The sequence below is a fragment of the Paramisgurnus dabryanus genome, chromosome 16 (assembly GCF_030506205.2).
Source record: "Paramisgurnus dabryanus chromosome 16, PD_genome_1.1, whole genome shotgun sequence".
Lineage (NCBI taxonomy): Eukaryota > Metazoa > Chordata > Actinopteri > Cypriniformes > Cobitidae > Paramisgurnus > Paramisgurnus dabryanus.
Genome location: NC_133352.1, coordinates 24556107 through 24700285, shown reverse-complemented (window position 1 = coordinate 24700285; position 144179 = coordinate 24556107). Strand labels below are relative to the sequence as shown.

Here is a 144179-nt window from a genome sequence, read left to right as displayed (position 1 = left end):
GGCGGAGTCGCAGAAGCTCCTCCCATGATGCGAATTTCCGCGTGAATGTCTCGAATGACTAGAATTTCATGCGCCAATGAAGCGAGTGAACTCAAATATTCAAGCGTCCAACTACGTGCAAAAAGCGTGTCGTTCGATACATTTGCGCAGAAATTCGCATTATGAGAGGGGTTTCTGCGACTCCGCTGCAATCACTTCACTACTACAGCAAGGTCCTGATTGGTTAACGCAGCGTGGAAATCCACCGAAATTCAGCATGTTTAACTTGTGCATTTCCCGCGGCAACGCTCAATTCGTGTGGAACGTGTCATCCGCGCCGCAACTACCGTGCCGCAGGATCCCTAATTGCGTCTTTGCATTGACGTAACATGTAAATCACTTGCGCTTGCCGCCTCTGACGCATCTGGTTAGAACTCTGCATTAGGCCACCACCACCAGACTTGTTGTTTTAGAAGTTTTAATGTCCATCCATATTTATTTTTCAATCTATTTTATTAAGATACAAACAGAAAATACAGAAAATATGCACTAAAAAACATTTAATTTTCAGGATTAAATGTCTTCTTAAGGCATCGTCAGTGTTTAGTGTGACCTCTCTTGGCACTAAACACAAATTGAGTGTTTTTGAGCAGAATTAAGTAAAAATACTAATTTCTTTAAAATTATAAATAAGGATTTAATTTTAATTAGGTTTAAGAGATCCTGCAGCTTCCTGCTATTGCTCAAGTGGAAGGGGAGTTTACCCTACAAACTGGACAAATCAGTTTACATTTTATACAGTTATTAATACACATTTCCTGTATTTTCTTAATGCATTATATTAAAGAGACTGAGAAACAATTATGATCACTATAACATTGCAAAAACAAGAAATCTAACTCTGGCATGGTGGCCTAACCGTGTGTTCACACCAGCCGCATTTGAGGCGTCAAATTCGCGTCTACCGCGTCTAGTTTGCCGCTTGAACATTTTGAGTTTACTCACTTGAAATTCGTGAAAATTCTAGTCATAGAGACATTCACACGGAAATTCGCGTCATGGGAGGGGCTTCTGCGACTCCGCTCGCTTTCTGTAATCACGTCACTACTAGAGCAAGCTACTGATTGGTTAACACCGCATGTTTATCCACCAAAGTAAAAAATTTTAAACTCGCGCGTTTCCCGCGGTAACGCTCAAATCGCGTCATTTGCACGAACTAGAGTCGTGAATGAGGCGGACACGCGTCTATCGCGCGTCAACGCATCTTCACATTGATTAACATTGAAGTCACTCGCGCTTGACGTCTCTACCGTGGCTGGTCGAAACGAAGCATAAGACTATTGCACAGTACTGAATATATATATATATATATATATATATATATATATATATATATATATATATAGTAATCAAGACATTCACGTTTACATTTACATTTACATTTAGTCATTTAGCAGACGCTTTTGTCCAAAGCGACTTACAAGTGAGGTAAACAATAGAAGCAATTATGGCAACATAAGACAGCAATACATAAGTGCACTGGAAATAGTCTCATCAAGTCCAACACAGTATACATAGCCAAGGGTATGTTAGTAGTTTTTTTTTTTTTTTTTTTTTTTTTTTTTAGATAAAGAGGAAGGTAGATAGAGAAAGAGATAAAGAGAAGGGTAACTAAATAAAGATAGTAAATCTGTAATTAGGAAGTTAGGTAATGGTGGAAGAGATGGGTTTTTAGCCGAGTCTTAAAGACAGCTACAGTGTCAGCTGATCGTGTCACGACCGGCAGATCATTCCACAGTTGTGGGACAGTTCCTGAGAAGGTACGCGTTAGTGTTTTCTTCCCTTTTTGAGATGGTACCACAAGTCGTCGCTCGGTGGCAGAGCGCAGTGATCGAGAGGGTACATAAGGCTCTATAAGCAAGCGAAGGTAAGGGGGTGCTGACCCAGTGGTGGTTTTAAAGGCCAGGAGCAGAGCCTTAAATTTGATGCGGGCTGCTATAGGAAGCCAGTGTAACTTGACAAAGAGAGGAGTGACGTGCGCCCTCTTTGGCTCATTGAAGACCACTCTTGCCGCTGCGTTCTGAATCATCTGTAAGGGTTTGGTCGTGCAGGCTGGAAGTCCTGCCAGTAGCGCATTGCAGTAGTCCAGCCTGGACAGGACAAGAGCTTGGACCAGGACCTGCGTAGCATGCTCATCTAGGAAAGGTCTAATTTTCCTAATATTGTAGAGGATGAATCTACAAGAGCGAGCGGTGCTGGCAACATGCTCCGTGAAGCTAAGCCGATCATCAATGACCACTCCCAGGTTTTTGGCCGTCTTGGAAGGCGTGATGGTCGAGGAACCTAGCTGAATGGAAAAGTTGTGCTGAATCTTTGGTTCGGATGATATGACAAGCAGTTCTGTCTTTGCAAGGTTAAGCTGGAGATGGTGATCCTTCATCCAGAGTGAGATGTCCCTCAGGCATGCCGAGATGCGGGCAGAAACCGTAGGATCATCAGGGTGGAACGACAAGTGGAGTTGAGTGTCGTCTGCATAGCAGTGGTAGGAAAGGCCATGTTTCCGAATGACAGAGCCCAGGGATGTCATGTATATCGAAAAGAGCAGCGGTCCAAGCACAGAGCCTTGAGGGACCCCGGTATCTAGACGTTGGGGTTCGGAGACGTCACCTCTCCAGGATACCCGAAATGATGACTAGAGATAAAAATATAAACTTATAATATAAACATAAAAATATAAACTTATAATATAAACAAAAATGTGGAGGACCAGGTGATAAAATTCGCTAATTACAAACAAGAATAGCTGTACTTTCCAAAAAAGCCATTTTAAAGGTCTGCGCCCTCCTTTTATATGGTAATCAGATGTGCAAGTGTGACAGAAATGTTCAAGCCCCATGCAAAATCAGGACAGGCTTAAATTATTCCACTTGAACATATTTAAGAATAAAAGCTGTATTAGCTTAGATCTGAGCTGGAAAGACATGTTTGGAAACCAGCACACCATCGGATACCTACATCAGGGCTCCAAGCCAACACAGCTCATCCCCTCAGCATGTGGAAAATAAAGACATCATTAGAAAGTGAGAGAAAAAGAAGAGAGAGCTTCCATCCATTCCCATTCAAATCAAAGCCAATTTCTATTCTTCCTTCACAGTGGCTTGACGCAGAGTGGGCCATTACTTTAGGAAAAGATGTGCAACACCTTCATAAACACTGTCACTTTCCACCCCTCTCCTCCGGCTTGCCCCTCCTTTTCAGTACAGAAACCGTCCTAGTCGAGTCAAGGCCTGACAACTGCCTTTCAACTAACTTACAGTGTTTATACACACTTTCAGTTGCAGCTGTCACTTTAAGTGTAATATACAATCCGCTTCAAACTCGATATGTGTGTACTTGACAACTGTCTGCTTTCATTTGAACTTAAAGCTCTATTTCAGTATTGATTTATCGCTCCTGTAATGGCCCCGGTGGGCCCCTTTGAGCTGATTAATGCTGAAAACACACCAGGTGAAAATTTGAACTTTGTGGAGACGTCTGTGTAAAATACGATATTTGATGTATGCTTTGGGACACATCTGTAGAGACCATAAATTAACTCTGTCGATAAAGGAAAATGTTATCCCTCCTGAAATATTTTAAGGTTAAAATATGCCTGCCTCGATTTATTACAAGCTTTACTCGCTCGCTGGAAAGCACCCCACTAGATTGACTGCGAACGATGAACAAACCGTTGTACTTTGAAATTGACTGATGACTGAGTATGATTTAGTAGTGGGAAAGTCTCCAAGTGACAGTAAAACTTCTCAGTAACTGGGTAGGAAGTTACAGGACTTACCTTCAGATAATATATTATCAGAGAGATCACAGAAATGACTGGCGGAAGAGTCTCTCTTAATCTCTATGGCTGAAAATTCGGGAGGGTACGGATGCAGCGTACAGCATCACTAAGTGACTTTATTAGAGGCAGGCAATGATTGGATCTTCCGTGTAGTGACTCCATGGTTGAGCATATCAGCAGGTATTGCCCCAGGTAGTGCGCAGCCTGCCAACATATAAAACAGACTGTGATGATGCTTAATTATGATTTTAAATATCACCTTAGTTTCTTGTAGGAGGCAGCTAGCTCTGGGCCCATACCCCCCCCCAAAAAAAAACATGTTTTGGATTTTGATATGTGTGAGTGTGCTTTAGTAACACAGTCGGTGAGCGGGAAGAATACTCCATTACAAATGCGTTGATTAAGTGCCCTCCGCGAAGCGACGTAAGTGGCCTTGTGCTAATTCAGATCCTAGAGCTCCATTTCTCCCTCAGCCAGCCATTCTGTGAAAGCTCCCAAAGACATTTGTCTCTACTCTCATTTTCAGAGGAGAAATGATTTCTTTCTCTCCTTTCCCTGTCCCTTATGCGTATCGCAGCCCGTTAAGTACTCAAGCCGCTGGAATTTAGCGAAGCCATTTTGCATTCATTCTGGCTGGCTTACGTTCGGATGAATGCGGATCTCTGCCTTCACTTCTCAAAGCTGGATGCATTCATACTCTTAATAGAAATGATTATGGATTCAGCTCAAATTGAGACTGTTTGAATAGGCCAAGCAATAGGCTGATTTTGCTGTCGAAGAGAACTGAGAAGATCAGGCTTCATTGTCGAGAATGACAAGAATAAGCCTCCAGACTCAAAAAGCTGATGGTACCCAGAGGGGCTATGCAGGCTGCAGACCACATGGCGAACCAAAACTGTAAACATGAGTCTGACACTGGGATCTGACATTTCTAAAGGTGGGAGTATTACATATGCATTGGCATAATTATAAAAACAATAAAAGTGACAACAAGTGTTACCAGTTTGTGCGATAATAAGAATATGTATAATGATTATGTTTGACAAGTGTTGCTTTTTCAAATTAATGTTATAAAAGACTCAAACTAACAGTGATTTCAGATCAATAAGGACTTACTGATCAAAAGCCGTAGTACATGAAATAGCTGTGCATAATACCGGCTGTGAGAATAGTTTTTTTTTTTTTGTGTATATCGGCATTTATCGTCGCATCACTAGCCGTTATACACTAATATGCACAGCTATTTCATGTACTACACCTTTTGATCAGTACTGTAAATATCATCGATCTGAAAGCACTGTTGTTTGAGTCGTTTATAACAGGGGTTTTCAAACTTTTTGTGTGTGTGGACCACTATTTGTAATCAAGAATTTTTGCGGACCACCTCATAATACTCTTAATAAAATATGTCTACACAAAGTCCTGAATTTATCTGCACCTCTAAATAGGCTTACTAGCACTAAAACTATAACTGGTCATCACATCAGTACAACAGATTCTTAAAACATATTCTTAAAAAATATATTTTTCTTAAAAATATATATTATTTTATATTTTATTTTGGCTTTACACGGACCACCTGCAGTACCCTCACGGACCACTAGTGGTCCGCGGACCACAGTTTGGGAATGGCCGGTTTATAACATGCATCTGGAATAGCAACACTTGTCAAACATAATCATTATACATATTCTTTATTATCATGAAAATACCAGAAAAGGTTTCAAGAACAGCAGTAGAAATATATGCTTAAGCCATTTCCTGGAGATGCGTGTGTAATGGTTCTTTTTCTGTGGCGCATATTAAGTTTCTGCACGAGAGAGCCCTCTGGCTTTTGGATGTAGTGGCATTTCACCAATATTCATTGAGAAGCATAGCATCATCGGCCGATTTATCTGTGCACCCCTAGTTGTTGTCAGTTATACGTGTATAGGTATATATAAGTATGAATTAAATGAGAAAAGATGACCAATGTCAGCCAGTCCTTACGAGAAGAATGGTACCTTCCAGGGGTGGGGCCTAGCCAACAAAATGGTGCCTGAGTTAGTTTGAGAAATGGAAGTATGTGGCTAGGAGTAGTTGGTTTAAGACCACTTTAAAAAGTTGGTACCAACAGGTGTTGTGTCAAAGTAAAACAAAGAGACTTGTAAATATTTTTTCTTCTCTTTCACAGTGGGATTATTCCCTGGCTAAAAAATTAATTTACCTCAACCAGAATTTCCTATCGTCTTTATACAGTATGCCTCCAACCGCAAGTGCAATCTTTATAGTGCCCATTTACCAAAATACCCCACTGACTTTTTCTTAGAAGTCCTCTAAGTGATTTTAGCTGTTTTGTCAGCCAATGCAATCTTAACAACAACAATAATAACAATAATAACCCCAAATGTGCAAACTGATGAGTGACTTCTGATTTCTGATTGGCTAGAAAATGTGAGCCGGCCCTGTGACTCTTTATAGGCTATCACAAAATAGTGGTTGTGTCCGAAATAGCCCCCTACACCCTTAAATCAGGGGTGTCCAAAGTCGGTCCTGGAGGGCTGGTGTCCTGCAGAGTTTAGCTAAAACTTCCCTCAGCACACCTGCCTCAAAGTATCTAGTCTGCCTAGTAAGACCTTGATTAGCTGGATCAGGTGTGTTTGATTAGGGTTGGAATAAAACTCTGTATAGACACCGGCCCTCCAGGAGCAGGATTGGACACCCCTGCCTTAAATAGTGCATAATTTTGGTGACAAAACAGCTAAAATCACTTAGAGCACTTCTAAGAAAAAGTCAATGGGGTAATTTTGGTGTCCAAAATTATAGTGGACATTATCAGGCACTTATTCAATCCTACAATGCACCGCAATAATGAGTGTACAACCGATGTACACTTAATGGCTAGTAGCTACCCATTCACTGCGAGGCACGTGCCAAATGAACTCACACATCTTGACACAAGATGGTTCCCGCAGTGTTTCTGGCACTTAGTGTCCAATTTCTTCTTTTTTATTTATTCTTTATGCCATTCCAGCACCTATATTCATGGTGAGAACTGGTTAATTCATACACAAGTTTATCCATACACAGGTTGGGGAGGGGGAATTTGACATCTCCAAATTACCTAACTTGCCTGTTTTTTGCCTGTGGGAGGAAACCGGAGTACCCGGAGTAAACCCACGCTGACACAGGAAGAACATGCAACCTCCACACAGATAGGCCACCTGACCTAGCCGGGGCTCGAACCAGGGACCTTCTAGCTGTGATGAAACAGTGCTCAACAATGAGCCAGATATATTGAACCTATGTAGGAAATCATAAATAATGGTATAGGGGGCTATTACGAACACATCAGGGTGATTTGTGTGTCAAGCAGTAGCAACAGGACCGTTATATAAACAATTGATTCAAAATGTCATCGAGTCTTATTCGTTTAACATGAAAATAACTAATTTGTGTTTAAAAGTTTTGTAAAAGCAAATTTGTTAAACTGAATGAAACAATTTATGCAAGAATAATTTTACAGCTGATATACACAAAAATCTGACTATTAAACAGAAATCAGCCTGTCTATCGTTTTTACGGGTGACCACTTTGTAGTAGAAAGCAGTACATTTATATCCAAAATGTCAATCCAATTAAACATTTACAAAAGGAAAGCAGCCTATTATGATTATATGCCTTAAAGTTCAAAACCTTCCCCTTATAAAATTCTTCGCTGACTTATTTTTTGAGTTATTATTATGTAGCACTCTTTTAAAGAGCCTGCACCCTAATTTCAGCATAGTACTGCGAGCTTTCCCAAAAAAAAAAAATTCTCATTCCGGTCCAAGAGCTTAGTTGCTCTGTTAATAGCTGTCACTTTTAAATTAATGTGGATATTAGTGTAACAGCTGCGGCTGCAGCAAAATACAAGTCGAAATTACTACAGAGCCAGACAATGACCTAATAAAAACACAGCTTTTCTAAAAAAAAAAGTCCCCTGAAAAATCCCCTCCATTCTCAAAATGTTTGCATCCAGTATAGCTTCATCAGCCTCCCTCCTACTTGTGTTTGTGGTTACTTTCAATGAAGTGAAGCCGTAGATTAACACATTAGTAGAGTATCTCATATATAACATTTCAACTGTGCGGCCGTGAATCTTGTTCAACATTTTCATCTTCAATGCAAATACATCCCTGTGATCGTTCATCAGACAGGCATCTCCAAATGCTTACTGCTCTCATCCGCAGCATTAATATTTCATCTCGTGAACAAGTCTCGCTTATGAGGCAACACATTTTTAATCTCCTGGTTATCTCATACTGAGCTAAAATCAGGACAAATGCTCCCTAAATCAAATACACAGCTCTTTAAACCAGACCTGAATTGCACTGTTCGTTTGGCCAGTCAATGCTGTTTTGCGATGCAATAAGCCACGCTTTATCTTTTAACGCCTGCTTTCTATAATGGAGGGTTAGGCAGCAGTATGTGGTTGAATGTCTTCAATCTGCATGCCTGGATATTTCTGCAGGCATTTGCATGTAAAACGGCTTAAAATTTTACATTTTTTATTACTTGACTTTACAGATACTTGATGTAAAGCACAAATAAATTTAATAATCTAGTGCGCTAACTTTTGCTTACTATTGTGTAACACAGGCAGCTTCCTCTATAAACAGCATACCTTACATAAGCAGTACCTTGGTGCCAAAAAGCACTCTGCTCTCAACTCATTATTATTTTTTATATTATTATTATTATTTTTTATTAATATTTTTCCAATTTTGCAATTACATTACTAATATATTTAAATATATTAGTATATTTTTATTTTTACATTCTACCTGATCTTGCCATAATACATTATTTAAATAGCTTCTATGCAAAACACATGCAATGTTGCTTTTGAATTTCATTAAAATTTGATATCTTACAGGGCAATTTTTTGCCAACCGTTTTAAACAGGCTTTGAATCAGAGTGTGTGCCTGTGATGTCTTAACTGTTGTCGGCAGGAAGGTACAGTAGGCAGCTCACTATGTCTGGATACAGAGCTATTAAAGGAATAGTTCACCCATAAACAAAAAATTCTGTCATCGTTTACTCACCCGCAGTTGTTCCAAATCTGTATAAATTTCTTTGTTCTGCTTAATACAGAGGAATATATTTGTAACCAAACAGTTTTTGAGGACCATTGACTTCCAGTATGTTCTTCCTATTATAGATGTCAATGGTGCTTCTGCTTGATTACAAATTTATTCCTTTGAGTTCAGCAGAACAAATAAATGTATACAGGTTTGGAACAACATGATGGCAAGTAAATAAATAAATATTATTTTTCGGTGAACTCAGAGGTGGTCTTAACACAGAGGCATAGGTAGGCGGCTGCTTGGGACCCCCTACCAGCGGTCATTTTAGATGGGCCCCCAATCAACCCAATAAATGAAGAAATTAATAAAATCCTTACCAAACGCAATAATAGGGCTTTGATGAGTCACCCGCCTAGTTCTGCTAGTAATAGCCTTAGCCCTACACTGATAAAAATTATTTTGTGGTAAAGTAAAAAACGTTACTACAGAAAAAAAATAATTTAACCCTTATGTTATGTTAGGGATGTTTTTGTCCACTATGGGGTGCTGTTGAGTCTTAATTTGGCCATACATTTCTCTGTGTTTCAGCAAATCTTATTTTGACACATATTTTGGGAAAATGCTTTGAAAAAAAAAATCAACAATAAACTATGGGCAAATTCACAACCCTTTTGTTATACTCGTAAAGAAAACATTCACTAAATTAAACTGCTGTAAAAATCAGATAAATATTTGGTTTCAATTTTTTTGCATAAATCTTTTAATCAACCTCCTGATTAAAACTGCTAAATGTTTAATAAAAAATCCAAGATTTTTACTCTTTAATTGCCGATGATTTTTTCCAAAAACTCAAAACTGATTTGGGGAAACACACATACAATTATTTATTTTCAATATAAAAAGTGATTGTGGACTGGATTTTTTTTTACCTTTTATCACAGTCTGCATTGCTAGTTTTTGTGCAGCATCAGATTAAAAACGTTTTCTCCCTCATTTACAGTTTTTGGCTGTTTTTGTCCCATTGACTTATTCTCTATTGGTTTGTTTAGTTCTACACTTTGTGTCTTCTCTGCTTTCCATCTTCATTTTGGAGTAAAAATAAATAAATTTCTCTTTTATAGATCGGATAAGGGGGCCCCATAAATACCTTCGCCTTGGGCCCCCAATTTGCTAAATCCGCCACTGGGTGAACTGTCCCTTTAAAATCCAACAACTATTGCAGAACAAACATGTTATCACCTGTACATTTATTTAGTGTTGGCTCAGACAAACACCTAAACGTAATGAATGAAATGTAATTAAATTCCTGCTCTTAATCTTGGAGTGCCAAACGCTCTCTTGAGGTTTTAGCTTTGCTTGAAAAGAAGCATGAAGTAATTGAATGCACCTGCCTTTATTGACAAGCCACACTGTTAAGATCGGATCATACTAAAGCTGCATAGCTTCAGCTACAATAACACTCGCAGCCTCTTACAGCATTTACATGAGTCCTGACCCGAGAGACATCTTCTGTCTCCGAAGCAGGTGTTTGGTTGTGAAGTCATTTAGCGTGTTACACCAAGACACGGCTTCAGCGGGCTGTCATCGCACTGATCAGTGCAGCATTACCGGCCCCATGGTAACACACGGGGCAGAAACTGCCAATGGTGCACTTTGCGGAGGCCCCCGTAGGGCCCATAACTCACTTCACAAGTTGGCTGACAACCTGCTAAGAAGCCCAGTACGGTCGGGCGGGGCAAGAACGCTATGTGAATAGAAATGAATTTAAACATTAAAAACCCACCTGATCGATGGTAATGACAAAGGCATTTGTATGGAATTTGTGTAGAGTGAATGTTTACAGAATACGGTTCAACCCTTTAATGTCTAGGAGAATGATAATTCAAATGCTGTGAAATCTTAAAAATGAAGGTGCTACAAAAAGTTCTTCACAGATATGTCATATACTGTAAGAACCATTTTTTGTAAAAAGTTGAATAACAGTTTCTTCTTGTGAAACTTAGTGTTAAAGCAACACTATGTAGTTTCCATGTAAAAATGACTTACAGCTCCCCCATGTGGTTGAAAAGAGCAACAGTACCTGGTATCAGACACTCTTCTGCAGGCAGGGGGAGGGGCGGGGCTGTGTTTCCTACCCTCCACTGCCACTTTCAGAGTGTGCTTGTAGCAGCTAGGAGGCTGCTCAGGTTGCAGCAACAGTACAATTTGTCCAGTCAAAAGTAATTCTATCACTGAAATAATTTTAGAGACATTATTTAAAGGTAAAAAAACTACATAGTGTTGCTTTAAATAAAACAGCACCTTTATTTTTGTGTTAGTATGTGTAAGTAACAACTCTGGTCTGTGGTTCTAGTCATGGGCGTAGATTTAGGGTGGGACGCTAGGGACATGTCCTTACCAATATTCAGAGAAGACTGAATTGTCCCTAGCAATAATTTCGACCAAACAATTAATCTGTATTCATATATAACCACTAATGTCCGTCTTGTTCTTGTGTTTTCTATTTTTTACTTATTATATTTTTGTCAAAAATCATTTAAATTAGATTAGAAATCTTTTGCAATCCCGTTCTGTAAAAATAACGCTCTATGTGGTACACAAACGGTTAACAGTTTTCGTTCTCTGCAATGCCCGCCTCCGTAAGTCACATCGCTAATATGATTGGCTTTGCATTTCTTGAGTCCCGCCTCTCTAACGCACATTGCTAATATGATTGGATTAGCATTCTTGAGTCCCGCCTCTCTAACGCACATCACTTTTTGATGGGCTTGTCTTTACTCGCTAGTCGCTACGTGTGATAGGATGGTTTCACTTTGTACAACGCACGTGCCAAACGTCACTCAACAAGACGCGCGTGATTATTCGGGCTACAGGTAAGTGAGGAAGAAAGTATTATTATACCCACTGTAACTGTTTCATGCACAAAAAAAGTTGTGCCACATAATGATTCAAGGACAGTGTTTTCACCAATACACGACAATCCCATGTTAACCCTGAGGAGTTGCAAACTTGTGTCAACCTTTTATAAATGGGGTGGCAAGGTTATTTAGAGGGTCCCTAATCCATGAAAGAAAATAACCCCAACATGGTAAAACATGAATTCATGTCATGATTCCTGAATACTTTCATTACTGCACTGTGGTCATTACTTGCACAGATGTAGACATAATGTTGCATTTTAAACAAACTGTTTTTTTCACACTGATTAACTGTCTGTTAATGAAAAGAAGATTTAATGTGAACTACAGAAACGTTAATAAACTGTGTTCAGGAAACAGCATGATATATATACCTATATATACTTCAACGCTGGGATTTTTTGGCAAAATTAAATTAAGAATTAAATATTAATTGCATATGCTTCAATGTTATAAAGTTAATATGGATTCATATATGTTACAATGTGATTTTCTTTTTTTTTGACAAAGACTTAAACAGCTACTGTTTATTAGGCTCTAGGACATAACAAATTGTTTATTATAGTACATTAAATTTGGGATGGCACCGGGGGTGGCGAGTCAGATGTCACTGAGTAAAGTGCATACTGAGTTGTCTGTTGTTTATGTCAAGTAAACGGTGATAAACAGTTTTTGCCATGCGACCATTTTATTTATGTCCCCACCAATGCCAGAATCAAACCTACGCCCTTGGTTCTAGTAATATAAATACATTTTGGGTCATTTAGAGAACATAAATGCTAAACAAGGTACTTAGTGAGTTTGACAAGTTTTAGATTTTTTTTCTTTTAGATAAACTTTTGGTGGTGGTAGCTAATGTTAGCTAATCAGTCCTTCCAGAAAAACACAGATTTTTGTGATTGTTGCGGGCAAAAGTCCTTGATCTCGCAGCACGTTTTCTTAAAAAATGCAATTGAATATGCAGGGTATTTATGCAATTCTATGCTTACTTTTTCTTCCTTACTTATTCATTCAGCTGATGCTTTTATTCAAAGCAACTTACAATTTCTATATATGTCAGAAGTCGCACGTCTCTGGAGCAACTAGGGGTTAAGTGTCTTGCTCAGGGACACAATGGTGTGTCACAGTGGATTTGAACCCGAGTCTCTCACATCAAAAGCGTGTGACTTATCCACTGCGCCATCACCACCACTTAGGGCGCACTCACATTATCCAAACCAAACCGCGCTCGGGCGCGTTTGACCCCCAAAGCCTGGTTTGTTTGACTAGTGTGATCGCTTCGTTCCGCGCCCGGGCGCGGATTGTTTAATCGCGCCGCGGCCGGGTTGCAGAGGTGGGCCGGAGCGCGGTTCACTTGGGCTCAGGCGCGGAAGGCTGTGGTGTGAGCGCAATCGCGCCTGAGCGCGATTCAAAAGGTGAATACGTCAGTTGCGCGACCACTCACCTTCATCTGCCTCCGTAAAAACCTTTTGATGCGCGCAGCGGGGTTACGTGAATGTCCGAGCTGCGCACGTGACAGATCAACTAAGCAATATGATGACATGTGAGAGGGCTGTCTGTAATCGCGCACCAAACGACTCCGAATAAAAAAACACAGACTTATCATTACGGTGGGTTCCAGTGTTAAGAAAGAGCTTTACTTCCTGCTTTTTCAAAACAATCGCATCTTAATGACGAAAGCGCGCCCGGACTCGGATCGATAAGAAGTACAGTGTGAGTGCGTGCATCTGGGGGAGTAGGGAGGGGTGGCAATCGCGCCCAGGCATGGTTTGGTTTGGTTGGGATAATGTGAGTGCGCCCTTATGCGATGAAATTGCAGGAACTTGCCCAAATTGCGTGAACTTGCAAAAACTGCGTGAACTTGCAAAAACTGCGTGAACTTGCAAAAACTGTTTGCAGCTTTTGCAACCTTTCATTGATGTTAACGTCACGTAATTACGTCACTTCCTAACATTCCCATGACAACAGAGGGGGACATGGCTGCACATATGTAAAGTAAATGCAACATTTTTTCAACTTTCTGCTAAGATATATATGACTTTTTGCTACGAAAATCCAGGTATTATGAAATCATGCAAGGCCCGCATATTTTGCAAGAAGAAATCTGCAATTTATGCAGTGAAAGTGCAGCATATTTAAAAAATGCGGCCCCTGCTTAAATATGCGGACTTTGGCTGATTATGCATTGAATCATGCGATCGCATGATCCCGTTTTTCTGGAGGGACTGGCTAATGGATAATTTGATTTGAAAATGAATCCCCTTTAAAATGCTACCGACATAAACATAATTTCTTATTAAAAAACTTAAAAATAAATTCAGGTCAAATGACTTTGATTAGATAATCAAAAGTGTACTCATGACTTGGTGTAGTGTGTGTGTGTGTGTGTGTGTGTTTTGTTGGTTATGATTATGCTGTTTGGAAAATGTATGATGTGGTTATTTTTACTAGAATTGATCTTTTTAATTGTAATTGTGTTATTTAACATCTGCCTGCCTGGGACTACAAATGAAAACTAGCCTGTATGGCTAAATATTTTCATGCTCCATGTGTTGCGTGGTTATGAATGTGAAATGTCCCATTTCTTAAATAAATAAACTCAAACTTGGAATAAAAACTTTAGCATTAACTCACCATCTGAATCTACAGTAAAAGTAACGTGATTTCTTGTTTACTGCATCATGTGTATAAACACACTAGCGTTTCTCATGTTTGTAGTTTGTATCTTTGTATGTGCTTGTTTCCTTCTCCACAAAGTACTCATGTTCTTGCATTCTTAATGTTGAGGATTTTTGTTCATGTCTCGGATTATGTTTCACCTTGGGATTTATCAATTGATTTCGTTTCCCTGATTCATTTGAACAAGCGCATTACTGCCATGAGATAATCTTATATATATTATAAATTATATATTACTGTAAATGCTGTTTACATGTAAAAAGATGTTAAGTAAGGGATAATGTAGAGGCAGCCGGTAGTTATTGGGAAATAAGCCCCGACAGTGTGATCAGGACCCGACGCGAAGCGGAGGGTCTTGTATCACACTGAAGGGGCTTATTTCCCAATAACTACCGGCTGCCTCTACATTATCCCGCTTATTACACGACTACTTGCCACATAAGAAAAAAAAACTGGACATAAATATGAATTTGAAACATTTTATTGGCATATTTGTTTTAAATTAACATTTTTATCCTTCCGCGAAACTTTGCACAGATGCATAAAATGATCGTAATACCTTATTAAGATCCTCTGCTTCATACTTGTCTCCATTTTTTCTCTTTTAGCCAGTCTTTGAGAAGTTTTAATGCCCATTCTGTATTTTTTTGTGTGTTGGCTTCGTAGCTGTCATGCTCTATTTTGTCAAGTTCAGTCTCAGTAAGCTGTCTGTGTCTTGTCGTGGTTGTCGAGTGTTTGTCACAAGATGGCGCCAAACAGACAGTAATCTTTATTGATCTTTATTGGCGCGGAGCGATCTTACTCGTGAAAGTAGTCCGGCTATGCGTTATTATTTTGGAGCGGTTATTATTTGAAAAGAACGAACCTGCAAATGTCTCAACTGACCAATCAGAATCAAGCATTCCAGAGAGCCGTGTAATAAATTAAAATAATATTTTAAAGAACATGAAAAGCTATTATATGAAGACTGAAAAGTGATAAATTCATCTTTTGACTGACTGTTTCCTCTGATGTTCCTGCATATTTACGCTAATATTTGCTGCTCGTTTTAATGTTCATAATAAGAACCGCCAGGCAAAATCCACCAGCAGAGACAAAAGGCGCTCCCTCACAGCACAACTTCTGTATGTGAAGTAAAGAGATTCAGAAAATGAATGGTACTGCCTCTCTTTCTAGGGAACCCAGAGTCAATGAGCTCCCTTCAGAATGCAGACACCTGGCCCAGTAATGAACCGCAGCCCAGAAGGGATGAGCTTAACTGGAGCAGGGACTTACAGTTGAGAGTAGCTAGAAACTGTGTCATCCATTGTGTTTCTATAGTGAGGAAACGCTGTTAAATCTGTACCTTTGTCTGTATCTCAAGTCGAAGCCAAATCTCTTCTATCATTTTCCTCACTTGATTATTCTGCTTTTGTTCTGCGAGCGAATAATCTCTAATCAGCCAGTAAAACACTGCCGGAGTAATATTGCATTTTAGCTATTCACAAAGTATAGTGCAGGTATTGGGGTCAACTAAATATTCAAATGACATCTCTTTTAATTCACCACGGATAATCTGATAAAAGAACTCCAATTGTGATTTCACAGCGCTGCCACATTATAACGCTTTTCCAGGGCTATTAATGAAGCCGACTATGTCGAGTTGTTCCGCACGTATCCCACATATGAATCCACACCGAGCTCTGTGTTAAATTCAGCGGCACTTGGTTATTAGTTCACGTGCATTTGTTACAAATGAGGCGGGGGGCAGCACCGTCCAATAGCGGCCTGTTTAATGCACTGGAACCTGATATTACACTTTGGCTAATTATGGAACAGTCAGCAGGAGCGGTCCAAGGTGACATGAGGGATTTCGGAGAAGGGGGGGTGTCAAATCCTCATTTGAGCTGCAATTAATTAGGATGTCACATAGTACAAGTGTCCTCAGCCTCATTCCTTTTAATTGATGATTGATAAAGAATTTTGAAAGGAAGCATATCCTCCTTAATGAAGACTGGCACCTGTTATTTCAGATGCCTGTGGCCTTCTTGAAGGTCACGCAGCTCTACTATGTGATAATTAAGGGCGTGACATAAGGTCAGCACCTCAAGGCTGAATCTTTAACTTCAGAAGAAAGCCCCGCAGGGGTAAAATGACTAGCACCTCACCTCTGTGTAATTTCTCAAGTGCTAGACTTTATAGCCACTGCTATAATGATGGCTGTGTCAAGCAACAGGCTTTGAACCATGGATTAAGCTAATCAGTCCTGCAGTGGATCGTTTGAGAGCTCCAGCCATTGAATAGAACGGCTAAGGTGAGGCGAAAGATTAAGCGCCCTCTGCGGAATTATAATAAAGTGCATGAGTCTGTGTTCGGGACAATTGCTACCCGGCTCACACATGCGCGAATCCGCGTAAATACAAAAACACACACGCACGCTCCACTGCAAATACACCAGCAGACAGACATAAAATCCTTCTTAACTCCTAATGACAGTCTCCAAGCAGATTAAAACTCGCACACCCAAACGGAGCGCAGCGGTGTCAACAGACCGGGGTTGTAATCAAGGCCCGACTGGGGCTCGCTCTCATTGGTGTTTGTTCTATGCGTTTGGTTTAAACCTGGAACGTAAAGTCAGCATCAAGGATGAGACGAGAATAAAAATTTGCTGGCGTGCGATTGGCTAGCTTCAAGGGGTTAAACATGAGTGGATTAGAAAGCCGCCACACATCCGTTACCATACTGTAATCCTCTTAGTGCCCACTCCTAATGTGTTTTTATATCTTTGTTATCTCTCTCACCGAGGTGAAATATCAGATTAGTTACCCAGCTTTGAGTATATCACATTACGTTCTTATCTAACAGCGACATGCGTGGTGAAAGAAAACAACGGACCACACCGCTATTGAAAATACCTGAAAACAAGCCCCTCCCACACACTTCTCCATTTATCCGTTTCTCTTTCATTTTTAGATTGTTATGAGAGTTAATCTCTAAAATAGATGATTTAGTTATGATCCTCAGATTTACTGCCGTATTAGACTCCTTGTTTCCAAGCGCTGGGAAAAATCACCCCTGCCTTCGGAGAAGTGTGTGTCCGTCCGTATGTGTGTGTATACAGAGACATTTCTCTGATGTTCTTCATAGGAAAAGCTTTGTGGTGGAAATTCGTCCTTCCTCTCTGGTCTTGGTTGGCCACCCTGAGGGCAGAGAAAATCAGCCAAGCTGGAATATGCACATGCAGCACAAGGAGATTAGTTAAAGCATTTACTGCCGCTCAAAGCCAGATTTAAAATGCTACGGTATCTCTTTTTCAGTCACAGCTATCACAAGCACCGCCATTTCGGTAAACAATAGGGAATGATGTTGGCCTTTTGCACTTACGATTTATCTCTGTTTTGGAAAACAGCAACTGTTGTAGCATTTTTTTATCAAATACCCAAATCTCTATGGTTTCAGCAAAGAGGTATGGCTGAAAATAAATGAGGTCAAGGTCCACGGCACATACGGCACAAGCAAAAACTATCACTAAATATATTTTTAGGCATTGAAATTTCAGCTTTAGAAAGGCATATTGTATGCGCGAATGCATCCACCATGCTATTACCCTCAAATTGAAGGTTTGGAGAAAGCGAGAGCACGTTTGTGCATGCGCCCACACAGAAATTCACACTAGACGAGAGGTCACCTGTTCAACCACAGATCCCCTACCTACTCAAAATATAAGCTTTGACAGCTGATCCTGTTGACTCATAAACTTTCAAATGTCTAAATATACAATGAAAAGATAAAAAACACCAAGGGATGTGACACAGCACGAATGCACGCTATACTGTTATTGCTTAAAAGGGAATGTAAAGATCGACATCCTTTAACAATAAACCTTCTCATTACATCTGATAGTGATGGTGTTTGAAAAAAAGCATCCGGATGGCATTTTTAACTGCTAGTGATTGATCACAGTAAGTTCAGATGGAGCGGATGGTACCTCTTAGCTTTTAAGAGATTGACATTTTTATAATAACTCACTGAGATCAATCTCTGTTGTTAATGGCACTTTTGTTCGTTGTTAATAGCCCATACCACTGTTTATATTAAAAGCCTTAAGAGGATTTGTCTTTGTATCTTTCAAGCGTACCTAGAAAGTATTAAATAGCAGAGCATCATACAGACCCAGACATCAAACTTTCAACGCCTTTTCACTGTGATCAAATGTTTCTTGGGGTGTGCTGTGTTGAAAGGTACAAACAAATGCTTGCACAATGTTTTGCATCCTACAGTGATGCCACTATATATTTGTAGCATCTTCTTGGATTAAAGTTGACAAAGGAATACAAATAAATATTTAAAAAATTTAGAGACTGCTTTCTCTTAGGGAACAGCATCTTTTCGCAGTTGGCTGTAAATAGCATTTTTCATTGAGTTCTGAACAATCCTGTTACTGTCAAATAAGCACTCTGCTCTGAAAGAAAGCCAGAATCTCTCTTTGTTTTATTGTGTGTGTATGTGTGTGTGACTCGAGCTTTGAGAAAATTACATATGAACAAAACAAATGTTGACACTGAGGGAATTCTCATTCCACTGCACAAGCCACACATTGGGTCCTAAGGGGTTTGAAACCTTGTGATTCTCCCTTGTCCCTGAGGGATGAGTAAACATTGGCTGCCACTGATAGTGAAGGAATTCCCATAACCCTGAGGCCACAGCACCGCCTCTCCTGCCCAACCTCCCATACTCACTAATACCTGTTACCTGCAAAGACAGATAATGAAGCCTGCAGCCATTTCCAGCACAATTACCGCAGACCAAAATCTTGGGAAAGGCGATGTTTTCCAATGTAACTCGCCCTGAGGGATAAGCACGGGTGGGGTGGCCCACATCAGATAAAAAGGCAGAGAATAAAAATAGACGGATCAATGCGGTAAAGCCAACCCACGGTCACACTTTGACCCATCCACAGTTCACGCACGCACAATGGGAATTCCCACCCTCTTCGGGAGCATCTATATTCATCTATGCTATATCTGCTTGCATTATCCAGTCAAGCAGTAAGATATGCCTGATCAGAGATTAAACATCTCATGTGGATTGGTGAGGCAGAGATCACGGTGATGTAAAGAAAGAAAAAGAGAAAATGGAAAATATGTACAAAACCACAATCTGCTCCGAACAGACTTTTCAATACTGGATGTGCAATTAGCGCACACTAAACAGCATGCCATGCCTCTCAAAAGCTATTTCCTTAATCCTTACAGCAGGGAGGAGAATGATCCTCCCAAGGAATGGAATCTCGATATATCCCTGCGTTTGCGGCTGAGCAGCTATCTGCATTGGAAACCGCCACCTTCTCATTGCCCCTTAAAGCACCTTAATCGCTTCAGGCATTATACAGGCTAATTTCCATATTAATTTCTTTCTCTCCTTCTTTCCCTTTAATTCGAGCATCATCCAATGGCAGGAGGGCAAAATGAATTGCCGGGTACACGTGTGGAATGTAGAAAGTCGGCCGACACACCTCAGAAAACAGCTTGCACGTAAACAACGCAGAAGCTATTTCCTTAGGGAGAAGGGAATTGGATTGACAGTGGTCCCAGCGGACCGTTACCATTATTGATATCATCGTCCAAATAGAAAAACTGCAATTTCCCGTCACACTGCCGAGAACAAGTTGGCAGAGCCTCTACAGTTACACGACACTCTGGCAATGTTTGTCTGATCTCTCTCATGGGTTTGATGTAGACATTTATGGAGACTGAGCATTATGAGATCTGGAGCAAAAAGATGAAGGAAGGTAAACTGATATGCGTGTGTTTGGGGAGTGGAAGAGATCACACCACCTACTGAATATTCTGTCAGATATCAACATTAGCTGTTGACAGGGGTCTACTTTGATGCCAGCGTTTAATACATATTTAATGTACTGTAGGTTTAGGTTTATATTAATCTGAGCACCAGACAACACCCCAAGGACCGTTCACAATCCGTTTACTGACCATGTCGTGAATATACACAAAAGATCACCAGCTTCAGTCTGATCGGCTGGATGCCATGCAACTTCAGACTGTCTGGAAACAACACACAGGGTTGAGAGTTGATACAATAAGTGCTTACGAGAAACAATCACTGGATGGAAAGACACCGCTGTGTGGTGATTTGAATGAGTTGTTAAACTGCAGTCTATTTTGGTATCAGCTATTTCAAATTGCTCAGCATATGAAACAAAATAACCTGATATTACTTTATAGTCAAGACTGACTATACTGTACATACTCTAAAAATGGCTGGGTTATTTTTAACCCATAATGGGTAAATATTGGACAGAACACATGCTGAGTTAAAAATGACCCAATGTTGGGTTGTTGTTATGCAACACTGGGTTATAATAAGCCAGCAGTTAGTGCTGGGAAAAGATTAATCACGATTAATCGCGTACAAACAGTGATTTTTTTTGCATAATATATGTGCTGTGTGTAATTATTATGTATATATTAACACACACACACACACACACACACACACATTCATGTATATATTTAAGAAACATTTACATGTGTGTATATATATATATTTATTTATATTTTATATATTGTATATAAATAAATAAAAATTATATTTTAATAAAAAAATCAGAAATGACTGTGTGTGTGTGGTTGACAAAAAAATCACTTTTATTTTGAACGCGATTAATCAGAATTAATCTTTTCCCAGCACTAGTTAAAACAACCCAGCATTGGGTAAATTTTAACCCAGTGGTGTGTTGTGTACAATATTTACCCAACATGGCTTAATAAATAACACTCTAAAAACAAACAGTGCTTAATAGCACTTAAAGTGGTTCACTGGCTTGTTATCATATGGGGAACCATTTAACGTGCCATATAGTACCTGGGTGATTCTCACAAAATCCAGATTTAGAAGGTGTCTAGCATCAGAATTTTTTAAAAAGCCCTTGAAGCCAATTTTTTTGCACATATAAGATTAAGGTCTGAACTTACTATAACCATTATTTTTAGAGGATTAAAAAATATTTCCTATAGAATTATTTACATTTTTTAGATCATCATTATCAAAAATTATCATTACCGCAACATGATATTACATTAAATATATGCATTTACAAACTCATGTTTCGGTAATGAGAACTAAAAGGTTGTCTAGGTACTATGACAAACAAAATTTCAACTTTTATCTGGAGAGAAAAAATAAGAACCGCTTACCTGGTAGCCATCTTGAGTGTCACAGTCAATTATGTCCCTTCCAACAATTTTTTTTTTTTTTTTTTGAAAATGTTAGTTCCTTGAGGGCTTAAACAATGATTGAAAATTGTTGCGGAGGATGAGAAAATTGGTCTTGAACACATTTATATTCCTTATTATTGTCTCTACATTTACCAATGATCACCAAATACCGCATGTTTCTTTACTGTAAATGTTTATAGTATCACATGCACTGAAGATTAAAATTTTTTTTTATCTTTTTAATGATAAATATTTCCATGTCAAAGAACCCAAATCCAGTCATGGATATGTTGCGGTAATATAAATGTTCCCCCTAAATGTGGAAAAAACAACTAAATTGGTTTGTATGATGTCATTTGAAATCATGTGCAAAAAAGCATGAAGAGATGTTTGTAACTGTATGCTTCTTATTTTGATAGCATTTACTTTTTTATATAAGTCAAATTTTGCGAGAATCACTCACCTATGTAGTACCTGTGTAGCACCTGTGTAGAACCCTGTTGTGCTATATAGAACCATATCTGGTGCTATATATCACCCCCATATGGTTCTTCATATGTGCTTTATACACTCTAAAAAACAAACGGTGCTATATAGCACCAAAACAGTTGCTTTGGATCGTAACGATAGAAGAACCATTTTTAGTGCCATATAGCACCGGTGAAGAACCAGTGAAGCACCAGTGAAGCACCAGTGAAGCACCTGTGTAGAACCATATAGTGCTATGTAGAACCATATGTGGTGCTATATGGCCCCTATATGGTTCTACACTGGTGCTTCACTGGTGCTTCACTGGTGCTTCACTGGTTCTTCACCGGTGCTATATGGCACTAAAATGGTTCTTCTATCGTTACGATCCAAAGCAATTGTTTTGGTGCTATATAGCACCGTTTGTTTTTTTAGAGTGTAGGTGCTATATACAAAAAATGGTTCCCCTATGATTACGAGCTTTTAGTGCTGTTTAGCACCTTTTTTTTAGAGTGAACCCAGCCATTTTTATAGGGCAGATTTGGGTAATAAAGGAGAGACATTATTGTCAAGCATACACAGCCACTGACATGCATTCAAAAACTTTGTGTGAATAATATATATTTTTCTAAAAGTGCTTATATTTATCTATCTTATAAAAAGGCCTTAAAAAAGACCAAACATCCTTGGTCTGATTCAGACTAGCGATTTACTTTCTTGTCAATACATCTTTTTTTCTGGATTAAGTTAACAATCGACTAGGGAGGCTTTAAGAGATTTGCAATAATATGGGACAAAGCTGTCCCAACCACTCAAAAATATATATATTTATATATTAGATTAGACAGACGATTTAAGACAGATAAGTAAACAACAGCAATATGTCTTTCGCTGCTAAGCCCTGCCAAATAAATACACTTGAAGTCACATATGTTCTCAACACACGCTGCGCGCAACACTGGCTGAAGTCTATGCCCTGTTGTCTATTACAGCCGCACCCCCACCAGCATTCATTTACCTGCAACTATCTGAACACAGCAGAGATAAAGACGTATACACACGCAGGCACACAAATCTCCCCAGCTTTCCAAACACACAAAAAGTGTCTGAGGTGGCCTAATGCCCTACACTATCCTAATTTGTCTTGACTAGAGAACAGCTGTAAACACACACCCAAGAGAAAAAGGCTGATAAGCTCTCCATCCTGCTGATACTATCATACAAAGGGCTGCCCCACCCGGTTCTGCCCGTTTCCAGGTGTTTCAACCTACATGTTCAGACATCAATCAAACCCTCATCTGCAACATGCTAATTGACCGTAGGCCAGGCGATGCATGAGGACAGACGACACCGTGATACTTTTGAGTGGTTATGAATGTGTGAGGTGGTCTTTGCGCTTATGCTGAGCACTAAACAAAGGCCACTGATTTCTTCACATAGGGGTAATCAGGTTGCCATTCTGGTCTCTAGTGGTTCATTCAACACATGATTGTGCTCATTGTCAGAGTGGTTTGAGGTGAGGAAAGAATGCTACACATTGCAACCGAAATGAAACAGTTTGATGCTTAAAACCTGTGAATTTTAATAAAAAGGGGGTGTGTCGATTCCAGGGAAATAGCTGTGTGTACCTCAGTGTCCAAATTACAGTCCCCTTGAAGGTGTTTGCATGCATGCTTTAAATATAATCTTAATTGTTATGAAATTATTTCAATTTTCAAAACTAACCATTAAGAGAAATGTATTAAAAGCCCTTATAGCAATTAGAGACACAAGACATATAGCGATTAAATTTGCCATGAAGATAGCGGACTACAAGTATTAATAGCCATCTAAATGCCGAAATATCCAAATTAATCTTGCGTAAATAGAACACAGTGCTCTTAAACACGTCATTCTGAAGGCAAATGGGATGTTGGGTTACTAATTATTAGTCTCAATTGCAGCCATCATAAGTTCCACAATGAAGTGTAAATACAGCTCAATCTTGTTTGGGCCATGAGTAGAGTGAAGTCTAATTGGTTGCAGCTGTGCCGAGTGCCAGTCACACTGATGAATCCTACGACGTGACTACCGCTACAGTGTACACTTCGTCCCTTGAGTATGCCCACTCCAAATCTGCGAGCAAGTCTCTGACATTATGAGGCCGAGCTGGCCATATTATTTTAATTGTTGAAAAATGCCTAAAACATAATATCGGTTTTATGGCACTGCAGATGTTGGAGGTTAAAATCTATGCTAAGATATTTTATTTATTTGTTTATCCCTATAATCATTTACTGTTGCACTTAATTGCATTTCATTTACAAATAAACAACACCTTTAAAATGTATGCATGAATATGTATCTGTATAAACATGACACAACACCCTCCATTGTATCGATAAATGAGGACTGAAGCTAATGATTTAATTTGCTGGCTTCGAGCCAATATTAAGTCTCTCTATTTAAACAGTTAACAGCAGTTTATTTCACACTGTAAACGGTATATTTTCCCCGATAATCTTAAATAAAGCCATCGCTAAAACCTTTCAACGCCTACTAATAGAGTAAAAGGTTCTAGTAACAGTTTTTGCAATCTGGAATCACACGAAAATGTCATCTGTTTTCCTGTAGCTTAGTTGGTACAGTTGTAGCAACGTAAAGGTTTTACTGTAGGTTCGATTTCTGGGAAACACACATACTGATCATCATCCAAATGTGTCCCTGTCTGTGTAATGCAGGCTAAAGTCTCATAAATCTTAATTCTCATTATTAGGTGCATCAAAGAATCCATAGTCATGGCATTATCCCAGAGAGCAGACGACTCCGGGCCAAATCCGCACCGGAGAAGCTGACTTTGGCCCAGATGCGGGCGGAGTCATATGCTGTCTGGGATCTATTATAATACCTCATACCCGCTTAGCACTGGTTATAAATTCTACAAACCAAATCTAGGACATTCTTGCATACTGTACTTTTTACTATATTAAAAACATTTATAAAGAAACATTACATCATGATCCGTTTTTCAGGTTAGTTTGAGTAAACAGTCATGAATCTGCGAAAGGTAGACCTACTAAAACTGTTGTATTGCGTGTGCATAAAGAAAACATTAACAAGCCTGGGCACATACGCATTCTTCTACAGAGCAATAAATACGAACAATCAATATGGCAAAAGCACTGAGCAGATTTGTTTAAAAGAAGATGAGGTACTACAAGTGAACCTGGACAATAAAGCGGTGAAGATGTTGTAAACTTTGTTGGAGAGGTGTTAATAAACTCAATATTTTGAGCAGTAAAAACACTGCTCTGTAGGCCGCCATTGTTGTTTTGGTTACACGTGCGCGTGATGTCACCATTATCACAGACTCACGTTTTCGTAATTTACACAGAGATGACAACGTGTCAGAGATGACAACCTTGGACTTGAAACCAGGCTTTTTTTAGACTGAAAAATGTTTGTAAACAAACAGCTAAAACAATTTTTTTTTAAAGGCGGGGTGCATGATTTTTGTAAAACACTTTGGAAAAGGGAGTCAAGCCAATTACCAAAACACACTTGTAGCTAATCAGTAGTAAGGGGCATATCTTCTAACCGACATGGTTGCCTGGGTTGCGTATGTGTGGGGCGGATCTATCAAAAGATGGTCCAGATTCTATTGGGGTAGGGGCGTGTATGTTTAGGTGATTTCAAATATCAACATTGGCTTTCAGAGATCATGCACCCTGCCTTTAAACTCAACTTTGCCATGTAAACGGCCCCTTAGTGCCACTAGGTGCAGCAGTGTGTTACTAGAAAAAACAAGCTCACTCCCTTGGCAATGTTATTGAATTAAATATATTAAAAAATTAAACATATTAGTATATTTAGATAGCATTCAAAACAGTTTGTAAATTCAAACGTCTTTTTTCATAGTATACATTTTTTGTCTCTCAATTCTACTGAGACAAACAACAAACATTTCAATACTGGTGCAACAGTGCCCTCTCAGAGCAGCAAGGGGGTGGGGGATTCAAATAGGAAGATGGTGTTTTTACACAATGTATGAAGGTACAGACAGCAGTGCAAGACATCACTGAAGCTAGGCCTGTCAGTCATCCTGCATATTGCCCCCAGACACAATCATTATAGAAAATCAAATTCCATGAAATATATAAAGATGAGGAACATAATAGGGTTGTCTGTAGCTACATCCAGCCAAAGCGAGAGCAGCCATTTTTACAAAATTCAAATAAATCCAGCTCTGTCCATCCTCATCATCTTTATCCCGCCTTCTTTCACTTCCTCGGCCCTCTCTTTCACCCTCTTTTCCTATTCTATCTGACACCTGTAGGGCTGAGTCTCAGTGAGCGTCAATGCTATTCAGTAGCAGCAAGGCTGTAGGGGTAATAATGTATCAGCCAGGCTTAGATATTTCTTTCAAAGTAAGCAGAAGGGACCGGCTACAGAAGTGTGCCATGCTTTAGCAGCAAAATATAGCATCAAATCAGTTATTCTCTGTGTACTGTGAAAAGTGTTGCTGTGGAAAGTCAAGGCTTCGAGGAAAAAAGCGTCTTAAAGAAGTTCAAACCACCGCATGATTGAGTGGCTCCTGCTGCACAAAGTAGCTTGGGCTGCAGCCTGTGTGCACCTTTGAGCTGCTTTACTTAGCAATTCACACAAAGAGCACTGGCAGTTAAAGGGGTACAGGGCTAAAAGGACTCCAGCAACAATACGAAGAAAATGTTATATGAAAGTTTGTCGTATTGAAAGAAACAAATTCGCAAAAACATACATACACACAAACATACACACACACACACACACACACACACACACACACACACACACACACACACACACACACACACACACACACACACACACACACACACACACACACTGGTTTCCATGTTTTGTGGGGACATTCCATAGACGTAATGCATTTTATACTGTACAAACTGTACAGTATATTCTATTCCCCTAACCTACCCCAGTCCCTTACCCAAATGTCACAAAAACCTGTTGCCAGTCTTTAATCTATGAAAAACTACTTTTTTAGTTTTTTAAGCGTTTCAGTTTATGGGGACACTTCCTATGTCCACGTAAACCATGGTTATAGCATAGTTAACATCATCATTATACAGTACACATCCCTGTAAACCACATTTGCCAACCCACACACCTATCTATCTCTAACCCTATCTTCCAGATTGATAGAAAGACAGAGGGACAGACAGACAGTCAACAGAAGTGTGCTTTCCCCCTTCTAATCTTGGTCTCTTTTTACCTTACTAATGTTTTACTTCATTTCAAAGAACTTCAAAGCTTCTGTTTTCTATCCCATGTGTGTTATTATTTATTTGAGAGCCATCGCTGCCTTTTTGTGTGCTGATGTAGCGCCCATTTTACACTGTCTCCCTCCACTAGGCTACATTCATTTTGGCTTTGATGGTCATTTCTCTTCCATTACAATGAATGAAACTCAACAAGATTAAAACCCCCATCCATATGCATCCTACTATTGCAGTATCAAAACCCCTTCATGGGAGAAAAATGGTGCCTTAGAACTGAGGAAGCAAGGGAGAAATCAGAAAGTCTGTTGAGTATCAAAGAAATACTACACAATGAAAATGAACAGATGTATTCTTTTGAACATTGCAATGTCTAATAAATAAAATTTCTTAAATCAGAATTGCAAATTTGCAGTAATGGGTTAATAATAATACACATGTAAAAAGCAATGCACATAAGAAACAAAAAATTTAGTTAGCTAAATCTACTAAAATTTATGTCCAAATGTGTAAGGATGATTTGAGTAAAAACAAAATTATGTGTCATGCAGCCATCTGATGCACTTATTTATAACATATTATTATATTAGCTTAGCTTCTTGTATGTATGTTAACATTTTTAACAGGCCTACTAAATCAAAAAAGCAGCCCTCCAGATTGTTTTATCTATTGTGGTAGCCCTTGCTCATAAAAAGGTTGGAGACCCCTGGCATCAACCCTTCTAAAGAAGCCAAGTGACACTTCACCTGATGCAATGATTTTAAATTATAAAACTGATCATTTTAACAACAAACAGCTAAAAAATTGTATAAAATATCAATGAAATTAAAGTTCAGGTATATTATTATAAAACATATTTTTGCAATATTATGTTCAAGACAGTAATAAAACACTACAGATTACAGGCAGCTTAATCACGTGAGTATAAAATTTTCTTCAAGTGTAAGGAGAAAATGTGTACGCCGCTAGGTGTCAGCCTTGTGACTTTAAACACGATTTACCCTCAATATGATCTCTGCTATTTTCATACCTGCACGTCCCTGAGTCTCTGTGAGTGTTACTGAGGCAGATACTGAGGAATTCAAGGCGCGGTGGGAGGTAACCCAGGAAGCATGTTACATTAAAATGCATCTTATATCGGCAAATAACAAAAAAAATTACAAAACTATAAGCACACAGACTACACACATGATTTATCCTAGTACATGAGGGCGTATACAACAAAATCTGTAGAGCCTAGGCCTTCTTCCACGTTTCGAAGCAAAAATAAACATGAATGACATTTACCAAATACTCCAAAAGCGTTCAATGGATGATAAATAATGTGTTAAATTAATACTGGATGTGGGGCGTAGGCTATATCAGGAGTATATGATCATAATAAATAATAACATTTTTACTAGGCATTATTAATATTACTAGTGAATTAATATTAGCCTACGGTAAGATATCCTTATAACCATTTCATACAATTGATATGCCCGTGTGCGTGGGGGGTGGGGTAAGGTTCATTAATATGCTGTGGACGTCATCAATGATAGACAGGAAAGCCATCAGTTAGCTCTGATAAAAACGCGTTTATTTCAAGCACGAATAAGTGTTGTGTGTTCATATTCAAATGCGGGGAGGCTATATCATTAATATTGCTCAACACGACTACTGACAGTACCAAGTGAAAATATTTCATCTCTGGGGGCTCGCAGCAACATGTAGACCACCTTTACATCTTGTTTAATCTCAGACAGGCAAGTAAACACACACCATACATGAACAGAATTAAGAGGGTTTTTTTGACACGAGCAGCCTTAACATTCCGGCAAATATCTAAGAATTAAGAAGATGAGGTGTTTTATATGCAAATAATGAAGGTTAAACCCAGGTTTAAGTTTAGAGATGAATCGATAAATTTTTGTTACATTAATTACTCGCCTTTAAAACCATGCCAGCTCCTTAATGGCTCGTGTGTTGTGTCACCTTTATATAATATTTAATCACTCTGTAAGGACATACCCTTAAATCGTGCTGTTATTATTCGTTTCTAAATTAGGGTAACCTTGAATTACTTATAGCAACAGATATGCATCGCCCGTGCATGAACTAGAGCTAGTTGGTCGAGTTTCATAGCTGTAGCTTAGCCCCGCCCACCAGCAAATCTAACTCTCCAGTGTAACCTCTGATTGGCTGTGGGGATTGCGGGTCCTGAGACTGAGCGCGAGACACTGAGTTGTGCAGTCGACAGTATGCGCTGAAGATGCGCGCCGTCCGTTTACTTCACTGAACCACAAAAACTATATCAAGACCTCTTATATAGCTGGATATAGACTGGACGCTTATATTACGAAGAAACGGGTCTTGTTGCACTTACAAGTACTCCATCGATCTTTTTCTGTGTTTTATATGGATTTTGTTTTATTCTTTCTGGACTAAGAGCAGCTGAAATACCTTCATATAATAGATGTACGCTTTTGAGCGTAATCTCCAGGATCTTCAGTGGACACCCACCGATTGCACGACTAGGAATATCACAGAATTGTGGACTAAATTAGAATTAATATTGGTTCACCACTGTCGTTCCAGTTTCAGAAACTGATCGATTTCCTCGCCCTATTACATTGTTTCACTGCTATTGGAATCTCTGTGATTTGGATATGTGTATGGACATTAATGCGGATCAAGGAGGGAACATCCTAACTTCACATCATTATATGGATTGATTGGACACAAGTGTTTTTTAAACTCTAATTTATTCCGAGTGAACGAATGCATGTCACGAATCATGATATCAAGAGGAATCGATTTTAAATCGGAGTCTTATCATTTCTGTCTTTCATTCACAAACTGAGGACCTTCCAGCGGACATTTATATTTGAATTCTATCTTTTTTTCCTCATCGCCTCAAAATGGTCGGTTCACATGTCGATTACCCTGAACTACGCAAATGTTCATGTTGAAGCCATGTTTTTCGTTCACTATGTTTTCACATTCGTCAATTGAAGAATTATAGATTTTTTTATTTTTTAAATAACGCAAGACATGGCTCGCCTGATAAGATTTTAGTGAAGTAAATCGGAAGTTATCAACTGCGAAATCAGTAAGTCAGATGAATTTCGTCGCAGATATAAACATTTTCGTTCATTTTAAAGGATGTCTACCAGACTGTGATTTTATTCACTTGACTTGTTCGGGCTTTTTTACGTCGTGCCAAATGTGCATAGGTTTAAATGTTAATAAATGGTCACGCAAATAAGCGCGTGAAGACATACATCAACAGGTATAATGCATTCAAAGGACATGGATTTCGTACAACTGTTTTTGTGCTTTCTTTTGTGCTGGACGGGAGTCGATGCAGTTTTTAATTTGAAATATACCGTGGAAGAAGAGCTGCGCGCAGGGACAAAGATCGCGAACGTGACAGCAGACGCAAAAGTTGCGGGTTTTGCACTGGGAACCCGACAGCCGTATTTGCGGGTCATATCCAATTCCGAGCCGCGATGGGTTAATCTGAGCCCCGCCGGACTGCTCATCACAAAACAAAAAATTGATCGGGACGCTGTTTGCCGACAGACACCGAAGTGTTTTATCTCTTTAGAGGTGATGTCGAACTCGATGGAGATCTGCGTGATTAAAATTGAGATTATCGACGTGAATGATAACGCTCCCCGCTTTCCAACCAACCACATTGATATAGAAATCTCAGAAAATGCTGCTCCCGGTACCAGATTTCCCCTAGAGGGGGCAAGCGATCCGGACTCAGGGAGCAACGGCATTCAAACCTACACCATCACCCCCAATGATATTTTCGGGCTTGAGATAAAGACGAGAGGAGACGGGTCCAAGATCGCAGAGCTAGTGGTGGAAAAGACTTTAGACAGAGAAACGCAGTCCCGTTACACGTTTGAACTCACGGCTGAGGACGGCGGTGACCCCCCAAAGTCTGGCACTGTGCAACTTAACATCAAAGTCATTGACTCGAACGATAACAACCCCGTTTTCGATGAGTCAGTATACACCGTAAACGTACTGGAGAATTCTCCCATTAACACTTTTGTCATAGACTTGAATGCTACGGATCCAGATGAAGGAACCAATGGCGAGGTGGTTTACTCATTCATTAACTTTGTCTCCAATCTGACCAAACAGATGTTTAAAATCGATCCCAAAACAGGTGTGATAACTGTAAATGGCATTCTGGACCACGAAGAACTGCACGTCCACGAAATAGACGTGCAAGCCAAAGATCTGGGTCCTAACTCAATCCCTGCCCACTGCAAAGTGATAGTCAATGTAATAGACGTGAACGACAACGCACCAGAAATCAAACTTCTGTCGGAAAACAGTGAGATGGTGGAGGTGAGCGAAAACGCGCCTCTTGGATATGTAATAGCCCTGGTGCGCGTCTCAGACAACGACTCGGGTGCGAATGGAAAAGTGCAGTGCAGACTGCAGGGTAATGTGCCTTTTAGACTTAACGAGTTTGAGAGCTTCTCCACCCTACTTGTTGATGGCCGTCTGGACAGGGAGCAGAGAGATATGTACAATTTGACCATATTAGCCGAGGACAGCGGATACCCCCCACTCAGAAGCTCAAAATCGTTTGCGGTTAAAGTAACCGACGAAAACGACAATCCCCCGTACTTTACCAAACCACATTATCAAGCAATGGTCCTCGAAAATAACGTACCAGGTGCGTTTCTGCTGGCGGTGTCCGCAAGGGACCCTGACCTGGGCATGAACGGCACCGTGTCGTACGAAATCATTAAATCCGAGGTGCGGGGGATGTCTGTGGAGTCCTACGTTACAGTCAACTCTAACGGTGAAATATACGGGGTCAGGGCTTTTAACCACGAAGATACGCGGACCTTTGAGTTCAAAGTCTCCGCAAAGGATGGGGGAGATCCGCCATTGACCAGTAACGCCACCGTGCGCATCGTCGTGCTGGATGTAAATGACAACACACCTGTAATGACGACCCCGCCGCTGGTTAACGGCACCGCGGAGGTATCCATTCCCAAAAACGCTGGAGTTGGTTATTTGGTTACTCAAATAAAAGCTGACGACTACGACGAGGGGGAGAACGGAAGATTAACATATTCAATTTCAGAGGGAGACATGGCATACTTTGAAATTGACCAGATAAACGGCGAGGTGCGAACCACAAAGACGTTTGGGGAAAACGCGAAACCATCCTACCAGATTACAGTTGTGGCGCATGACCATGGCCAAACTTCATTATCCGCCTCGGCCTATATTGTCATTTATCTCTCCCCTGATATGAATACGCAGGAACAAATCGGACCCGTCAACCTGTCGCTCATCTTCATCATTGCCCTGGGTTCAATTGCGGTCATCCTGTTTGTCACAATGATCTTTGTGGCAGTCAAGTGCAAAAGGGACAACAAGGAAATCCGAACATACAACTGCAGGTACCAACACAATTTTCATACTCTCTTTTGAGTTTAATATCGTATATAATATAATAATTATAACTGTTTATATTTAATACTCTGAATGAATGAAATATTCAAAATTTTGGCATGTTGTGAATCTTACATGGATGTTGGCTGTGCACGCGCTGTGTCGTTGTCACCTGTGCATGCGCTTATAGGCCTTGTTCTGTGTCAGCCATTGCTAAATAATGACAGAGACACTACAGAGCCTTTTAAATCCTTATATTGGCAGTATAATTACAATCATGTGAAATATTATATTTTTAAGTCACATCTTTTTTTAATTTGGAAAGGTCCACATGTGCTTAAAATACCAATTATGAATTTGATAGATTAATAAGAAGCTACCAGATAACACAGATATTGACATGACATATCTTAATAAACAAGGAAATAATAATGCTTAAAAATGTGCTCCTTTAAAATAAGCAGTATTCTTGATAAAACTTATAATCGTAGGCCTGTCATTATATACACACTATCTGCATAAGCTTAGCATGGCATTTGCAGAACTTATTGGTAAAATGTAATGTCCTCAAATGTGTTGTAGTACCACAACATGTTACACATTTAGAGATTTGTTTATAAATTTGGCAATATATTACGACTGCGAACAGGTCAGTATAGGCTATAATACAGTAGCAAGGCCATAGCTACTAAATGTTACTATGGCAACGATCACACTGTCATTACAGTAATTATATATATAAAAGGTAAATCATGCAAATGTATCACTCTGTAATAGTTTTTGAGACATAGTGTGTGGAGGAGAATATTATTTTGTTAATCTACTATAATATGAAAATTGATCAATCTGTAACATTGGCCAGCGTTGATTTCCCACTGCTACATTAACACTCAACATTTCCATATAAATTGCTTTTGCAAATTTTACCTGACACCACTGCAGTATTTTTATCTCAAATCGTTGACATTATTTGTCAGGCAATGCAACAGCATATTTATCCACCTAAATAAAAAGCATACTGATCTTTCAACAATGTTGCTGAATGCAAGTTATCATTTTTTATACAGAACCTACCTCATTGTGATCGCAGGATAGTATGAGAAGGCCGTATTTAGATTGCTGTCGTTAACATTTATTTTCCTCTCCAGATAGAAACCTGATGGAGGCTTTCAGCTCTCCCAACAGGGGGTTAGTGAGAGTGCTTGATACGCTTTTCTTCTACTGTGCTCAGTGACTCTCCTTTCTGGCTCATCTGAGATTCTCTGAATGTCTTCACTATGGGGAGAGGCAAAGATAGTTATGTGTTTATTATAGTAAAAAAATAATATGCTGTTGCTGTTGCACTTTTCATGTTTTGAACATGTATAAGTGATTTTATTAAAAATAAAAAATAATACTAATAAAATAGGAATATGATTGAAACACTTTTATAATTTCCCCTTGGTTTAATTAAAGCAATTAAAATATTTAAAACATTATTAAAAATAATCGTAATATAATAACAACCATATTCAGAAGTGTGAACCAATTTAAATGTAATCTTTTCTTACTCTGCCCCGAGCAAGAAGAAGTAACCCTTCCAAATCTCTAGGTGCTCATTTGCAGTCTACTGTGGCACTCGATTTCTTTGAGGAGACATACAAGCTCATTGCTCCAACAACGGCAAAATTGTGCACTTTTCAGCCAGCTATTAAGAAAGCCTTAGACTGTCTAACTGTCTCTGCTTTAACTCAAAGACGGAAAAAAGCTTTTAGATGCTCCCCAAAAAGATAAGGTCCCGCACAGTTATCATTTTTTCTAAGCCAGATAAAGTAAGGCGCAGAGAGACATCAGCTGAATCCAAATGAAAACCACAGAAGAGGAGGCTTTGTTAGGTTATGTTGTGCAGGCAGAGAGAGAGAGCGAGAAAGAGAGAGAGAGCGAGCGAGCGTACCATTAAACGAAAAGCACGCATTTTAAACGAATGTGTGCCCTTCGGAGGACATAAAACAAAATAAGTGCAAGATTGTTTCAGGCAATAAGATATAATGATCCTCAAGGGAAAAAGAGAGAGGGGTCAGCGGGGAAAATCTCAGACAAAGACTGTTTACTACACCAACTCTTCTTATGAGCTCTCAAGTTTGTTTAGAGTGGATGTATTGCAATCTAAGCATCCTTCAGGGCAGAATCTCCAAGTTTCTCATTTACCATGATTAGAATCAAAACCCTCAAATTAAGTTAGTAGTAGCCACAGAGCGTAGCTCAGAGATTTGAAATTCACAACCCAACTGCCAGTGGGCTTGTTTGAAGTGGAAGTGAAAAAGCAGACACATGTGGGTTTAACTTTGAATAATATTGCTTACTCTTGTGATAGTATTTAGTGTCATTTGTTGCTGTATGCGCTTTTGTGGTTTGGCATGTTTGCATTGTGTATGTGTTTTTGTGACAAGTTGACCCGCCGGGCATGGAAATGCAAACAAATGAGGGATGTCAGCTCCATTGGTGGCCGGAGGTCACTTAAATGTGGCTACTCTCCTGTGCTGCCAATGATTATGGGTCTGGCACCCAAGCCTAAGCCAGGCATGACCTGGCCATGGCTGTGTGCGCAGTGAGAAAGGCAGAGCACTGCTTTATTGAGTCTGTTCAGTTTCTTGTACCTGCGCAGGGTGGCGGAGTACTCCTACGGCAACCAGAAGAAGTCCAGCAAGAAGAAGAAGCTGAGCAAGAACGACATCCGGCTGGTGCCACGAGACGTGGAGGAGACGGACAAGATGAATGTGGTGAGTTGCTCGTCTCTCACCTCTTCGCTCAACTACTTCGACTACCACCAGCAGACTCTTCCACTGGGCTGCAGGCGCTCCGATAGCACCTTCCTCAACGTGGAGAACCAGAACTCCAGGAATGCTGCACCAAACCATGGCTACCACCATACCTTCACAGGGCAGGGCCCTCAGCAGCCTGACCTCATCATCAACGGCATGCCACTGCCCGAGGTGAGATTTGCTCCAGTCTGCTCCATCCTTCAGCCTGCCATGGCTAACAGCGGCAAGGGAGGGCGGGGTCGAGGGAGAGTTAAGTTAACCTAGTGAAAATGGCTAAATCTGGTTACTGATGACTAGCTTTGTTCATAGACAGAGTGGGCAGGAGTTTTGGTGCTTGCTTTATTATATGTTTCTGTAGCTTTACTGGTAGAAAGGTCATTGGTTTGATACCCAGGAAACACACATACTGATAAAATTTATACCTTGAATGCACTCTGGATAAAAGTGCCAAATTCATAATGTTAATGTTTTCCATAAGACATTTTGGCAGTACTTTTTCTTGAAAATATGGATTCTTCCAGCTCTGCGTATAGTGGTGCTTTGTATTCTCTATTACTTATTAATATTGGGAAGTATGGGCGATGCCTTAAAATAAAAAAGTGAGCAAAGCAGTCACTGGATGGTTGCCAAAGTGGATTATTTGTCTACGCTCTCGCTTTTTTGTGCTAAGCAACAGAGGTGTAGCCTGAACATCTGCCAAATGCATTGACCTGACTAATCGGCAGCTCTGCATGTCATTTCGGGCGCAAACATTTTAAACGATTGTTGCTGAAAACGATTTGCACCTAAGCTCTTGTTCTCCGCGGGTGGTATGATTGTTTGAGTTGCAAGCTGGTACAACAAACATACACTGAGCTTGTTGCCATCAAATTAACTGTGTTGGAAAGGTTTCAGCTCAGGAACTGGACCTGAGCACCTCCGATCAGTTCTTCAGAATATGTAAACTGCTCTGATTGTTGGATGGTACCAAATACATACAGAAAAATGTCAGATTGTTGTGTGAAATAATTAATAACAATAGTTACAATAGCCTTTCTTTTTATGTCTGAGAGCAGAGCAAATAAAGTGCTGGCACAATGAAAGATGCCTTAATTAAGTTAGCAGAGAAGCAACAACTGGCAGCATTCTTTGTTTTTCATATTTTTCTAAAGATCTGCAAAATAAATACGACATTTAATATAGCGCTAATATATGAAAGCTGTTGCTACATCATTCTTAGGATATTTCGGATGTTTTCACACCTGCCTTATTTAGTTCGGTTGGATCGTACCAGAGTTCGATTGCTCATTTGGTGCGATTCATTTGGGCAGGTGAGAATGCAGCAATGGAACTCTGATGCGCACCCAAAGTGGAACAAACAAGCGGACGCAGACCTCCTTGAAGAGGTGGTCTCAGTGCGCTTTCAAACGAACTCTAGAGCGGTTCGTTTCTGGTGAGAACACGATCCGAGATTGAACCGACCTAACTGCAAAAGCACTGCGCATTTTGAACTAAACCAGCTGCCGTAGTCACCTGCGCAGTGCATTATCGAATGAGGAGTGTTTGTTGACAGTTTCTTTTGCCAATATTAGCACACTGAGAGTTCGCGTACATACCTGGGGTTGCGAGGAGGTCCGGACGGAGCCTCAGAAATTTGGTGTCTTTGCCGTTTGTAGTGCATTAAAACGTTTTCAAACCGCATCCTCGATTCATTCTGGAAATGAACAGTTTGTCTAGAGCGCTGTATATAACTATGTATAACAACCACAGAGACAAAATTACAGCGCGCAGTCGTATGTCCACGGTGTCTGCTGTATTTTCCCCCTTTTTGTTTACTTCCGGGGTTCCGTTGGAATTTTGCGTGCATTGATTTTGACCAATCGAGAAGCAGTTTAGGAAATATGTTCAAATGCATGTGGCCAATGAGTGATATGGATCTTATCACATGACTGAATTATGGTTTGTTTCAACTGGTGCGGACAAGAGCAATCAGTGTGGTGTGAAAAGGAACCAAAAATGCTAAAAAATTTACAATGTATAATTTTTTGGTTTTGGTCTGCACCAAATGAACCGATATACAGATGTGAAAACACCCTTAGGGGCTAATCACATCAAACGCGCTTAAAATGCTTGGAAACGCAAGGCACGATGCACTGCCTTTTTTAAGGCAGCACTGCCGCTTACACTGCCCGTGTAAACGCTTTTGGTGTGATTGGCCCCTTAGACGGCTAAATATTAGATTCCTTGTTGCACTCAAATCTTTAAGTTTAATCAACTTGAATTTACAATTAATTTAAACTTTATTGACTAGTGAGGAGTTAATTCAACTTTATTTTTTATAATTTATAGCTCCGCACTAGTCAAGAAAGTTTAAATTAATTGTAAATTCAAGTGAAAAAAAAAAAAAAAACGTTTACTTGCCATCATTCAGGACGTCAGACTACACATAGAGGTGAGCATAGGATTTAAAGCCGTACACTGGCTGGACAAAGGAATTATGGAGTTTAACAATGATTGTAGTATCCGGGCACAGTAGCATAATCCTTTAATAAAACTACCTAAGCAGCAGGATTAAAGATCATGTATTTGTCTTGACTGATGAAAAGACAAAGATTTACAGAGGGTGGGGGGGTTGTTATAGTAAGATGAACTCTAAAGGCAACTCTCTGTTGTCTGACTGCAGCAATAGAGCAGAGAACGAAAGCAAGATATAGTGTACATGTATATAATGTCTTGAGGGCCTGGCATGCTTTCTGATATTTTTGGTATTATCTGGTTTGATAAAGGTACATTTGTATGCTGGTTTCATCACATGTGCTGCTCCACATCTATTTGACCACGGCTCTCCAGATACCTTTTTCATTGAAAACATACAGTAAACCCATATCCCTTCCCCTTTACAGAATACAGCATCATGTTGTGTACAAAAAATATGCTTCAGCCTAATCATGTGTCCGTTTATATGGGGCACATTTAAATATTGCGGCTGGAAATTGACTGATAATAGTTCTGTCACGCTTTTCGAGCCTGGGCTTGGAAACATTTGACTCTACAAGTCAGGGTTTCCCAGAGGTCTGGCGAGGACATAGTGTCTGGTACAGTGGTGATTAACAAAGCATCTCCACCCCAAGAAATATTAAAGTCTTAGGGCTGCTTTGCAGCCTTTCATGATTCAAACGACATTTTGAGATGTGGTTTGTTTGTTTATTACAGTCCCAGTAGGAAAGTAAAACTGGAAGTTAGAAAGAGTGCTACTCCAGTATTTTTGTGAGGGAAGTTACATAATTTTAATTAAAAAGCTTATTGATGATGAAAATGATTTCTTCGTTTAAGCACAGCCCTATGTTATACAGATAGCTGTATGCTTTTTGAGAGCACATAGCTTTTTTTGTGTAAACATACAGATACCAACAAAACAACAGTGGTTGCACACATAAAAGACTTTTGTAGGTTGTAGTCCAAGATTTACATTTTACAGGCTTTTATTTGCCAGACATCATTACAAATAAGAAAAGCAACATACTGTAGTACTGTCATTGTGCGTTTCAAAATTTCTTAAAGTACCAAGATGAAAGTAAGTCACTGTTATACAAGAATAGTAGGACTGCATTTATCAAAATAAAACAGATACTGTTATATAATATAGAAAAATAGAGCTAGAATTTTCAACAAAAATAACTAAATATAATAAAATAACTCATAATGAAATATTCATCACTCCCAACAACCCTATTGATTCAACATTACCACTAACAAAGGAAACTGCAACATGTACCAGATATGCTCCAGGTGAGCTGTTTATGACACCACTTGACTCTCTGGAGATGACTGTGCTGCTAGTCTCTGTGGAATTGTCCTCATTGTTTTTAGAAATCTTTGTCTCGCATAATTGTCATGTGGTTAATCTGCTTGCAAACTCCAAAAATACGATTTAGGATGTAGTAGAGATTTAACCTGGTGTGAAACTTTGTAGCTAAAATTCAACAACATTTTGATCTTCTTTGCATTTGTTCTCTGGAAAAGTGTACTGCTGCTTTACTTTGTACTACTAAGAACAGATTATAGGTTTAAGAAGAGTAGTGTATACTTTTTGATTTATTTTACTTATTGAATATTCAGACGTGGGGCCTGTCTGCAGTTCCGCCAATAGCAATTTAAGTACTGTTTGTCCAGATGCTAGCATTCTGTTACCGAAGAATTTAGCTCATAAATCCTATTGCTGTAGCATATGTTACTCAGATATATTTTAATATGAGAGATTAGCTACTCAATAAGAACCTGCACATTGGTGTGAAACATTTACCATGGTAGCAGCCTGATCGCACCAGAAATCGTACATATTTTACGAGATGGGTAATTAGTATTAATTCATACGAAGTGAACCGTGCAAAATTGATTCTCAAAAAAAAAAAAAAACATCAACAACGAAACCGAACACCTAACCAACGTCACAGGGATCAAGGCAAATCGTACCAAAAATGTACGCATGTGGTCATATGAATTAAAACGAATTAGCCACCTCGTAAAATATGTATGAATTCTCGTGAGATAGCGTTGGATGTAGACATTGAAGTCACGTAAAATGTCTATAGTTGTCTCTTCAGTGTAACAAAGCAAATATGTGTGTTGACATTGTGTTAGCTCTGATCTCCATCAGTAGAAGTCACAGATTCTCAGTGTTGGCACGTCGGGCTGCTCTACATGAGGTTATGTAAGGCATCTAATGTCCTGTAATGCAAACATACTATACATTTGCTTTACCTGCTATCAAATAAATCTCTGTTCACTTCCCCAACTCTTATCAAAAATCAAAATCTGTCTTCATCTTTTCTTTTTCCTAACCCGTATTAGTGTAGTTAGAAAAGAGAAGACAGATTTTATTTTCAATCAGTGTTTTTTTTCTCAAAAAAAAAAAAATCATTGTTTTACCTGGCAAGTCAGGGTATGAGGACTTTGGAGTTTTGTATTTCTCTCACTTTCATCAGACTAAGCCAATTAATCATTGTGAATCCCAGACACGATAAGGTAAAGGCCACAGCATGCTTACTCCCTGAAGGGCTTTTCAAACAAGCTCTATTGAACTAGGTTGCTCTAATGGAGAACTTTGATGTAGACAGTTCAATTAGGAGAGGAATTAAGAATATAAAGAAAGAAGACACAGATTTTCAAGACTGCCAACTTTTTTATCAACTTGGATGCGCCTGTTTTTTTCATGTTATGCGCCAAAGAGCGGAATAGACAGTGTGAGAGATAGAGCAGGAAGAAAAGGGATAAGAAAGAGATAGAGTCATCTAATCTCAAGTATTTTGCTATGCGTCTGATTGGATTCTGGCAGATGAAGATGGGAATTTTCAAAAAAGGTTATATTTGTAAGCTGCAAACTCCCTGGCATTCTGCCTTCAAGAGTCGCCTACTAACATGATCATTTTAAGAACTACTAAAAGGACAACAGTCCCATTATAGCATAACTTTCGCCATTCACTTATCTCTGACGTTCAAGTGAGACGCTGTTTGCGCAATATAGTCAAGCAAACCCTTCTATCTTAACCATTATACTGTAGGTAGCAAATGAGGCATAATGGAAAAAAGCCATAATGCTATATTTGTAACATAAGTATGTCAGATCTCATTTGCTGTCTGCTCTCAAACATACAGGGCAACAAGCTAATAACACAATATCCTGTTAGTCAGAAAGAGAGAAATTCCTGTAATGTTACATAATTTTTTTTATCTTTTAGTGAGATCTGTTGCAAACACAAATGCAAGTCAAATTGCATTTTCCATTTAATGGTGTCATTGTATCCATAGTTTTGTTTTCTTCTCTTTCCCCCGCTAAGAGTTTAATTGTATAATTTGATTTACTGCACCTGAAAATGCTATTTTTTCATCTGGGCTCATCTTAGTTGTCCTCAATCTGAAATGAGTTTAGAGGATTCACTGAGTTGTTAAATTATTGTGGTAAATATATTTGACCTTGCCTGTGAAAAGGCCCTTTTTGTGGTTTACTGTTTACTACAAATGGTAAAAATATGTACCCCGGCTGTTACTCGGAGAGTACCTTTTAAAGGTTCTTATATGTACCATTATGTACAGATATGCATACATTTGGTATCAATATGTACCTTTGAGGTACTAATATGAACTTTTTAGGTCAAATGCTGTACTTTTTGAAAGGGTACCATCTCAGTGACAGCTCTGGTACATATTTTGACATTTTTTTCTGACAGTGTGTTTAAAAGGTATTCACAGGTGATTGATAGAAAATCAGATATTTTTATCTATATCTATTTTTATCTATTTAATTTATTTTCTAATTGTATTATTTATTATATCTAATAGCTATTTAATTTACTCTTTTAGTAACAAATCAGTTCCTCTACACGACTAAGGTTCTAGGTTACTGTGCTAAAACCAGCAACTAATTTACGTTTGTATCTTTAAAATTTACTTTGTTTCTTTAAATCTTAAAAAAAAACAGTTATACAAGAACAAATTTTTTCACACTTCTGCAAAGTAACACTTAATGTGTGATATCGCTTAGATCAGGGCGAAAAGATGGAACCTGTGAAAAAGGACGTTTGATATAGAAAAGTAACCGGCCAGATAAAGATACAGTTGAGACCCCAAAGATAGGAAAATAACTTTATAAATGATTTTTTCTTCTCCTAGTATCATCTCTCATTAACACAGATTTAGCTGCCAGCACTGAAAATGCCTGTGGTTAAATTAATAGGATGGAAAAGGTCGGCCTACATTCTCTAACACAAGGCATTAAGCCACAGGGAATGATGAACAGACACCTTTATATGGTTTGTAACAATACTTATATATTAGTTTAATTATAAATACAGTATAATTCAGTGGTTCCCAACTCCAGTCCTCAGGGCCCCCCTCCCAGAATTAAAAGATAAAGATTTTCGATGTCTCCATATATAAAACACCTGATTCAATTAGTGTTTTAATTAAAGAAACATTTCAAACATTCTGGAAGGAGCCTGATAAGTGGAATCAGGTGTTTCATATAAGGAGACGTCTAAAACATTCTGGAGGGGGGGGGGGCTAAGGACTGGAGTTGGGAATGCTGGTATAATGGACAAAGCACAATATTGTTCGCTTCTTAACATTTTTTTTTTTACAATTTTAACAGCCCACTTAGTCCATTTATCTAAACAAATCGAGAACTAAATATTTAATATACAATTCATACACAAGAAAATCCTTGGGGGTGCAACTGAGACTAGTGGGTTGTGTGTATGCGCATGTACAAAATCTGATTTTTGAGAACAGATGTCTTTGAAAATATTTTTATACCTTCTTGCCAATTACACTGCCAGGGGATCTCCACACAAAAACACATTTTTTAGGGAAATTGAATATTTAATGTTTATTTTACTCATGATGAATAGCCCAATGCAAAGTAAAACAGCACAGGCTACATTATATTTTTATTTTAGTTTTTTATGGCCAGGATGTTAACAGGATGTTCCCGGACCCCAGTTTAAAGCATACAATAGCATATAGGTATATAGACATTTCCTGTGGCATTATAACAAGAGAAAAGAATAGTAATTGTAAATATTGTTTTCCGGCAGGAACCACTGGCACGCAGAGTGACCTTTCAGAGAGCCAAACTGAATTTATTTTCTCTTTTTTCTCAGCATCCATTATCATAAACTTAACAGAAATATTGAAAGTTTTCCATAACAGAGTCGAGCCATTTTATGTCCAATTTTATAGAAAAACAACGGCCTTGTTTTTCTATAATATGACTGACACCTTTTTTTATAGATTAATATCCTAGCATATAATTGTTTAAGTATTGATCTGTGCCTGGCTCACTTTTTCACGTTTAATACAAACTTGTGATGTATATAGTCAATTACATATCACGAACTTGCCCTTCTTCCTTCCCTCTTTTGATATGTATAAAAGGAGGAAACCCCCAAAATTTGACCATATATCTTCTAAGATTAATTTCTGGATGCACTGGCTTTACACAAGTAAGAACAACCAGCCCCTTTGTGGGTCCATTGGCAACTGTGTTATTTGTCTAGGTAGGCAGGCTGTGCCGAGTGTGTGGTGAGGTGGCTTAATGAACAGTGAGATTGTTGGCAGGCAAGGCCGGCTATATGGCAGTAACGCTGAGAAAACAGCAGGCCAACATAATTGTGCATTGTTCAGCCATAGAACAGGAGGCAGGGCATGTAATGAGCTGTAGCACCCGCTCACGTCTTTCCTAATGGGCTATGACCAGGTTCATCCTTCTGGGGGCCTAAGCCTCTCCAATCATTGCGGTCCTTCATTCTCCTTCTTCCTTTCCGAACGGCTGATGTCCCCTCTTTCCCTCCCCTGGCCGTTGTAAACCTTGTGGTTGTTGCTGTGCCTTAAACTTGCAAATAAGAAACAAATGTAAAGTTTGCGAGATATGCTTGACATTTTCTTTGGGGTTGGGAAGGTTTGATCCTGCTTTGCATTTGGATTGCTCAGGCCTCCTGAATAAATGGGATCATATTGGGTTGACCCCAACGCTTTGTTGTCTTTGTAAGTTTTGTCTTCTGTTACCTAAAAACCTGAGAACCTCAAAACAGCTTGAAAACCCAACAGACCACAAATGAATTCCAGAAAGCCACCACAAGCCGTAAAGTAAACCCATGCAAGAGGTTTGCCTTGACTCTCTGATCACGTCCAACATTTGGTGTCCTGTAGCCAGAGAGCCAAAGTTAATGAATGAGATCGGTGTGTTCTGATTTGCTGCTCTGTTTCTGGACGTTGCGCTCTCAGCAGGGGTTGCCGGCTCCCTAACTGCATTTTGACAAGACAGCTGCACAAAGAGAAGAAGAATGTGCAAAACAGAGAGGGTAGAGGTATTCTGCTCCTTAGCTGTAATGATCAGGATTAAATTTGTCCTTGGGTCGGACGGGTACAGGTCAAAACCAAAGACGCGCTATGGAACGTTCACACCCCCGGACTTTTGAGACATCATTAGCTTAAAGCGAACAGACAGAGCGCGTCGTACTGACAAAACTCTTGCAGACCTTCCACCGAAGAAACGGCCAGACCGATGCGAGTTGATTTGTCACAAATAACGCTGGAGGGGTTGGTGCTGCTGTGGGGTGTTATTCCCCATTGGTCTCTTGTTTATTATGTCTTGGGTGTTTCGTATAACAAATGGGGAGAGACAGTTTTCTCTCAGGGGTTCTTAGTTTCCCCCTACAGAGCATGATTAATTGTTATTGTGGTCTATTTTTATGTCGTGTCCTGAAATACGAAGGTGCGGGTAGGTTGAAAATGTAGCTCCGGGCTGTCGTTGACAGTGTTTGCTTTATGGTATTTTCATATTTTATGGCCCCCGCTGATTTAGTTACTTCAAAACATTGCTTGCCATTAGATAGAACACAGGTACTGTCAAGCCCTTTTTGCCATCAATAGCCTTGCGGTCCTGTGTGTGTGTTTTTATGGACGGACTAATGCACAGGCTGACAGATTAGAGGACTTTCGGACTGACTCTTCATCTAGTCTTTATAATGATTACTCGGCAGGCTTAAGACCATATTTGGCCTTGTTGTGCCCAAGACAACGGCAAGATCTGCCATTCAGAGGCATATCTGGGGTTTAGCTGCTGGAAGAAGCAGGCAGCCGAGGGGCAGGCAGACAATCACAAGAGTCCAGATAGACATTACCTGAGAGCCTTAGGTCTTGCTTATTGAGCTGGACAGACAGAGACAGAGAGAGATAGTGTTTCTAATTATAACACTCAAGTCACGGTGCTACGGTGGGCTCCAGCTTGCATGAGCAACTGCAGACAGCTGACTTTTGGTTTAATTTTGAGGACTAGCAATAATCCAGACTAAATCTCTCAAAGCTGCAGCTTCCCCTCGGTCGGATTAAGGGGTAGTCTTAAAAGGATAAGAGCTGCTTATCAGTGCTTCCCTCAACACTTCCTGGTGATTTCCAGAAAAATATATGTGTGTATATGTAAAAGGTGAAATCTTTTTTTTTAATATATCTATAAAATCTCATAGCGTACCTGAGTGGGCAGATTTATGTTCTTATTTTCTATTTAAAAATTTCATCTGTGTGTCAATATTTAGACACTTGGCAGTCGTAATATTGTCTAATTAGCAAAATTATAGAAATTCATGTGTAATTCTTTTAAATCCACAAATTGATTTCTTAATAGTAAGGTAACAAAATCAAAGGTCACGTTTTTCATAATGCCATTTTTCAAACTTTAGTTAGTGTGTAATTTTGCTGTTAGAGCATAAATAATACTTGCAAAATTATTAAGGGTGTCACGATTTCGATTTTAAATTGAAATCGATCGAAATTAAGTCACAGCCTCGAACTTCGAATTAAAAATTGGGATCGTCGATGCTGCCACGCCCCCATGTCACGTCCGGTCGGCTTGCCAAGCGGGGAAAAACTTCTCAGATATTTATATTATAAACACGAGGGATGTATTGCTACAAATCCTTGAAATGCATATCATAAACCGGATTACTACCTACTGATCTGCCTTTAGACAGAGCGCAGCTCTCTGCACGTGCATGAGAATGAGGCGCCAAGATGCAGCGGATTATATTTTAAACAAAAGAGATAGTTTGCCTCAGCTCGCATGAAACGTATAAAACCGAACAAATACGTAAGGATTACTACTTTAGTTTATGTTTAGACTTCGGACAGATGCGAGAGCGCGTGCACGTGAGACAGAGAGAAGCGCAGCTGCTTATGACCCGCTGGTTTTATTTCAGATGCCAGTCCAAGACGTGCGCATTAAGTCCATGTGCGTGCAAGAAGGAACACAAGTACAAGTTCTCTCGGGTAAGTGAAGCCCAAAAACCCCCATGCGAGGAAAAGCACGCAATGTGTATGTTAATGTGTAATTATAATAATAATAATAAATATTAATGGCATTTTAATTGTCATTTCTTGTCTTTCAAAAAAAAAGAGTAAAAATCGAGAATTGAATCGAATCGTGACTTTAGAATCGAAAATGTAATCGAATCGAGGATTTGGAGAATCGTGACACCCCTAAAAATTATTAAGCTCAATGCCAAGCAATACACTTTATTTAACAGAATGTGCTTTTTGAAGACTAAAGCGAATGACCGGTTCTACTTCCCGGTTGAATAATGTCAATATAAAAGTTTTTGACTAAGCTCCGCCCACAGAAATACGTCAGTCGCCAGCTAAGCTTAAATGGCTCTGGCTAAGCTAAGCTGCTGTCGAATCACAACACACTAAACAAACTACACAATCACTTGTTACGTATTTCTGAAGGATGGACTTTATAGAACAAGGAAGACATAAGCCCGTTTTTAGGACAGTGAAAACAGCGTTATAGAAATAAGCCAACTGTGTGAAAAATACTGCGTTTCATTGCGCATCATAAACACACTCAAAGCTTCAAAAACACAGGAAAATGGGACCTTTAAATTAAAAGTGCCGCAGTTTGCAGCATGCATCATAACCCAAGCGTTCACATAGATGCAAAAAGTATTTGTTTAGCTCCCTCTGCGGAAATACGCCTGTAGATATTTATTTTTATCCATAAAGTGGATTGACATGAATGAATATCATAATTTGCATTTAGAAGATGTAAAACCTTTCAGTTTTCACCTTGAACGTGATCGTTATTCAGAAAGACATCTGGAAGTTTTATTTACTCGCTTTACGCAATGCCGTAAAACAAATAATTGTAAAGTGGCTAACTGGAAGTTGGAGAACAAAGACTGCGGTTGTCATTACTTGAATGATTTATTTATTTAGTGTAGCGAGGCACAAAACATTCACGATACCGCCTTGCAAATTGGGCCTGTTTGTTTAAAGCGTCGTTAATGAAGTGTTACTTTTTCTGTTTTGTTTTCGGCTGTCTCACTGTCAGGGCTGCTAGGGGAACGAGCACTAATCCAGCATACATGTTGTTTGAAATTGCATGAAAGCGAGAGGCTGCCGCGTGTCTCGTGGGGGTAAAAGCAAGAGAAATAGGTCTCCACAGGGGCAGAAGAGAGAAAGGGTTGAGGCAGAGACAAAGAGTCACAACCTTTTTTTGGCTGAAGAATCCAGGGGGAGACAGTCGCACGGGGAGCAATGCAAAAATAGAGGTGCGTGTGTGAAGATTCTTGTTTACAAGGTGACACCTTTTTAACCTCCTATTAACTTCATGCTTCTGAGAGCATCTGTTATCCACAGGGGAAAAAACGTCAGTGTGCTCACTCTTTCCTCCTGAATTCCCAATAAAGTCGGTAAGGTGTTTAAAGGATTAGTCAATTTTCTTACAAAAAATCCAGATAATTTACTCACCACCATGTCATCCAAAATGTTGATGTCTTTCTTTGTTCAGTCGAGAAGAAATTATGTTTTTTTCAAGGATTTTTCTCATTTTAATGGACCCCAACACTTAACAGTTTCAATGCAGTTTAAAATTGCAGTTTCAACTGAGTTTCAAAGGCATAAGGGTCTTATCTAGTGTTTTTGACAAGAAAAATTTAAAATATGCACTTTTAAACCACAACTTCTTGTCTATCTCCTGTCCTGTGACGCGCCAGCGCGACCTCACGCAATACGTCATCCCGTCAAGAGGTCACGGATGATGTATGCAAAACTACGCCCCAGTGTTTACAAGGATGGAGAAAGAGGACCGTTCCGACGTTGTTGTATGTCGAATGATACTAATTAATGTCTTTGTGTCAGTTTATTGTTTAAAATGGTCCACAAATGTCCGTTTCATATATGTAACATGTGACCTTTCCACGGCATTGTGCAATTGGGTGAGGTCGCGCTGGCGCGTCACAGGACCGGAGATAGACGAGAAGTTGTCGTTTAAAAATGACAATCTTTTCGCCAGAAAAGACCCGTATGCCTCGTTTGGGATTTTTTAGAGTCATTTGAAACTGCAATTTTATACTGCATTAAAACTGTTACTTGTTGGGGTCCATTAAAGTCCATTAAAAAAAAATCCTGGAATGTTTTCCTCCAAAAACATAATTTCTTCTTGACTGAACAAAGAAATGGTGGTGAGTTAATCTTTTTTTTTTTTAAGAAAATTGACTAATCTTTTAATACTTCATATGTAAATAAATCATTTGATATTTGCCAATAGGATGGTATGATGTTAGCACAAAACACAGATGAATACAGAGCGCAGATGCAAAAGCTGATAAATGCCACCTCCGTCAAAAATAATATAAAATGATATTAACCAAATGGTCTTGGCACATGTTCATCAGATACTTCTGCTTCATTTCGCCTCCTTTTTGTATTGTTTTGGCTAACCTCAGCGCTAGTCTACTAATGATCTCGATTAGAAACACCCTGTTAACCAGGACAGCAATTATGTTAAATTTATCTGATGGTCTTTTCGCCAGACTTGGCAGGTTTGTTTAAACCACAGTCTCAGTATGGGCACTATGAAGGTACCTTAGAGTTGATTTTTATAATTATAATGAGAATAATCGAAACAATAACAAGTATTGTATTAATTAAAAAACTGATTTGTTTGCCTCATTAAGTCGATTTAAACTGTAAATAGTCGGCGTATTAAGACATAAACAGGGTGTTTTCAAACAACACAAAGAGTTTGAGATTTTAAAAAAGGTATGTCAATAATTACCTGGGAACAGGCTACTGAATTTACCATCAAGATTCCCGTGTTGATGTCACTATCTCATTGTTAAGACTCATTTTCAAAAAATTTCTTAAATTGCTTATTAACCCAGTGCTCGGGACCCCAGGTGTCAGATTTCTTCTGTTTGCTAATCAGGAGAAGTGCAATTTTTCAAAGCTTGAGCAGAACAAAATTGGAGCCGTTGGAGAACTCTTAGCTTGGCATTATTCTCATGTAATGAGTGTAAGAGAGCCCAATTTTTCCACTTGCCATCAAAACAGAGGAAGATTAACTCTTCTCCACTTTGACACTCTCCTACAGTACTAGCTTTTTATAGATGTTCACACTCTTCATCTGTCTTTGCTGCACTGTTGCTATTCTTTATTCGTAGCGCTTGCGTCGTGTGTGTGTGTGTGTGTGTGTGTGTGTGTGTGTGTGTGTGTGTGTGTGCGGCTTTGCTTTACTTGTCTACTTGTAAAATATATAAAATGTATATAATGGCTTCAAGCGTGTTACTTGAACAAAATACAAACAAAGATCTCAATGGCTTATTAGACAGAAACTCAGAGAGTGGCATTAAAGTGCTAAATTAAAGATACGGCTAAACTCTGCATATGGAAGGAAACATTTCCACCCAGCTTAGTGTGAATCCCTGTTAAGTATTGGTTATTGAAGTTTAAATTGTCCAACAGCGGAGGGATTTCCACTTTGCTTTTAAAAAAACATCTTGAAGATTAAACCGAAAGGCCACAGTTGGAGCCCTTTGAATAAATATAAAGAGTCCAGCTCTGCAGGATATCAGTTGTCTTATCAGCCTGCAAGGAATGAAATTGGCTGCTAATCAGAAGGAGCGGAATAAAGGGAGATGAATGAAATTATTCGCCACTGCACTGAAACAAAGAACGAGTCTCTCAATCTGCATCTGAGCAGACACACAGTCAGCCTTAAGAAATGCCGGGCTCCGATAACCACAAGCGAAGACATAGCCGCGCACCCACGCACACATGTACACAAATGCACCCAGACAGCTTTGATAAGACGCAATTATGTGGCATTGTTTACAGCGACAGAACAAAAGGACTTCAGCTCTTTATTTCAATGAAGTCATGGCGAAAAGGTGTTTTATTACAGGAAAAAGCTTCATTATGCGAGCACCATCAAACAAGAATGCGATCTTTATCTGATGTGTCAAGCGCAAAGATCACCATCTCTGTGCCCAGGGCAACGTGCTGGCCGTATGTTGTTGTTTCCAGACAACTCCTCCCCCCTAACCTGTTTGCCCCTAAAGATGATCTAATACAAATTAAATTAAAGAAAGTCGGCAGAGATAATCCTGGTGTGTTTCAGCTGCCGCAGCGGCGTGGGGTCAAGCTCACAGCATCTGGCCCTCCTCGCCACAACAAGCCCACAAGCTGCTCTACTCTCTCTGGGAGCTGGAGCGGAGCAGCACCCCTACTGGCCCACTTTCGACTTTATGTGTGTGTGTGTGTGTGTGTGTGTGTGTGTGTGCATGCATGTGGTTGAGCCCAGCGGGATGTGGGAATGTAAAACAAGTGTGTGAGCCTGTCAGCATTTAAGTAAGGTGTGTTATTGCTTATGTGGAGATATTTGTTTGTGCTGTATCAAAGGGAAGGGTGTTAAGTAAGTGTTGTGAGACGACAGCGATCGCTAATTGAAATTCTGAAGAAATAAAAATTGGCTATCGCCAGTCTTGATATGCATTTTAGGGGATGCTGTCGTGCGGTGGTGATGGAAGACTGTCGGTGCCCCGGTTAACATCTGCTTATCTGTCTGCAGATGAGCCAGTGATGTGCAGCGATGTAAAGCATTCCTCTTCATCCTGATTTTGACAGCTGCTAAAAAAGGCCATTACAAATATTAGTAGCAGATGTGTCCGGCATGCCTAAATCTGAGCGTTAACTACTCTTACGGCATTGCATTGTGAATTGTGCTGATTGGGTCAACATTGTTTTGATTACAGTGGAGTTTCTTTCTGCCTATCTGTCCAGTAGGGCATTGTGGGAATTCCTAGGCATTACCTTCTCTAATATCCAGCAGTGTTTGGGTAATTTGTGATTTTTTATATATATATATATATATATATATATATATATATAGATATAGATATAGATATAGATAGATGGAATAAGAAAAAAATGATCTGCTTTTTGTATCATCTGTCAGGCAAACATCATGAGTCTAATCATTTAGAAAAGTAATATCACATCCCTCCTCAATAAACTGCAATATTCGAAGTAATTACATTGTACTCAAACACACAAACATTGTTTGTTTGAGTTAGGGGAAAGGGTGGGAGGATTAGTAAATGATGATGAAGTTCATCCTGTACCCTACAGTGCTGCTTCCTGTTTGCAGAAGCCCTGTCGCTGCCGCATTTCCACGCACTTTGTCTCATCTGTTAGGGATGTCAATAAAGAGATGTCAATAGGGAGGCCGAATCAATCCATCTCTGAGAGGTAGACGGAGGGAAAGAGAAAGTGCACTTGAGACAGAGAGAGAAAGAGACAGGAAGTATATCCGGCGAGACTCTGAGTCTGTAATGAGTTACTGCAAATTTTCATCCATAAAAAGTATGCCTTGTCATTGTGAGGAGAGATGCCACGGGAGATGTGAATTCGGGAGGAGGGTCTGTCAGACATCCAAGCCGCGATGACGGATATTTGGGAGAATACACTTCAAGATACTGTGTCATTATTTGGGATCAAAGTGTCAAGCGAATATATGATGTACACTCATAACAAAAGCAGCATCCGGAATGGATGAGCTGGCACTCCCCCACTCCCCAGTGCTGGATATTACACCGATAGAAAGGTGTCCGCATCGCTCATCTGCTCCGCTCGAGACTGCCGAATGTGTTTGTGAGCGCGTTTGTGTGTGGGGGGAACTTGACTGCAGTGTAAAATGGCTCAATGCTACTCACCCTGAGCTGTGAATCTAACAAGCAAAAAGTGTTTACTGTCTTCAGCGTGCTGTCTGTGTGTTCAACAGTGCAGCTGGAGTCGTTTTGCATGTGTTTGAGTGTTGAAATGAAGTCGGTTTATTTTTCTGAAAAACCCAGCCGTGCTTGCCCATGCTAAAGTTTCCTTCGTGATGCGCCAGTTGCTAGGGCATTGCAGTGTGGTTGCTAAGGTGTATTGAGTGAGTTCCGATGGTACCCTGAATTCAAAAGTCTCAATAATAATTTGGCTCTTAGATATAGCTTGACTCTCTTCCTTATTTCAAGTCAATGTGTTTATTCTCTCTCTTCATCATTCACCACATGAAAATTTAATGTCCAATCACATAAAAGCAACAGCAGAGCTCATCTAAACAATATGTATGATTTAAGGTGGCACACGTGGCAATGTTATGCACTGAGGTTTAATATTTGTTTATATTAAAGTACAATTTTAGCTTATTCACCGTATCCCCCAGAGTTAGATAAGTCTATACATACCTTTTTCATCTCCGTGCGTCCTGTGACTCTCTCCGACGCACCCACCACTAGCTTAGCTTAGCACAAAGACTGGAATTAAATGGCTCCAGCTAGCATACTGCTACTAATAAGTGACAAAATAATGCGAAATTTTCATATTTATATTTTGTGATTTGTATAGCCACACCATTTACAAATAACAAGGTCAAATGAGACACATCCATTTACTTAGCGGTGGGTGTGTCAAACAGAGTTACAGGACGCACGGAGATGAAAAAGGTGTGTATGGACTTATCTAACTCTGGGGGATACGGTGAATAAGCTCAAATCCCAAAATGTCGCGTGTTCCTTTAAAGATCATTCCTGCTAGTGAATCAGTATAGGGTTGTTGTATGTGTTGAAGCTACATTATTGCTTGTTTCAGGTGACTGTACTTTTCGTCCCATGTGACGCCAGATGGATGCAGGACAATATTTGAATGAGGAGGTGTGAATGCTTTTAGTTCAGGCTTTGAAGAATAAATTCAATCCCATGAGACCGACCAAAAGAAGTTAGCACCATCTGAGTTTCATTAGGTTTTAAGACTGAATTGTGCTTTAAAATAGAAACATGATATCCAAGTCCCCTGACCCAGCCACAAACACACACACACCTTTTCTTCTATTATGTTTCTGACCAGTCTGCTTCCTGTAAAACATCCAACAGATTGTGAATCTATAAAACACACACACACGCATGCACAATGCAGCTTGACAGGGATATTGTAATGCCGAAACTACTATTTATAGTGGACAAAGTATCTGATCAATTCCCAAACACCACAAAGGCCAAGAAATATCAAAATAGACCCAAGCATACACACATGCACAGTCATGCATGCAGCAGATTAGAAATGTACAGTAGCAATACAAGAATAATTCTGCCATATGTTAGTGAACAACACACCTGTCAGACAGTTTTTGCTGGAATGCAGATATGCATGATAGGATGGACTATTTGAATCTTTTCATCATGCTAAAAGGCTGGGAGATTTGACATACGATGACCTTATCAATTATTAAATCAGTTGCTATTAATGTATGCATAATTAATTACATATACAAGCGAAAAGAGAGTATAGGGTTTGTGGACCGAGGCTTTAAACAGAAGAGCATTTTCTTGCTTTGTCTAGCGTTCCCTCTTTCTGTTTATGATACAGCTGTTGTTCGGGGAAATACCCATACTACTTCTGTAGCTGTTTATTAGTAGTATGTGATTGTTTTACTTAAAAGAAATATAGCTACTACAGTCCGCAGGGAAAGAAACCGTGAACGAACGAGGTAGGGAACCGCATTGTGTTTACTCATTTGTAACACACTGTTTCGTCCCCATGGAGTTTTGCTTTAGTTAGTGGAATAATGTGAAGCTGTCTGGCCACATGATCCAGGCTAAGTCAAAAAAAATTTTTTATATAAATAAATAGGCAGAAATACAAATAAATGTGTCCAAAATACATTAAAGGAAATTGACAATTATTTTAAATGTTTTCAAGCTATGTGTTTATTATGTTATAGTATTCTGGGCATTGCCTACAGCTGCTTTTATATGATTTTGATTAAATTTTATAGCCATATTAACAGTCATAATCATTCAATAATCAATTATTTCATATATAGGTAGCATACTGTGCCTTTATTAAAAAATTAAAAAAGTAATAAAGGTAAAATGCCTTATGAAAGTAAAAAGCCTCTGGTTTCAGGGGGCAAATATAAAAAGGTTCATTTCATTACTTTTTCTTTTTAATATGTGGCCACTTCAAAGCTTTATAATCTATCAAAACATTTACAATCAAAACTGACTTCCTTTCATAATAAAGTAAGATGGATTTGCAATGTTGCAAATTGAGTGGAGTGTGAATTGATAGGTGATGAATTGAAATGATCTCGAGGATATGGCAGCATATTTGTCAAACGAGCTCCTGTTGCGATTGAAACTTTATAATATGTGTTTGTAGGTAGCCGGCCGCAATTAAACGTCAACAAGTCCTCATATTCATCACGGCCGCTGTCGAAGAGGCAGAAATAGAAAACGAAATATTATCCCGATGCCAAGACGAGCCCGAGGCGCTCCTTCACCTCCTTTATACTGTAGAGCCTTCCCTAGGGCTCACACGGTCTGGAAGAGTAGGGGAAATCTATAATCTAGCAGATGGCAGAGGATCTATGGGAAATTCTATAATCAGGGGTTGGCAACCTAACACCGGGTTGAAGAGCGTTTCCACCCGTTGTGCTGTGTTCCTCTAAGCTGGTGAGGGATGGATAAATCCTCTCCTAGCAGGTGCTTCACACCAAAGAGGAGAGGAAGTCATGGTGGTCTGTTTCTGTTGTCATGGGTGCCACACCGAGCACTGCCTAAGCGAGAGTACATGTATTTGACTCAAATGGCTGAAAGAGGACACAATGAAGAAACAGTGGGGTGAAAAGTAAATTCTTGTTGATGCAGTTTAGGAGAGTGGGAGGCACAAAACGAATAGAAAGAAGAAGAAGTAAAGAGAAGTATGTTGGAGAGAAGGAATAAAGCGAGAGGAAAGAAATGAAGCTGGGATGTCTGGAAAGAGCAACTTCTTGTTGAGATTAGTTTGTGTAGGAGTGTTATATGCTAGTGAAACTCTAGTTCCATTCACACAGAGTCAAACACACAGATACACAAACACTCACACACAATTCTTAAGCAGATTTGCAGCAGCACTAGATTTGTACACATACAGGCATTTTATAAGCCTCCGTATAAACTCTGTCGTTGCTACAGGCTCATTTCTGTTCCTATTACTAAGCCCTGCTCGGCAAAGCCTGTCTGCCTTCTTTTTTTTTTTTGCAAGAAAATAGTTATGCATTACTTGCCTTTACCTCAAGACAACCTCTCATTTGTATGCTTTTGTGCATATAGGTATCCATAAATACTGATTTTCATCCCTGCATTCTTGAGAAAAATGAATAAATAAAAATGTTAAAGTAAATAAGCCTTTAAAGCAACACTATGTAGTTTCCATGTAAGAATGACTTACAGCTCCCCCATGTGGTTGAAAAGCTTAACAGTGCCTGGTATCAGACTCTCTTCTTCAGGCAGGGGGAGGGGCCGGGCTGTGTTTCCTACCCTCCACCGCCACTTTCAGAGTGTGCTTGTAGCAGCTAGGAGGCTGCTTAGGTTGCAGCAACAGTACAATTTGTCCAGTTAAAAGTTGTTCTATCACTGAAATAATTTTAGAGACATTATTTAAAGGTAAAAAAACTACATAGTGTTGCTTTAAAGTAAATTAAAGTCATAAGGAAATTAAAATTAATAACTTTTTTTGGAAAATTGTGGTAATTTTTACAAATGACTTATCTGTGAGCTCCATTATCTATTTATTTTTAATCCATGTGCCCCCATAATCTTTAATCAAAAATGCAAATCTCTTCCCCTACTCGAAACTATCTCTCTTTACTTCCAATGCATAGGGTATGTCAGGTGGGCGGGGCCCGGGAAACGATCACAGCGATTAGCAATTTTATCGATTTTTAATGGATGAATTAAATTCCAGCCCTACCTTTTTATAATTTGACTAGGATATGCGTCATCATGGGGAAAAAAGACAGTCGCTACTTCCGTTTTAAGTTGAATGAAAAATAGCTTCCAAACAATAGGGAGCATCAAGCTGCTATTAAAGGGGACATTTCACGGGACTTTTTTAAGATGTTAAATAAATCTTTGGTGTCCTCAGAGTACGTATGTGAAGTTCTAGCTCAAAATACCATATAGATAATTTTTTGGGGATGTCCCGATCAGGTTTTTTTGCCCTCCAGTCCGAGTCATTTGATTTTGAGTACCTACCGATACCGAATCCCAGCCTGATAGTATAATACATAAAAAAGAATAAAGAAGAGCGAAAAACACATCCAGGATGTTCCTTATTTTTCTTTAATTTACCTTATTTTAACATTCAACAGCTGTACCACAGGTTGACCCAAACTTTAAAACCTGAACTTTAAATTATGCAAATCTAATCGAGTCTGACACCCTGTATGCATTTGTTGCATATGTTGCATATTATGCACAATAGGCTTTATGCCCAGCTGCACTACTTCCTGAATTTCAACCAGCTTCTTGTTTCCTGTCTGCCATTATTGGACAAACTGATTAATCCAGGTGTGTCTGATTATTGTTGTTGTGACTACTGAGTTGAGGCACACCTGGATTAATCAGTTTGTTTGTGACTACCGAGGTCAGGCACACCTGGATTAATCTGTTTGTCCAATAATGGCAGACAGGAAACAAAGAGCTGGCTAAAGTTCAGGAAGTAGTGCAGCTGGGCATAAAGCCTATTGATCAAACTTTGAAGGAAGTTAAAAGAATTAACCTCCTTGACTAATTCTAAGCATAAGATAGGCTACCCCAAATAACCCAATTAACAAGAAAAACAACATACTGATTCAGCAATATGTCTTATAAATTAGCCAAACAATGAAATAATCACTCTTCACGTCTTTGGATCTTTAAATTAGTTGTTTAGCTAAATTTTGACAGTGCTTTTATCCATACAGCGAATGTAAATAGTGACCACACCTATCTATGGTAATTCCCATCCACTTTTACATGGAAATAAAGTGACTGATTGTGGATAAGCTATCCCTTTAAGTCCTTTTTGTCAGTTTTATTCCTTTAGCCGTTACATTTGTATTCAGCAGAAGTTTAGTGAAAACATGCATTCGTTTTCTGACTGTGATATATTAGGATTTCAGTGAACTTTAGTGAAACTAGAGAGAAAAAGGAGATTGCTTGATGTGCAGAACACGTTTTTATCAAACTCCAAACTCAAAAAATCGGCAGTGGTTTAAACAAAATTTAACTGTTTTGTTTCCCGAAATGAATTAATTTAAAGCCATCATGTATTGCGGTCAAAACAAGGGTACCATCTAATAATCACTAATTACTGTTATAGCATGCATGACAGCGATTGGATTTTATGCATTCCTCCAGGTGTGAATTCAAGTGTAATTGTACATCAGTCTCAGAACAGATAGTACATAAATTGCAACAGTGCTGTGACAAGTGTTTTTTATTCTTTGCCTGCCGAAGTACTCTCGCTTGGTGCATCTGCCCCTGTACAATGAACACACATCCGGACTCCGGAACCGACTGTCACGCTGAGAAGAAGGCAAATCAAATCTCACAGCCGCAACTAAGCGAGGAGATTGCTTTTCCTCCCCGCTGGATAAAGTTAGAGATGTTTTGGTGAGGTGGGTTGTGGGGTTAGGCCCAGCAGGTTGCAGAGAAAACAGTGAAATGAGGTTAGAAAACTTAGTTAGGGTGCATTGCAAGGGTGTTGGTTAGATGGGTGGTGGTCTCACCATCAACATTATTTCCCTCTTTAGTTCGCCTTTGCACACTTGGCTCTTAGGGTGTGATTTAACTTGCCGGACCCTTGAGTATGTGGGAAGAATCACAGCGGTAATTACGGGGATAGGGTGACTCCCGCCGCCAAACTGGGGCCACTTGGATCACAACAACACATTGTAGAACCAGATTAAGTAGCCATTTGTGGCAGCCTCACTGTAGTTTAAGTAGCCCTCATCTCCGAGCCTGAAACCCGACCTCTGGGAAAGAAATATTGATAGCCCTTACGATTTCATGGCGGTTAGTGGTGTAGTCATATGCAGTACATTACTTTACAGGAATATTGCTGCTAATGCATAGAAGCTCTCTGGCATAAAGACTTTTGGGCCAAGGGCACCCCCTAAATGCCCTCTGGCCCTTAACTTGAATTAATGACAATACAAAAGAGCGCACTGCACAATATAACAGATATGCTTTTCTGTTGAAGCTCACTAATTATGCCAGTCCATTAGTGAATCATCACTACACATCAATGGATGCTTTTGTTGTGAACAATGGCACTTATCTATCACATTCTTTAAAGAACGCGTTGATACATGCTTGAATACGGTGCCGGACCGTATTTCATCATCTCAAGCGGCGACCGTCTCTGTGGAACAGCCGCCAAATTTGCATAACTGAAGCTATTACTCCAATTAGCCCACTCTGATATAAGCAGAGAGATCAAAATGTCAACAGAAGGAGATGACTGTGCCTGCATCATCCACAGCAACTCTTCACGTAAAAGGGTCAGCGATCTGTGATTCGTAACTGCGTTTCAACAGGGCTCTCGTTTGTTTTAAGGATTGTATCCGAAGAGAGCGAAAGAGGAGCTATGTATTGCGGATACATGAGAAGTACGGCCCGTCCTTCTCATTCTCCCTACAGAGCCCGGGCTAATGCAGAGCTCACCGTTCAAAACCAATTATGGGCCAGGCACACAGAGCACATCATTCGGAAATTTGTATACTGTCTTTTTTAATGAAGTTTGCCTCTTGTTACTAGTCCATAGCTGTTCATTAGTTCTTTTAGAGGATGACCGTAGAGATGGAAAGGCTTTATAATGAGCTCTCACAGGGACCAAAGGAAAGCATAGGTGGTGTAAAAAAGTTTCTCTGCACACACGCATATACAGTACATCTATATATAAAGTCGCATGATGTAATCAAACTTTGATCTTACTCATTGATTTCAATCTTTGACATGATCTTACTCAGCCGATATTAAAGATATAAAGGTATTTTAACAGAATCTTCTTTATATTATATAGGATGATTTTAAAGGGGCCCTTTCACAAGACTTTTTTTAAAGGGATAGTTCGGCCAAAAATGTTATTAAACCCATGATTTACTCACCCCCAAGCTGTCCGAGTTGCATATGTCCATCGTTTTTTCAGACAAACACATTTTCGGATATTTTATAAAATGTTTTAGATCTTTCAGTTGATTAAATGTAATGTTACGGGGTCCACCCATAGTCCACGACCTTCAAGTCCAAAAAAAGTGCGTCCATCCTTCACAAATTAAATCCAAACGGCTCCAGGATGATAAACAAAGGTCTTCTGAGGGTAATCCGCGCGGTGTTGTTGTAGAAATATCCATATTTAAAACTTTATTAACGAAAATAAATACCTTCCGGTAGCGCCGCCATCTTAGACTCCTCTGTATTCAGGAGAGAGTATTAGCGTAGTGTACGCACTTTTCTTAGTGACGTGTACAAATTCGGAGGGCGGGGCACAGAGCAGCAGCAGAGTAGCCGCCGTATGCTGCGTAAGCTCTCATCCTGAATGCGGACGCGACTAAAATGGCGGCGCTACCGGAAGGTATTTATTTTCGTTAATAAAGTTTTAAATATGGATATTTCTACAACAACACCGCACGGACCTTTGTTTATCATCCTGGAGCTGTTTGGATTTAATTTGTGAAGGATGGACGCACTTTTTTCTGGACTTGAAGGTCGTGGACTATGGGTGGACCCCGTAACATTACATTTAATCAACTGAAAGATCTAAAACATTTTATGAAATATCCGAAAATGTGTTTGTCTGAAAAACGATGGACATATGCAACTCGGACAGCTTGGGGGTGAGTAAATCATGGGTTTAATATCATTTTTGGCCGAACTATCCCTTTAAGATGTAAAATAAATCTTTGGTGTCCCTAAGTACACATGTGAGGTACACATGTGACGTTTTAGCTCAAAATACCGTATAGATAATTTAAAATATACACTTTGTAGGTGTGAGCAAAAATGTGGCGTTTTGGGTGTGTCCTTTAAAATGCAAATGAGCTGATGAAATGCAAATACTGATTCCGATTATGGTGGTTTATTGCAATTGAAACTCAATTGTGTTGTGATTTATTTTCTCTTTCTTTCTTTCTTTGCACTAAATGGCAGTGGCATGGTTGGATAGTGTAGATTAAGGGGCGGTATTATTATAATAAGATCTCCTTATGACATCATAAGGAGAGCCAAATTTCAATAACCTAATTTTTCACATGCTTGCAGAAATTGATTTACTAAGACTAAGTTATTGGGTTGATCCTTTTTACATTTTCTAGATTGATAGAAGCACTGGGAACCCAATTATAGCACTTAAACATGGAAAAAAGTCAGATTTTTATGCCATGGCCCCTTTAAGCCGAAAACAGAAAGCTGGGTTTTCACAGACTGGGTCACATATATTACACACACACACACATTCCTGTCTTGTTAGATTACTAAATAATTGTCCATGCCCATTTACTTTGATATTAATGGAGTCAAGCCGAATGAGAACAAAGAGGCAAATAACTAGCTCGTGAGCGGCAATGAGAACAAACAAAGTATGCACCAAATTGGGGTTTGCTAATATAATGTTAATTAAAATGGCTTTTTACAAATTATCTCCTTGATTACAACAACTTAAGGTTTAATTAGAGCCACACCAAACATCCATAAATAAGAACATCAATGGTCAGCCGTCACTTGTAATTAAAATATTATCATGCGTAGAGGTAATTGGGTTGTGTGGAGGTGGGACGGGACACAACAGCTTAGCGACAGAAGAGATTTTGGTATTTCGGTGTTACAAGGAAGACATGGACGATCAGTAGAGCCAATGTATACAACAGACTGTAGATAGAGAGACCACTCTGCTTAACATGAACTTGATATTGTGCTATAATACATTTAGCATACATGTCTCCTCTCTGCGTTTGGTATAGTGTATGTATGCTTATTACACAGCACTCTAAAATGCTTGATTCTGATTGGTCAGGGCTCATTACAATCTGCTACCTATACATTATCCCTTACTTATTAACTCTCTGCCAATGTTTACACACATAGGTGCTTATTATGCAGTTATTCTGTCTGTATGATACAGTCTCTGTGAAGCTAGTCTGGATGTCCCTGGCTGGCGGCATAATCATTGGTCGTGTGCCACTTTCTGCATTAACCTTCATATCGTCTGGGCGACTGTTTTTGTCAAAACGGATGATGGCTAGACATACCCCCGGAAGGATACGATTGACTTCTTTTACTATCTTGGTTTTTAATCGGAGAAGTTGAAGCCGAGAAATCAGGCATGCTTCTCCCCATGGAAAACCCCTGCATCTTATCAGCATATTGAATGAAAGGATAGTACCTGCCAGCTTTTACCAAAATTGACAGACTGCCACCTCATCCCAGTAGCTTGTTTTTTTTAGTTGTGAGGTTTGAACTATGTAAGATTGAATATTGGATACTGAATATCAGTCAGATGTTTTTCCTGGTGTTGGTTGTGAGGCAATAAATATAGATATAAATAAATTGCAGATTTATTCAAAAACGATTGACTTCTAGAAAAATTCAAAGTGGTTTAAACTCTTTTTGTCAATGTGGGTCATAGAGCCATCGTATGCAGATCACTGAGGCCTTTTCATCTGCGACATTTATAAAGTCCCCTGGCATGCTTTTATTTTCCTTCTTCTTTGATTTCACATTAACATCTACAAAAATAGTATGAGCTAAATAAAAGAGGAAACTTTCTTCTCTAACCCCCGTCCCCTCTATTCCCCTGTCTGGCTTAATGGCATTTTGAAGAGCGTGGTCTGACTAAGGATGGGTTTGGGGGGTAGGCTGGAGGAGTGAGGACAGGAGCAGACTCACTGCATCAGAACAGCCCACATGTGCTTAGAAAGAGAATGGGGGAGTTTTGCCTTTGAAAGCCCAGGCAGCTTGCTACAGTCTTTGTAAAAAATAACATTTCTATTCAAAGGCAATTACTGGTAACATTATTTTGGTTGCTGCATAATTACATTCATTTTTGTTCTCTCTCTCTCTCTCTCTCTCTCTCTCTCTCTCTTTCTCTCTCTCTCTCTCTCTCTCTCTCTCTCTCTCTTCCAGACAGAGAATTATTCCATTGACTCCAGTTATGTGAACAGCAGAGCTCACCTAATTAAAAGGTATGTTTTTATTAAACAATCACATTGACTTTTTGATGCATTCTTAAAGGGGGCATATCCAAAACGTTTTAAGTATAATTTAATCTTTGTCATGTTGGCCCGAATATAATATTAGTCCATCCACCCCTTCCCCGACCTTGAGAATTAAACAGGCATATTTTATGCTGCTGTGTTTTTAAGACTTCTTTGTGAACTCTTTGCATCACAGCTGTGAAGTGAGATCAGTCATTATCTTATTGTGACCCGGCAGGTCAAGTTTCTGATCACTGAATAATCGTTATTGATGTGTAAATGTGGGCAGTCTTATGTTAATTTGTTAATGTTAATCAACTCTTTCATCTCATAAGATCAAGGAAAGTCAACGTCTCATGATATTAGCCCCCTTTAGGATTGTATTTGACCAAATAATTTGATGTTCTTTAAAAATTGTGCTATAAAGGACATGTCATGGTAGGCCACATACCTCGGCAAGATATTAATAACCAAGTGTGTTTATATATGGTCAATGTTCATTATTAATAATTCATTTTCATAAGTGACATAAGCACATCTTCATCATATATTACTCATTTCACCACTACTGTGAATAATTTCATCAAAACCCTGCAAATGTGTATGCATATTACATGTTAGAGAATATTAAAGCTGTGGCACGCAGCGGAGACGGGGACGGTTAAGCTCAAAATGTATTTAGAAATTAATCAGATAGCAAAAACTTTCATCCCGGAATTCCAGTGGATTCTTTCTCGGAGCACATAAGGAGGCTTTTGTAAGGCCACGGAGATAAGGAAAAGGTAATGTTTTTTCTTAGTTTGGAAGAAAAGAGCAAGAACAATAGATCCTTTGTACTGGCAGGACTTGGCCAGCATTCCTCAGTCCACCTAAAAGAGGCTATTGACTGACATGGAGCATTGGTATGCAGACATCCCTAATAAAGGTCCTCAGTCGCCTGGGGGCTAAGCTGCTATGGATGTGCATCAGAACCGTAATGCCTCTCTTACCTGCAGCAAAAGAACATTCCAGCCTACCTCAGTACGGCATTTTTCAAACCAATTACAGCAATTTTATCTTCTGTAAAAAGCCTTTCCAGTGTTTACACAAACAAAGACTATTCAAGTGTCGGCTGTTTGGTGCTGGAACGCAACAAAGAAATCCCCTCCGGAGCCTGTGGGCGCACAGACTGGGACAGGTGCAATTAGACTGATAAAATCACAGGCTGCACCACCACCATTGCAATGACATTGCAAGAATCCCCCCGTCTCCCTCTTCCTCCTTAGAAGTGACTACAGAGATGTTTTTGTCTGTATGTCAGTGTATGCTTTATAAACACAAAGGGTTTTGCTGGGCTCACTAAGGTGCATACATCTGTCTGTCCTCCCATTGTCTTAACTATCATTAATTGTGGGTATATAAAGGAAGCATTTCTTCACATTTCTATGCATCTGCTATAAAAGCTTCAATTTGTTTGACCAACATAGTCCTACCCAGTAATAGGAAGCAGTCTGCCATTTTGTGGTTGTAAGTCCATGTTTTTAGCTTTGATGTCAGCTATATACTACAAGTGCAATAAAATAAAATATCTAGAGATGCATAGTCATTCTATTGCAAGTATATCAGAAATAAGGGGGCGTGCACCCCAAGGCGTTTTATGTTATCAGTTGTTTCCAATAGAAGCGCCACGCTTTTCAAAAACGCCAGCAACTGGCGGGTTTTGTCGGCGCTGAGCGCCAGCAGTCTGTGTTTTTACCACAATGTTCAACTTCGTATGAAACGCTCAACTCGTCAATGGCGCTTCTCACTATGCTGTCCAATCACAGTGGAGGGGAGGGACAAATATCACAACAACCAACTGGCACATCATTCAACGACTAATAAAAAAAAACAGAAGTATCAGCAACCAAAGCGCTCAGCTGAAAAAAAGCTGGCAAGCGCCTACAATCGGTGTCTGGTTGGCATTTTCAGACACATTTAAACGCATTGGTGTACACGCCTCTTAAATATTATTCACTTTTGTAAATAAGAATGTCTACTTCCTATAATATTATCCTCAATTGAATTAAAAGTACCAAATTATAGTTTTGCTTAGATGTGATGTTAACTAAATGCTACTGGCATACTGGTATACTGGGTAAGCCATTTTACCCAATACAGTAAAAGATGATCAAAAAAATGTATGGGGTCTTTAAAATCCCTTTAAACCAACATCTCAGTGGAAGAGCATTGCATTAGCAGCACTGCAGGTCATTGGATCGAACCCAGGAAACATACTTACTGATAAAAAATATATATGTTGTAATGCAATGCTTTCGATAAAAGCATCAGCCGAATGTAAATGCAGTCAACAGATACACTACAGCTTTTTAAGGAAGCCTGTATAAACTCAAGGAACACTGTCTGTTTACTAGAGCCATAATCCTAACATAACAGAACAGTTCTGCACAGCCACGGAGAGTGCAGGCAAGCGACCCCTGATCCTTTACCCAACCATTTCACAATGTGATAAAAGCACATTCTTTTCAGCCTTGGCGTCTGGGCGGCTAGGCACTAAACGTGGAATAAATAGAGGTAGCATGGGGTGAAGAGAGAAATAGAATGATGAAACCAAAGTTGACAGTTAAATAACACTTTCTTTTTTCCCCTCATCTTTTCTCTTTCACCTGGCTGCAGCACATCAACATTCAAGGACATGGAAGGAAACAGTCTGAAGGACAGCGGGCACGAGGAGAGCGACCAAACCGATAGCGAACACGATGTTCAAAGAGGACACTACGCCGACACGGCCGTCAACGACGTGCTGAATATGACCGTACCTCCGAACAACTCGCAGTTACCCGACCAAGGTAAGACGGCTAATTGAAAACAGCCCAAAAAACAAATCAAGCTTTGCAGCCTCAAGGCGCCGTGCTAATGTAGAGACAGCACTTTCTTTCCCAGCCCGTCTTTGATATGAGCGCTGAAACATTATTGACGGACGTGAGCCGTGTCTGCAGTCGACTCCACCGTTTCAGATCTAGACCTAAATGGCAGCAATTAGGCTGACAAAGGTTGAAGGTGGAAATCTACATATCACCCAGTTTCCTCATGCATAATTCACACGGATCATTTAGCAGGGAATTAATGTTGATGTTTCTTTTTTTTTTGACTGCCGTTAAAGACATCCGGTTTGTTGGCAGGAGTCAGCGGGAGGTCATGTTCACTTTCTGTTTCTGCCACTCACCGATACAAAGTTACAGAAGAACGCGGCAGTGCGTCTGAGAATCAAAGCGAAGAAAAGACCAAAGAGGGGCTTAGAACGGTTTTATTACACCGATTGTTTTGTGTTGTCATGCTCGATCAGCCTTTGATCTGAGTAATTTAGAACAATAGACCACCTCCAACAATAGCGAAAGCTCAACAGCGAGAACTCCAGTCTTGCAGGATAGAAATTAGTCAACCAATTTTCTGAATTACAACGAGAGCTTGACATTTTCTGAATAGGAAGAGTGCAGAATAAAGAGCATTTCTGAGGAAGATGAGGTCATTAAAATCGTCAGGATGGTTGCTCAGATTGGATTTTAAAGAATGTGTATCACGCTGCCTCGCCTGGAACACTCACACAAAAATCAAGGCTGGCTGCATCTGTCTGGACTTCTGACTCATAGTATCGCTTACGGCTTTTATTTGCACCATCTCGCCCTCTTGCTTTGGGAGGAACGGACTAATAAGTGCGAGAAAGCCCGAATTAACAGCCATAAAATAATTTAGCTTGTTCCTCATTGTTTTTCCCCCTGTGAAACAGTATCCTGAATTATGTGGAATTGGCAGGTGAACCAATTAAGATCTCATTTGCTCCAGATCGTGTGCTCCGTGGCTAATTCCAGCAGGCTCATTAACCAGTTTGTTCTCTAGATGAATCGCAAGACGTATGGCTACCTGGCAACCGGAGAGGGGGAACGTCCTCCATTTACATTTTATACGCAAATGTGTCGGATGCATGAGCAGATTTGTTTGAGGAAGGTGTTGTGGTGACTGCGTTCTCTGTGCTGTGAGGAATTGCAAGCCTTAGGGTTTCCATGACGGAGATTTCTTTCGCCGCCAACTTGCTGTCAGCTAATAATGAACTATGATTAGTGAGCCTTATAACTACGGCTTAGCCGTTGTGGATGTCTCTCTGTAAGAGAATTGCCTACGTATATATAGGTCTCATAAAATGCATCCTGACAGACCTTCTTGCTCAGCACTCGCATAATTGGACACAATTAGAAAAATGTAAACAGAGTATGTTACAAGTGGATGAAGCTTTTCCAGGTCAGCCCTTTTATCATTAGCAAAGCTCTTATCTGTTCACAAGCCAGCAAACAAACATGAAACGAAGGATAACTGATAAGCAAAATGAGCAAGCACTTCAACGGCACTGTCGTCGTCGGTTTTAACAGAAGCCATTAGATGGTGACAAGTATCAGATACTAATGGAATTTGGAGGCATTTTTTCTATCATACAGTACTGTTTGCAATGGCTTTAGGCTTTTAACCTCCAATGACAAGAAATGCAATGGACAGATGGGTCTCATTTGAGTTTGGTGCGTCTATAGGCACATGTAGGCAGAGCAGTAATGAACTCGGCTGATAATTATTAAATGAATTGAGCACAGGCCCTTACATACGCAGAAGTGTAATGACACTGCAAATGGTATTCGCCCCACCATTACAATCTCCGTAGTCTTATTACCCAGCTAAAGTGTGTGTGATGGGCTTGCTGACTCACTGACTGAATTGGCACAAAGCACAATTAAATCTCTCGAAGCCAGGATGGGACTGCTTCACAAACCTCCAGAGAACCGTTTGCTTGAAACTTCTGATAGAGACTGGACAGTTTAGTGGCTATTTCATTGTATTTTGCTGCTGGAAGCAAAGCGCTGCTTTAACAATTAGTGTCTGTATAATACATTTAAACAATCACAACAAACGGATTCACCAAAAATCAGCATACGGCAGAATTTCCAGGCAGGGAAATAAACACACTCATTCACAGAGAGACCGAGGCATATAGCTGTTGTAATGGGAATACCTCTGATCTATCTTTTAACTGTTCTAGTACACTGAAACGAGTTTAAACTGCAATTGCCAAAGGACACAAACAGAGACTTAAAATAAAGACTCGCTTTCTTTTTTTGTTTTGTTTTTATGTTCTTTCTCCCTCATTCGTCCTGAAAACAAACAGATTCAGGAAGTGGAGGGATAGTAAGCTCCCAACCGTCTTGTTCCCTAGACCATCAAACAATGTAAATGTTTATGATTCACGCAGCTCTTTGAAAAGGTAATGTTTGCACTAGGGAAACAATGTTTAAAATGGCTCCTCCCTAAATTCTCTCGCCGACTCTTTCTATTGTAAGAGGGAGTGTGAGAACAAGTAAGGGGAAAAAGGCCTCCGAGGACTGTAGTGTCTTAATACATAATACACAAACACTTCCTCAGGGGTGCTTCCTTCATAGACATAGATCCTGGTAATAGAATAAAAGGCTATTTCCCACAGTTTGTGTTCCTGTTCCTTCAAGAAATAGAGCAATTTATAGGGACTTCAGTGGCAAGAAATATCACACATGTCAGTGAGGACATGTTTTTCACAGGAAGCGTGGGAGACGGTGCTTGTGCTACCGTAGTGGGGCTGTGGTGGTCATGAGCCGACAGTAATGATTTCATTAGAGCAGAATTACAGTGCTCACAACTAAGTGTAGTGAAGTGGTGATGAATGGGTGACGGATGGCATTGACCGAATCCTTCCCTGTGCGCTTAAAGCCCTAAAAATGGGTTAAGCTGTAACACACGGGAATAGAGAGAAATACTAAAACACCTAAATGGGTGATTCTCACAAAATCCAGATTTAGAAGGTGTCCAGCATCAGAATTTTTTAAAAGCCCTTTTTGCACATTAAGATTAAGGTCTGAACTTTAATTATTAATTATTTTTAGAGGATTTAAAAATATTTCCTATAGAATTATTTAAATTTTTTAGATTATCATTATCAAAAATTATCATTACTGCAACATGATATTACATTAAATATATGCATTTACAAACTCATGTTTTGGTAATGAGAACTCAAAAGTTGTCTAGGTACTACAACAAACAAAATCTTTATCTGGAGAGAAAAAATAAGAACTGCTTACCTGGAAGCCATCTTGAGTGTCACAATAAATTATGTCCCTTTCAACATTTTTTTTAATGTTAGTTCCTTGAGGGCTTAAACAATGATTGAAAATTGTTGCGGAGAATGAGAAAATTGGTCTTGGACACATTTATATTCCTTATTATTGTCTCTACATTTACCAATGATCACCAAATACCACGTTTCTTTACTGTAAATGTTTATAGTATAACGTGCACTGAAGCTTTTAATTTTTTTATTTTTTTATTAAAAATATTTCCATGTCAAAGAGCCCAAATCCAGTCATGGACACGTTGCGGTAATGAAAATTTTCCTCTTAAATGTGGAAAAGGCAACAAAATTGTTTTGAATGATGTCATTTGAAATCATGTGTAAAATAGTACATGAAGAGATGTTTTTAACTGTATGCTTCTTATTTTGATAGCATTTACTTTTTTATCAAAATGTTTCATGACACCTCGTTTAATTTAGCGAGAATCACCCAGTGTTCCTGTGGCTCAATTGGTAGAGCATTGCTTCAGCACCACATATCATTGGTTTTATTCCCAGGAAACACACATACTGCTAAAATGTACAGTATAGATTGAAAGCAGTGCTAAATTTTGAAAAAATAGTTTCTTAAATAGTTTTAGTTGCTGAATGACAGCACAGGTGACACATCTACCCCTTCAATTTACCCCCATCTAACCCTAAATCAGTTAGCAGTTGAAAACAGTAGGATATTTATGACAAAGGACACCCTTTATGTTACACATTCATTCAGAGGCATTAGTAGCATGTAAGGGTCCAGAGTTTTTCATTGTTGATTTTGTTTGCTGTAGGCCAGAGGTTTGCTTGAAGGCTATTTGTAGAGTCCCAGTCCCACCAGACGAGATGACAGTCACCATTAAGCTCTTGTTCTCCTCTCTCTTGTCTCTCACCCCCAGAGGAGACTTTGGCAGCTCAATTTGCAGCTGCTGAGTTCCAGCATGTTCCACTCAGAGTGTCCTCGGCCCTGGGAGTCTTTTATTCATCAATCGCTCTGTCCCCATGGGCATGTATCTCCTCACATGGCCCCAGATTTCACACTCCCTCCACTTCCCAGTGCCCCATCAGTACAATTCGGCTTCTAATTGATTTTGATGAAATTGATAAAAGAGTTTCCCTTTTTGTCTCCATCAACCCCCCACAAAACTGCACCAAGCTCCCAAACCCACACATCCATCCATCACAAAGCCTTCTCCAAGTCTTTTTTTCTTTCTCTCTTACCATGCAATTCTGCATACCCATTCCCACCCAGCTTGCCTGGGAAATACACACCCTCCCAACCCCCATACTATGGTATATTGGATTTTTGTAGAAACTGACTTGCTCTAAACTTTTAGGTGAACATTTTTTTTTTGCGTGGGGGTCTATGATCACCTAATGCATATGCTGACACATGTCAAATTTAAGACAGGAGTAGAGACAGACAGAGAGAGGACTGTGTGTCAGGTACGCAGGGTGAGAAAGGTTCAGGAAGCAGGAGAAACGATGTCTGTGACAGTTTGAAATGTGGTTTTATCTTGGTTTATCTCTGAACAGAATACCTAGAAGTGCATTATGACAGCTGACTTTTCCTATAAAACTAATATTAATATTTTACACATTAAAATCTCACTGAATTCCTGTCTGATTTAAGAAATATTAAAAATACCAGTAAGAAGTTTAGGGGTACCTACTTATTGTATTTTTATATATTTTTCCACATTTTATTATAAACTCATCAAAATTATAGAGTAGCACAAATGTAACCAGTGGAATAATTTAAATAAATTTGTTTTATTTTTATATAAAAATAATTGTCTATCTCAAAAGTAGATGGCATTTGCCAAGAATCTGTAAAATGTAATTTTATCAATCAGGTTCTGGGATGATTTTTGAATAGTACTAAAGAAAGTCATTAAAAGGTAGTTTTATAAAAAATAATTAAATATATTATCTTAACTCAAGATAATAAGTCTTGTAAACTAATTAAAAGAAATTGTGAATGTCTTCAGGTCTCAAGGTTTTTTACATTATGAGAATTAGTCAAGTGACCCTAAACTTTTGAATGGTCGTTTATTAATGCCATTCCACATTAAGATAAATGTGAACGGCTACAGGCAGGTCCTGTGTGAATGGCCCCTTAAATTGCTATTTATTTTCCTAAATTCAAAAATTGCCCATGTTGCCCTCAAAAAAGCCTCAAGAGTATTACCAGAAAGTACTGGAACTTACTTCTGCAGCTGTTACCTTCACAACACTCTGTACAAATTAAGAAAATAATCATGTTTTGCTAGCTTTTTCTAGCGGGTAGACCTTGAGATCTTTTGTCTCTTTGAAGGTGTACCTTCCTCTCCAAAACAACCACATAACTCTGAATAGCACTGCACTCCCTTGAACCCCCATCTGCAAAACCTTCGCAATGGGTTTAATCAGCTCAAGAAAAGGGGGGCTTCTTATCTTTCCTGCACTTGTTATGGGTAGCTTATTGAACATATCAGAGGACAAAAAGAAGCGGTTCATTATTTCTAAGGTCTGCAATGAGGTTGATCCATCTCATTGCAAACCTTGAGTTGACAGCTCATTTTCCAGACAATCCTGGCTTTGATGGAGAGGAAAGGAGGGCTCGGGATTCCATTGCTTATTTAAAACGCCTGCTTGTGGCTCCATGTTAATAATCTCCTCAGAAAACTGTCTGAATCCCAATTGTTTGTTGAACACGTATGTAACTGGGTGCAATTCAGCACAAAAAGGAAAACGGAGAGATGAACATTGAGGAGAAGATTAAGGGAAGGTAATGTGCTGTTTGCTAGTCTCTTTGAGAAAGAAATATTGCTCTCTAATCTCAAGTCAATTTGTGAGGTGGGTGAAACAGAAAGGAGAAATGAGAAAGTGTGTGTTCAAGGGTTAATACGATAGCCGTTGTAAAAATAAAAGCAATAAAACAGGGTTTTATCTCAATAGGCAGATTAAGATGCGCACAATGCAGTGATCTGCAACGTGGCGCCATGCCGTCTCCAATGTGCCAGTTGGCGCTATCATGATTGATCTAGGTTTTAGAAGAGTTGTATTTTACGACGCTGGAATCCTCAGCCACCCACCTTCCATCACCAGGTCCATCTGCTTGGTGCCCTCTTGGCTCTTACAGACACATGGCCCTTATCCAAATCCACATTACTTACTCTCTCACTCATTCATGCACTCATGAAAATCCACAGGTAATAAAACCCAAGGGCATACTGTAGCAGCCCCCAAGGCAGAGGATGTAGAGTGAAGCTAACCATACTGCATCCCTAACTGCGCTCTAACCGGAACATAACTAATAGCAGGGTGAGACAAAGTCTGTCCCTGTGGAGGGCACTTGGACCTTTTCCATATGTAATGTGCTCATCGTAACAAACCCTTACTTGGGAGCTCGGGTCTCCAGGAAAGCATTTCCCGGATGACGCCCCAGATTCCTCTATCTGGGTGGAGCAGCGCATTGTGCAATTTGTAGATCAAACACAGAGGTAGATCTTCAAAGGCACCCTACTTGACAAAAAACGTATTGGACCACACGCCAAAAACAGCGGGCAGGCAGTTTATTAGACTCCAGGATCCTCACTGGCATCCAGCCCACAACACCCAAAGCAAACCCCACTCAACTCCATTAACTCCCATTAGAATAGCTCAGCCCGACTCGACTATAACTCTAACATCCCCGCTTACGCACTAAACCGCATACGTGCCCACTGAAATACAAACTGATTATAAGAGGGTACACATTTGAGGAAAGCTCTTACAAACACACCCACGCGTATGCAAACACGCATGATACGCTGTTGCACCATTTACATTATTCGGCAAATGTCAATCGTATATTGCGTTGTTTTTTTTCCCTCGTGCTCCTAGAAAGATTACGCATATACTCTGTAAAGGTAAAGGAGAAAATCAGCTGTCTTCTGACAAGTACATTGTACCCGGCAGTTTCTGTCCAGAATACAAAGAGACATTTATCACTGCAGCTGGGTAGAAAAGAGAGAGGAGGGTGTGAGTGAGAGAGATAGAGAGAAGAGAAAAAGAAGGAGGAAAAATAAGAGAGAGAGCTGACTGCGGCAGTGCAAGAATTTCTCTTTAACTCCCTTTATATTAACACAGTGTGCATCTGAATATACAGTAGCTTTTCTTTCAGGTACATTTTTAAAGCTTTTACTGCATTTTATTTCCCTGCTAGTTTCCTGTTTGCTTTTAAACCGCTCAGATTTACTGAATGACATGGCATTTTATCCAATATTACGACTACCGTTCCTGCTGGACTGAGGTAATTGCAGACATTAGGAAACGGTTAAAACCCTGGTCAGCTTGCTTTTCGATATCACGTCATATCAAAATGAGCAGGATTAGGACCTTTGGCAGCAGAAACGCATACGCATACAAAATGCATGCCATCAAACGGGCAATGACTGCATTGTAAGAAATGGCTAGCGGAGTTCACAGGCACACCTTCATCTCCTTTATCCTTCTGTCCTCACCGCATCTTGACTCACCTCATTTCAGAGGATCTCAGTGGGTTCAAATTCAGTTCTTTTGCAAAACCATCCTCCCTTCCGCAGAAAAATGACTTCAGCCGGGGCAGATTATCAACCACTGATGAAAGATTAAAGACAGGAGCAAAATCAGTAAAGGCCATAAACCCTCCCTACCTTGCCCAAAGGCCCATGCACTGAATAGAGTCAACTTCACAATCCAGACCCTCCCAGCAAACCTTTTACATGCAAATGCCCTCCTTCCTTTCTTTCAAAGCAGACCAGAGTTTAAGCAATCGCTTTTTATCTGAGGGAAAAGGCAGTGTGGCACGCATATTGTTGATGTTAGTACAACAGACATGTTTTCCTCCACGCGTCCCCGTTTTTAGCCTATGGTCTGTTTTCGAGCTTTCCAAAAGGGCAGATTGAACTCAATCACTTCATCCTCTGGGTAGCCAATTAACCTTCATGGTTTTAGGTCTCTTGCCCCCAACCCCTTGAAAAGGAGGATAAAAACTAACGGCGAAGCCTGGCTGTTAAGTTTAATGGCAGACGGGGAGGCCTCAAAATGGGTTTTTTAATGATGCTCCCCTGCTCTCGTGCACTATCCATTAAGAAGTAGGCAGAAATGGGCTAGCGCAATGCAAGACTGGAGATCAACACAATCAGCCGGGCCAAACATCACAGCGGGCGCTCAAAGCCTTTTGTCTTTCCATAGTAAGGGATAATATACATCCTAACATCCTCTCTCATTATTTCCCTTACATTAGCTTCTCCAAAGATCTAAAACATACATTCTAATGAGTCTCGGTCTATATCAGAGCTGTCACATGATTTAGCATTGATGATATATGTCTAATTTAAGCTCTGGTCATTAGCTTTTTCTAATACAATTCTCTTCATGGCAGGAATTGTGAAGGATTAAAAGAATGGAGTAGGGATGGCCAGTAGGGTATAACGTCATACGTAACGCCATTTAATACCACGTCCCTGCATGTGGGTAAGAGTGGGCACCAAAAGTCCAATTAACTTTAGCCTCAGTCACACTGCCCACATGCCTTTTGCATTCTCACCCACCCCTCGATCACAACTATTGCTTATGACCCATTTCTTATTACTCAAATGATGTTTTACAGTTTTTTGCTGTTTTCCTGTAGCCCCGTTAGGGTTGCGAATATGTTCTTATTCAAAATGGGTGTTTTAATATGTAAAAAAAAACACTAAAATTTAATGAATTTCCTTGACTTTTGCTTCCGTTGATAATTCTTCTATTGCATTCTTTTGTAAATTCACACCAAATTACTGAACGTGTTTCCAATTTGAAGTAATTTTTAATAAAAAAAAATAAAATGAAGAAATTGCATTATCGAAATATGTGAAAATTATATTATTTTTAAAAAACAATTATTGGCTTGCATTTTTGCTGCTTTTAAAAGTCCTTTTGCACAAATTAAAGTATTATATTTCTTTTAGCTTCGTTATATTTGTTCAGTTGAAATCTAAAATGCTTTAATAAGTGACTGCTGAGGGTGGTAAATGCAGCAAAAATTACATTTCTCATTTCCAAGTCTTTCTCAGAACTACTAAAAGAATCATTAATGGAATCGTTAAGAGGAATCCGAATTGGAAACAGAATCATTAAAACCCTTACAGTTCCCATCCCTAACCCCCCCTACACAAGGGACTGAGAGAAAAACTGTGGAAGATTGGTTTGTATCATCAGGGTTTTAATAGAATGCCATACTGAGTAATACACCCCAGTGCTGTGAATCTCTACTCAGTGCATGAGTCATGTTTTCTTTAAGGTACGATTTTGCAGTATATATATATATATATGAGCAGTCACATATGTCCCCTCCCCACTGTCTAGCTGCAAGTCAACGGCTGCTTCTGTTTCAGCCGCAGTGTCTCTCCTCCTGTAAACGCCTGTCTGTTTTACTCAGTATTACAGGGTCTCTGGCGATGCTTGGTCAGTACGGCTAAGAGGCTAGTTTGATTTTTCTCTGGACACGTGTGGTGGGGAGTGGAGACAGATGCAGACAAATAAGTGGTGGCACACCTTAGAAATGGTATCATTTAAATAAGTGACTATGAGAGTCCATAGGGATGAAAAAACAAAACAGGGTGTGGTGTCCCCGTTGAGAGGCCAGACGGTTACCGTCTTAGAGATGGCGCGGCTATACTGCACCTGGACTTGGGTCTGAGAGCAGTATAACCGTATCACCACCACAGTGATGAGATACAATAAGCATCAGGTGACCCAGCATGGCTCTGTTGTCATGCCCTTCCTCTTGGCTGGGCACTCCTGTCAGGAGCCTGGACACGGACAGGCGACAGGTTGGGTCAGACTATGATGGTTTGAGGGGAAGCGGATGCTTCATTACAGGTAGCAGTTTCCCAAAAATCCTTTTATTCGCACACATGGTGATGTCAATCTGTATAGGCTATACCAGGGTTTGGCAAAACGTAAGAATTGTGGCCTATTCAAAATTCAAATCTGCCCAAAGGATATACGAAGAGCGTGTCTGACATATTTTCTTGTAAATTAGCATTTTTTTATGAGTCTCTTAATGGATTTTTCAAACTAACTGGTGTTTCTTAATGGCCTGAGTCTGGGATTAACCGGATTTAAAGCAAAAGTTTTATGAACGTATATAATACGTGCCGAGAGCATTCGGTTAATGTTTTTTATCTTATTTTTGATTGTGTCGTTTAGTAGCTTTTGCATCTGATCTCCCTAATATATATATATATATATACAGTACTGTGCAAAAGTTTTAGGCCACCATCACCATCACTTTGCTGTGATAGCGCAGTTTTAATGTCAATCCATATTTATTTTTCACTCTTTTTATTAAGATACAAACAGAAAATACAGGAAATATGTACACAAAATTAAAAACAAAAAAAAATTCTGAATTAAATGTCTTCTTCAGGCATCATTCAGTATTTAGTGTGACCTCTCTTGGCACGAAACCCATCTTGAACTTTTTTGAGGAAACTGAAGGCCTGAAGTTATTTGATTAGAATTAGAAATTAGGATTTAATTTCATTTAGGTTTAAGAGATTCTGCAGCTGCCTGCTATTGCTCAAGTTTAAGGGGAGTTTACCCTAAATACTTGACACTTCAGCTTATAATTTTATACAGTTTTCAATACTACATACACATTTCCTGTATTTTCTGGTTGTATTTTAATAAAGAGACTGAGAAATAATTATATATGATCACTATACAATTGCAAAAACAACACATCTAATGGTAGCATGATGGCCTAAGACATTTGCACAGTACTGTATGTATAATGTATATACATATACATTATATGTCTAGGTAACTCATTTTGGAAAGTTAACTGTATTATTAAAAATACCATTACTGTCGTTAAATTGAACAGAATTTGAAAATATTTGAATTGAATTCCTTTGGTGCATATTTAAATTACAGCTCTTCATTCGGTTTGCTACTTCAATTTATTTCAAATTGAGGAATTGGATTAGACATTCAATTTAAAACCATTCAGTTCTGAATGGTGCACATTTTGATATTCAGAGACACATGCAATCAATTTTCAAAACTAAAGATGAACAGAGACACTGCTAAATTATCTGAAAAGAAAGAGAAAGGGCACAGGGGAAATACCGGAGTGAGTTGGCTTAAAGAAGGTAGGAGAGAAACACGCAGACACTGACTTGAAGAGGAGCAAGAGACGAAAGAAAGAGACAGAGAATAGGCTAGCTTGAAAAAACAAGATAAAACAGAATATAAAACGCATAGCCAAGGCTAACGTAGTGAACATGGCTGAATGAGAAGGCACATTGCATTAATTATGTAACATGAGTCTATGCAAGCAGGCCTCTCACTTGCATCTCACAGGGAACGGCAGTCTGGAGATATTAGTATTCAACTGACATATTAGGCCCCAGCTGTTGAAGGGAAGGCACACAGTGATTTTACGCACTCAGGTTGCATTGTGACCAGGTGCGTTTGTGTCAGTCTTTGCTTGACAGGAACAAGGCATCAGCCCCATTCCCATTGAATAAAACAACAAGCTTCAAAACAATTTCAATAGCACAATAGGAGGAAGACAGATCTATAGAAACATGTTAAAGTGCTTAATTTAACTCTTCCTTTGAGTTTAAACCTGCCACTTCTGCAACTGTATGATCAATTCATGAATCATTCACTGATGATAACAAAAGAATAAAGACACATCGGGTCAAAACAATTGTATAGTTCTTTAAAATAGTATAATTTAGGCTATTTAAATAAATGATTCATTTTTATTTTTCTCAGCTTAACTAATATAATTGAATAATGAGAGTAAAAGAACGAAGGTCATGAGATTCAAAGTAAATAACTGTACAATCGTCCACCCACAAATCTATTTCTGCCACCCCTGCCCCGAAGCCAGTAACATTCTCCAGGCTTTATGAATAGCAAATAATAGACGAATATCTCACAGGCTTGCTTCAAGTCAAGATGCAGGCATTCAGATTTCAGAGGGGTTCACTGACTTCGCCAATATGCTTCTCTCACAGATCATTTAATTTGCTGCAGCCAGTGCGTTTACGTCCTTCGTTCCCCCCCGAACCCTCAACCCCCAAAGCCCAGCTCGTCCCTCACAGATGTAATTTACTGTGTGCTTTGTCTCGCTCGCTCTTCTCAGACTCAAGGGTTTCTGAGTAAATTAGCTACATCGCTCGGTCAAGCTTAAACACAGAATGCGGCATTTGTTACAAAGTATTTAAAAATGTCCTCTGCAAACCAATCCTCATTGAGCGGCGCTCAAATGGGCCGATTGCTTTGGTGTGCATGCCTCGCCGGCTGCCAGATCTATGAGTCAGGTTAATTTAGGGTCTGCCATTATCAAGACAACCCGGGGGTCGAGTGCCACTACAGTGCCTTTCTCTGTGTTAGTCTGAAACTAATGAGGAAATCTGTAACACTCCCGAACCCATGAAGGGTGCAGAGACATACAAGCCTGTTTTCTGTCAGATTCCCTTTATGTTTTCTATCAGTGGCCTCGAAGAGGTCGCATGACCCCGCGTGTATCCACTTTTTAGTTCATGACATTGACTCAAAGAAAGCTATAAGGGCTTTTAAAGCATATAGATCCTGTCATCACTAAGCGATTTCTTAAAATATACACAAAATGGCTTCCAGATGCTCACATGCTAGAGGTATTTTCAATTTTAACATTCAGTTTATATAATATTATATAACAAAAGGGCAACAATCGACTTATGGCAAAAGTCATTAAACCATAAAGCCATATTATTTTATTTTTACCTATGCAGGCTATAAGATAATCTGAAACCCCCCTCTATGCCAACATAACATGGCTCAATTTTGCTTTAAAGTGATTCACAATACACCATCACAAATGCATTATTTCTTATGCACTTGTATAGCAGATGTGGTTTGTACAAATCAAACACCGGTGCTCTGTTTGTCTGCACCAGTTTAGAAATTCATCTTTTAACTAGGATCAGCCATGGAGGGTCTGACAGGACAAAGAGACATCGTTTCTAGCTATTATAATTCACACAAATGGCAGTGGTTGAAAGAAATGGTCCAGTGGTAAACCACAGATATAAGTTAAGCTGTCAGTGTGTGTTTGAGACTGGATTACACTTCATGATTTCAGCCCAGTTTTTGTTTTACCGAGAACGCTGGCTGTCAAACACACTTAACCGAGCCAGATAGCCCAGACTCAGATTTACTTTCGGATAAATTGTCTGGTATTAATGTTAAGACACGGAAGCAGGGACGGGAACTCTTGATTTGCCATCCGTGTGACAGGCTTTAACAAGGCCGAGCACGGAGTATAATAGCCTCAATAATTAATATGTGAGTGTAGACTGAATGAAGACATAGGACGTCAAGGTCACTTTTCTAAACGAAAGAATTTGAAAGAAAAGGGAATAAGGCAGATGTAAAGGGGTAAGAAGGAAACGGATGAGATTTTGGGATGGTGTTAACAGGAAGTGCTGGAGGGAGAAAAAGAAAAAGTGCGAGCAGATGGAGTGTGAACGTTGGAGAGCTGCTCTAGATGGCAAGGCCTCTACACCGAGTACCATCTTTGTGGCTCAGTGACGCATCCTCCTCCACTGTTTGTAAAAACAAGACCATCACACTCCATCTTGTGGTCCCGCAGGGCTGAGGGCTCGCGGCTGATTTATGGTGCACAGACTGAATTGCCTGGCTAGGATGACAGCAGCACTTGGACTCTCCCTCGTGGGAAGCCCCCAGCGTCTGCCTGGCTTGTCGTAGCCAGTGCATGGCAGCTAGTGATAGTGTTAGAGTGGAGACAAGGTTCCCGACGTGACCAGTGCCTGGACGAGAGCACTGCGCAAATCCACCCAGGACCGCCCGGATACTTCTGCGCCTGTAACAACACGAATGAAATGATCAGTGCCTGCATGACTTTTATTCTGTCCCACATACAGCCAAGTGAACAAGCAATTAACAGACAACAGCTGGAGAGTCACAAACGCATGGCTGCGACCCAGTGCAGCGCGCTAGCATGCGGCATAGCCAAATACAAATCTGCAGTGAACAGTGAATGAGTTCTTCATGGGGTCACACGGATTAATGTGGCACCTATTTTCTCTCATGGCAAGCTTGTGGCCGACCCACCTGCAGTAAAGAGAAAGAAATAAAGCAAATGCCACAACTGATGTCTGGCCTCTCACTCTGAGATATTATTTCTCGCAGGAGCCCGGCTACAGCTGTATTGTTTCATCAGTCGGGTACACAGAACAACAACGCGGGCAGACAAACAGAAGAAAAATGACTAAAGCTTTGTGAGGCAGTGTCGGGATATGATTTATACCATCTTAATGCCCAAACCATATTAAATCATGCTCTTATTTAATATTGTTAATCTTTAAACCGATGCATTATGGTGCAACTCAGAACGTTGTGATTTATTAGGAATACATTACTTGTTTCTTTACCTCGCTCTTTAAAGAAACCATGTATTTCCGAAGCATGTAAATATAAAGTGACTGAATAGTGTCATCACCAGTCGCAGTCTTGAGTTTGGCACATGTGCAACAATGCCCACTCTCTCTTATCCAGAGACCAAGCCTGTCTAAACAGGTAAATTAGCGACATTTTCTCAGCCCTCTTTCTGGATTACATCAACACTGCAGACCTCCATCGCTTATGCCCGCATTTTTTGGAGAGAAAAAGAAAATGCATTTTCCAAGGAGGAGCAGAATTGCTGCCAAACAAGATGAAAGTCTGGCATTGACACAAAACATGTTCAGTTTCTTTGTCCAAATTAAAAGCCATTCCTTTTGTTTTGTTGTGGAAGATTCAGCCCACCCACAAATGTAGCTAATTTAGCCGTATGTATGAAAACAGACAGCTATTTATTGAATTATAAACCTTTATAATGATGTACAGCAATTGGGGAGATATACAGTATACTTTATGGGGGATGTTGCTAAGAAAGGGTTTAGATTTTACTTAGTATTTTTGTCTTGTTTTCAGTAGAAATATCTAAAAATTCTTAAATCAAAATGTATTTTATTGATGAGCAAAATGACCTAAGAAAATAAGTCTAGATTGTTAGTCAAAAAATATACAATTTTAGGTGAATGTGTGCTTAAAACAAGCAAAAATATTTGCCAATGGGGTGAGAAAATGTTTCTTGAATTAGGTGTTTAAGAAAAAAGTAAACTTATTTCAAGATTTGTTTCACTCCATTGGCAGATATTTTTGCTTGTTTTCAGCACAAATTTACTTAAAAAGTAGACTTATTATTTTAGGTCATTATACTCATCAAGACGATGCATCTTAATTTAAGAATTTTTAGATATTTGTACTGAAAAAAAGTCATTTTTTGCCATTTACATGGTCTTACAGTTGCTATTTTAGGACATTTAAGTAATTTTAACAAACATATCTTACAAATTACATTACTAATGTGCATTTTGAGACAAAACTATGGCAATAATATATCTTAAGATATGTCAGTGCAAGATGTTTTTAAATTGAGCCAACTCAAACTCATTTTAGTCTGGGACTAGGATAAGCCTGGTCCGAGAAACCCCCCCATAGAGTCTACCTACAGTAGTGGACAAAAGTGAAGGCTGGGGGGGGGGGTCTGTAAAATATTTGCTTTTAATGCCCCCTCAGGGTAGATTAAACCATTAACATATGAGGTGTATGCTACAAAATGGACAAAACACTAAACTTTTAGGGGCGGTTTCCCAGACAGGGATTAGACTAGTCCTAGACTAAAAAAAATGAAAGAGCTGTCCAAACTATAAACAACTTGCACTGACATATCTTAAAATAGATCAGTGCCCTTTGTTTTGCTTCAAAATGCACAAAATGCAGGGTTAATATTTGTTGATCTACATTTGTGGTTATATTAAGGAAACATTGTCCTTGGGCTATTTTTTTATAAACTTTGCACATGTGTAGAGTCATTTTCGGCAACGGAGAGCTTTAACTTATACTTCAAACACACAAATGCTACATGCAACAAAAAATTTTAAAGCATTTTTAATCAAATATTTGAATAAAAATGTTAAGGGTAAATTTTTTGGCTCATCATTAGGAGGAAGATCTGACTGGATTGAGTTTCTCCCTCATGTTGAAGTAAACTGATGTTTTTCTATTACAAGCCATGATAGCAGTAGTGGATTTTTATCAGACGAGTTCAGGCTTTGCATTACAAGTGGTGCTATTTATTATTCTTTAGCCCTGCAGTATGTAGATGGAGGTTCACATATTTAAAATGCTCCCAAACGCCTCCTGTATTCCTTCATCCCCCTGGTGCGAAATTAAAACCACAATATTTCCAATTTGTCAGCAACGCTGCGGGACTTGCATCCCCATGATTTTTTTTACTCTGTACTATTATTAATATTTTAAATCTGGAACAGCAACACAAAAATAGCAAGCTTCAGCATCCAACCAGTGCCAAAACCATAATTAGTAGGCTTTAAGTCTCTAATAGGAAATGCACCCACTGACATGGCGCTCTGAACTGTATTTTAAGTCTTTTCCCGGATCTGATTGGCAAGCGTATTTTCCTGATGATTTTCAATAGATTTTCTCCGTAGGAGGGCCGTCTGCCTTTTACTGCTTTCTTGTGCTCGACTCAAAGATCAGCCGCATTGAAGCTTTTAATTGCTTCATTTGTTGGCATTATATTTCTATCTCTCATAGGAAAGAAAGATTCTTGTTTCGTCAGGGGTTGACGGGCTGTCACGTCTTATTGCAATTTGTTGTGTGGTTAGTACAGATCTTTGAGAGAAACATCTGTGAGTTTTGTGGATAAACCAGTGACAGGATGCGAAAAAGCTGTTAATGGTGTTCTGCTTTCAGAGCGATGTAATTTAAAAGAGAATCACTCTACGGGAGACCCCCTAAAGTACAGAGTCTACTGTATTCAATGTACGTGTATGTCCCTCCTGTCAAATGGGGGAGAATTAGAAAATGTCCTTTTTCATGTGCTGAGCATTCAAGAGGTGCGAATGATTTGAATCTTGTTAAAGTGCTCGTATTGATCCACAGGATGCAGATAAATCCATGCCTCTGTCGAAAAGCAGATTCTTATGAAAGGAGGAATTCTGGGTAGGCAGATTGCGCTGCAGCAGGTGCGGTGTATATGTGGATAATGGCAAGACTCACCCTTGTTGCTATGGTGATAACATTGACTTTTGGTGATGAAAAGCCCCTTCAAGATGTGGACTTGTGTGTTCACAGGGGCTGGTAATTATGGGCTAAATTTGAGCCACTTGAGATACCATAGTCGATTCAGAGCTTTACTTTCCAATTTATTTTTACTTTTTCAATTTAATTTCTCCCGTCTCCATGCTGCGAGTCGTAGCGTGTGTGTGCGCCTGCCTTTGTGTGGATGTTGCTGTCTATATGGGTCAAATCTCTCTCGTAATGCACCAAGACACAGGCAAACGTGTGCATATTTTCACACCTCTTTTTTCTAAATTCTAAAGTGTCCCCTGGCTTTGGTCGGTAATCCGTCAATTTCATCAGATCACATTTTAAGGGTGACGAGTTTTGGCAGCAGAGGCCTTGGAATGCAACACTCTAATCTTTAAATATTGATTCAGGGCCCAAAGCAACGTTGTCCCTCCGAGTCCAGAAAAAGGCAGATAATTAGTGATTGTAATTGCATGATCCGTCAAGCTTGGAGTGCCAGATGTAAATGTGCGAATCCTTCCCACATTCCCTTGCTGTCACTGTGGGCTGCCAGCGTGTAGCAGGGTCTCGACCCTTGGGCTGTTTTAGCAATAGGGGAGCTGAGAAAATGTGTCAGCAAACATCTGTGTGACAGTTTTTCGTACTTTTTTTGTTGTCGGGCGGCAACCCAACACACAATGAATTAGAATAGCCAACTATTCGAAAAAAAAAACTCCTCTATAGCTCGGTGGTAGAGCATTAACAGTGCAAAAGGTTACGGGTTTGAACCCAGGGAACACATACTGTACCTTGTAATGCACGGTAAGTCACTTTGGATAAAAGCGTCTGCCAAGTGCATAAATGTTAATGTGATGGAAATGTAAATCTATACAGCATCCATCTCTTAACATTTAACGACTTGAAACATTACGCAATTATTTACTAAATGTAAGCAGCGTATGGGTACAACAATCAAGGAATACATCAGGAAAGCTTTGGGGAAGTGATTTTGTTATGCAAATATCATTTGTGTATATTAGTAAACATTTAAGCAGGAAGAGTGCCCTTGTGATGCTGTCTATCCAGATGGCCAGTAATGAAATATGTATGGAGTCAAAGGACTCCACTTGAAAAGCTGTTTTTGGCTGACTACTAATAAAAGAGAGCTGCCTTGATTATTACAGATGCATCTCTTTTAAATAAATGGAAAGGGGAAGAGACAGAATGCTCTTCAAGTTAAACGAGAGAGAGTGAAAGAGAGAGAGATAGAGAGGCTATTTTATTGTTGTTGCAATCACACAAAAAACAGCTTGAAAGCCCTTCTTTCCAAACCATCAATTGATAGATCTGTGGTAATACTGGCTTTGGAAAATCTCTCTCTCTTTCTCTCTATTAAATCTAGCTTGAAATCCACTTTTGATTTAACAATGCACCCTTTAATTGATTTATTAAAAGACCCTCCAAAGTTCTAGCATAAAACTTGTTGAAGTAGTAGAGCCAAGGAAAAGCTTAGACTAAAATGAAGTGGAGCTGTTCCGCTTGCCACATTCTTTGCCTTCTTTCCAGCTTTGACATGTGCCGAAAAGATAAAAGCTTCAAAACAAACTGTGCTGAGATCCATGGAAGAAGGCACAAATAAGCTGAAGCTGTGCAAACTGCACTGTTTAGGCAACAAAACTGACTCTTTCTGTCCATCTCTTTCTCTACAGATCAGTCTGAGGGATTCCACTGCCAAGATGAGTGTCGAATCCTGGGCCACTCGGACCGCTGTTGGATGCCGAGAGTGCCGATGCCGGCAAGAGCGAAATCTCCCGAACACGGCCGCAACGTCATCGCTCTGTCCATCGAGGCCACCACCGTAGACGTTCCACATTACGAGGACTGCGGTACCACCAAAAGGACTTTTGCCACCTTTGGCAAAGACGGGCCGGATGAAGAGCGGGGCGAACAGAGGGGCAGGCGGCAAACGGCAGAGCCGGCCGTCTGCAGCCCTAAGACCAACGGCGCTGTGCGCGAGGCCGGAAACGGTCGAGAGGCCGTCAGCCCCATCACCTCCCCTGTGCACCTGAAGAGCCCCCAGTCTAAACCACCCTCCACCTACAACACGCTGAAGTGCCGGGACGCGGAGCGCATAGCCAATCATAGCCTGCTGAGGCAACCGGAGGGTAAAGACAGTGAGTCGCCCATGCGGGAGATTAACACGCTCCTGCAGGACGCCCGTGACAAAGAGTCCCCCGGAAGTAAACGCCTGAAGGACATTGTGCTTTAAGTGGCTTCCACGTACACACAGACAGCATACGCTATTATGAGTGTATGCTTACGTGTATGTATGTACGTGTATCTGTGTGAGTGTCGAGCTGTCTGGGCTGGGAAAGGAACACATATGCAGCACAATGTATTCCCACGGGGACGTAGTAACGCGGAGGCTGAACAAACTAGGCCGAAAATGTGTCTGCGAGCTCACACTGTCAATGTGGCTTGGTAGTAACAACAACGCTTGTATGTTTGTCGCAATCATCTGTCCGCAGTGGACAGGCTGGTTACTGTGTACTGCGTGACATGCTCAACCCTGCCCTCGCGTTTTACCCTTACAGGAGAAAGATCTCCCAGCGTACGACTGGTGACACTTAAATACAGTCATGCCTTGTAAACTCTTAAAGAGACTTCTTTCTAATAATGCCTTCTTTGGTATGCAGTTTTTGCTTCAGCTGCCAAACCGCTCACTGTTCCCATAGAGGACGTGAGTCCCTCCGATGCTACAGACAGTGACTTCTGTTAACAGGACTCTTCCCGTCCAACTGCGCTCACATGCCGTCGTCTGATTTGCGGGACAATGCACAGGAACGCTCCTCCAGATCTCATTTCATTTCAGTGGCTTCTCACTGGTCTGATAAGACAACCTTCTCCGATTCCCCGAAGACATTCCAGTGTCAGAAAATCTTGAGGTCGTTACAGTGCTTATTTTTTATCAAAGATGGAGCTAAATGAAGTTGCGCTATCAGCTAAAGCTCACCGGAAAACTGGAATAGGGAGAGATCAATCCCTCAGACTTACAGTCAGATATAAATATATAAATATATATATGGATAAAAATCGGACTCGTTGCTTTTAAAATCTCCTGTGCCCTTTCCTGATTGTAGCCAGTGGAGCGCAGTTTACTAGAACTTTGTGCTCTGGTCTTGTACTTTTTTGGATTTTGACTATGGGGCTAGGATAGAAGGGGTCGTCACTTACGTCTTGCTATGTGAAACTCTGTTTAGGGTTTACTACTATCATTTTTAATAATCTGTTGTTATGTGACAATCCCTTTAATGTTTTGTTGCGAAAGTAAAAATGGAAAAAATAAACATTGGTGTTCAATTAAAGCTACAGTAGCGTTTGTACACAAACACAAAAAGGAAAAAAACATATATGCCAAAATATATTTTATAAATAATTTAAAATGTATAATGAGAATATTTAATGCTGTGTAGTTATTTTATCAGTAAGTTATACTTGAAATTAACTGGCTTTCTTTTCCTTATTTTTCCCCTCTTTTTTATTGACTATGTTAGCTTTTTTCAAATTGATCTTGAACTATTTTTGTTCACTGTGTTACCCCTGGCAACTGTTGATTGCAGTCTACCTTGTTGTAAAAGTTTCTTATTGGTCAATTCTTGTGCCATCAAGTTTCTGTGTGGGCAAAAAAGACAAAAAATACAAAAAAATGCAAAAAAAAAGAATATCAACACCAACAGTAGTGTGTCAGTACAATGAGCATAGAGTGAGATAGCAAGAACAAAGAAACCAAAAAACTGCAACAAACATTAAACTTTCAAGATAACACGTTGTTGTTTATTCTTATATCTCGAGTAAGAGTAAGAGTAACACTATCATTTCAAGTCACATCCATGGTGGTTCCACTCATTTCTGAAGATAAGAGGTGCGAAAGCTCTAGCGCCGGCTAAAAGCATAAGGCAAACCCTCCTGTTGCAAACACAGACGCTTGACTCTAGCATCAAGTACAGCCCTCATTACATTCATTTTCAAGCTCATTTTAAAACACTGGCCCAACCAAACAGAACAGAACAACAGGATAAGAGATGGAGGGTCTTAAGTAATTGTGAAATCAGCGCCCCATCAGGGGTTATCAGTTTTTTTGCAATACTTATTTTACAACCTGGACAGTACAAACAGCGGCAACGTGTGAAAAAGATCTAATGGCTGAATGTTTTTTGCTGGTCTCACCAAACAGCTTCTGGCAACATGAAAAACGGATTTATCACTGAATGTATACTGCAGCTTATTATTAAACTATTAAATGTTCTCCACGTTTGTCTCCTTGTCTAAATTCATCAGTTCTGCATGTTTCCATCACACTTTAATTTGCCCTCAAATGGATCGTAATGGAACAGATCCGCCACGGCTAGAGAGGAAGAAAGCTTGACTGCATTGTTGAAATCTAATGAGCACACCAGAGTTTAGCATACTGCAATTATCCTTTCTTAAGCGATCTTTTGTCTTGCCATAATTCATTTCAATCTATAATATGATATGAATATCTACTGGAAACTTTCCATGGAAGTAATACAATAATGTGCATGGTGAAAATGGTTGAGCGACGATGATCAAATGAAAATTTGTTTTGCCACAGTCCTGTCTTAACATCAAATTGCAAAATGACATTTGTCGGCATGAGAGGTACGGTTCTGTTATTAGAGTTCAGGGACATCAGTGTTTTTTAATCTTGCAATACTAACTAATCATAGGAATATGAAAGAACACAAGACCCTTACAGAAAATACACCTTGTGTTGCCAAATAAAACAGACGTTTGGGAACTATCCAATTGAAGAGTGTCAATTTCAGATGGCTGGTCGTTCTAATTTGCTGAAGTGGATAATACAAGCAGCTATGGCCAAGTACATTATTACTTGGATCTTTACCCAGTGTAATTTGATGCTACTTATCTGTCCAAACAATAGCTGTCAAAAGATCTCGGTTGACATTTTGCTCCTCATGATAGAGAGGTGCACAATTACAACCTTTAAAAAGGTGATCTAGCATGCAGTAGAGTAATTGATAGTTAACCTAACTACAGAAAAAAAACTGGACATAGCTCAGTTTTAGGTCAATGCAACATACTACCTAAATGAATAGCAGCTGCCCAAAGTGACATTTTTAAGAGCAACTCTTGTCCGATTCACGATTTTACATTTCCTTTGGTGTGTAAGTGTGTATTAGTACATGTTAATGATATGTAGAAGGTACATACACCTAAGTAAACGATGACACGAGTTATCGTTTTCAACGTAAATCTCTTTTCTTGGACTACAACAAACACACGGATTGTAGGCAACAGTTTACTTTCTGGGCCTGTTGACGTAGACAAGACCGACATTATTATAATCCCCCCGCTTGACTCGCAGCCTGTAAGTTAACTCCTGTTAGCATTGCATTATGACCGAATCTTTCAAACATAGTTAGGAGCGCCACATTTTCAGCTGACGTCAGAGATATTCAGGCCAATTACAATGTACAGATTAGCTGGCCAATCAGGTACACAGCACTTTCAATGAGTTTTGTACAAAATCAATGAATTTTTTAACCATAAACCACGCAAACGTATTATATTATACCAAATACACCAAATAGCGTTTTTTAGCAATGAAATAGGTGCACTTTAATGGTTTCTAAATCAATAGCACATTATCTTCATTTTGGGGGCAGTTGACATCCAGTGGTTAGAGTTTAGGGCTTCTTATAGTTGTGCGTAAGTCCTACGGCATAGCCGTGATGGCGTAGGTTTCGCGTCGGTTTTCATTTATATTTTTGCGTCATCGTCCGCGTCAACGTGCAAACACACGCTGGTAGGCAGCATCCACGCATGTAACCACAGTAGCAGCGCGACCATCAAAGAAGAACAAGCTTAGCAAGTTAACCCACAAAAGAAGAAGAAACAAAAACTTGTTGTGTATGATTTGAAAAGACCAGCAGTGATGGAAGTAAACAACGACTTTTGTTGCAGTTTGAGTTAAATTACTTCTCAACTTGGCTCATCTTTGTTTTCACCGTCGCAAAAGAAAATACCTATGAGACAGGTTTTTTTTACCTGACGGGAGGGGTTCTGGTGGACCAATCACAGCGCTTGCGGTCTGCGTAGAATTGACGCGCTGTTAAAAATTTTGCGCAGAGCTATGCACAGGCTACGGATAACCTACGGCATAGAGCTTACGCACGACTATAAATCGGCTTTTGGCTTGTAACCCGAAGGTCGCTGGTTTGATTCTTAAAGCCGGTGTGTTGCGACTGAGGTGCCTAAAGCCAGGAGTATTGTATGTTATTTTACGTGTACGCAAACGTACATGCACAGTCGAAAAAACAGCCTTGCAAAGCATAGTCTATTTGACTCGTACGTGTACACATACGTTTGACGCATGCGCATTGCAACAAAATGCAATGCATCTCCTGGGCTACATACTACATTGTACTGTCCGCACAGGAACAACATTCACATACAAAGTAAACACGGTTACAAAAATACGGTGGTTTGCATATAGTGCATGCATACCGTGCTGATGATGACATTTGCATCATGTGCATTATACGTGATGCTTCGCAAATACATATAAACAAAAATATACTTCTAGCTTAAGGCATGCTTCCCACAATTGCAGTGATAGCTAATTAACTGCTCCAGGTGTGTGTAATATTATCTGAAATATATAAACAAGCCTAACTTCAAATCACTGAATAACATATAACCTATATTCAGTATAGCTAACATGAGGCTTAATGTTGTAGGTAAAAGCATCTGAATCTAGACCATCGCATTTAAGAATTAGTACGGCAAACATACTGGGTAATAACTATCAACAAATGATTTCCTCTGGTGTCCGCTCAATCTGTCACACCCAATGTCAGTTCACATTGCTCTGAGCTAATAAAATATAAAGACATGCCGTAACGCGGCTCGTCATCTCATGTTTAATTACACAAGATTCTTGTTGGTCAGGGTGAATTCATCTCATTATACAGAGATTTATCTCAAAGGTTACTGGGACACACATCCTATTAACGTCCCATTAATGTTTCAATTATCGTTTTGCCAAATGGTAGAAGGGGAATCAGAGAACACTTTAAATGATTTATTCCTGACACAGACATACAACGGAAAGATTATGATGGGGGGCTATTCCTTTCCACCAATACAAAACAGTTTGTACCTCAGTCCATTGAGGGGGGCCCTCAATCAGTTCCAGCCATTTCTATTCCTGAATTGACCTAATTCTATCAAAAGACCACAGCTGCTCCAGTGGGAAAGGGCTCATTGTGACCCACTGTTCATTCAAGACAACCTCTGGGACTGATTTGGTATCTTGGGCATGCCACACAATGGCTACTAACAAAAAAATTGGAGGACTAATATAAGTATTTGTGCAAAAATGGACAAACTCTTTGATAGGCCCAAAAACATACTTTGATTGTCAGCCCCGGGCTACAATCCAGCCACCCTGCTGTGTCTTTATAGGGGTCCGTTTTGGGACAGGGCACCAAATCTCATGTTTGCCAATGTTTTCCTTTTATAACTCTTAATTTTGATGCTAATTGTGGAACGCATCAAGACAGACTCGCAACCCCCTGAAGTATCAATACTAGTAACATGATTAGGCTGACATCTTAAGACTGGTAGTGGCTAAAGGACACAATATATTTAATTCAACGTCTGGCTGTCTCTCTCTGTTAATCTCTACAGACAAAATCTAGCTCCACACTTGCGTATTTGGCAGATGTTTATATCTGACCTTACATGGCATTTAAGGTATACATGCATTCCTTGAGAATACTATCCATTATAGTAGGTTTGCCAAGTGTCACACCCCAAAGTTTAAGATACAGAAACGCATCTCTGGGACCTTCTATCCAATATGAAACCTATAGCTCTATTCACCATCATTTTATGTGTATGTTGCATACTGCTGTTGTGCTGGGAAAGGCTACATACTGTATCTGGCCTCTACGTTATTGCATTGTTCAGAAGACCAACAAGGACTTGTCAGGCAGATAATGGCCCCTCCTAAAGATCCACACCTTCAGGCAAGTCCATTATCTTCTCCACGGGAGAGTAATCGGATCGACCAAAAGCCAGCATAGAGCCTGTCTTCACGCAGCCATACAGCCCATCTGCATGAGGTTCAGGGATACCTGGAGTGCACAGCAGGCTGGAGGAAGACTATTTCTGCACTGGAAGGTCAGACTGATTTGAAAGTAAAGAACATTGGGAATTGTGATATTGTGTGATGTGAATATGAATACATATCTAAGACACAAAGGTGATCTTTGAATGACCTGTCAGACTCATAGAGGTATAATATAGAAATGTTAACCTGGAACTATATATCTTATATCTTAATAAGGAAAAACTGCACGTACAGGAACCTAAAGTACTAATTTAAACTAGATAAGCTGCACTGATCAGATTTCTTATCTTTAAAGATTGTTGATGTTTCAGTAGCTCAGTCGTTATCTCATCACCTTAGTGGCTGAATTTCTTTTAGAGGATCCGGGAGTGTGAATTGCAGGAAGTCAGGGTTCATAACAATAGAGAATGGGGTTATAGATTTACAAGTTGCAAAACAATGAGTCTAGCAGTGATGGAAGGAAGGAAAAGCTTGTTTGCCAGGAAATTTAACCTTATAATGTGGCCAATACAAATTCAATCATTTTCTAAAACCAAGACAGGTTTGTAATCCAATGCCAAAAACTTCTAGACACTGTATTTCTAATTCGTCTAACCCCAACACATATAATCTTTACATTAATATGAATGTTTAATATATAACACGGCTCGTTAGAATGCTTGATTCTGATTGGCCAGTAATGACATTTGCAGGTTTGTTTTTCCCAGTTATACCACGGGGCTGTTGAATGTTCTGATTGGTTGAGAAATGTTCCATGGGTGTTGATTACTTTTCAATTACCGCACACGTAACATTTTAAATGCCTTAAAAATAGGCACCAGAGCAATATTTTTGGTAACCGTGGTATAAGCTGAATAATTGACTTCGGTCCTTTGAATTAATCGAAAATAATGCACACCCGCGGTGAAACGGCAAACACCTTGGTTGTGCATTATTTTCTTATAATTCAACAGCCAATCGTCAATTATTCCTTACATAACAACCACTCAAATGATTAACACATGGTAACCCGGATGCTGCAAAACATTTTGACCGGTACAGTTTTAATATTACACAAAACTGATAAAACCAAATAGGTTTTCGTCATGGAAGGTCCACAATAAAAAATAAGCTAATTAAACTATTCAAATCAATATTTAAAATTGCTATGAAACGGAAGTAGCGAGTCCTTATTTTCCATTTGGTGACGTTTATCTGAGTGAAACCAGCTTTTGAAATTAAAAAAAAGCAGGGTTGGATTTAAATTTGTCTATCGAGATCTGATTGGATTATTTGAAGTTGGGCCGTGTTGCTAATAGCAGCGATCTTCTCCCGGACTCCGCCCACCTGCCATACCATATGACCGGAAGTAAAGAGAAATCGTTTTGAAGAGGGGATGAGATTTTCCTTTTTGATTAAAGATTATGAGGGCACATGATATTTTTTTTTTAAATAATGAAGCTCACAGATAAGTCATTTGTTAAAAAAAAAATATTCCGAAACAAATTACAGTTTTTACAGTTTACAGTTTTATTTTCATGGTGACTTTAATGTTCCTTACCTTATTTTTGACGTTAATAGCCATGTAATAAGCAGGATAATGTACAGGTTGTCCTGATAACACTGTCAGGGCTTATTTCTGTGATAACAACCGGCTGCCTACACTGAAAAAATTATACATTTAAACAAAAGTTTATATTTTATTTTACTTTACTAATCTTTTTTGTTAAATGTAGCTTAAATAAATTGATTGCAACCACTTACCTTAAAAAAATTGATTCAATTCAATGAATCATTTTTTCAGTGTATAGACCATTTCAAAAGATGTACTGTAAACAACACTGGTCCAGAAGCACTTCCTGTTTCAGTTTTTTAACACTAGATAAACTTTGGGATAAAATAAACCAACAGAACATATAAACCTGAATTAACTGAAGTTAAACAAACATCTTAAAGATAATGATATATGTGAAATAAATAAAAAACGGTCACAAACTGTAACAGGAAGTGTTTCTGGACCAGTGTTGGTTACATCTTTTGAAATGGTCTATACATTATCCCTTATAGCACTGTGCACCATGCCACCATTAGATTTCTTATTTTTGCAATGGTATGATGACCATATATACTTATTTCTCTGTCTCCTATTAGAATACAACCAGGAAATACAAGAGATTTGTTTACAGTAAAAAAAGAATAAAACTAAGCTAAAGTGTTACGTATTTAGTGTGACCTCCTTTTTCTCTTGGGCAGTAACAGGAACCTGCAGGCTATAAAAAACCTAAATGAAATGAAAGCATATTTCTGAGAGTAATCTGAAGACTTCAGGAAATCCTCAAAAAAAAGTTCAAGATGTGATCAATACGAAGGGAGGTCACACTAAATACTGATTTTTTTGCCTAAGGTAGCAATAGTTGTAATTTATATATATATATACATACATACATAAAATATACATTAGTACAAATTAGTGTATAGCTGATTCAGCCTGATTCATCTGCAATGCACTGTAAATTTCATTGAACAATTTCAACTTGTTTTTATAATTTTATGTCAACTTACATGTCAAAACTTAAAAACATTAGGTTAAATTATTTTAACTTCATGCTGCATTTTTTACAGTGTGATTAATCTATCCTTAGGGGTACCAGACAAACCACATAAGATATATGCTTATTTATGGCAGCGTAAACAAGTGAGAAGTCACTGCAGCGAGCATAAACGCTCATGCATGAATTAAGAGAAGTGTCACCTGGGGCATTTTTACTTTGTTAATACATGAACAGGTCCTGAGGTCGATTATTGCTGTCAGTCACAAGGTTGATTAGCCCCTCCATATCTCACCTACCATTACAAATTTGACAAACGCTGGCTCATCTGTATGTAGTCCCCACAATATAACCCTAATCAGCCCTGCAAATGAGAAATGACACACTGTTTTGTGTGTTTACCGTTGGCTGCCCAGATTCATTGTGCCATCAACGAGCAGCCACTGCGCGGTAATTGGGTTGGAGGTAGGCAGATGATATCATAACCACGTCTGATTCCCTGATCAGTTTGACTTTTCCAGACTTGAAACATGGCCTTTAGAGAGCTGCCTATTCTTTAGCGTACTCACAATCTGACCTAAGACACCCCTCTCAAACCAGGGCATGTAGGACTTGGGCCATACCCTGTATAAGAGCGGCCAATGACCCCTTTTTCAAAGCAGGCCTGGAAATTAAAGACTGGCCTTTCCTTGCCTCTATTACCCTCCATGCCAATCGCTAAGATGGACCTTTTCCCTCAGCCCAGCGGACGTGCATTATCGGGGAGTTGATTAGTTGACCTAACCTTTCTGCACGTCAGTGAATTACATCAGCAACACGTATGTCAGATGCTCGGTATAATGTGAAAGCAAGAGGCAAGAAAATGAATGAAAGCCAACTGCATTCTTCCAGCAGCATGCGAGTAAGATTGCAGACTTATACACAGAGAAATATAGTGAGAGAACAAGAGCACCTGAGGTATTGACAAGGATCGAATGATCCTTAGATCTCTTTCTGTCTTCCCTGTCTGAATCAAAGCTATTATGTTCATTTCTTTCCTGGGCAAAAGCCTTTCATACAAACCCAAAAGTGACAATAGAAGGCCTGAAAAATGATTGGGTCTATTCTATGCAACATTACAGTAATTCAACAAGATGGATTGCACTCTGAAGAAAGATCAGAAATGTGCAAGGGCAAGCAAAAAAAAAAAAAAAAACATCACAGAAGCTCGCCATTAAACATTTTTCTACATACAGGGCTGTTTATTCTTATTAAAATCTCCCATTATTTATTTCATATTTTGCAGCATGTTGCAAGCTGTCAACCGACTGCCAAAAACGTGCCGATTTCAAGAGATCAAACAGGCCAGCAAAACAGTGTTAAGTGCCGCATGAGTTCATTGTCAGCTTCTATTCCTGTGTAAATGTGTTCAGATCTATTCTTCCCCTCCTTCATCGTGCAAAAGAATCATTACAGCAGTTGTGACTCGTATTAATAGCTCTTCTCTCTGTGTTCGAGCGAAGGTTTATTGCACATCTGTGTGCCATAGTTCTGGTAACAAAGCCAACATAATTCGCACTGTTTGGTTATGCTTCTCATTAATTATCAAGCTCATTACAAAAGGACCAGGGTCTTGAGTTGGCTCAAGGTTAGTACAAGCCCAGGGTGATAGCGATTCAATATGGAGATGAACGGCATTGGGTTGAGGAGATTTGGATGGCACTCAGGGTTTTTGGCAGGGTGTTGGAGAATGTGTTAATAGCTAAACACCAGGGATATCTTATGTAAGACGGATATTGGTATTCATTTATTAATTTATTCTGAGATTACAATAGTATGAATCGTTGTTATGCGTTGATATATTCCATACTATACCTTTAACTGCTTCTTTCTTTTTTTTTACAGTTTGGCTCACTCTCTGTATAAACAGTTTTTCATAAACATTAAACTAATGACATGTCTCAAATTGCTATTTCACTATCAGCTTGTCCAAAAAGAATATTGCTGTCAATTTCATAACGCATCTTTAGAGAAACTACAGAGATTTTTAAAGACCTCATGATGAGAGAGCACAAACTCTCATCTGGTCATTTTGAAGAGTTATGCTTGAAATGTCAAAGTAATGATTTTCTCCCAGGGATTTCATTTTATTGAGGGTAAAAAAACAAGAATTGTACAGGGTTAACATTTTCATTGTTTACTGCACTTTCACATGAAGCAAAAACACCCCCCCACCCCCCGTGGTGACCCCTTTGCCCTGGTGGAATATAAACCTTCTGTGTTCTTCCTTAACACTTCCCAAAGTCTTTGTTCCAGTAGGATGAGTTTTCTCCTCTGTGCAGCCCATGTTTTTATTGTAACAGATGTTGATAAAACAGAAAACTCAAAGAGAAAAATCCACCTGTATGAGAGTTAAAGGACTACCCAGTCTCACAAAGTTTTGTGATATAGTCACGTATTTTTTTATTCTTTTTTCGTGATATCACAAATTTTCTAAATTTTTTCGTGATCGTATAACGAATTCCTGTTTTTGTGTGATTATCACGTATTGGTTACTCAATTACTTTTTCTTTTTTTTAAAACCATTGTCGCTTCGGTTTAGGGTTAGTTTTGGGGCTTGCATTAGAATGTCACTTTATACATTGGTTTATAAAATTTTTTCTGATTTATTTTTTTATATATGTGGCCTGGTGTTTGGGTTAGAGTTGGGTTTGGGTAGGGATGTCATTTTATGTAAATCTAACCCTAAACCGACGCGAAAATGATAAGAAAATAGGACAAAACAGTTGAGTAATCAATACTCACACGAAAACAGAAATTCGTTATACGATCACGAAAAAACGCGGAAATTCGTGATAATATCATGAAAAAAAGAATCAAAAAATACGTGACTATATAACGAAATTTTGTGAGACTGGGCTGTAAAGGAAGCTGCAGAAAAACAAAATTTTTCCACCTTGCCAAACAAAAATTAACCAGATGAAACACTGGCTCCACTGTAGAGATTTTTATGTTTTTGTTAAGTTTGTTTCCAAATAATTTCCTGGTTTGGTCTTCAATTGTTTTGTAGCTTTCTCACAAGTAAATATAAATACAAAATAGTTTGCTATGATTCTAAGCTTACTTTGGTTTTGGACAAACCAAAAAAAAAAAAAACATTTAAATGTTATGCTGCCAATGTGACAGCTGTGTGGTGATTACAACACAACAAAACAGCAAGAGAAAGTACCCTGAAGAACCTCTGGCCAATTTGCAAAGAAAAGAAAAATCTAATTACTCAGGAAAAAAATATGTTTGACGTCTAATCTTAACCTACAGTACAAGACAGCCAGCCAAATTCATTCATATTTCAAAAGAAAATGATTGGAAAAAGCAAGAAACAAAAGAAATTCACAATTTTCATCTCAAGCTGCGTGTTTTTCCCCTCCTTCACAATTTCCATGTTTTACTGTCAAAGAGGAACCTGAACAGCATCCCACACGAGTGCGAATCCTCAGCAAGTGCTCTCTGACAGCCTTCCTGAGTGCTGATTCAAACACATCACACATATCAACAAAACTGGTCCCGAATCACAATCCCATCATTACAAATTGCAATGTTCCACCCTATGTGGCATCTAAATACTTTTTATGGGCATATGGAGAACTCAATTACTATCAGCTCCAAACCAGACATTAAAAATGCACGTTCCTCAAGTGAATACACTGTGCATTAAAATAAAGGATAAGAATCATGGCTAACTTCCTGTATAAAACAATAACTTCAACTGTTAACTGTTCTGCACTCTTACGGATGTGTTAAAAAAACAATCAGTGTTAGTTTAGGGCAGTGGTTCTCAATTAATTTCTGTTACTTTTTACGCTGCCAAAAGACGATCTCCCACAAATTATTGGAAATGTATAATGTTTTTCCAAAGAGTTATTGATGAACGAGTGTTTTGGTGGCATGTAAGTACATTTTTTTATCATATGTTTTTTTTTTTTTTTTCGGTTTCTAAGTTGGGTGTCTAAGATACCAAATCTAATGCTATGTCATATTAATCAGTGTCTTGTTGACTAAAACATAGCATCGTTTTGAAATATGTCTTCAGCTCTAAGCAACTTTTTTGGTGGGCTTATATATATTTTGATCCAGCGGGGTCAATTGTAACGCTGTGTTACCACTAACCCCTCAGCACTCACGATATGAAAACCGCTAACGTTAGCGTAATTCTTGCCATTGCTTTAAATAGGCTACACACGAATGATTGCTGGCTGCGAAGAAAATAAATGTGCCTGTCTTATCAAAAATCGTGTGTCACATTTATTTTTGTTTATATCTTTAATATTGATTGAATAAGGTCACGTCAAAGATTGAAATCATAAAAAAATGAATGACTAAAATCAGACTTTGATGCTCATTATCTCAGAATTTGATTTTTTAAACTGTAGTATGGTTATTACAGACTGGGTCACATATAAAAAAATGTTTTGTTATAATTGTGCTGATTTTTCTCACATATTTAGACATTTGTATCCATTTATAATTGAACTACTGTTAGAAAAGGGCTAGATGAATGAACAGTGTGGATACCTGTCTATTATAGACAGATATATAAACAATAACCACTTCAAATATATAGACAAAATAGTATTGACATATTTGCCTTCAAACTTAATTTTTAGCAAGTGTTACAACAAACCCCCCTGCCTGTTGCAATTAACCCCACCTATGGGGTAAGTTATAACGTTTGCACTTTTGGTGTCACGTTTGGTGTAATTGTCCAAGAATGGTAAGTACTAGAAACAAACTTCAAATGGTCGTTTGTAGCAGAGGTGTGTGTTGCTTGTGTAAAAATATAATTAATCAAACTCAAATATTTTTTGAATGATTGAGCCAGAACCAAAAAGCGTTAGGTTGTGCCCCGCTCTCCCCTATGCCTTTCATGAGAATGGGTTGATGCTAGAGTAGGTTATAGAACATTGGATTTAGCATAAAAAGTATTTACAGCAATGGCAATAAGAATTATACCCATGGTAACTCCCAAGAATAAAAAATAAATACCGTAACTACCTTGCCAAGCAACTATTCCACAAAAGGATTAATTCCATTTAAGAGTAATATTGTGGCCAATGAAACTCTCAGCTGAGCTGTGTGACATTGCATGATTTAGTGGTGCATGTTACCTTTGTTTTCTCTGATGTTAATTAAAGGTGGAAACAAAAAGCTGAAAATGAGCCAGGAGTGCTGAGGACAGGTGTACAAACCTCAAGTACAGCGGGGGACTAAATTAGATTTTGTGTCTCTCGAGTCTGACTTGGTAAAAGGCAAAGTTATATTAAAAAGAAAAAGAGGAAAGATGGTTTCATTTTACACAATAGATTATGCTTATAGTTGTACTGTGTGCACAGAAAATGCAGTCTCCCATTAGACTGTGCTACATCTAACATCACCTCCACTGGGGCATTTCCAAAGCTCACAATGACTGAGGAATTATTCTACAATGTTTATTTAAGCTATATACTAAATTCAACAAAACTGCCTTCAGAAAGATTTCAGGTTTAGGCTACAAAAACCACGCTGTACGATTTAACACTTAACCTGTAGATGTACAACATATGTTCCTTGCTTTAACATCAATGCAAAATATCTATAGTGGAGAGGCTCAAGGGTTACATACTGTACTCCAGAATGACTACTTGAATCCTTTGATATCTAACTCTACGAAATTTTACAGGACCTACAGTATTATCTGTTCCTACATTCAGATGCCCAATCTAGTGAATGAGACCAAATCCAATGGGTTTCAGTGGAACACTGCAGCACCATTACAGAAGACCCTGAGAGGATTATGTGATCTATGGCCAGTGGGTTTTAGTGTTCAGACAGGAGCATCAGAAAAATACATTCTGCTGGGCTACTACAGCAACCAATTGAGACGAGCAATTTCCTTGCCTGGCTGAGAAAGAAAAGATAAGTGGAGGAAAAGCAAAAGCAAAAGGACATGAAGTTGCGGAGATCTAAATGCAAAAGCACTAGAATCAGCTCAGCCAAAGGCAACAGTTCATTTCATCTTCCTGTAGTCTGCAATCTAGATTTGAGATGTTGTCATGTTGAAGAAAACAGGACACTGAACTGAGAAGTTTTAAAGCAAAAACATTCTTCCAGTTTGCCCGGCTGCATGTCTAGCAAACATAATCGTGCTATAACATGAAGAAGGTTACCTAAATGAAACTTTGTTTTGTAAAATCACCTACATTTCTGGTTACAACAAAAGGAAAGATACAGTACTACAATGGCAGCCAAATGTAACCTCTCTTTAAGAGAAATTAAAGGACTCATAGTTGTGGTAGGTCCTACGGCGTAGTCTTGATATAGGCTATGCAACGGTTGTCATATATACTTCTGTGGCCCTGTCCCAAATGGCACACTCCGGACTTGTGAAATTCATCAGAGTCCACACTTTGATGACATCATGTAGTGCAGACCTTAGGGATCCTTGAAGCAAGCCCATGATGGTGCCACAGAGTCTTATGGGACAGACTCGAGCGTCACGCCAGAAATAGGAAGAGAAGTTGCCTATCAGCGTAAACTCCTCCCATCCGCTGTCTGATTTGTCTGATTACTCTTTCACAAACACTTCATGGTACATGTAGGTAAAGCACGAGAAACCTGCAGTAGCACAGCTTCGCTGAAGACCGCATTAAGGGTGCAAAGGGGGCGCTGATGAGCACACTTCGGAGCATAAAAATGACAGAAGAGACCCCCAGGGTTCCTACACCTAAGTTAACTTCAAATTAAAGGACCTTTCAAGGACTTTCCAGGTCCAATACCTTCAAATTCAACGACTAAATGTGGGGACACATTTCAATTGAGAGTAAGGTTAGATTGTGTTACCTTTAAAGATACATTGTTACAGTTCCCTTTTGAGTGAACTCGCGCTGCGTCACTGCGGTGACGCTTTGGGGATACCTCCAAGAGTAAGTGCGTCTGAATGTGTATATCAAATTCAACAAATGGTGAGGCTTAACAAAGACAGGGTGACACTGAAACCAGTAAGTATATCACTATCTGAAATATTGCCAAAGACGGCGTTACAGGGATGCAGGAAGTATGGCAAGGGAGACGCAGCGTCTCATTCCCTTCTCAGGGAACAACAGTTACATACGTAACCCGAGACGTTTTCATTTGTCAAACACAACTATATAAAAAAGCATTTTGGTATGAAAGCATTTAAAGTGAACAGTTTAGCATGTGTGCTTAAAAGGCTAGAAATTTTATGATATTATCCTACACTACACAGGGAATAATATGGATTTTTTTCCAGAAAACTTCTTGCATAAAATAGATTCAAGCACTTTCAATGACCTGTATCTATGTATGTATATTTTCAAAAACTTCCCAGGGCCTTAAATTAGTTCCCCCAGATTCACAAACTTTCAAGGATTTGAATTTCAAGGACCCGTGGGAACCCTGGATAGTGATGATTAAGGAACGTTATTATTCATTTTTGACATCATTACATTTTCTTGGTTGATAGAAGCATTGGGGACACAATTATAGCACTTATGGTCAGATTCCATGATGTGTCCCCTTTAAACATTAGCTAACCAATAAGAAAAAAAGTGACAAGATCCCTAATCGGAAATTGCCACAATGGATGACTCTTGCCTCCTTGGATGAAGAACAAAGCCTAACATGGTATAGAGACTTCACCAATCCGAGCATAGGCTCTCTGAAGCCAAACCCATTCCATCTGTTTTTATGTGCCACCAACCACAGGCCAGCAACAGGGAATGAGGTGTCCTGCTGACGTTGCCATGGCAATCCAATTTTTCCACCGTTCTCAGACCAGAGTTAGAACATACTGTACTTGGGCATCAGCTCCAGCGTTATAATCTCCTCTGACACACATTCAGGTAATGCGGTAGACTACAGCATTTAAGCACGTCTGGATGCCTCTGCTCTTGTGTTTACAGTGGCGGTGGCATTCAACATAATTGCATTCGCCCGGAAAAAGTAGAGCAAAAATTTGTCATGAAGATAATACCTACAATAATAATGATTATTATGGAGACATCAATCTACAAAATTATACCGCGGTCTTCCCTTGGAGCAGCATTCTTTGTTTTGGAAACAAAGGGTGCCGAGCGAGGCTGATGAAGGCCTTCATTATAATTGGTATTTGGAATGATTAATGTATACCTCAATTAGGAAAGTATACGGGTCTGACTATAAAGCGCCGCACACCGAGGCTGCTGGAGGAAATGGGTGGTCTCAGTTCACCACAAAACCCATTCTGTCACGTTCATTGTGTTGCCGCCTGCACCCTCGAATGGCTTATTTATTTAGTTTGCACAAATCCATGTTTATTTATTTATTTATTTTAGCTAGATCATTATTTTCCCATTCTGCTAGCATTTCATCAAAAAGACAATTTATCTCTGCCCGCTTTAATGAAGTGATAATTTGGCGATAATTAACATAATCTTGCACCAAAGCAAATTTGCCTAATGACTGTTGTTTTGATAGTCTGTGAAGGAGGGTCCGGAGCGCGGAGGCAGTGCGCCAAGTTTTGGGAAAAACTGCTAGCAGATGCAGAGGCAGAAGAAGAGGGTATTAGGGGTACGGATAGTTTGTGACCTCAGCTCTCTGAAGTGGATTGCAGACATCAGGAAATTGATTGGACTTGAACGTTTAGGCCATTTTCCCTCTCTAAGAGACTTTAAGAGTAAAAGATCGAGTGCGTGGGGGTGATATAAAGTAAAGTGAAAAGTTCAAAAAGATGTTTTGATAAATCTGACTAAAATATTGTCTGTGACACTTGTAATAGACATAATTAGGCACATTCGATTGGCTGATATTTAGCAGTTTCACACCCCCCCCCCCCCCCGCATTTATCAGATCAGATTAATTTTCTGCATATAAAGCTCTTTCATGACCTCTGTGTCTATCATACAGCTTATATCATCCACTACGAAAGCATCATCATTGACCTGATTGAGGCTGAGTGCGCAGGCAAACGCACACAACCCTATTTCAACACCTTTTACTGAAGCACAAATCACTTTGAGTTTAAAAGCAAGGTTCAACCACCGATCGCGATGTCCATTTTCCGCAAAGTGGACATGGTAAGGGATGTTAACAATGCCATTCAAAGCTGTCATTTCATGGAGAAGGTATAGGCCACAGGCCAGAACAGATCACAGCCATCAGATAACTCCACTCTATAGTGTTATCTGGCCAATCAAAGGCTTCAGTGCATGCGAGCGGCTATTCAGCTTCACAGCTATTGTGTTGCTCTCCTCTGTGCAATGAATAAAAAATTCAAACACTCCCCAATATGGGGTTCTGAAGCTCAACTGGTGGTGCTTTGGTGAAAACACCAAGGGGGATGGTTAGATTTAATAGGTTTGAAAAGGATAAAATATATAAATGCACTGTACGCTTATTAAGGTAAAAGCATCTACCAAATGGATTTGTCTAAAATTCGAACTTCTGCTTATTTTTCTGCTGTTGGACAATAATTTAACAGTTTAAAGATAATGAAAACCTGTATTTTATTACAACATTTCAAGTTTGATAAAAAGCTTTTATTCTGAATGCACATTTAGCATTCTGAGCCTTATTTCTGTGTCAATTGTACTGCAAAGCTTACACATAGTTGTGTAACCTACACCATATCCTGACGTGCACCTACCCAAAAATGTAACAATGCATCAATTCTATGTGGACCGCAATGCGATACATAGCATTGCATTTTCCTTGCATGACCCTTGACCACAAAACTAGTCTAAAGTAGCACGGGTATATTTGTAGCAATAGCCAAAAATAGGGTGAAAATGATCGATTTTTCTTTTATACCAAAAATTATTAGGATATTAAGTAAAGATCATGTTTCCTACCATAAAAATACCAACACTTTATTTTTATGAGTGAATGCAGTTGCTAAGGACTTCATTTGAACCACTTTAAAGGTGATTTTCTCAATATTTTGATTTTTTGCACCTTCAGATTGCAGATTTTGTCTCTCAGCCAAATATTGCCATTTCCTAACAAACAATAAATCAATGGGATGCTTCTTCATTCAACTTTTAGATGATGTATAAATCAAAATTTTGGTGGTTCAGGTCACATATGCATTTCTGCATACAACCCTAAAAACAATGATGGACCGTATTAAACAACTCATGCTGTAACAAAAGCCGCTGTCTATTTGTCACCATTGATGCTTCTCCAGCAACGTACAGTAAAAATCAAGCTGCCTGTTCTTCTGCTTTTGCCATGATACTGTGGGTTACACCAGTAACAATGTTGTAGGTCCTACGCAGAAGTATAAATCAGGTTTAATCCATACACTTTTAGTGCACCATTGTATCCTCACATTTTAGGCTTTCCAATAAAGTGGTTAAACGTCACTTTTAAACACTGGCTTAAAACACTGAGCTTTGACCTCACAAAGCCGCAAAGTCAAAGATCAATTTTAAACATTTTGCTCCTGTCACTCTACCTCTCTCGATCCTTTTTGCTCATTTCTTTTCATAATGCTGGTCCATACAGCTGGCTGAGCAGGAAAATGTGTCTGCTGTCCTTGCAATGCAATCCACTCACATTTCATTATCAACAGGCCTTCCATCATCTACTCATATTGACCCTCATAGCAAGAAGAATACATTCTGTATGGTAGCAATAAACTTCTTATAGAATAACCTGACAATGTCAAATACATAAGAAAAAAGTAAAACCTGTAGATACAGGACACTGGGCTTTAAAGAAAGTGAAAAGGGGAGGGCTAGGAATAAGGTGGGGGGGAGAAAAGAGTGAATGGGCAATAAAACAGACAATGCAAGTAAGACCCTCATGTTTGAGAATGGTGTTGACCAATAGGCTTTATAACATGTTATGGCCTGTTCCACTGTTGCCTTAAACCATCTTTATGGTCCAGCATATTGCTGATTGTGCTAGAGACAAAGCTTCATGACCTGGTGGTCCTCATTACAGACCACCAATTTGTACAGAGAACAATGGGATTCCAGCCCACCTCACCTTGCAGTGCCAGGCAGCCATACTGCTTTCAATAGTCTTTGTATCAATTACGAAGCTTGCAAGATTTGGGCTGTAAAACAGATTGCATATTTAAACAGCTGGGGATCAGCTCATATTAAACAGGCTGCCATCAGCACAGCCTCATTGTGCTTGTGTTTAGTAGATTTCCAGCCGACTGTAAGAGCAAAGGGAAGGATTTAGAGGAAGGGGGTCAGGCAGTAAAATGCACATTTCACTCATTGCAATGCTAAATCACACAGACATACACATTGCCAGTTAAACAGCCAAACTGTATGGATCAGTGACCGGTTTCAAAAACGGTTTGGCAAGATGAGAAATTCAAAAATCTTAAAAAAAACTTGTTTCAAAAGCATGCATCAGGTTTATTTCAATGCAAATAGTGTATTTATGTTAATTTTATGCAATAAAAAATTACATTTGCACCATCTTTATGAAAGTTAAGACTGAATGGACCTGACAATTTCAAATGGTGTAACCGCCAATTGCGCCAAAGAATGAGAAATATTTAATATTTTATCCTCCTTGATGGCATGTAAGCATAATCATAAAAATTAATAATTTTAAAATATAATTGTATTAGTTATTTCTAAATGTAAATTTTCATATGTTTTTGTAATATTTGTCCTGACATATGCTAAAAAAGCTCTGTTTTCTAAATAATCTTTGACAAATGATGTAAAAAATGTATGTAAAAAAATCTAATAACACTTAACTAGATGATTATATTTTATTCCACATTTGTTTGTGAATATATTTATATTTTCATAAAAAAATATGTGGTGTAACACAGACCACATTGACATTTTTGCAATTATCCCCCAAATATTCTTTCAAAATTAAATAAAACCAGAAAGTAATCTGCAAATTTATTTTGAAATTTTAACCCTTTTATATTTAATTGAACCATACAGACACAAAATAATTAACGTTACGTCATTGACCCATATAGCAAAAGTTTAATAGCACAATAGTATGATAGTCTAAATTCAAAACTACCTTGAAACTCAAAGAAAAATGGATGAAATACCTTATAGTTAATTGAAGCTTTTATAAAATTTGTTACAAAGATAGTAGAGGAATGTTTTTCCACAGGGCTTAAAAAGGTCCCTTACAAATTTTTTACATCTGTTCTTCTTTATCTTAAACAGTCTGTTTAAACCATTTTAATTTGACCCCGTGCCTTCTCCTTTGTGATTCAGCTCCTGTGAGAGTACAGAGTCTTTTATCTCATTTAATTAATAACTAATGGTGAATTGATAGGAGGACTTACGAAAATTTGCAGTCAGAATGACATCTTACCTCGGAAATTTCATTTACATTTAGTGAACCGCTTATATAAGTCACTAACATTGTACAAAACTTTCTATTAATCCGGAAACATCTTACAGCTATTATACTTGAAACTATTATACAATGTATTCATAAGAAAATACTGTAAAGACAATATATTCACGTTTGATGCTAAATTATCCAATGAAACTGTATAATGCAACCAAGATTTTAATAAAACGGAATAAGAAATTTTCCCAGAGTTCTTGATGTGCAGTAGGCAGACGATGCCACCCTGCAATCACTTTCATCAATTCCATTTTCCTATTTCATAATAACATAATCATAAATTTTCCTTGTTGTAATAATTCTGCTCATCAATTCTTCATCATGACTAATTTTACAAACGCCTTTCACCATTAAAACATTGATTACCATTTCATCCACCCCCCATAACCCCTACAGCAAGACAAACAGCTCATTCATATTTAAAAGCTTTTCAGAAGCGATTACTTAGCCAAAGGGATTTTCCAAGTTAAACTGGTTAGATAATGGGATCAGAGACTCATCTATATTCACACAGTACAACTCTAACACAGTTTCCATTTTCACAAATCCAAAGCGATGAAGTAGAGGTTATTACAGACCTGCAGCTCATCGATGCATCAGTATAAGCTCTTTCAGAATTCCTGTCTCGGTCATATACCATCAGTAAGGTTTATACGAGCACTTGACCGATGTTTGGCTCTTACACTGTCAGAAAAAATGGCCCTTAGCTGTCACTGGGGTGGTACCCTTTAAAAAAGTAGTAAAGAGTTCATGGGAGTACTTCAGAGGGACATATTGGTACCAAATGGCGCTTTGCTATTGCATAGTACCCCACGGTTTAGGTTGGGTCAGCTAACCTCATTTTGGCTTGGTTAGCCTTTTCATCGAGTTTAGTATTACTTCAGAGTTTATGGGCGTGTCATTATATATTTGCGATGCCTACTGTTGTGAGCTCATACATGAGAGAGCGTCGTTGTACATTCCCATACATTCATTTATTTCTCACCCGCCACAAAATTAAAATTGACCACCACAAATAGATGTTTGCACATCGTGTTTATCACTACCTCTCTCTCACATGACAGTTTCTGTACAAACACCAGTGGCGTCAGTCGACGCACTTCACTAAGCCCCATTTAAGTTGCATTTAAGCATATATGCGGATGTGTATGCCGCCAATGTGCCGCTACAAACTGCAAGTCTGGAAAAAACTGTTATGGTGTTTCCTGATTCTCAACCTGTGGATGTTTTTCATCGCTAAAAGGGAGTTTGGGAACTTTCAAACAAAGCACAGATGACAACAGGTTTGCTTGAGACAGTGCAAGCTAGCACGAAGGTAAAGCTAATCTTTTACATTATAGCGATGACGCTGGTAGTGATGCTTCTCTCAGACCAATCAGTGATCTACAGTGTTTTCGCGTCACATTTTGGTATCGGCTCAGATCGCATGGAACCCCAACCGAGGTTGCACTAAAAAAAGTATCGGGTACTACGTCTGTATTCAGTGGAAAAGCCCCCAAAAGTAAGCTGACTCAAACCAAACCGTGGGGTACTATGCAATGAAAAAGCACCAAAAGAGTGCATATTAGTACCTCAAATGTACTAAACTGGTACCAATTGATATTGTATCAGGACCTTTTTAAAGAGCACTGCCCCAGTGACATTTTTGTATCTTGAATGAGTCCGTAAAGTAACATTTAACATTGTAGGAAAGTACTCATCAGTGTTAAGTAGAAACAGTATCAAAGATGAAATTTGGCCCCCGCTGTTAAGATAACATTTAATCCCACTAATACAGTATGTGCTAATATGAAGTTTCTTTATTTTAACAACAAATGCAACAGGCGTAAAAGGCCCTTGGTGTGCGGCTTTTAGCATCAATGAAGACCCAGTCAAACAGTCAAGCACTGGGGAGAAAATTGGCTGCATTTTTCCCTTGGGCTCCATATTAATGAGACAGTGACACACCAAAGCCAATCACAACCCACTCACAGCAGATGCATTTGATCTCTACCATAATATACAAGGGAGGTCAAAACTACTGTTGCTTCAGTACCAAGTCAATACTAAAGTAAAAAATAGCACGACACCAGTCTTTCTGTCCCAAAAAGCTATTAAATTCAGCTGCAAAGTGCTTTCTAACTGACAAGTGTCAAGCTTTTCTGTTGGGAATTTATACTTTGGTGTAACACGGCTGCACACAAAAGTGATCAGATGCACTTTTTGGTCAAAATGCTCCACTTGGACAGGTAGTAATGTCAACAGAGACATTTTGATCAAATAAATCAAACAACATTATTATTGAAAAATATAAAAAAAAACTTCACTGCTCTAGTTTTATTACTCTTTATTTAAAGAATTAGATCCTCGGAAAACTCATGCTGTTTACTTAACTAACAGATAATTGTGTTTTATATTATGTTGTTTCAATTTAATTTAATATTTACTTTTTTAATAAACTAGTGATTTTAATAGCATATTAGATTGTGTATTAACTGCAATTTCAACAACAATTACATCATTGCACTTATTTTACCATCTCTAATACCCCAGCAGGATCCTCAACCGTGGCGGCTCGTGACTGCTCATCTGAGGGGCGCAAATTCAAAATAAGTGTTTGGAGTGTCATGTGTGTTGTTTGCGGTTTTAAAATATCTGTTTGTTGCATCATGTGAACCATATGCATAATTTTTTTGTCAAAATAAGTGTCTGCTGCACACATGTCAAAACCGTTTATGATAAAAGAGACGCTCACGTTCACAAAATACACGCAAACACTTCCTTAACAGTAAACTCAGTAGAAATTACAATGTTATTGCAGCTGGGTTGCCAGTAATTTACCGTAGATTTAAATGTATGTTATTTACTCGCAAGAGTTTGTTCAAAGTTAAATACATTTTGAATATTAACAAGTCTTTATCTTTACAGAATAAAACTATACAATAACAGCCTCATGCAAAGCATTCTGGGAAACAAAATCTAAAGCAAAGAAAAAGGTTGATTATGATTGCTGGTTCCCAGAATGCTTTGCATGAGGCTGTTATTGTATAGTTTTATTCTGTAAAGATGTTTTGCTTGATGATGTTTTTTAGTTTTCCTATGTAAGGACAAAGACTTGTAAATGTTTAATGTTCATTTAACTTTGAACAAAATGTTGCCAGTAAATAACATACATTTAAATCTATGGTAAGTTACCAGCAACCCAGCTGCAATAACATTGTAATTTCTATGGAATTTTTTTACAGTGCATGAAATTATGCGAGTATCTGGCAAACGCGAGCGTCTATTTTATCATAAACCCTTTAGACACGTCTGCAGCAGGCACTGATTTTAACAAGACACGTGATGCACACAGGAACTCTCGACGCGCAGAACACATATTTTGAAATAAGGAACACACACATGACTTGCTACATAAATGTTGTGATGAACTTCGCATCGAGCGCCCTCGAAAAAAGAAGTCACCGGCCGCCAATAATCCTCCAAATATCAGCAACGATCTTAATGGAACAAACCTTTCATGAAGTAAAAATAGAGGGGTGCATACATTTAAGCAAAACAGCGAGTGTTGGAGTTTCTGCTTAACCCAACGCTGATGAAATTTAAATCAACATGATTTGTAACAATGGAAAGTCATTTGTTGTGTTGGGCCATGCTGGAAAGCCGGCAGCACACAGCAAGTAGAGGTCACAACTGCTTTTAAGGGAAACTGAGAGTGTGTCATGCACTAAACACTGTATGATGAAGTCAAAGCAAGAGCACTAATGCATCAGCAATCAGCCCAGAGGGGCTTGGCACATCATGACTAAAGGTTACGAAACACGCCCGGTCTGTGTTAGAAACTGTATAACCTTTCAAAATAACACAACAGAGTGAGGCGGCAAGCGAGTGGCTTCAAATCGGCTCTAATTCACAGATTTGTATTGCATTATAATATGCTCTACACTCAGCGCTCGCTGTACTACAAATGATGGTCTCCAGGGTGAATGGGTTCTGGTACATTAACAGTTAGAGTGAAAGCAATCATGCTTTCCTGGATAACCTATTCAGATGCTATCTACCTCTAATGTTGTATGTATGAAAGAATTCTCGTCAAACATCCATTTCAGACTATTTGAAAAGCTCTGTAACATAGTGCCTTCTGTAAATTGGCATGTAAACTGCCAGAAAATGGTGCGATTTGTGATAGACTGACATCGGTTAGACAGTATAACGCTGTGAGGATTATGCAACAAATATGAAAAATTTCAATGTCCTTCAAGTCTAAACCAAACCAAATATGCGTAACAATAACAAAAGTGTACAAATGTATGGATGACGTAGCTTTGAAACTAATGCAATATGGCAGCTTTCATTTAAGAGCATCTTGAGACACATCCATCTCAATAGAAACACACAGGCATTTTAATAGTAAGATCAGACATGTATTCTGACTGTCTGCCCACCATGTGATGTCTCATTAGTTGTTCATTAAGCCAACCTATCCGACATCAAAGCTGCCACTTTATTGGAGGAGCTGAAATCAAGGGCCTTAATAGGCAGAGCTCCCTTCGGTCCATTGGCTGAATTCATCTTGCTCTAAACAGACCAACTTTGTTGTCCTCTATTGAGCTGAAAAGGCAATAAGGAGCTCAAACTAAGGCCACAAACTCCACTAAGGATGCCGGCCTAATTTGTAATCTACGAGCTGCTTGCAGACGCGCAAGCCTGGCCATTTTTCATACAAAGATACAAGCACACAGTTGAAGTCTTCAACCCACTGCTATGAGATGCAAATAAAAACGAATAGCCTCTTAGAAAAGATTTACTTGTGACATTTCCCCCAAAAAAGTTTTTTCTTGGGAAAAAGACTGACTGGGCAAATTAAAAGCGAAGTTGAAAGGTCCCGTCTCTGGCAGTTCCGTCCGGGCGCAGACCAAGGACTCGGCCAGTTTGGAAGCGGTGTCAGGCAGACGCCGATAGGTGCCTGGGGACCTGAGAATATATTTGTGTCTGGCTGGTATTCAGGCTGCATCAGCGCTGGGTACTCTGCTGCATGGACCAATAAGACGAAACTGTGACCTGAATTAATTGGCCCTAAGAACCGATCACCAAGGTTACTGCAGGAAATCAAATAGAGGAATGCCACGGGAAGTGTTTTTGTTCAAAACACATTCCCACAGGTCACTCTAGATGTCATAGTGATATTAATGGCAGTGTTTTGGATCAGCATGTAAAATATTTATCATTCTCTTCCAAACGCACAGCCTCTGCCATTATGGGGGCAATTATTCAAAATACTGCTTTAGGTGGTCTCAACAGTGCTGAATAATGCATTTTAAATCTTTCTTTGGTCTTTGGATTTAAACTTTTTCTGTGTTGACAATTTTTCGGTGCTAAATAATCAGATTTCATAAAACATGCTTTTGTCAAGGAACAGTGCCCCAAAATGAAATGTAATCATTTACGTCACAGGGCTGTTGAATGGTTAATTCTGATTTGTCAATGACATGGATGTCGATTATTTTTCTGTAAAACACACACCTAACCTGCAAATGGGGAACCACCAGAGCAATGTTTGTGGTTTCCGGGGTGTAAGAGGAATAATTGAATCCGGTCACTTTAAAAATAATGCATACCCGGGTTGTAAAGCATTCCCGCCCTGGGTGTGCATTATTTTCAAATAAGGGTTTTTAAAACTTGTTTAAAAAGCATGCATCAGGTTTATTTCAATGCACATAGTGTATTTATGTTAATTTTGTGCAATAAAAAATTACATTTGCACAATTTTTATGAACGTTAAGACTGAATGGACCTGAAAATGTCAAATGGTGTAACCGCCAATTGCGCCAAAGAATGAGAAATATTAAATATTTTATCTACCTTAATGGCATGTTTTTTTTAAATATAATTTTATTTTTTAAATGTAAATTTTAATGTGTTTTGTAATATCTGTCCTGACATATGCTGAAAACAGCTATGTTTTCAAAAAAATCTTTGACAAATGATGTAAAAATTTATTTAAAAAAAATCATATTACACTAAACTAGATAATTATATTTTATTCCACTTTTTCTTAATATATTTATATTTTCATTTAAAAAATACTAGTTACACCAATTGGCACAGACCGGTTACACCACATTGACATTTTTGCAATTATCCCCCAAATATTCTGAAATATTCCGAAATTTTAGACTTCTAAAAATCTATATATAAGTAATCTGTCAGTTTATTTTGAAATGTTAACCCTTTTACATTTAATTTAACCAAAAGAAACAAAATAATTAACGTCACGTCATTGACCCATAAATCAACGGCCCATCATCAATTATTCCTTACTTAACTCAATTGAGTATTCTTCATGGTCCATTTTATCCTTATATTTTCAGCAAAATACAAATTGTGAACTTGGAGGAGGTAAATCAAATTTGGTATGTTTTTGGTAAAAAAACAAATTTTGAATTAACAAAAACAGAAAGATATCGTGTAAAAGATCCAAATGCAATTGAAGAGCACAGATGCAAAACCTACAGTAAGTGAGTCTGACATGTAGTAAATAAGCATACAGATTTGCTTACAATAAATCTTTAATTAACGATTGGCTAATATTAGTTTTCTGTTTTCAAAATGGTCTGGTTAAAAGCAAGAGACATTTTGTTGAATCAATGCTATATTACAGAAGCAGCTAAAATGAAAGGCTTAAAATTACTATTTCTGGTTGTCAGCCCAATTATGTCCTTTTCTATAGTAAAACCACAAGACAGCTGCATGAGAAACAGAGCGAAATTTGAGACAAAAATTTGTTCACAGCCTAATCTTTACCTTTGGTTTTAATTCTCATTACGAATTTCAGCTCTCAAAATTATCAGACTAAAATGCTATCAAGTTTGTAGATAAATAAGTAGCCCTATACTGACTGTTTAAAATGGATGAAGGCTTCTACTTTGATTTCCACAAACTGATAGAAACGGCAACCAGAAACTAAAGCTTTCCATCAGGTTGAAAAGAATGAGATTTGTAAGTACTGGCAGGGGATGCCGAAAACACCGATGCCATTTTGAAGCTAAAAGCTTCACATAATGATCAGATCTTATTGTTTTGCCACTCACAAGTGGGAGTATTTTCTGGAGTGCAAAAGTCAGATCTCTGGGGGATCTTTCACAGACAGCATACAGACTGTTTGTCAAGGACTTTATCTTATGGTCAATAGACTTAACACTGCAAGTCCCTCTCCTTAATGAAGAAGCTGTCATATGTCTACTAAAATAGTTCCCAAAAATCGACGTGTATTGGATTCAGCTCGTGAAGAAAATAAAGGACACACTACTACGAATTCCAGACGGTATGTTTATAAAGTACACCAAACCTATGTTTACCACCCTCGTCGTATCATTTCGACAAATAATGAGATGCAAACGAGGATGATTCATCTCTAAACATGACTGCATGTCTACCATCTGCATCTCATCTTGTGCTAGACTGTCATCAGATATAAAGCTGTGACTTCAAACATTGGATTTCAGAGGATGCTGAGGCTCACTCCTGCTTCCTTTAGGAAGACGAACATCTTGCAGTTCTGCAAGAAAAAACACAAGCAGCGCCGGCAGGTTAATGAGACACGTGGAGTATCTGAACATGGGATCACACAGAGTTTTAGCTGACAACGGCAGCAGACGCCGAGACGCTGCTATCAACAGAGGTAGCTCTGTAATTAAACCAGCGCTCTCTTCAAAATGAAAGCCGCATGCCACACGGCGTAATTATACATTGAGCGTTGCCACCTGGGAATTCCTCGATAAGCAACCCCATTTTCCCTAATTTTAGTCCAAATTTAGGGTGTCTGATGAGAGAGAAATTGCGCGTGAGGTCGTGCGATTGGAGTAACACAGATTGTTGTGTCAATGGCCCTGATTTACCCATGCATTTATCCCATACTCTCTAGTTGCGCAGCGTGATGGATTGTGGGTTCGCTGTGGGCTTGCGTATAAGACTTCGTACTTTGCAGATGTTCATGATTCGATTTGGGCTCAACTGCACCATCTTTGGCCTTTCGGGAAACAGCGTTAACAATTGCATAACATGTTAGGTTAACCTATTTAAAGAATGACATCACATGGCACAAAAACATCCAGCACTATTAAATGGAAGACCTTTCAAAGCCGACGCTCAACGTTTCTCTCCAACATCAAGCTGAGAGATCATCGTTCTCAATGGCACTCATATGCCTTTCCTATTAAGTTAACAGGCTAATTTAATGCAGCCGGCCAAAGCCTCAGAGACAATCGCACAGCGTTTGTGAAATACTAATCACACCATAAACTCTAAAATCATTCATGATTTTCATCATACAATTTATTCCTGACCTTTGGAGGTAAGTGTTTTTAATAATTCTTCATTGCGTCTTCTCTAATAGCTCACTGTCAGAAAGGTGGCTAGAGAGGTGCACCAAAATGTAGGAGAAAGAGAAAAAGACATAAATTACATTACATAAACATTTGTCTTTAAATGTAGTAGACTGCTAAGTTACACTGTCAGATAAAAGGTACAGAACTTTACCTTTTATGTCGCTGGGGTGGCACCCTAAGGTTCCATTCTGTACATTTACATGTATACTAATACAGTATAATACAGTACAATGTTGTACCTTTCTGGGTAAATTACTAGACCTTAAGAACCTATTATGTACCTTAAAGGCACAGCTAAATGTTTTTTACCCCTAATATTTAACTGGTACAAAATTGTTCCTTGAAGGTACACAATAGGTTCTTAAGGGCGATTTATAGTCGTGCGTAGGTCCTACGGCGTAGCAGCGACGGCGTAGGTTCCGCGTCGGTTTTCATTTATACTTGTGCGTCGCCGTCTGCGTCGACGTGCAAACACACGCGAAACCGCTGGTTGGCAGTAATCACGCGTGTAACCACAGTAGCAGCAGAAGTCGTCAGAGAAGAAGAAGCTAAGCAAGTTAACCCACAAACGAAGAAGAAATAGCAACTTGTTGTGTATAATTTGAGAAGACCAGCAATGATGGAAGTAAATAAACAGCGACTTATGTTGCAGTTTGAGTTAAATCACTCGTCAACTTGGCTCATCTTTGTTTTCACCGTCTCAACCGGAAATACCTATGACGCAGTTTTTTTACCTGACGGGAGGGGTTCTGGTGGACCAATCACAGAGCTTGCGGTCCGCGTAGAGCCGACGCGCTGTTAGGAATTTTGTGAGGTACGCGTCAGGCTACGCAGAGCTACGCACAGGCTACGGATAGCCTACGCCGTAGCTACGGCGTAGCACCTACGCACGACTATAAATCGCCCTTTAGGGTGAAACATTGTAACACAAAAAAAGGTACAACATTTCAATTTGTTATTTACCCATAAAAGGAACAAAAATGAACCTTTGAGGGTGGCAGAAAAGGTACAGTTTTAAACATTTTTTGTGTATGGTATTTATTGAAAAGCTCATTTAGTGTTTTAAACATACAGTATTACATTGTAATCACTTGCTATTGCAGCTCTGATAACCTATCTGCATGTCTAAATTGTATTTTTATAATTTAAAGGGATACTTTAAATCCACTTTTTTGAAAATATGCTCATTTTCCAGCTCCCCTAGAGTTAAACATTTGTTTTTTACCGGAATCCATTCAGCTGATCTCCGGGTCTGGCGGTACCACTTTTAGCATAGCTTAGCGCAATCCATTGAGTCCGATTAGACCATTAGCATCGCGCTCAAAAATGACCAGAGTTTTTATATTTTTCTTATTTGAAACTTGACCCTTCTGTAGTTACATCGTGTACTAAGACCAATAAAAAATTAAAAGTTGCGAATTTCTAGGCAGATATGGCTAGGAGCTATACTCTCATTCTGGCGTAATAATCAAGGACTTTGCTGCCGTAACATGGCTGCAGGAGGCGCAATGATATTACGCAGTGCCTAAAAATAGTCCCCTTGGTAACTTTCAATAGCAGAGGACTATTTTCGGGCACTGCATAATATCATTGCGCCTCCTGCAGCTATGTTACGGCAGCAAAGTCCTTGATTATTATGCCAGAATGAGAGTATAGTTCCTAGCCATATCTGCCTAAAAAATTGCAACTTTTAATTTTCAGTCGACCTTAGTACACGATGTAACTACAGAAGAGTCAAGTTTTAAACAGGAAAAATATTAAAACTCTTTGGTCATTTTTTAACGCGATGCTAAATGGTCTAATCAGATTCAATGGATTGCTCTAAGCTATGCTAAAAGTGGTACCACCAGACCCAGAAATCGGCTGATTGGATTCCAGTAAAAATCAAATGTTTGACTCTAGGGGAGCTGGATCAAAAGTGGAGTGTCCCTTTAATGACAACATATTAAAATGTTAAGTTTGGATTTATGTCGCCAGCCTGAAAAAAACTTCAACTGAGCAATACACTTTCATACAATAGCTGTTAGCTCTTAGTTTTGGCTTCACAGACCAAACTCTTGGTCTCTGACTGTCTGCTGGTGGATGTGATTTGCTCAATAGCCTCAATTTTGCCACAAGGATTGAAGCCTGACTCCCGGGCACTTTAACCCCTGGCCGTTTTCTCTAAGGCATAGTGACTTTCCAGAGCTAGCCAGGTCAAGCCCTTTTTAAGAACAGAGCACATCAACTGGCAATGCTATTGTCACCCTTGTGTCCCACCAGGCCTCTAAAAGGTAGGCCTTCAAAATACACCAATTACTGCAAAGTATCCATCTTTTCTTAGAACTCTGTGCAACTCAAGTATATAAAATGTGCCAACAATAGGTTGTAGATTGTATTTATTCATGTCAGAAAAAATGACAGATTTTATATGGCCAGTCTGCAACCAATTCGACTACAGTCATAATAAACAGTGAAACAAATGTGTATTTTTGTGATTTTATTTTTTGACCAATTACACAAAAATAAATTAAATTTAAAGAACAAAAACGGCTATATCTAGTATCCTAGTAACAAATGTCCTTCAAAGTTAAAGAGGTTGTCACAAGCTAAATCAGCGCTTGCCAGATGATTTCTTTAGGCATTTTTGTGCATTCATGTATGCACAAATGTTTGTCATCATGATGCTCGCTCACTACAGCACAATATCACAGTCATTATAAATGACATTATTCTATTATCATTTTAAATAAAGCAAATACAAAGGATATACTGTATGTCACATTTTTGGCCTTACATTGCCATCCCAGCTCTGTTCAACCGAGTTCACCTATCTAGGCTGAATACACCTCTCTGCTTCGACATTTGCAAGAAAGTTCCTTGTTTTTCCTGAACTCTGTTAGATCCCTGGCAAGCCAGCTCATAAATGTTGAATCTCACAGGCAGACAGCTCTCCTCGCAGAATAAGGTATATGAGGTGACAGTGTGAGGATATACAGCACGTAAAGGAAACACTAAAGGTTTCACAGAGAGTACAAGCAGTCTGAATGAGCACCTACTGCCTCCGATATCACTCGCCTACTTGCGTTTCTTGGAAACCTGGCCTGCTTTAGATACTTCTGCAGGTTGTGATCAGCCGTCTCACTTACCATGGTAACCCCAGGGTGCTCCTTTAAAGGATGACGTGAAAGGTTTCCCCACGTTATACTCAAAACCCCCACCAAAATAAAACACAATTTGCAGGTTTTTGAATGTGTCTCAAGTCACCTATACTGCATGTGTACTTGCTAAGAAAGGGACATATACTCAAATATAAACAAAAGAGTGAAGCTCACAGGGAAAGTAAAACAGGCAGTATGATTACATAGTCCAGCTCTGGAGAGCAGTGACAAAAAGTATTGCCTATTTCACTGCACCTGTTGTTGCTCATAAGAAAACACTTATTTTGTTTTCTCACTAAACATAAAGTGATATGGTAAAACAAAACATAAAAATCTGCACACAATCCTGGACTATTCAACTAAAGTATGTTGTATAATTTTTTGTGCCAAATTTTGCCCTTATGTATTTGTTTAAATATTATTTTTTGCAACAAGGGGTTAAAAAACTAGGGATGCACAATATATCGGCCGACATATCGTTATCGGCCGATAACTGCTTATTTTTAATATTATCGGCAGGGCATGAAATTAACACCCGACCACGCGCCAAATGCGGGTGGATTTTGCAATTGGCGGGTAACACTGTCAATCTACCAGCCACATTGGCGGGTAGCCAATGCGAATCAGAGATGCGCGGGTCATTGTATAAACAACCCACTCCAGACCGACATTTTCAACTAACCCGCCCCGCCCGCAATTGTTCAAAATAGTTTTTAAACTTGACCGCGGCCTGAATATCAGTAAAATATTTTTGGATGACTCGTAACCGGCACCCGCTCATTTCTTATCAACCTGCGCATATCACCGATGCAAATTGAGTGATTCATTGAGAGGATGCGGCTGCTGTTTCGCAACGTTCATGCGATTGGAAAGAAGATGAGGCACTTCTCTGACTACGTTTGGATGTGCGAGTAAGTATTAAACTGGTGGTGAGATGGGAAGAGAATGCAATGCTGACATAGGCTACTGTACAATCGCAGTTGCACAGATGTATAGTGCTGCTGTGACGGATCAGAACTCTTGATGTGTAAACTTTAGAGAGAGTTGCGCTACTATGCCTTATACTGTAGTACATTAACATACATTTTGCGAATATAGTAATGAAAAACAACGTATGTGCGGCGTTTATGTGCGCAGTTTGTGCCCCCTCTGTCTCTGTGTGCGTGCCAGGTTTAAGGGGACTCAATAGGGCACATCGGAGAGACGCATTCCTAAAAGCATGCGAACATAAAATCTTTCTGCTCTTGACAGGGCACATAAACAAAATGATCTCAACAGTATTCATTTTCTAATAAAACATTTCTTTATGTCTTAAGTGTATGTATAGAGAGTCAAAAACCAGTCTGTGCTGGTCTTAAAGAGACAGTAACCTCAATTAACCTACTTAAGTCTGTGTCATTAATGTTAATCAAACAACCTAAGACAAAGAGAAATTCACTTTTGTAGCTCTGAATTTTTTTTATATTTAATTCATACAATAAAGACAGTGTTATAATTCACTATTCGGGAAAAAAAAAACTGGCTGGTAAAAAGTCTCTGTGGCAGGTGGATTTCTAAATCCACCTGCCACAGTGGCTGGTGGTCAAAAAAGTTAATTTCAGGCCCTGATTATCGGTTATCGGTCTGATAGCAAAATTAGGCCGATAAATGAAAGCCGATAAATGATGGATTATTTCGGTTTGTTGAACCACTTCACTTGCTCATTGCTGGCCATGTGGAGTTTTGATTGGTGCTTTCTGTGACATAGCACGAAGATGACACGTGTTGCGGGCTTAAGAAGAGTATGCTAGTCTAGCGCAAAGACAAGATGTCCGCGGTCTGGGAGTTTTTCATTGTGAAATTAATATGAATATTCATCGGCCTATATATATATATATATATATATCGGTTATCGCCCCCCAATTATAAAGAGTTATCGGTTATCGGTATCGGCCAAAATTTCCATATCTGTGCATCCCTAAAAAAACCCAGCATAGCTTAATTTACAACCCAAAGGGTTGAGTTCGTTCCTTTTTGACTCAAAGCTGGATTGAAAATAACCCAGCATTTTGCAAAAGTGCTTCCATATATTACTAATCTGACTGATAATTGTTAAAAAAACATTATGTCATTACATCATATTTGCATATGGCCTTTGAGGAATAAGCAGTTAAAAAAGTGAAAATATGCTGCATTGCCTCACGTTCAATTATTTCACTCTCGGTTGCATTTACACTGGCCATTGTTGACATTTCGCTGGAGTATTCAACCACATGTGACTTTTCTAATGAGAGTCAAGAGGGACAAGGCCACTTTTCTTTTATTCCTATTGTTCCTATTTTCTCCTTATGTGACTTCAGTCATACACCAACAATTTATCTGCTGGCACTGATCTAATACAACCTGCGCGATGAAGAAAGACGAACTTCAGCAAAAATGGTTTTTATCAAAGCCAGAGGTTTGCCTGAAGTCTCACAAAAAACGCAATTTTGAAAGAAACTGTCCGGTACGTATGAAACATGATGTCATCTCCTGTCAGAGAATGCCCTGTCTGTAATTGAAGAATCATCATGGTGTGCAATGCAGGGGCATCAGAGCTTCAAGGTCAAAGCACACTTGGGGTCTAAATCCTCTTTTAATATCATCGATAGGTCATGATGGACAACTTCAAGTAAAAGTTTGACCTTTACTGACAAAAAAGACTTTTGTGTTTTCTGGGCACATTTTTTTTGGGAAAGAACTAACTATATATATGTTTGCTTTTTAGTATGAATAAATACAAAGGGCAAAACCATCTTCCTTTGAAACCAAAGTTGTTATTTAATACAAACAATTTTCCTGCCTTTCACACCTCAGATTTCTTCATCCATCAAAAAAGGCACTTAAATGATCACACAAATAAAAAGCAATTCTTTGTCATGAGTCATTACATTTCAAGCCATTACGGCTACGGTGAAAAACATGTTCTCTTTTCCAGAGTCAATAAAGAACATATAAAGTGCCAAAGGCCAACTTTAAGATTTAAGGGCACTCATAAGCAAAGCAACAAGCAGTGAATGGTCAAAGGAGTTGAGTAAAAGCTCATCTGCACTCCCTGCCCCAATGGTGGCCGTGCCCTCTATGCTCCTGTGAATTCATTTTCAAGGGCAAACATATTCCATACAATTCATGTCCCAAAAGAGCCATCCGTCATCCTCCAGCGCAAACAACTAAAATCCCTTTTTTACGAGAAAAAATCAGCTAAGAAAAGAGGACTTACGATGAATAGATTGCAAAGCAGTCTTCGAGAGTGCCAATTTCTCCATAAGACTGAATGGAGATTGCTCTCGATGATGAACTCTAATGCAATGCTCTCCTCGCAGGGACAATCAAATCTTTACCAACATTAATCTAAGAAACTGGCAAGACATCTTGGACAAATGCTAGTTTGTTTTTGCACGCACCATCTGTGCTCCAGTCATTGGTGATCTTCCTTTATTTACGCTAATCGTCCTTAGCATTTCGCAATTATTACCTCGCGCATATTCTGCGAGGATCTTCTGAGCATACAGCCTTCCAGCAAAGCAATGACTCTTTTGTCAGCTGTGAAGGCATGAGCTTGGAAACTAAATGAAAATGGCTTAGCAGCAAATTTGGTTTAGTCATCAATGTGGCTCACCAAACGAGATCCGACATCCTTCTGTAATTGATGCATTTTGTTTTTCAATCGCTCTTGCAGACTGCCTTGGTATCTATTTTTAATTGATCAGTTCCATCCCGTGAGAGTTGTCCATTAATCACTTGATGGATCCGACAACAGATATGGCAGATATCCAGCTGGAATGGAAAGACGGCTGTAGAACATGGCTATTTTTGCTAAAGTCGCTTGGCGGCATTTTTAAACCAGTGATCTGAACAAAAGAGCACTGGCCATCAAAGTCATCTTTACAGTTTCCAACTCTTTTCAGTTCAGACAGGTTCGGTGTAAAAGGATGAAAGGCTGATCTACTTTTCCCAACACCACTGTACTTGCAAGACACAAATACCTAAAAGCAAAACTTTTAAGTGGATTTAGGTCAAATATGGAAATTAATGGTAATATAATAACTCATTCGAAATAAATCATTTCAAAAATTGAGGGCCCAACGTTGGGCTCTCGGGTTTACGTACCTCTTGCAGAATCCACAAGATGTTTATCATAAATAAATAAGAGGAATCATAAAAACTGAATTTTGTTTTTTACTTAGTACTGCCCTGAAGTAATTTAATATAGCTGATGTTTACATATACAAGACAAAATAAAATCTGGGAAAGTTTCGAAAGGGCTATAAAATATTTACATATTTTCCAGGACAAAGTCACATCTTACACAGATCATTCAATTTAAAGGTAAACATCCCCATAGCCCATAATATAGTCTGTCACCTCCCTGAGCATCACTAGGTTTCCATTCAAACGTGAAGATAATCTTTTCAAAATTCCAAAAAAAGAAAATCAAACAAATGCGAATTATGTCAGTTTCCATCAAATTGTTTGAGCGGTGATATCGGTAACCTAGTAACCAACAATAAACAAAACAAGACACACTTGGAAAATGGAGACAGGACTGCGTGTAGTCACGATGGGGCAAGTGCAACTTGTAATTGGCAAACTAAATGCTGTGCACAGAAGAAGGAATGCATCATTTTTGATGAAGGCACTAGCAGAAAAACATAATTTAAAAAGATAATGTTTTAGACAGAGATATATTTTTGCTGTGGTCAATAACTCACAAGTGTGGTCTATCAATACCAGGTGGATTTTTTAAACAAAATGTAAAACACCTTCAGTATAATTTCACATAAGTAGCGCATTATTATATTTGACCCTGTCAGCAGGGACGAAAGTAACACACAGGTGGATCAAAAGTAACACAACAGAGCAAGATAGATTTTTGTGTCACATTTGTTTTTAGTAAATATACATGACTATGACCTTGTTTATATGTGACTGCAAACATATTTTGTAATTTATCTTAGCAAAAACTAATTAAATTACATTTTCATTTAAAATTTCAGTTTTATCAAATGTTTCAAAAGCAACCTGACAGTATAGACGGTTTCATCGGACGCACGTGATACACATCTGGATCCGAACCGTACTTCCGGTTTTGTTTTTTAATGGTCTGACTAGTTGCTAAATGGATCTCTTGAACAAATGCCTCGTCGAAAATAACAAATGTTTTGGTTTCCTAGGTAATCTATGTGTTGGTTTTTTTGCTTGTTATATAAATAAACTATGTTTAAAGAACTTTGTTGTTATTTTTTCTTAGCAGATATTACCGGAAGTTACGTGCGGACCGCAACAGCCGCTTGTTTATGTTGTTACTGCTGAAACGGTCTATAATCTTAAATTGTTAAAAATAAAACATTTTTAACAGTTTGGACAATATAAAAATAATTAAATCAAATGAGAATTATATAAATCTTTAACATGCAACACTCTTGAAATTTAAACCCGATTTACTATTTTTTTCTTGAAAAACTTCAGAATGTGTTAGAGCACTAAATAACCTGTAGATTGATCAGTATTGTAACACATGAAACCAGAAACACAATGCGTTATAAGAAAAAAATGACCGCTTTAAGAATTCACTTTGAATTAAAAACAGCTTTCCGGACCTAGACGCGCAAAACGGTGACGAAATAACGCAATATTTTTCAGCTCTGTCAATGGTTGCAGCAAAAGATGCTGTCATAGTTTGAAAAGCAAATGTTATTAGGGCTTGGAGAAAATCGGTTTGTTACTTTCGTCCCGCATTACTTTCGCCCCGGTTCTCCCCTACTGTTTTCTACATAAAATTATCATACGTAATGCAAAGAGCATTTTGTGAAAATATGACCTTGATATTGACCGAGTCATGTCAAAATCAAACTTTGATGCCCCCAATCTATGATTAGATTATGAGACTTTGGTCTGGATTTCACAGTCAGGGTCACATTTCTTATGTGAGACAGCTTATTCAGGGAGCTACAAAATAACAAGAAATTTTTATAATCACTTTTTTTTTCAAATCGCAAACCTATTGCAAATTCTGGAAGGGACATATAAACCTAACCACAACTGCATATGTATAGTGGATAAAACAAAGGAAACACAAAAAGTCTGTACTGTAGTAGTCGTCAGGACCAAATATAATCAATCAGACTTGTTGCCTAGCAAACAATGCAATACTCTAATAAGTTTAAAAATATACAGCACACACAGACGCTGGTTAAATAAAGTACCATAAAAGGCAGCATCATTTTTCATCTTACCCCGTGAAACAGTGCCTATAATGCTCTCTAGGTAGTCAGTACACTAGATTTCCACAATTCAACAGAGCTTCTGCCCCCCAAAGAAGTCTCCCAAATCCACCTCCTCCCTGGCAGAAACATTTCCGAAATATTTCGTGGGATCGACTAAGATAACTTTAACATTGCAACAATATAGACCAGAGCCGCCATTGTCATTCAAGGTCACTCAAGGTCATTCATTATTTCCAAAATACCATCAGTTCATTCCAACGTATATTTCTGCTCTCCCACAGGACTCGTCGAGATTTAATAAAAGAATATGTTGATTTGGGGGCTGGGATTTTTCACAAGCTTTGGTAAGTGTTTGGTGAGGTAACCCGGTCAGCGGGGGAGTTACTGGTGTGTTTGTGAGGTCAGAGCAAAGAGCAGAAGGTCAGACTAGTTCCACAGAGGATTAAAATGGATAAACAGAAAGCATTAGCACCGCTTTATGGTCTAGTCTCCCAAGAGCCTCCCTCCTTTGAGGATCTGCGCTCATTGTTCTTAGGCTTGCCGGGGGTCAGGTCTAAAGAAGACAAGGGCGGCGGTGTCAAGGGAAAGGTCACGCAACTTTCTAAAGCTTGGTTTCTCTGAAAGCCCGCCCGTTCTGAGGGAGCGAGGCAACTGTTGCCATGCCGCCACAACTCTGAATATTAAAGCTACTTATCTTGACGCCCCGCGAACACGCTGACAGCTTGGAGGGCTTCTGATGCATGCTTGATACGCTAATCACACCCTCTCCCCATGACCACCTCCTTCTTTCCCTCGCTTACGTCCTCTCTTCCCTTTTTGTGCGCACGAACACACACAGAGTTTACTTTTGAGGAGCAAGCAATGTGTCTGTGGTGTGACAATGTTTATTTTATTACATGGCTGTGAGGGACAGCTCTGCGTCTGAGGCCGTGCTCCCATCACCCACCTCCCCGTGCGCGTCCATCTGTGGCCTGTGCCGTTCCGCAGTGTGTGTGTGGAGCAAGAGGGCATGTAACCGAACTTAATGGCATCCGTGAGGAGACAGATAATGCCAGAGACCTTGATTTAAGGGTATTCGCAACTCTAATGAATATTTAATGGGCACGGTGTTTACCGCAAGAACCTCTGAATAGCATATACATTAATTGAATGCATTTCGAGTGTTTAAAAGGTACTTTTTCATTTCAGTTCGACCAAAAATTATTCAATTAATTCCACACGTCATCACCAATATAGTAAAATCATGCAAGCTAAGTTAAAATATAACTACTGGCATAAATCAATGCATTGATTTAGTTGAAGACACTAGGGAGCAATTCTTTCTTTAACGTTTTTAAATGTTAATTTATGTTAACCTTGTTGGGGAGGAAGAACCACGTTGACCCCTAATAGAGCATTCATGCTTAATACAGTACTTACTGTATGTCTCCAGTAATAGAAACATATGACATTGTTTGGCAAATTAACCTTGCCTACTTTATGTTCTTCTGAGAAACACAACTAAGTTTAGATTTAACAATAGTTTCATACATTATAATAAAGCCACCTATTGCTAGGCTGACTCATACGGTATAGGAGCATTCGTCCAATTTGCTGTTTCTATTACAAGTCTCGCTCCTTGACATTTGTCCATACCGTTGTCATTTCATGTACTTCCTATCAAGCTGTAAACAGCCCTATCAATAGCAACACTTAACAACATCAAATGACCTTTAAGTGACTCTCTGCAGTGCTAACTTACACTGGCCTACGGGCTTCATCAACCACATTGTTTGTTGGCGATTGGTAATTCCAGGTTACCAGAGGCGCAAGCACAACCCATTTTGATGCTTACTGTGCAACCAATGATGGATTGATAGATCAATTTAGAGCTCATTCTCATTTAAACTGAGGAGGAAAGCAAGGCTCTTATGAATCAATATGCTTTAAATGATTAATAGTGGAGGAGTGGAGCCGCTTGGTTATTAATGTGTGCTCCTTTTTCAGCCAGTGGCTGTTATATGCCATTACAATCTAGCCAGATCCAATAGTCTGGGAGATTACAGTAGCCTACTGGTACCCTCTCCTTTCAAACAAAAAGAAGATGAGTGACGTGGATTAATTAGATAAATCTAAAACTTTTGTTCCCTTAAAGGAAACTTAAAGGGCCAGTGCACCCAAAAAGCTTTGCAATGCACCATACAATCTACTTCTAGTGCAGAGGAGGTACTTAAAAGCATTATTTAGAGATGACACCCAAAATGGCAAATATGACACCCTACGCCCTAGCAGACTATGGGCTCTATCTTACACCTGGAGCAATGTAGCGCAAGAGCAAGTGTTTGTTGCTAATTTATTTCCACCCTGCGCCATTACCATTTTCACTTTTAGCGCCACGTTGTTGAAATAGCAAATGCATTTGCGCCCCCTTTTGCGCCCATGGGCATTCTGGTCTGAAAACGAGGTGTGTTCAGGCTCATTGTTGGCGCGTTGTTATTTTGAGGCAACTAAAATAGATTACGCCATTGACCAACAAAAACCTGCTCTAAAGTCTAAAGTCAATGGCGTAATATGTTTCTTGTTATTTAAAGAGCGCATTAGTAATATGTGCCTATAAACGGGACGACAACGCGGGTTTGCTTATCACATACATGAATGCGCAGCAGCACAAAAACGCTTTTAAATATGAAAGATAAAAGGATTGAATGTAAAAGATTATTATTGAGTCTCTTGGACATTAATGAGGACTAATTATGAGACGTTAGAAGGCACAAAGAGCTGCTTCACCTGCAGCCTGGTAAGTAAATAAATGCTTTGCTTTAAACAAATGCATCTGTTTTTAAATGTTTTTTTAAATGCTACCTCACAGATTTATTCTATATGATGACTCTGTACCTGTGGATATGGTGAAATGAGAAACATTTTTAAGTAATGCTTAAAAAAAAATGATGCTGTCTAAGTGCTGAAACGTGCGGAGAGCCGTTTGTAAATTCTTTATCTCCTGTTTGTTACAAATAAAGTATTTTTAAAGTACAAACCTTTTCTTACATACTTGTAAATTATTTTTTGATGATATTGGATAGCCATACATTTACAGCAATTAAAAGCCTGCTTTTTTACTTCCATGACTAAAAGAAAATGGGTTTTGAAGGTTTTAATAAAAAAATAATAATTTCAATACAAGTGAAAAACAACACAATTATTTAACATTAATCTTAAACTGCGGATCTTCTTCCTCCGCTTAGTTTTTCAGTTTACAAAGTCCGCCATCTAAATAGGGATCAGACATAGCTCCAGCGCAACTGGCTTTTAAAGGGGATGAGAGCTGAGACTCTCATTGGTTTATTGCACGTTACGCCCAAAATACTCCCATTACTCATTAAAAAAATAGGACCAACCCTTTTCGATCATGCGCTCGGTGCATAAACCATTTTTCCCGTCATTAAATAAGCAAAAGTGGATTCGGACACGCCCATTTAGACATTGCGCTGTGCGCTTTGGACAATGTGCTTAGATCGTTAAAATAGGGCCCTATGTGTGATAGGGCTTTGGTGAGGTCATCGTTGAGCCTGAACATGGGACGTCACTGCAGAGGGAGTCATCATAATCTGGCAGTGGTTCTAATGGACAGATGTATGCACCAAATGCACATCTAGCCAGCATGCATCACATCGCATACGCTTGTGTCTGTACCCATTAAATAAACATGCTAGAGAGGTAATACCAGTCTGAGTGCGGCCAGACCTATGTCTCCACTGTATATCCCTCGATTACAATCTGTCTGTCTGGAGGCTCAATATTGCATTGTTCCAAAGTGTCTGCCTTCACTGACATCAAAACGAATAACAGTCATTTGCTGGGCTGGCACTTAATCTTGCAGACAGATTGGAGGAAATGAAATTGTACTCTGTAAAAAAGACCTTTGATCATAGAATTCACTAGCTCTTTTTTTATACAAAGAGCTTCTTTGTGTGATGGCAGAAAATTCATACACTTGCAGCTACTCGCCTCCCCCCTGACATCCTCATTTGATGTGTTAGCTCTTGTTTTGCGATGAAGAAGTTGTATTGAGTGCGTACATGCACGGCGATATTTCCCTTCATGTAATTCTAATGTATTCAGAGTCATTACTCATAATGCACGTTTTGATTTTTTGCCCTTTTTTTTTCACCTGTATGACAAGGTGGTGTGCAGGAGCCGCATTACAGAACAATAGGATTGCATAATAGCAAACTAAATTGGTTGGAAGAAACTGTATCTCGCTACATAATTATTTGCATAGTTCACAGATACTTAGGCGAAAAACTGGAAGCATAATTGTGAATTTGAAAAGCAAACAAACCTTTACACTCTTTGTATGAAATGTATTTGTATGCATTATTATTTATGATGTCATCAGATTGCTCTCTTGCCATCAGACATATGCACAAGCACTTTTAGATTTGCATGCATTAAAACACAAGGTCCAGCCTAATGCATCACAATTACTGTAGGGGAAAAACGGTTATTTTGTAAAATGACTGTAATTGTTGCTAAAATAAAATGCACATATCACACAATTAATATTCAAAGGCATCATTTTATACAATATGACCATTCTAAAAACTACTACAAGAAATGTTTTATTTCTATTAAACAATATTTGTTCTTAAACCCAGCAAGTATGATCTTAACATACATGTCTATCTGCCTTGTTACCTTTTCCCTTTAGGAGGCATTGGAAAGCACTGTGCCTATTGGTGCATCTCTCCGCCATTATATTTCCATTGAGTACCTGCTTCACAGTTGGTAATGACATTTGTATGGCTCCATTGCCTTTCAACCTCATTGCCCCGATGATGATTCTCATTATAACTCCATCTTCCTCTGTGTGCCTCTGAATCAAAACATAATGCAAATAAATCAGACAAAGCCATCAATAACAGCTTAATATGCACATCTTTATCTAATGAGTGTTTGACAGCTCAAAGGCCGGGGGCTCACGCAGCCAATTATGAGGCAAGCACCTTCAAACGCTCAGCTGATGAGGTGAATTGTTAAACGGAATAAAGTGAGAGTCTGTCTGTCTTTACTATTGCTTCGTGTCAAGTTAAATGCTGACAGTTATTTTGCTTGGTATTGAGCGGTGGGCATAAATTGTTAAAATAATCGTTGGTTCTCGCATGCATTTAATCTCTGGTAAATGTGTCTTGCGCTAAACCGGGCAAGTGAAGAAGTGGTGTGCACTGCCAACCTTTTGACACAACACAGAAAATCATCTACTGTGAATAGAGCAAAACAGGCAGTTCTGATTTTGGATGAGTGCCGTCGGGGTAACATATTTTTGTAGGCCAACTCGGAAGTTAGCGAGACACTGGTTCTTTCGCCAAAAAGACCATTCACTTTTCCCACTTTTGGATTAAGTTCTGTGTTTAACAAAGGTTTATGACATTTACATGTTTTGTCCAAACAAAATAATCTTCACAGATGAAAAAAAAACTTTTATGAATTTTAAAGTCTAAATGTGTTTACTAGTAATGAAAAGCTAATATAAGGCTACACAATGGTCTCTCGACATCTCTCTTAGTTGTTTGTGTCCATGTTGCATTGTTTTCGAGATCTTCATGCATCAGTTTACAGTCCCCAACAAAGTCTGTAGTCCCATGTAGCAACTTGTTAGCAACCACCCTTTTAAAGGCACGTAAAAGCTTTAAAAATCACGAGTGGGGGTGTTACTGGTGTTTTTATGTCGTAGAATAAAACATGAAAATATTGGGCTTGTGTTAAACCAAGATATCCTTATTTAGTGTGTTAACCAAAGCCCCCATAAAAAAAAAACATTGACTTTGGCATGATGGAATATGAAGTGCTAACAAACTAACATGCTTTCGGGATTTGCCAACAAAAATACGTTATCCCCATATTTTTCTGACACATAATCATATAGAGAGATACACTAACTAAGTTGGTTTAAGTTATCGGTAGACTCTTATGCTGCGTTTAAACCAGCCGCGGTAGAGGTGTCAAGCGCGGGTGATTTCAATGTTAAGTCAATGTAAAAATGCTTCGACGCGCGTTTGGAGGTCTTGCGACGCGATTCCGCCAATTGAGCGTTGCCGCGGGAAACGCACGAGTTGAAAATCAGAACTTTGGCGGAAAAACGCACTGCGTTAACCAATCAGGAGCTTGCTCTTGTAGTGACTTGATTACAGGAAGTGAGTGGAGTCGCAGAAGCCCCTCCCATGACTAGAATTTCACGTGCAGCTTTCACAGACGAATGAAGCGAGTACACTCAAAATGTTCTACGCGCGATTGACGCAAATTTGATGTCTTAAACACATCTGGTGTGAACCCACAGTTAGAACGGATGTGTTAAAAACAACACATTAGTGTTGATTCTGGGACAACACACTAAATACGTTATCCCAAAATCCATCAATCTCTGTGTTATTATTGAACAACACATTTTGGGCCCTATCTTGCACCCAGCGCAATTTACTTTGTCAGTGACGCATGTATCATTCGTATTTTGCACCGGCGCCCAGCGGGTTTTTCCCTCCACAGACGCACGTCGGCAAACTAGGGAATGAACTTGCACTCTCTTATGCTGCGTTTAAACCAGCCGCGGTGGGCGGTTCAGCGCAAAAAAGTAGGCGTGTTGCGGCGCAAACCATGCCTGATGCTATTTTGCGGTTTCAAAAAACAATTGCGCCACTGACCAGAAAAAAATAGTCTAAAGTCAGTGGCACGTTGCGCGTTGTTCATTATATGCTATTTTAAGGGCGCATGCTTGACCATAATGTATAGCGTGCACAACGCGCATATACTTTGCATCTAATCTACACAGATGCAACAGTTATTTTTGCAAATCATAAATTGTTACACTTAAAAATATTAATACACGAGATAAGGGAAATCATAGTGGTGAGCATTGTGGTGATAGTTTTTATTTATTGTGTGGCTGCGTTAAAAATTCATGCAAATAACGATTAAAATATTTTCATAAGTTTGTTGTGTGGCTGTATTATGTTTATTTTATGTAAATAATAATTAAAATGTTTTCATAAGAAACTTTAATGTATATGAACTTGATTTGTAAGAGTACTTTGGGGTTGGACCTTGCTTGCGTTTCTTGGGTCCGATTTCAAAGCCCCCAAACCCTTTCAGCGGTGAGGGTGGACGCAGCGATGTCCTCTGCTGGCGTCTGTGTAGAGGCAGATCCACCTCCCGTTACACGGCGTGCCCGATTTATGCTGGCAAGCTTGGGATTCCTCCGTCTCCTGACATCATTGTAGCGGTTGGCCCAACGATGGGGATGTCAGCTGATGAGACTGTGGCTATTTTCTCTCACGCCTGTTTAACCAACGCTGATTTGGGCAGATTTCTCCCATCCCCATACAAAACAACTTCTCGGTCTTTGACTGCTCTTACAAGAACGTCGGTCTCCTCGGCTGTGAACCGCTCCTGGCGTGCGCCTGGTAAATCCGTCATAATAATAGCAACCGGCCATGGAACTTGCGCCCTTGCGTTTAAAGGGAATGTTGGATAGCGTTCTGATTGGTTTATTTGACGTTATATAGCAACAGCGCCCAAGATCCGCCCACAAACTCACTTGCGCGTTGCGCTTCGCACTTGCGTTTCAGATCATTAAAATAGGGCCCTTTGTGTTAATTTTAACACAACTTTTGCTTTATTTTAACCCAAAATCAACACAAAATGACACATAATGTTAGCCTGGGTAATTTTATTCACGCTGCAAGTCTAGAATGGAAACTATGGACCTTTTTTGCCCCTGAAATACTGTAGGAAACCAATCACAGAACGGGGAGGGGCAGCAAGACGATGACGTGTGTATGCGACACACCGAAGCAGTTTTGTTATTTGTTATAACACGGCAACAGACGCGAAGTTACTTTTCAGTGCAGCCTTAGACACTGTTCTCAGTAGTTTTGAACGCAAGTTTATAAAAAAAATACATAGTTTTATAGAACTAACCTGCTAGGCATCGTCGTAGACAAAGTACAATTAACTTATAAATGGTAAGTGGTATTTATTAATATCATATTGTCATTATGCCTGTACTGTGGTTGTCATACAGTAGTGCCACTAAAATGTGTTGCTTTTCAATACAATAAACAGCTACCGGTTTAGTTGCATAGCTTTCAGCTGTGTGCACACGAACAGATAAAAGTCGTTTATGTCGTAGCGCCCAATAAACGGCTCTGGGCTTTCGTAAACCACACCTTAAATACGAGAAAATGAGCATCTCTATGAGACTGGTCTGGTGTTAACCAGGCTAACATAATGTGTTAAAAGCTTAACACAAAAAGATGTGTAGAAAATGAACACATCCTTTCTAAGAATGTAAGTCCTTTTGTTTTTGTAAAATATACTCTGCTTATGCAGACCACCTTGTCATAATCTACCAAATTAACTGGATCACAATTTAAACTAGGTAAAAACCAGGGGCGTCGCTAGACCCCTTTCACTGGGGCACGTGCCCCAGTGTAAATCTTTTGTGCCCCTGTGTAAATCTCAAGTTTACATTTTAGCAGTTAACTAGTTTATTCCTTTACAAAGACAATCGCGGCAAAACGGATCTATATGCAATGTAGTTACCCAATTCACGTTTGAAAAAGCGACGCAACAGTCGCACTGACGCGTGCACGCCTCAATTCATGTCCGCGTCCGCGCACGGACATGAATGGGTGCGCGGACGCGGACATGAATTGAGGCGTGCACGCGACTGTTTTGCCGTGCACAGCCGCATACAAAGTACACGCGGTTGAGTTGGTTTATGAAAACATGGCGAGACTAAAGTAAGTTTCTAAATAATAATGAAAATCTCAGTGACGCATGTGATGGACATCAGAAATGTTTTGTGCAAAGCAGGAAAAGGGAAGGAAAAATGAGAGATGATGAATTTAAGGGAGTAAAGACACATAACATCCTACCCTGTCAGGGCTTAAACATTAGAGGGAAAATTTCAGGAAAACCTCTGTCAATAGTCTATAAAATTGCATTGTTCACACACAAAAACTGTGTTATACTGTTCTGTATTTTCAGATATGAAATTAATATTTAGTTCACTAGCTCTAGGTCATTACATAATCAGTTAGCAGTAACTAAGATAGATTTTTTAGTAGTCATAAAATGAAAATATTCTTAAAAATAAAAAAAGAAGTTATTAATCATTGTTATGTAAAATGCAAATGTGCATAACATTTTTTTCTCTCCAGCCATTATTTCCAAACATTTTATGCCTTTAAACATGTTAATTATGTTGTATATATGTATATATGAAGATGATACTTAAATATTTTTAAATAAATGTTTGTCTTTCCCAGTACTTGTTGCAATGTTGGAATAGTGGGTTAAGCAAAGGAAATTGTATCTTGCACACCGCAGGCTTTCAAGAAAAAGTAAAAAAAAAAAAAAATGGGGGGCCTGTGCCCCAGTAGAGCTTTATCTAGCAACGCCCCTGGTAAAAACTGCCATACAGAATCATTGTAACATGCATGGGCTCTCGTGGCTTAGCGATCTAAAATATTGTGTGGTACTGTATTGCAAATTGTGTTGTACTGCATTTACTCTACTGTATATTGTATTGTGTTGTAGATCATGTTATGATGTTGAATTGGATTGCATACGCCGCCTTTAGCAACTCACTGAGGAAACCTTCCTTGTAAGTGCTGTCTTGTTTGGTTAAATTACAATCACTGGATACTGGGAAGTGGAAACTGTAAGGACATGAGACTAGGAAGGGTTGATATGTTCATTTACAGCAAGCATGAAATGCAATAACATTTAAAGTAAAGTAATGTAATGAGTCCAAGTTGCCACTCTAAATGGGAGAACATGAAACCTTATATTCCTGTGCACTACATCATTTTTTAAATGTATCTAATGGTTCCTTCCAGTGTTGCACGTGGTACCACAATGCACTTCAGCAGGTACATTAATTAAGGCATTCACCATGCATCTGCACTGGTAAAGTGATGACTGTCGCTTGTCAAGTAAATTATACAGTGTTTCTTATTATGAAGCTTCTAACTTGAAAAGGAGCGCACCATAATCAAAGTCTGCTGATTGCAGTGTATTTATTGACTAGCATAAATCTGACTATAAGCCCACAAAGTAATTACTCTGTCATTTATAATGAGATTCCAACTTACACGGCATGATTGCTAGCGAGTATTGTTTTTCTATAGCATTCCATAGACTGTTGAATTAATTCCTTAAATGTGGACGATCACAAGACAATCCACTATATTTATTACTGTTTACTAATGAAGCCTTCTAAATAAAGACTGTTGATCAAAGCAAATTGCTTTAAAAGTAAACCCACGGGAAATGCAGTGAATTTAAAGTACTGTGTAATTCAGCTATTATTTTCTGTACAGAAGCTACAATCTTTAATCTAATCAGTGGCCCATAAACTAACAAACACATCTAATGAAAAAATGGTGAGCGAATGAGTAAGGGAGCGAGAGAAAAGTTTCACCGTGTCGCTGATTTGTTGTGATAAAATTTAGCCTATGCATCAATGCCACATAAATGATTTAGTAAGCACCGCTGGCTCTCACGCTTTGACACATTTTATTAATTTTTATAATTATTATTGCAAAGACAGAGCCAGGAGCTCATGTCTGCTTATGCTCAGAGTGGCTTCGTTATTGAAATCTGAGCCCCAGAGACATGCGATCAGAGTCCCGAAACCCAAAAAGAGTGGAACAATCCAACCCAGCTCGCCCACGAATCTCTGAAGAGCCAATCATAGGCACTAGCCCTGAACGGACACGTACGGTCATTAGTCTTCGTGTCACTGTCCGCTCCGGCGCGCCACAGATGCGGGCATGCCAATACTTCACCTTACCCTGACCTTCCCGTCCTCGCAACACAGGCAGAGCGCTGGCCAGTCATGGAGTGCGCTCATGAATAAAGAATGAGTGAATTATGGCTGCGCTCTATTTGATTTGCATTAAACTATCATCCGCAAAATAGCTCTTCCTTCCCTCCCTCGAATATCTTGCTGCCAAAGGCTGCCGGGCACACGGACACGTGGCCGCAGAGGGAGCCTGAAAACGGATATATCACGTTAACGTTATCTCATTTGAAAGTCAAAACTGAGTCGCGTTGTGTCGCAGAATTCATAACAACATCTCAAAGGTCTGAATGTAGCAATTAACGGCCGGGATGCATGGAGATATTCGTGCGGTATAAATATATCTACACAGGCTTGATGTGTTTATTTCTCTCCAGCAGAGCTTCATGGCAGCTGTCACCTCACAGCTGTGTCAAACATTCCCCATCCTCATCACCACATGTCCACTTTCACACACACGGCCCGGCCTCAAACACACTGCCAAACTCAGCTCCAAGTGTGATATTTAAAGGTCACATATTGTAGAAGTCACAGGGATGTTCACTAGCTGCAATCGCATTAATTACAGTGCCACTGATCAGCGCGGGCCAGGATGGGGCACGACATTCAGATTAGCTGATTCTAGTTTCACTCCAAAAGTCATTTTATTACATTTGTAATGGTGGCTGGAAAAAAGGGAGTGAGATCAGCAGGAATCAGCCAAACAATCATTTTGCAGTTCTTTATGTTTAGAGTTTAATTATTAAAAACTGTTAGATGTTACAAACTTTAATTAGCTTGTTTGGTCAAAGTCCTTTCAACGCCTTCAAGACCTGTCGATTCTGCGCATCCCAGAAGATTCCGACTGACGATTGGCTTTTTTTTACTGGGAGGCGGAACTAGAGTGTCCATTCTGATCTCCATTCATATCAATACAGTACCAATGATGCATCTTGTTAAAGGAACATGCCCACATTTTGGGAATTTAGCTTATTCACTGTATCCCCCAGAGTTAGGTAAGTCCATACATACCTTTCTCATCTCCGTGCGTGCAGTAACTCCGTCTGACGCAGCCCCCGCTAGCTTAGCGTAGCACAATGACTGGAAGTGAATGGCTCCAGCTAGCAAACTGCTCCCAATAAGTTACAAAATAACATGAACATTTTCCTATTTATGTGTTGTGTTTTCTAGTCACACCGTGTACAAATAACAAGGTCATATGAGACAGCCATCTTATAACAGTATACATACTGGGAACTATATTCTCAGAAGGCGAAGCACTGTTACTAGCTTAGCGTAGCACAATGACTGGAAGTGAATGGCTCCAGCTAGCAAACTGCTCCCAATAAGTTACAAAACAACATGAACATTTTCCTATTTATGTGTTGTGTTTTGTATAGTCACACTGTGTACGAATAACAAGGTGATATGAGACAGCCATCTTATAACAGTATACATACTGGGAACTATATTCTCAGAAGGCGAAGCACTGCTACTGGGTGAAGTGATTTGCTCGCAGCACCCAAGAAGCCCCCTGGTGAGAAGCAGAGAGTTCGGACAGAGTTAGGCAAATCACTCCGCCCAAGTAGCAGTGCTTCGCCTTCTGAGAATATAGTTCCCAGTATGTATACTGTTAAAAGGTGGCTATGTCTCATGACCTTGTTATTTGTACACGGTGTGACTATACAAATCACAACACATAAATAGGAAAATGTTTGCGTTATTTTGTCACTTATTGGGAGCAGTTTGCTAGCTGGAGCCATTCACTTCCAGTCTTTGTGCTAAGCTAAGCTAGTGGGGGCTGCGTCAGACAGAGTTAAAGCACGCACCGAGGTGAGAAAGGTATGGGCTTATCTAACTCTGGGGGATACGGTAAATAAGCTAGATTCCCAAAATGTAGGTGTGTTCCTTTAATATTAAATATCTTTGGTTTGGTTTTGACCTGCATTGATTCTTAGCTTGTTCTATCTATGGATTCTAGTCTAACAGAAATAATAAGGTGTACAGCACTTTCACAAGTTTCTACAGTACAGCATGTTTTTTTACAGATTTGCTCTGAACCAACCCAGTCTCACCCCATGTTGTCAATATTTGACGACACTTGACCATTCGTCATATGTTGACGCGAAGGGTATACCTCTCGCGTCATTTTTTGACGAACTGGGGACTTCAATACTATTACGTCCGTTGCATTCTCTTTCCTATTTTCTTACCATTTTCGCGTCGGTTTAGGGTTAGATTTACATAATGACATCCCTACCCAAACCTAACTCTAACCCCAACGCCAGGTGACAACTGTTTCATTTCGCGTACCTAACTCTAACCCCAACGCCAGGTGACAACTGTTTAATTTCGCATACACTGTTTAATTTTGCGTAATCTAACCCTAAACCGACGCGAAAATGGTAAGAAAATAGGAAAGAGAATGCAACGGACGTAATAGTATTGAAGTCCCCAGTTCGTCAAAAAATGACGCGAAAGGTATACCCTTCGCGTCAACATATGACGAATGGTCAAGTGTCGTCAAATATTGACGACATGGGGTGAGACTGTGTTATCTGAACAGTGGTTAGTCAACTTTTCCCCCCAAAAAAGACTATAAAAAATATGTGATACAAAAAAATATGTGATACAAAATATGTGATACACTGTTTTTTACATAACATAGTCAAACATAATGTAAACAATAAGGTAGGAGAGGCTGTGATGTATTTTGGAATAAGTCATTACTGCATGGCGTTATTAGAAAAAAAAATCCCTAATCTTCTGTCAATCTACACATGTTGTGTTTTCTAAAGATGGTGAAAACTGTAAGGGACTTGTCTGGCACTTCTTATGTTATTGCTTCCTTTGACAAATCACTTTGCTGTTTGTATAAAAGCGTATGCTAAATAACTTAATGTAAGTGTAAACCCACGTCACTAGCCTTAAGTACCTGACTGCTTTTATAAAACGATTACCAGTACAAATATTAAAGCAAAAAGATATCCATCAACGCACTAAAAGCCTTTCTTCAACTGAGGAAAATAGTCCCTCACTAACTGTAAACAGCAAGAAAATGGCTGTTTCCGAAATCCCACACTGTGATAGTAGGTATTAGATGAAGTACATACTCATTGACTGTTAAAACAGTAGGTTCTACTGTATATAGTATGAATATGAATAGTATGAATGAATTTGAATGTATACAGTACTGTGCAAAGGTCTTAGGGCACCATGCTACCATTAGATTTGTTGTTTTTGCAATTGTATAGCAATCATATATAATTATTTCTCAGTCTCTTTATTAGAATACAACCAGAAAATACAGTAAATGTGTATGTAGTATTAAAAACAGTATAAAAGTATAGACCCTTTTACAGTTGGTAAACATTGTGACGTATTTGTGTGGGCGGGGCTTAGCTGGAGGCAGACAGAGCCGCAGAGGCTGTGTTGACAAGCTTAAACTAGCACGTTTTAGGAGGGATTTATTAAACATGGATGCAGAAGAAGTTTCGGATCAGTCCGCATATGTACAGTCACTGATTCTGCGGGACCGTGACAGGTATTTTTGTAAATTAACTCTTGCGATTTTAACCAGGTTTTAGATATTTCATAGACAACATATGAATTAATTTCAGGTGGATTTGGGTAATTTTGTCTAGGCTTACTGTCTTATGTAACCTATCACTGGGCTAACTATGATTAGCAATGTGGATTATTTTAAGAGACTATTCAGACGATGGCATACACATCTATCGCTGTATGTTTGTTTAACATTTAAGCTAAACAATAGCGCGGTTGGCGACTTTTCACCTATAAAACAGAAACTTGCGATTTGTACTAGATAAAACCAACACAACAGTACATATGCATAGATTATTTTACCTGATATGAAGGGTGCACTGCAAACACGAGTATTATTTATGATCGTCTCCGTCTAGTCTGTACGCCGTATTGCATTCAACCACAATTGTCTTCTTGATTTCAGTGAAGAAATGACTGCCGGGATCCGGTAAAACTTTTGTTTTTGAACCAAGAGTGCTGTTCCTTCTAATCTGGCAGCCAAAAACAGAACAAGATGACATTTTAAAGTCAAAAACTCAAACTTTTAGCGCGCCGGCTATGAGTTCCTACTTATTTTTTGCCTCCAGCTAGAGCGGTGACGTCACAGTGACGTGGGCTGTAAAAGGGTCTATAAGCTGAAGTGTCAAGTATTTAGGGTAAACTCCCCTTCCACTTTAGCAATAGCAGGCAGCTGCAGGATCTCTTAAACCTAAATGAAATGAAATCCTAATTTCTAATTCTAATCAAATAACTTCAGGACTTCAGTCTCCTCAAAAAATCTCAAGATGTGTTTCGTGCCAAGAGAGGTCACACTAAATACTGACTGATGCCTATGTTTTTTGTTTTTTATTTTGTGTACATATTTCCTGTATTTTCATTGTATCTTAAAAAAAGAGTGAAAAACAAATATGGATGGACATTAAACTTTGCTAAAACAACAAAGCTGGTGTTGGTGGCCTAAGACTTTTGCACAGTACTGTACATCCGCCATGTTAATACATCACGTGGCATAAGTCGTCATAACAACAAGTTAGTTGTTTACTGGAATGACTTTAAACCAGCGCAATGGAACCACAAGGGACAACTGTTTAATGTATTTGAATAGAGCCACTTTACCGCTTTTGGAAATTTTTTAATAAAACAACCATGCTTCTTCTTTGGATAACTCCTCTCCCGGGGGCTCACGGGATAGTAAAGGGTCTGAATATAACGTCTGGATATTTTAAAACAAACATTTAAAACCTTCATTAAAGGTCACGTTCTTCCTGATCACATTTTTTAAACGCTAGTTAGTGTGTAGTGTTGCTAAAATAGCATAAATAATACCTGTAAAATGATAAAGCTCAAAGTTCACTGCAGGCGATATATTTTCTTTAACATAATTCACCTTTCAAAGCCTACAATTTTATTAATATACTGTTGGTTAGTTTAATCTATATCCAAGTGTCACATTTTCTCAAATAAATGTATATTTTTCTGGTTCCATATTTATTTTAATAAGTCAGAAACGTCTCCGCTGTGTTCCGTTGAAATGATGGATCATCCAAATATATCAATATTTTGTATTGATATTCTCACCCCAAAGAATATGCGACACTTCCTGTGAAAACCATGCTAAAATCGTATCTAATTATCAGATAACAATAATCCAAGTTTGATTTTAATATTAATTTTAATAAGATTCAATCTTTGACATGACCTCACTCAGTCAGTATTATATTTTCACAAAATGTTCTTTATAAAACAGTTAGTTTCAGTCGCTGGTCCATCTTCAATTACCAAAATGATTGACTATATATAGAGGTGTTATATAGCAGTGATCTTTCAATAACATTTACATTCCCGATTTCCTTTGGTGTGTACTGTAAGTGTATCTTAGTACATGTAACTGATATGCAAAAGGTACAAACCCCAAGGTAAACGATGACACGAGTTATTGTTTCCGACATAAATCTCTTTCCTTGGACTACAAACACACGGATTGTAGGCAACAGTTTACTTTCTGGGCGTTGAAGTGGACAAGACCGAAATTATCAAAATTCCTCCCGCTTTGACTCACATTAACTCTTTTATCTTTGTGAGTCAATCTTTCCAGCTGACGTCAGCGGTATTAGCAACGTACAGATTAGCTGGCCAATCAGGGACACAGCGCTTTTCAGATTGATGATTTTTATACAAAATCAATGCGTTTGAGGAAGGCAGGATATCTGCAGCTACAAATATGTATGGTATGTGGAAAATAATGTGTTTTTTAACCATAAACCACGCAAACACATTGTATTATACCAAATATACAAAATAATGTTGTTTTTTAGCAATTAAATAGATTCACTTTAACTTGGCAGACAAACAGTGATTTCAAGTTATGCATTTCATCAGTAATTGTGGTCCCCTGGGCTCAAACCCATTAGCGTTGCTAACGCATCGCTCTACAAAGTAAGCTACAAGAACACCTTTTGTGTATACAATTGTCCCTAAGCCCTACTGTTAAATTATACTGTGCTGCTTCCTAAAAATACATACTAGCATTGCACACTAAAATCATATTCCTTAACAAAACTTCTAAACGCACCACTGCGCTTAAATCCTGTCAAATGTAAAAACCATAAAGTGACAGTGTAGCTCCAAGTTCAGTAAGTGAATGTCTAATTAACTTATCGTAAGGCATTGCTGAACTGGCTATCAAGTCGTTCCTGCGGGCTGCGATGCATTGCTCTGACCTGATTCGATTGCGCAGAACTATAATGAGCTTCTTAATGCCCCACATACACCATACTTCCCTCCCCACTTCTCGCCCTGAGCTCTGCAACCGGGCAGCTTAACACGGAGCGTCGCGACATTTCCTGCGCATCTGCAATCAGCCTGACAGCACATGGTTGATGAGGGTATGACTAACAACCTTCCTCTTGCTGATATTCAAAGGTTAATTTGTTTCCATTAATGATTAAAGGGTGTCCCATTACCTTAACACGGCTTCTAGATGTTTGGTAAATGTTAATTAAGAGAGCTAATTCGGAGTCCTGTCGAGGACACGAAGATGGGAGATGCGTGATGGGATCTAGGAGCCCCCCTTTGTCAAAGGACAAAAGCAAACCTCTTTCTGGCCCCCATCCTGTGAACGCTATTGTGTGATATCAATCTGTGATTTTTGTCTGAGATCTGAATGACAATAGTAATTGTGTGTAACTCCTAAAGCCCACTAGCTGGCATTGTGCTCATTCACATTCATTGCGATAATGAATCTCTGCATCTGCCTGATCTGGCCTCATTTTACCACAGTGCGATACATGCAGAGATCCACAGAGTTCTGATGATAGAAGCATTAACATCGACAGGTGGGATGCTATTCAAATCACTGTACAGTACACTGCACAAATGCTATAAACTGTATGGCAATGCAAACACACCTGAAAAGTCAAACTGTGGGGAAGATGTTTGCATCAAAATCTGGCGTTTTTTTAAGTATCATCACATTTAATAGTTTTTAAAACTTTAGATGAAAAAGTAAGGCTGAGATGATACCAAAGTGATTTTTTTTTCAATTTGCGTATTCGACAACTGACTCGTAAAATGTAATTCAATCTAAATATCCCTGAGGCAAATGGGAACAGCGTAATAAATACATCTGAAACTGAAATAAGCACAGCTACTTCAAATCATATAATATTGCTGCGATACAACAAACAGATATCTACCTGGTCATGACGCTCACTGATACAACAGACCAGGAAGGTGTTGGTAACAATAAACAAAACTCACCACCAGATAGGAAAACAAACCTGAGGACAAACAACAAACGCAGGACAATAATGTGCTCGTGGGAAAGGAAGCCATTCATAGCCTTGATGGAAACAAAGACAGAAGAAAAAAGATAGCATGGTCCACAAGCATAGGACTCTCAGCGCTGAATTACAAAGTGCAGTTCCTTCCTGTGATCAGTCAGCCCATGGCAAAACTGGCACAGCTTTCTCCTGCGCTAGGGCCCTGGGCACTATGCCACAATACAAAACTTCCTTTGAAGCAAACAGCTGTGGGCTACAGGATTGATATCATATTTAATGTTTTAATTACATACACAAAAAAGTGCAGCGGTTAGACGACATGTATTTCATGCGAGCAGACGTGTAGCTTTAATTTATGAGACCACATCTCTGTCTCATTGCTGTCCAACAACCCTAAGACAATCATTCCCCATTACATTACAATGTTTGTTCGCTTAACATTTTAATCACATTATGGATGCATATGCGGTCGTACTACTGTAGCTTACGAAATTAAATTTCATTTAGCCCACCTTGAGTGGTCTCAAGACCAGACTCCAGCTTGTTTTATATTCTGGTACATGTCTATGTGTCTTTGTTTTTTCTCCTGTTGCTGTCCCTCTTACTTATATATCACCAGTCTCGCAAGAACACCAAACACTCATCTGCTTCAATAGGGGCAGGTGTCTGAACAAAAACAGCAGCCAATGCAAGTAGCATCCTTAACCTTGTGCCGCTGTTTTCTGCAGCAATATCACATTCTGTAAAACGGATATATCAGAAAAGCATGTTAAATGTCAAAGCTTTGGTATAGTGGCTAGCTCACATATTTTGACACATTGAACTTTGCTGCTCATAAATGCAGTGAGCCTTTGAGTTTACCTTATAATATTTCCTGACCCCACCAAAATTGCTTCCTGTCCCCTCTGCCATCCCTATCAAAAAATATCCAAAAAATGTTAAATATTCAGGAAGCATGGGCTTTGGATGACAGTTCAGATAAATACCAGTTTCCTCTATTAGACTGATGGATATAAGTATTAATATTTAAAACCGATTTATTTTTTATTCTACATGCAATATGCAATATATACTCACCATGTCCTTTACTATATAAATATATATAGTTGCTCACTGGCAACAAGTTTTCTCAATAACAGATAGATGCTGTTGCTTAGCAACTGCTGTGAGGCAGTCATGGCTGGTACCTGATCCTTAAGGCAGACTCCATCTTGTGCCTCTCTTATATCTAATTGGTCAGGTGGGTAAAAACTGAGCCTGTGAATCACCGCCTTTTCCACTGACAGTCAAGGTCTATAAATGACAGGTAGCACTGACATTATTTTAGTATTCTGTCTGTAGAAATGTGCACAAATACACTGCTACTGGCGTGAATAAAAAAATGACAGCATAAAATATGGAAGACATTCATCTCCTAGCAGAGAGGTTCATAAATCTAGTGCCTAAAAGAATCGGGCCATCTAACAATACATCAAATTTGGCTGGCCATCAGTCCCGATCATTTAGAAATTAATAACTAAGTAAATTATATTGTATGTCTGACATGGGCTTCAGACACCAATGTAACGTTTGATTTAGTGTAGGAATAAAAAAAAGTTAAAGTTAAAAAAGGTTAAACAAGACACTGATGTGTTAACTTACTTTTGTTCTACTTCTTGGAAGATTTACAGCACCCTGATAATGTAACAGTTGCATGCGGAAAAGTTTTATGGATTTAAACCTATTTTGGTACAATGTTTGCTTTTAATAATTCAATTTTTCAAAACACAGCTCAGCCTCATGCATTTTTATTAGAAGGAAAGCTTCAAGAGTTTTATGCATTCTTGTTCTCTTCCCCGCTGGATATCCCAGATTGAAAACGTAGTTTTAATTTTAATATCATCTCTGGCAGAGAAGCGACTGCCCTTTAATTTTTCTGCCCTTCTCACATCGAGTCCTGCGGTCCTCCGCATTCACTCTCAGCTGGAGGAACCAAGACAGAGATCTATCAGTCTGAGCAGTTCATCTGAACAAAGAGAAAGAAATACAAGTTAAAATGGAAGGTCATTGTTACAGTTCAGTTAGGGGCATGATCTCAAGTATATGCATGGCCTTGTGGTCATGATTTCATATTCTACTGAAATATCTTTTGCTCGAATAATGAGGCATATTTTGCATTAAGTTTACTAGAATACTGCTGTTGCAATATTGCTAACAACTGTTTATATTGTCAATATTGTTTATCCTGTTTATAACACTATACTGTCAATGCACTACTGTTTATACTCAAAAAAATGCTGGTTTGTTTTTAACCCAGGGTTAAGTAAATATTGGAAGGAACACAGCGCTGGATTAAAATTGACCAAATGGTGGGTTGTTGTTATCCAACCATGGGTTTAACTGAGTAACATCCAATGGTTTCAGCCGCAATCGCATAAACAATGAACCTTTAGT

At 39.1% G+C, this 144179-nt stretch overlaps 1 protein-coding gene across 4 annotated transcripts; it reads left to right on the top strand.

Moving 5' to 3' along the window:
• Positions 1-29616: 29616 nt before the first annotated feature.
• On the top strand, positions 29617-87085 carry pcdh19 (protocadherin 19). 4 transcript variants are annotated; one of them, XM_065273115.1, is made up of 5 exons: positions 29617-32826; positions 35463-35577; positions 62400-62458; positions 65126-65298; positions 84485-87085. In XM_065273115.1, the coding sequence occupies exons 1-5, from the start codon at positions 30680-30682 to the stop codon at positions 85042-85044; spliced, it is 3054 nt and encodes a 1017-aa protein (XP_065129187.1). In that variant the 5' UTR covers positions 29617-30679; the 3' UTR covers positions 85045-87085. The 4 variants fall into 4 exon arrangements, with proteins under 4 accessions (XP_065129187.1, XP_065129173.1, XP_065129178.1 ...); XM_065273101.1 differs by having other exon boundaries at positions 35463-35790; XM_065273106.1 differs by having other exon boundaries at positions 29618-32826; positions 35445-35577.
• Positions 87086-144179: the final 57094 nt, after the last annotated feature.

Coding starts and splice junctions, on each gene's coding strand:
- pcdh19 (XM_065273099.1), top strand. CDS start 30,680: ATGCATTCAAAGGACATGGATTTCGTACAACTGTTTTTGTGCTTTCTT. Junction 32,827..35,444: donor ATCCGAACATACAACTGCAG/GTACCAACACAA, acceptor GAGTCTGTTCAG/TTTCTTGTACCTGCGCAGGG. Junction 62,459..65,125: donor AGAGCTCACCTAATTAAAAG/GTATGTTTTTAT, acceptor ACCTGGCTGCAG/CACATCAACATTCAAGGACA.